This window comes from Hypanus sabinus, chromosome 8, assembly GCF_030144855.1.
Source record: "Hypanus sabinus isolate sHypSab1 chromosome 8, sHypSab1.hap1, whole genome shotgun sequence".
In the NCBI taxonomy this organism is placed as follows: domain Eukaryota; kingdom Metazoa; phylum Chordata; class Chondrichthyes; order Myliobatiformes; family Dasyatidae; genus Hypanus; species Hypanus sabinus.
The window spans coordinates 31204637-31348815 of NC_082713.1; the positions used below are offsets into that span (position 1 = coordinate 31204637).

Consider the following 144179-nt stretch of genomic DNA (forward strand, 5'->3'; position numbering starts at 1 on the left):
CTTCGAAGAAGTAGAAATGTCTAAAGGTTCTTTAGGTTTCTGGTCATTTCTGAATGCACACACATCTTTTATGAAGGTAAAGCTCTTTTCAGGGAGCAGGCATCAAGAATAAATACATTATGTCATAGGAGATTGTTTTTGAAATTATATTTTACATTGTATAGTTAGGTATTGGTCACATTGGCTATATTTAATTGTAACTATAATCTGTTTGAACTAACTTTCAATGTAGCTAACTAACCTAACGTCATTTGGCAGGAAACCCGGGCACCCAGGAAAATCCATAGTCACAGGGAGAACACCTCAAACTCTACGTGTGTCACTACATGCAGAACTGGAAAAGAAGCTCTTCCTCAGCACCTGTAAAATTATTACTTTTGTGTTGATTATTGAAGAAATTGGGACAGATATGATTGTGTAACTTTTATTCATTTTGGACTAGATTGTCCCAAGATATTCCTCTCAAAATCATTCAGAGCTTTTCAGGTTAAAGGGTTAATCAATGGAGGAGACCTTCTGGGGGCCTATTTAAAATGTATTTTCTTTCTGCTTATTTGGCTGTATTGGGGTGTCCAGGGAGGGGTAGCACCTCTGGTGAAGGAGCTTTTTGTTTCCATTCCGGAGCAGCTCACTCTCCTTTGATCCCCACCAAACACTCAGCTCCCACCTGTGGATCCAAGTAGCAGTTTGCCTGCAGCAGCACCCACAACCCGGAACTCTGCTTCGATGGGCGGGCTAAAGCAGGTGAGGGCATCCAGTGGCTTTATACTGCGGTGAGATAGGGACATGCCTGCCCTAGCATTTGAAGACAGTTTGGCAGATGAGATCGAGGTCTAATGGCGAGGAAGGCAGTACTGCATCGCCGCTTGAGAGCGAAGGACATGACAAGGCATAGAGGACACCATGGTCATCCACCACAATCAAAGAAGATGCCGGTTTGTGGTGCTTGTTTGTACCGCGGGACCTGGACTTCTGAGGTCCTGAGAGTGAAACTGACTCAGTGCAACGTCTTTTCCACTTTAAAAATTCTCCTGCAGAGGATTCCTGCCATCGCCAAACTTGATAGACAACCACCACTTTCTGCCTATCAACATCTTCTTCGCAATGCACATTTTGTTGACCAGAACTAGATGAAGTTTAAACAGACCTGAATATTAAACTTGTATATGAGGTTCACTGATTTAATCATTAGCAGGACAAATTGAGGGTCATGCTCACAGCTAGATTTGAACTGGAGAGTTACGTTTAAATTACAAGAAAATCAAGGGTATAGGGAGAGTTCCAGAAATTGATGTCGAGGCCAAGATTGTCTTATTAAAAGGCTTGAGCAGACTCAAGGGGCCAAGTCGGCCTGCTGTTGCTCATGCTTCTCATGTTACTAGCGGTTAACTTGGTCTGTCCTTAATGCTGCAGTTCAAATGTTCCCTGTGGAGTAATTGTGCAGAACTGTGCAAAAGTCCTAGGCACATATATATAGCTAGGTGTCTAAGACTTTTGCACAGTACAGTATATTGGTTTAAATAGGAAGATGGTTGGGAAACAGGAATAAAAGTAGCGTGCTTTGTATCAGCTCTAAAGTATTAAGAGCTACTTGGTCACTAGAAGGATTTAATATATCCTACTATGCAAAAGTCTTACGCACCCTAGATGTATATACAGTGCTTAAGACTTCTGCACAATATACCGGTACTTGTATCTGATGCAACAGAGGTTGATTGTGGGTTAACAAATTTAAATTTAAAATTCTGTATTAACTAACATAAGCTAATATTTAAAAATTCATAAGATGACTTAAGTAGATCACATTAAATATTAGAATAAAAAGCATATGATTCTGATTTTTAAAAAGCAAATTTAAAGGATTAGATCTGTGGAGAAGTTGGAGTCATAACATACTACTTTCAAGGAAACAAGAGTGCCATCTACTGGGCTCTACCTGCTATAGACTGACATAACTAATGAACACAAGCTTCTGATGTAAGATTCATTCAAGCACCACACCAAAGACTGGTACTGGGTATTCCTTGCTGGATTGGCTAAAGGACTCTGCTTTGAAGAATTGGATTAGTCTGTGGAGTAAAGGATTCCTCAGGAAGTAGCGTGCTTGATAAAGAGGGATTGCAAGAAAGAAAAACAAGAGGCTACAAAAACTGTATAAAAACATAGTTTGCTATCCATCAGAACGAAAGTCCCTTGAGCAGACTAACAGTTAACCTATATGCTGAGCCTGAGGGAATCCAGTAACAAGATCTGAGGTCTTGTCTAGTCCTGTGACACTGTGGCACAGTTAGATCTTAAGACCATAAGATATGGGAGCAGAATCAGGCCATTTGGCCCTTTGACTGCCCCACCATTTCATCATGGCTGATCCAGTTTTCCTCTCAGCTTCAATCTCCTGCCTCCTCCCCCACCCCATATCCCTTCTTGCGCTGGCCAATCAAGAATCTAACAACCTCTGCCTCAACAGCCGCCTGTGGCAACGAATTCCACAGATTCACCACCCTCTGGCTAAAGGGATTCCTCCTCATCTCTGCTCTAAAAGGATGCTCTTTCCTGAAGCTGTGTCCTCTGGTCTTAGACTGTCCCACCATAGGGAACATACACTTCACTCTGTTGAGACCTTTCAACATTTGGTAGGTTCAATGAATTCCAATGAATCCAGGCCTCGGGCCATCAAACACTCCTCATATGATAAGCCTTTCAATCTCAGAATCATTTTCTTGAACCTCCTTTGATCCTTCTCTAATATCAGCATACCCTTTCTTAGAAAAGGGGCTCAAAACTGCTCACGGTACCCCGTGAGGCCTCACCAGTACTTTATAAAGCCTCAACATTGCATCCTTGCTTTCATATTCTAGTCCTCTCGAAATCAATGCTAACACCACACTTGCTTCCCTCACCACTGACTCAACCTACAAATGAACCTTTATGGCACCCTACAAAAAGTCCCTCCGCACCTCAGATTTTTGAATTTTCTCTCCATTTAGAAAATAGCTGACACTTTTACCAGTGTGCAGGACCATACACTTCACGACACTGTATTCCATCTGCCATGTCTTTGCCCATTTTCCTAATCTGTCTAAAGCCTTCTGTAGCCTCTCTGCTTCCTCAACACTACCTGCCCCTCCACCTATCTTCATATTGTCTGCAAATGTGGCAGCAAGGCCATCAATTCCATCATCCCAGTCATTAACATATAATGCAAAAAGGAGCCCCAACATAAAGCTCCCTTTATTCCTATTCTGCCAATCAGCCAATGCTTTATCCATGCTAGTATCTTTCCTGTAATACAATGGGCACTTAACTTATTAAGCAGCCTCATGTGTGGCACCTTGACAAAGGCCTTGTGGAAATCAAAGTTCACAACAACATCCACTGATTCTCCTTTGCCTATCCTGCTTGCTGTTTTTCAAAGAATTCCAACAGATTTGTCAAGCAAGATTTTCCCTAAAGGAAACCATGCCTATTTTATCATGTACCTCCAAATACCCCAAAACCACATCCTTAACAGTTAGTAGATTCGCTCTCTCACAGCTCCCAGAACATTGGTTCAATCCTGATCTCTAATCCTATCTGAGAGGATTTGGCATAGTCTATCAGTAACCACGGGAGTTTCACTCAGGTCTTCTGGTTTCCTCCCTCATCCTAAAGACATGTGGTTTAGTAGGCTAATTGGACACGAATTGCCTGTTTTGTATAGAAGAATGGTAGAGTCTCCACGTGATGTGAATGTTAATATAGAGAGAAGAAAAGAAAAATGGAATTTGTATCGTATTGAGTGACATAAGTGTGTGCTTCATGGTAGGTGTGCTTTTATGTTGTATGATCATGAAACCATTTTAAAACCGTGCTGACAAATGTAGAATATTTGATATGGTGTCATACAGCACAGCAACAAACCCTTCGGTCCAAATGATCACTATTGACTGAGATGCCCGTTTATTCTTTTCCATAGATGCTGCCTGGCTTGCTGAGTTCCTCCAGCATTTTGTGTGTAATGCAAAACAAGCTTTTTACTGTAGCCTGATAAATGTGACAATAAAAAACTTATTCCAATTCCAAATACCAGTACATGTCTGTAAGGTCACCTCTCAGTTCCCCACATAACAAGGGAAAGAAAATGTCTTAGCCTGTCCAGCCTATTCCCATAACTTAATCTTTTGAGTTCCTGCAACAATCTGATAAAGCATTTCTGCACTCCAGTTTAAAAACAAATATCACATAGCAACACACAAGATACTGGAGGAACTCTGCAGGCCAGGCAGCAACTACGGAAAAGAGTAAACAATCGACATTTTAGGCCGAAATCCTTCATAAGGACTCATAATGACCAAACCTGCAAGATGAACAAACCTGATATGATTAGGAAATCTTGGTTGTGTTGTGCTGTATTAAATTTTGTAAAAATATTAGCTTGAAGTCTGAACAACTCCACATGACACATTAGCTCTTTGTGAATTTGCATCATGTAAGGTGCCTGTACAAGTTAAACAGTATGGATTTGATAAATTTTTATTAATAGTGGTTGTATTCTTGCACTATAGGTTTGTCAAATGTTTGCTAATAGCCTCTGGATTCTTTCTTGGTCTCCGGCACGAGTGGCATGAGAACAAAAGATGAAAGAATTTGTCTGTCTCTGCATGCCTGTGGATTGAACCCCTATTTATTGAGGCACCTTGCACTCAGTTCTGGGGGCTTCACCCAGACCAAGAATCACAATCAATAGGTCCTTAGGACAGACCCAAGGTGATTTCATGAGTTAGAATTTGGAGTTCCACCAACAATGGCTACAATCAAGTGACTGTTGAGAATCATGAGCCCTGAAATCTTTGTGGAAATCTTTGTAACTTTGTATCATTTTGTGTGGTTTATTTGTGCTTTCTGTTTTATAATAATAAATTAGACTTAAGTTACTTGGTTGCCACATTTCCTGGACACTCAAATTGTTTTGGTCCGTTGGTTCTGATCAACACAGACCATTACATTGGTAGGAACATAGTAATGGAGCTTCCATAATATCACTGCTCTACCAACATTTTATGTGATTCTGATTCAGATCTATTAATGTGCACTTCAAAACATATACAGAAATCCACCATTTGCATTCACAACATCACAACCTAAGAATATTCCAGTACCAACATAGCATGTCCACAATATTCAGCAGAATACCTTGGGATCTCAAAATCTATATTATAAAAAATGCAGACCTTTATATTTTGGAAACTAACCAAGTTGCTCTGCTTGGAAATCATGATTCCAAGTTTTTGCACCTTCTCAGCTTTTCACTGGAAAAATATGGAGAGAAGATTAGGACCCCCAGAACATCAGTACATTCCTGTATGCAGAACTGGTGTAGAGATACAGTCCTATGACATGGAAAAGATCCCAAGTAGCCTGTTTCTAATGTAGTGTTTTTGCTGACTTAATACAGCAAGATAGCTTTGACTTCCCCAGACAATAATGAGCCAGCACAGACTTCAGTTAAGTTCACAGGTTCAGAGCTGTCTGTTGTCAACCATGAGGACCAAGTTATCTATTCTTGATTGATGATCCACTCTATTCCATCTTCCAGGCTTCCGTGAACAAAAAGCCAAAACTGTAGATATTGTATATCTGAAATAAATCAGTGAAGGCTGAATCTTGAAGACAGGTCTCAACCAGAAACATCAGCTATTTATTCCCCTCCATAGATGCAGCCTGATGTAATGAGTTCCTCCAACATTTTGTGCATTGCTCAAGATTTTCAGCATCTGCCAAATCTCTTGTGTTTATTCTCCTCACATTCCCATGAATTCCCTTCAGATTCTACCACACAACTCAACACTTGGCAATTTACTCTGGCCAATCAACTGACCAACCTGCATGTATTTGGCGTGTGGGGGAAACTGGGGCGTCCAAGAAAGACACGTGTATTACTAGGGAAAGCACTCAAGCTTCATGTGGGCAACCTGAAGATCAGCTTGAATCCAGGTCTCTGGAGGGAACCATTCAACCAGCTGTGCCACTTTGTGCCACCCAAAGATGCTCAAAGAAACTGTGGATTACTAATAGAGCCATACCCCTAGAATGGGATGCCTTTGTAATCTGAATTGACAGATATAACAATTAGATATGGAACTTTTCCCAATCAGTTTCAATTAACTCAATGAAGAGTGCAAATTGGACTTGACTGGATGAGCATGAACTTCATCAGTATAGTATGGGGAACAATGACAAGTGTTTACAATCTGTGAACATTTGAAGAAAGGAATAGCTATTTTAATCCTTGGTTTCTCATTTCCAGTTATACTTGACAGATTTAATTAACTAAAATCTGCAATAATGGTAAATCTGTGGGACACCACAGCGACCAAGTGTAAACTCCATCTGTGTGAACACTAATAAATAGTATAACTTTCTGAATATACACTCTGTGGCCATTCTTTTAGGTACATCCTGTCCAATAATTAAGTGTTCAATGAGTGTATGTTCATTGTCTTCTGCTGCTGTATCCCATCCATTTCAAGTTACGATGTGTTGTCCACTTAGAGATCTTTTCTACACACCACTGTTCCAACATGTAGTCATTTGAGCTACCATTGGCTTCCTATCAGCTTGAACCACTCTGGCCATTTGTCTCAGACATCTCTCATTAACAAGACATTTTGCCCACAGAATTGCTGCTCACTGGATGCGTTCTTGTTTTTCAAACCATGTTCTATAAACTCGAGAGAGTGCTGTGCATGAAACTCCCAGGATATCAGCAGTTTCTGAGATACACAAACTATCCCATCTGGCACCAACTATCATTCCACGGTCAAAGTCACTTAAATCGTATTTCTTCCCTCTGCTGAAATCTGGTCTGAACAACAACTGTACCTCTTGAACTTCTGGTCTGCGTGCTTTTTATGCATTGAGTTGCTGCCACATGATTGACTGATTAGATATTTGCATTAACGAGCAAATGTACTGGTATATCTAATGAAGTGGCCACTGAGAGTACATCTGGTTGACCTAATTAATGGGTACAAAAGCCTTATTTTCTGTTTGAGTTTGTTGTAAGAAAATTTAGTCCAGGAACTATGAGTAATTCATGCATAGTTAACTAAAGACAAACAAAATACTCTCTTCTAGGCTCCTGGCACTGATATCAGTTTGATCATTTTCTTCATATAAGGAAAACCAAAACACTTTTAGAGATTCAATGTTATCCTGGTCAAACTGTGAATTATTTGATTGCTAATTTAACAAGCAATTTATTTGTGAAGTGTCCTTTGCAATTTCTAAAGCATATGGGTATCCTTAATTGTTACACTAAAATTTTCTTTAATGTAAAGTACAGTACATTAGTGATGTCTCTGCACAAAAAATGTGGACAATGCAATTTCAGTTTTGAACATATGATGGCAGTAATCTGTAGTTTCACATTAATGTAGCATTTTACAAATGGTTTCATCCGACTAAGTTTTGGTAATGACGAAGTGTTTAAAAATATCTGAATGCTGACACACAGTAGGACATAGCTATGGAAAAATTCCTTCACCAAGAATCCCGAATTGGAGTTTCAAATGAGAGTTTAAAAATCTGGAGTAAACATAGGAATTGCTGGGTCGACAATACAGAAAAACAGATGAGATGTGGATGTTTTTGTTTTGGGATGGTGTTTATCTTAGAATTAAGAAAATATTTAGAAAAACTATAAATCCCATAACAACCAGAAGGTCACAAGCTCAAATGATTTAAGATTTATTCACTATACGTCTTTGAGCTGGGCAGACCAGCTAATATCCCTTTTCAACAATCCCAAGTACTGGCTGGACTTATTTGCTATTGGATACTGATGGTCTTCGCCAAATGGAAAAAACTGTAGTGCCACAGTAGCATAGAAGTTAGCACATCGCTATTAAAACTCAGGGCATTGGAGTTCAGAGATCAGAGTTCAGTTCTGGGCTCCACTGTAAGGAGTTTTTGTGTGTCTTCTCCATGGAGTGCGTGGGATTTCCCTGGTGTTCCAGTATCCTCCCACAGTCCAAAGACCTACCAGGTAGGTTAAGTGGTCATTGCCAATTGTGCTATGATGAGGTTAGGGTTAAATTGGGGTTTATGGGAGTTGTTGGGTCAAAGGGCTGAATCTCTAAATAAAAGATGAAATAAAAAAGTGTTTCAAAGTAGAAACAGTTACCAAAGGCATGAAACTAGCCTTCAAATAGCTAATCATTTGCTCTTTCCAATCTTAGCAACTGTCTGCTTTGCTATTGGGCATTCTTCATCATATTCTTTGTTGCATAGATTGTGAGATATACTGTAGGTGCTTAAGTGGGTAAATTGTCAAGGAAGTTATTGTCTTGCCCCAGACTGCACATAATTTATAAAAATCAATTTTTTTGACATGTTGGCCAAGTACTGTATATTCCAACTTGATTGTTTTGGTTGTGTAATGAGGTTTAAATTGAATTGAACTACCCTGATGTAAACCAGGGTGGAAAGCCTGCCCAATCAATACCAGGGCTTGGGATGTCTAATGGAAGTCTGATGCAGATTTCCAGGCACCTGGTAAAGCAAGCTGGAATTTAGTGTCTCTGTGCCAACTGCAGGTCTTAATGATATGGTTAAATAACCTGGAGGGGCTGGCCCAGAAGAAAGAAAATTGCAGAATGTGGCATGTGGTTTTGTACCTGGTATATTGAAGCTGGACATAATACTTCTGATACATTCATCTAAGTATGTTTCTTTGTAGGGTCTCCTTAATGCATCACATGCTGAGTACGGGATTAGGGATCTTATGTATGTAGACAAAGGGTCTAATGAACGTGTGCTGGTCAAAGAAGCTTTCTTTTCTTGACTTAGTAATTTGGTGTTAGTTTATTTATTTAGTGATACTCTGCGGAGTAGGCCCGCCTGGCCCTTCGAGCCACGCTGCCCCAGAAACTCCCGACAACCCTGATTCATCCTAACCTAATCACGGGGCAATTACAAATGACCAATTAATCTACCTGGTACATCTTTGGTCAGTAGTGGGAATGGGAGGACCTGGAGAAACCCCATTCATTCCATGGGGAGGACGAACAGAGAGTCTTTACAGAATGGCGCCAAAACTGAACTCTGAACACTGGAATGCCCAGAGCTGTAATAGTATTATGCTAACCAGTACACTACCATGGCGCCCATGTTCTGGCTGGCATCTGGAATACGTTGCTGGCCCAAGTGCTAGTCATATGGGTTCTAGCACATGATGCCAGCATTACTAATCAGTATAGCTGAGGAGAAGGCTTTTGGCGATCTCTGACAATGTAGTCTCTGACACAAGTGACCTTACGTGGCTGCTCTTTTTCTCCTGTGCGGATGAAGGGTGTCGGCCCAAAATGTCGACTGTACTCTTTCACATAAATGCTGCCTGGCCTGCTGAGTTCCTTCAGCATTTTGTGTGTGTTGCTTGCAAGGCAGCTTTGCTGAACTGGACAACCTTAAAGCTGTACTTCAAGATGACAACAAAAGAGACTGGGATCTGGAGCAACACAGAAAACGCTGCAGGAACTCAGAGGGTCAGGCAGCATCTATGAAGCAAAATGGATAGCTGAGGTTTCAGGTCAAAAGTTTCTCCATCAGTCTGTGTATTGCTCAAACTGTCCTTCAACCTAGTTTTCTTTAGAAAGCTCCAAAGATCTACTCAGAGGGAATAAAATGTCCTGAATTTAGGCGTTGAACCTTAGCAAGCATATTCACTAGTTTATTTCTGAAAATCCCCCAGTAGGCATTCTTGAAAAGTACAGTGGCATGCAAAGGTTTGGGCACCCCTGGTCAAAATATCTGTTACTATGAATAGCTAAGCGAGTAAAAGGTGACCTGATTGACCTTTTCTCCTTGGAGTGAAGGAGGATGAGAGGTGACCTGATAGAGGTGTACAAGATGATGAGAGGCATTGATCATGTGGATAGTCAGAGGCTTTTTCCCAGGGCTGAAATGGTTGCCACAAGAGGACACAGGTTTAAGGTGCTGGGGAGTAGATACAGAGGAGATGTCAGGGGTAAGTTTTTTACTCAGAGAGTGGTGAGTGCATGGAATGGGCTGCCGGCAACGGTGGTGGAGGCAGATACGATAGGATCTTTTAAGAGACTTTTGGATAGGTACATGGAGCTTAGAAAAATAGAGGGCTATGGGTAAGCCTAGTAATTTCAAAGGTCGGGACGAGTTGGCACAACTTTGTGGGCCGAAGGGCCTGTATTTCTATGTTTCTATGATTTCCAAAAGGCATAAAGTTAAAGATGATACATTTCTTTAATATTTTAAGCAAGATTACTTATTTATTTTCATCTTTTACAGTTTCAAAATAACAAAAGAGGAAAAGGGCCCGAAGCAAAAGTTTGGGTACCCTGCATGGTCAGTACTTAGTAACACCCCCTTTGGCAAGAATCACAGCTTGTAAACACTTTCTGTAACCAGCTAAGAGTCTTTCAGTACTTGTTTGGGGAATTTTCGCCCATTCTTCCTTGCAAAAGGCTTCTAGTTCTGTGAGATTCTTGGGCCATCTTGCATGCACTGCTCTTTTGAGGTTTATCCACAAATTTTCGATGATGTTTAAGTCAGGGAACTGTGAGGGCCATGGCAAAACCTTCAGCTTGTGCCTCTTGAGGTAGTCCATTGTGGATTTTGAAGTGAGTTTAGGATTGTTATCCTGTTGTAGAAGTCATCCTCTTTTCATCGTCAGTTTTTTTACAGACGGTGTGATGTTTGCTTCTAGAATTTGCTGGTATTTAATTGAATTCATTCTTCCCTCTGCCTGTGAAATGTTCCCTGTGCCACTGGCTGAAACACAAGCCCAAAGGATGATCGATTCACCCCCATGTTTAACAGTTGGAGAGGTGTTCTTTTCATGAAGTTCTGCACCCTTTTCTCTCCAAACACACCTTTGCTCATTACGGCCAAAAAGTTCTATTTTAACTTCATCAGTCCACAGGACTTGTTTCAAAAATGCATCAGGCTTGTTTAGATGTTGCTTTGCAAACTTCTGATGCTGAATTTTGTGGTGAGGATGCAGGAAAGGTTTTCTTCTGATGACTCTTCCATGAAGGTCATATTATGCAGGTGTCACTGCACAGTAGAACAGTGCACCACCACTCCAGAATCTGCTAAATCTTCCTGAAGGTCTTTTGCAGTCAAGCAGGGGTTTTGATTTGCCTTTCTAGCAATCCTATGAGTAGTTCTCTCAGAAAGTTTTCTTGGTCTTCCAGACCTCAACTTGACCTCCACCGCTCCTGGTAATGGCCATTTCTTAATTACATTACGAACTGAGGAACCAGCTACTTGAACCCATGGCTGCTGATTGTAGGGACAAGGTTTGAGGAGTCAGGGAATTTATAAGGCTTTGAAATTTGCATCACCTGGCCTTTCCTAACAACGACTGTGAACAAGCCATAGCCCTAACAAGCTAATTAAGATCTGAGACCTTGGTAAAAGTTATCCAAAAGCTCAAATCTCTTGGGATGCCCAAACTTTTGCATGGTGCTCCTTTCCCTTTTTCCACTCTAAAATTGTACAAAACAAAAATAATACACTAATGTTGCTTAAAATATTGAAAAGAATGTTTCATCTTTAACCTTATGACTTTTGGAGATCAGTTCATCTTCTACTCACTTAACTATTCACAGTAACAGAAATTTTGACCAAGGTGCCCAAACTTTTGCACGCTGCTGTATGTTAAAAGATACTGAGGAAGCACATTCCCTTTGCACATGATTCCTCTCCACCTGTGACCGAGGTGGGATTCTGCAATTTCCTGTCCTGCAAAATGTTAGAGAGAGAACAACATTCTACGTTTGTCATACCACTGGAATATTTTTGAAGTGCAAGTGTTATTTTTGAAGTGCAGTACACTGAAAGATTCCTTAAACAGCAGTCAGATAAGGACCAGATAATCTCTGACAGTGACACCAGATGAGGAATCCAATTCCAATCCCAAAAAGGAATGAACACTATCTTAAACAGAAGAGATTCTGCAGATGATGAAAATCCAGCACAACACACACAAAATGCTGGAAGAATTCAGCAGGCCAGACAGCATCTGTGGAGAGTGATAAATAGTCTATGTTTTGGGCCAACACATTTCATCAGGACAGGAACGGAAGGGAGAAGATGCCAGAATGAGAAGGTGGAGGTGAGGTGACAAGCTGGGAGGTGATAAACGTCTGAAGAAGAAGAAATCTGATAGGAAGTAAGAGTGGACTATGGGAGAAAAGGAAGGAGGACGGGCACAGAGGGAGGTGATGGGCAGATGAGAAGAGAAGTGGATAGCCAAAAAGGGGAATGTGAAAAGAGAGAAGGGGGGAGGTGAAGAAATTACCAGAAGTTAGAGAAATTGACATCCATGCTATCAAGTTGGTAGCTGATCAGACAGAATATGAGGTGTTGCTCTTCCAACCTGGGAGTGGCCTCATCATGACAGTAGAGTAGGCCACGGACCAACATGTCAGAATAGGAATGGGAATTCAAATTGCAATGGGTGGTCACTGGGAAATTCCATGTTTTGTGGAAGTTGCAGTCCTCCAATCTACGTTTGGATCTGACTGAAGTGGAGGAGGCTGCACTGGGAGCACCAGGCACAGTAGATGATCCTGTTACACTCATAGGTGAAGTGCCGCCTCACCTGGAAGGACTATTTGGGGCCTCGAGTAATGCAGTGTAGGGGTTGGCGAAGCGCTTGTTCTGGTTGAAGGGATGTATCAGGAGGAAGTTCATTGGGATGAGAGGACAAGGGAGTCAGATAGCGACTAAATGTTGTCGACCATTTAAAACCACTTATCATGGAATTTCACTAATCACTGCTCAGTCCACTGTGCAGTCTTTGGACGACCTGTAAGTGTAAATCATTTTTAAGCAGCTGAATTACAGAACATCACCAGGAACTGAAATCTAAGAGAAATTGAAAGCAGGTATATTGTATCTGCTCTTCTTTAATGATTTTACTTCTTAAAGATCTTCTCTTCCCTATTTCTGTTACCTCCGACAAGAGGTTACTGAGTAATAAATGGTGAGAGCCTCATGTCAGAAGCTGAGTGATTATATAGCAGCAGGCTTGAGAATTACTAATGCAAGTCTATCATACATGAGCAGTAAAGGGTTGGCAGATATATATAAAAGTGATTGCAGTAAGAACCTGCTGTTATAACTGTCTTAAGACCTAGTTCAGAGTTAATTATATTCACCCTTGCTGATGGTAACAATTATGTTTCTTTTAGATTTTAGGCAGAAAATGTTATAGCAATTATGGGCTGTAAGATAACCCCTTCAGTTGAATATATGGTGAGTTATTGCTACAGATGTCAAATGAGATGAGGCAAGGCAGTGCAGGCATTTTCAGTAACTATAGCAACAGCAACAAGAAGAAAATACTCTAGGGAGCATTTAATCAATTGCCTTGATACCCTTGCATGGCTTCTTCTGGTGATGCTAATGTACTACGAAATAATACTCTTCAATTTTATTGAACAAATGATTTTGTTTTCAACATATTATTATGGGAATGGGAAAAAAGCCCTCAGAGTAACCATAAGAGTCTGTGGAGCTGAAGCAAAATAGCAGTGAGGTCATGGACCATATACAGAAGTGGAAATGCTTGCTGAGGTAAATGACGGTTGAGCTGGATACGTCCCCAGGATCCGAAAAAGGGTCCCCCTGGACCTTGTGAGAGGGTAGTTCAGAAATTGCAGGGGTCACGGCAGAGGTACTTAAAGGTCCTTAGTCACTGGTAACATGCCAAAGGACTAGAGGATGTATATAGGTTTGATTGCAACATTTAAGAGAAGTTTTGATAAATACACGAATGAGAGGGATATGGAGGCTGTGGTCCAGGTGTAGGTCAATTGGACTAGGCAGAGTTATAGTTCAGCACAGAGTAAATGGGCTGAGGGCCTGTTTCTATGCTGTAGTGCTCTATAAGTCTATGTATTTTTACTTATCATATATTAAATACATATCCACAATTACATATAGTGTCAAATGAACAGTTACAATTCATTTCAAATCTACAAAATAAATAACTGTAGGTTCAGCTGTAAGGTTTCAGTAGGGATGGCTAATATCTGATCCTTGAGAACTGTTGCATGATAAGTCATTCAACTCAAAGACCGGGATGGCTGCTTTTGGGTGTTATGCAAGGGCATCCAATGCCCTTCTGGCTGTGACCACAGAAAGGTTTTTACTTCATGGGGGAGAGAGGTGGCCAGCGGTGAACAACCACCTAGTCTGTGTTTGATTTCTCCATTGAATAAAACACTAAATTGAAAGCAGGAGTGAATTATTCCTTCACTAGGAACTGATTCTAGCTCACAGAGGCTTATTGACAACTCGTAAACCTCTTTAGATCCAAAGAATATTATGTTCTTGTCCCCTTGGTAATTGATTACTGGACTCATGTTTTCTGAAGCTCTTCCCCTCATAGCCTCGTCTTTCAAACATGCTTAACCTTCTCCTTAAGTCCATGTAGACAGTTGGATTAGACTAATTAGCTGTCATTATCTTTGTAGTTTAACAACTTGGGCAAGGTGTTAGTGTAGCAGTTAGTGTGACACTACAATGCTCAGGGTGTTCCAGAGCTTGGAGTTCAATTCCTGGATGGAGCCTGTATGTTCTCCACATGGAATGTGTTGGTTTCTCTGGGCACTTCTGTTCTCTCCCACAGTCCAAAGATGTACTGTGTAGACTAATTGGTCATTGTAAACTGTGCTGTGATTAGATTTAGGTTTATTAGATTTGTTGGGGGTTGCTGGGGCAGCACAGCTCAAAGGGCCAGAAGGGCTTAAACCATGCTGTATTACTAAATAAATAAATTTATGCCTGCTAGTATTTTTATAACTACCTATACACATGTAACTGCATTGTATGTTTCCTAGTGGTCACAGAATGTATATGCAATTGTTCAGTGTGTCTTTTGGTGGTTATGTTTTTTGTATAATACCTATCTGATTGGATAACTCTTACCTACAAATTTGATTGGAATGTTTCTTATCAATGGTATTAAAAGTGTTCCACCAATTTTGTTTCTTTTCTCCCTTCCCTTATTATGTTCGGTCTGATTCCAATTCTTTTTGTCCTATTAGTATTAATAAAACAATTGTGAAGGAACAAGTTTTATGTCTCTTTCCTAGTTTCTAAAAGAACTTTGGATCATAACATTAGAATCCAACAATTTGGCGCAGTCGGTGAGGATGGTTGTAAAGATTTCAGAACGTGGAAGAATCCAAGACAAAGTCTGAATTTTCAGGAAGGAGGAAACAAAGGAGATAAGAGCTTCCTAATTCCAAATTGTCCGAGAGAAAACCTAGTCCTGGCTTCAGCACATTATCAGATGGAAGTAGGAGTGAGGAAACTACTACGACGGTATTTTGAAAAAACAGATCTATAAGTAAAATTAAACCTTTGCAAGCAGGTAGAGCGTGAAAATACAATCCAGAGCATGCAACCCAGTGGAGCACGGGAGCAAATGATTAAATATGTGCAAGCTGATGGGATACATTATGTACAAGCCAATAGAGTGCGAAAGAAAACTTCTGTTGCAGGACGACTGAATAAAACTACGTTTGCAACCTACTAACATCTTGAGTCATAAGATGTATGAACAAATCAAATCTTATATGAGATTGAATTAAAACAATGCCCAAAATTATGAAAATGAGATGTTACCTGAATAAAGCACCTCAGTTTGCTAAATTTAATTAAAAATCCCAACTGAAATATGCTAACAATGTTAAGTTTTTTAAGCAAACATACGATAGAATGTTGAGGGAAAGGAATATGTGAGTTAAAGATAAGAAAACGTGATCAGTTTGATCGAAGGTGTGAGTGAATGGAAGAGTTAACGGGGTGTGTAAAGACGTTCACAAACATTCCAGCAATAAAGATGTTGACATTACACTTATGATTCATTATTCTCAAGGGAAACATAAATATACAATGATCATGTCCCTACATACTGTCATAAACTCGATCATTTATGTAAGTATCATCAGCATGATTTAGGGAATCATATCATATCTGACCTTATTCATGTCTTAATCTAGGATGTCTCTATGTCTGCATCTAACATTCACTAGAAAAACTACCTTTTGCTTAAGTTCAGAAGGTTCCATTCCAGTAGGGCATAGTTCTTGCAAATACTCTTTACATTGTCCTAACTGGGGTAATGAGACTGGACTTTTCATTGGCAAAATCCATCAGTAAATTATTAAATTAGTAAATTCAACAAGGCTCCTGTCGAATTATAAGGAATGGTCTAAGATAATGGAACAACATGTAATTCATGTGCAAATGGACACCAGTTGGCCCATCCTGACTGTGTTAGCATTTTGGCAGTGCACAATAGAGCCAGTCCCAGTCTTTCACCATTGGGCATCCTACTTATCTTTGTATTCTTCAAGCAAAGTAATGTAAACAATTAGAGTTAGATCAATCTTGACTTCTGCTCCATCATCTCTTGAAATGCGTAAGTGACCAAAATCCATTACAAACCCACAGGCCCTAACACTATCTTCTCTGCAACTTTTCCCTCCTGATTCATGTAATAACAACAGAGAAGATAAAGGGGAACCAGTAAATGGAGTGTATTTGGTTTTCCAGGAAGATTTGATAAGGTAATACGTGAATGGGTGTTGAATGAGAATAGAATAAGTCGGGTTGGGACATATATACAGTACTGGCATGGTCAAGAGAGGACTAATTAACAAAAAGCAGAGAATCAGGACAATGGGTCATCTCAGATGAACAATCAGTAACAAATAAGATGCCACTGGCATTAAAGCATGGGCATCAAATATTTTCAATCTTAATGAATAACTGCGTATACTGCAACTAAATTTGCTGATGATATGAAGACAGAATGGTTGACAAGTTGTGAAGAGGATACAATGAGTGTTTAAAAGTTACATACAGCATTAGTAAAATGAGTAAAATGACAGATGGATTATAATGGAGTATGATGTGGGAAAATGTGGAATTATCCTCTTTGGAAGGAAGAATAAAATAAAATATTATTTAAATAGAGTGTTAACACTATAGACCCATGAAAATAAATCAACCATGATCAAATGGCAGAGGGGAATTAGGCTTTTTAGCCTTTTGAGTTTGCTCTGCATTTGATCATGGATGATTTAACCTTCCCTCTCAACCCCATTCTCTTACTTTCTTCCCGTTGCCTTTGATTTCTTTGCTAATCAAGAACCTATCATCTTCTGCTTTAAAAATATCTAGTGACTTGGCCTCCACAGCTGCCTATGGTAATGACTTCCACAGATTTGCCACTCTAGCAAATGAATTTCCTCCCTTGTGTTGTAGTACAAAGGGATCTGGGATCCTAGTACAGGAAACACAAAAATGTTGACAGTTAGTTGAGATGGCTGATGGGATATTGACCTATGTTGCAATGAGTATAGAGAAGTTTTGAAGCAACTTTACAGAATGCTGCTGAAGCCTCATCTGGAGAACCATGAATGGTTTCAGTTTCAGTATTTAAAAATGAAATGCCTATATTGAGGCAATGCTGAGGAGGTTCACTAGGCTGATTCCTGGGAAGTAAGGATTGACATAGGAAGAACATTTGAGCACTGGGTATTAGAAAAAAAATGAAGTTTCTTTTATTTAACCATATAAATCACAGTGGAGGATTGACAAGATGGACAGTGATAATGTTTTCCCTAGCTGGAGTATCTAGAACAAGGGGCATAGTTACAGAACAGGGGACAATACATTTTATATGCAAATGAGGAAACATTTATTTTCTCAGATAGTTGTGAATCTTTGGAATTCTCGACACCACCAGATTTATCTTCCCCTCCTTTCCACATTCTGAAGGAAGTGTCCCCTCCATAGCTTCCTGGCCTGTTCTGTCATCTCCACCAACACCCATTGTCTTTCAAAGCTTTTTACACACAAATGCCCCTTAATCTCTTTCATTCAGACACCCAATTTACATATAAGGATCCACACATCCTTATTACAATTTAATGTGCAATTTTCAGTGCTTACAATATAGTCTACTCCGCATTGGCAAAACCAAACAAAAATCAGATATTCCTTTTTGCAGAGCACAACCATTCACTTTGCAAGGTGTCTCTGAGCTTTTTTGTTGCCTGTTACTTTGATTCTCTGCCCAATCCAAAGCTCAGCCATTTGTCTTTGGCTTCTTACATGATTCAAATAAGATCTAACATAAGCTTGAGAAATCTTCTGTCAAGACACATTACAGCTTTTAGGAAGCAATACTGGTTACAATTTAAAATGCTCAGCCTTTGGATGTTATATCAAAACTGATAATACTGACAAAAAATTATTTACTTTTAGCTTTTTCTTCATTTTCCTCTCTCCATAGTTGCTGTGTAACAGACTGGGTACTTCTCACTCCCTTCTGAGATTTCTAGCTGGTACAGTATTCTATATTATCCTAGAGCTCCCTGTCTTATTCACCTCTCCTAGATGAATCAGTTGTGATAGCAAGGCTTTGCAGCTCTCTCAGCTGCTACCACCATCTCAGCCTCTACCCACTCACAGATATTCCCTATGTTTCTCTTTGTCCATCCCCATTCTCTCCAATTAAAATACATTTGATTTCTAACATCTGTGGCTTCTTTAGAAAGATCATAAACCGGAAATGTTCACTCTGTTTGTCTTCCACAGATGCCGTTTAATCTAGTGGATATTTCCAAAAGGTTCCGTTTTCTTGTCGTCAATGTGCTCATCAAAACACAGAATCAAAGCTGATAATCTGCAGCTCTGATCTTATCGATCAACTTGAGTAGGTCTGACGTTGCTTAGTAAATTTATACTGCTGGACAATAAATTATGACTATTCATTTATCCATACCTTAACCTTTCATAAGATATAGGAGCAGAATTAGGCAATTTGGCCCATCGAGTCCCATGAGTCATGAGACTGATAGATAAATATTATAAAAAGGACATGTTTCAAGTAAAGATCTGAGGAGCTAATAAAATTTATTTTAAATAAAGTTTTCTGAAATTGCTGGGCATATTATTCACAGCATTTTAATCTGATATTTTTGATGATTTTCAGCTTTGGAACAATCTCTGATTTTATTGTGTCATTATTCAAAAGCATACTTCTATCCTTATATAAATCTTGATGTTATATCGATCTATTATAATTCCAAAATGTATCTAGGGAAATAAAATCAAAGGGAAGTAGCAGAGAACTCAAACCTGTTCTGCTTTTTATTTAGAGCAAGATTGATCTAGCTCTAAATGTTTACTTTACTTTATTGTCACCAAACAATTGATACTAGAGCGTACAATCATCATAGCGATATTTGATTCTGCGCTTTGTGCTCTCTGGAGTACAAATCGAAGTAAATATTTAAAAAATTTAAATTATAAATCATAATTAGAAAATAGAAAAGGGAAAGTAAGGTAGTGCAAGTCAGGTCCGGAAGAATGCAAAGATAAGTAGGATGCCCAATGGTGAAAGACTGGGATTAGCTCTGTTGTGTACTGTCAAAATGCTAACATAGTTATAATGGGCCAAATTGTGTCCAATTGTACCAAGGTCATATAGCATTATGCTGTATGATGTTCATGGGGTTTACAGAATTTTTGTAAGCCTAATATATCACACACAGATTGCACTATCTCATTACTGTGAGAGTGCAATAATATAAAAGAATCATGATTCCATCAATATTTGACAGTAATATAAAGACAAGAAAATGCACAGGTCAGTGCCTGCTATTCCATCTATTACATCTTATTAGTTGATCATTTATACTCTCTTACAAACATGGCTTTAAGAATGTAAATACAGAAGTGTAACACCCACAGTTCATTGTGGGAATGGGACCCGCTCTCGGGGTTTCACAAATGGCCGTTGTTCGGCACACCAAGGGCTCAGCCAAGAGCTTCACTCGCCTTCGGAGGACTGAGAATTTGTGGCTCTGGTGACGGGGGGGGGGGGGGGGTGGGGGGGTGGAGATCGAGGTCGATGCCTCTGCAAGAGATCAGTGTGTCGTTGGAGATGGAACATCTCTGGAGACCCAAGATCTTTGGGCACAGAGCATGGAAAAAGCGATGCAATGGAATTTCGACATCATAAACCAGCAAGTTGTTTGCTATGTCTCCCCTTTTGCTGTGAAATGGAGATGCCTCTTTCTCCCTTATTAGGGAGAGGGAGAGCCTGTGGTATGTCGAATACTGGGTGATCGAGTAGTCTTTGGGCTACTGCAAGTCTGTGTCTTTGTTGTTGCTTTGCTTACGCTTGAGTGTTCGGTGGTGCATACCAATGTTTTTTTGCCGGGGGCGGGGGATTGTCGAAGAAAAAGAATTTCAGGATGTATATTGTATACATTTCTCTGACATTAAATGTACCTTTGAAACCATACAATGCTGAATTACTCAGATGTTTCCATAGGATACTCCCCCTAAGGATGAAATGTGGGAGATAGTAAGACGCTAATGATAATGTAAGATGATTGTAAGATGCTTTGGCTCAGTCAAGCGCTCATTCCTGGCAAGTCTGGGAGTTCATTTCAGAGAAAGTCCAGTTACTAATATGTAGAACTTGCTGGTTGCTGGCAGCTGGGACACTCTGACCTAGTTGCTTTTAGATACGAAGAAAATATTGGTTGAGTAGTCAAAAAGGTACGATCACAATTTGCTTTTTTTTAAAAAAAGTTTTATAAATATTTGTACCAGATGCACATTATTTCTTTTAAAGATAAAGCATGGCTTGCTATTTTTTTCTGAATTTATACTCAGGAATATTAACCAAGTAAACTGCCTCAGGTGATTTTAAAACAATATCCAAAGTCCAATTTCATACACTCTATAATATCACATAAATGCAACATGGCCTATCTGGAATCATGTAATTTCTTGTCATATCTTTTTTAATACATCAAACTAGAAAAAACGCATTGGAGTGGATTGTTCCCACCAAGTATACTAAGGAATATATTGCAAGTAGAAAGTATGCCATCTTGGTCATGCTCTCTTCTCGCTGCCCCGTCAGGCAGGAGGTACCGAAGCCAGGAAGTCCTGCTCCTCCAGATTCAGGAACAGCTACTTTCCTACAACCATCAGGTCCTTGAACCAAAAGTCCTGATCCAGAGTTTCAACCTGAAATGTTGACCTGAAATTACTTTCCTCCTACCATTGCTGTTTAACTGTTGAGTTCCTCCAGCAGGTTGTATGTTGTTTCACATTCCAGTATCTAAAGTCTCTTGTGTTTCCAGGTTCTTGAACCGACCTGCATAATCCTAACCCTATGTCTACAGTGGAAGACTATAGACAACCCCTTGTCTTTGTGCTTTTGTTCTGTTTTTTCTTTGCACTGAGGTTTTGCTTTTGCAAGCATCTTTTCACTGTATGGTTTAATTTTATGTATAATTTATATTCTGTGCATTCTCTGTACCAGTGTGCCTGAGATGCTGCTACAGGCTAGTTTCTCATTGTAATGCACCTCACCATACATTAAAATTGAGTTAGCAAATAATTGAGCTATTAAATCTCAAGATAATACTTATGTTTGGAATGACTTTGGATGTTTACAGCGGTTAAATATTTCAAGGCTGGTATATCTTCCTCCAAGTTTGAGAAAGCAGAGGAAAAGAAATACAAATCTTCTTGAAACCTCTTTGGAAAACTGCAATGACGTCACCGGAGGAACCTCTGCCGATGACTGGTATAAGCAAAGAATGGGGATTCAGATCGGCACTGCGTGCATTGGGAGCACACAGAAACCTAGTGTTTTTGGCAGAAGAAACACATCACCTCCCAAACTACCCATCTGTCTACCTTGCCATGCAAAACGAATCCCACCTGCTAGTCTGCTAGACCCAGATCGGTCAAAGCCACATCAAAATCCGGAGAAATCCAATGGAAGCAATTCTTCCTCAATTCCAAGGAACTACCTATGAAGAAGCCTATGGGTAAGCATATCAATAGCATTCTAATTTCATTAACTTATTAGCTCAAATTTTATATATTTTATCATATATAGTTTCATTGATGAGTTTTTTATAACTTATGTGGTCTTGAAAGGATAATATTACACAAAATATTTGACTATATCTATTTAGTTATGTGTTTAAACTCCTTTTAAAAACCCAATATACTCTCAGCTCTGGTTTATAGCAATGAGGTGATCTAGTTTTGGTAATTAGTTTATTATTGTCACATGTGCAGAGCAGTAAAATGTTTTGAGTTGCTTATCATTCCATATGCGAGTACATTGAAGAGGTACAAAAGAAGAAAGAGTACACAGAATGCAGAATGTAGTGTTAGAGTTCGAGAGAAAGTGCTGTGCAGATAGACGAAGTAAGGTGCAAGGACAACGATGAGGTAGACTGAAAAATCAAGAGTTCTTTTTTATTTTACAAGAGGTCCGTTTAAGAGTCTTATAAAAGTGGGATAGAAGCTGTCCTTGTCTGGTGATCTGTGTCTCAAACTTTTGTCTTATGGAAAGGGAGAAAAGAGAGAATGAGCAGGGTAGAGGGGTGTTGTGTATGTGACCAGTTAGACAACAAAACTATAAATAAAAAACACTAGAGACTGGAGCTAAGTTAACAGGGTTCTTTTTAACTTACAGAACCCGCACTGAACACATATATACAGATCAATATGCACCTAATAGTACATGCTCAATAATGTGTTACTACGACATAAAATAGTCCCATAATATATAGTAGGCTATATGGTACACTCCTCCCCTGTTATTTTAAAAGTGTATCAACTGTTTTTTTCTCTGGGGCACTACACTAAACAAATACTGTATGTGTATCCTTAATATACAAATGCCCACCAACTGCTTAATTAGTAAGTTAATAATAAGGAATTATAACAAAGTAACATAATAATAATTATTATTACAATAATTAGAACTGAAGTCTCTGGCGGAGACTTGGCCTCTGGCCTCTGGCCTCTCCGCATATCTCTGCCCTGCAACGTTTGCTTTGGGGAATTAGTCTCCACTGGTACGTCAGGCGGGTTCTCCGCACTGATGACAGGTTTATCTGTGGGCGAGGCTGATGTGGTCACATCAGGAGTGTTTGCTTCTATGTCATGGGAGTCCAGGCAAGGTGTTGTTAAGTTTTTCACCTGAGCATTCAGGATTTGATCCACATGACGTCTCCATATGTTCTCTCCCACCTGTACTCTATACATCAGTGCCCTAATAGTGCATGCTCAATAACGTGTTACTACAACACAAAATAGTCCCATATTATACAGTAGGGTATATGATACAAGGGGGACTTTGATTATGTTGTCTGCTTTCATGGGACAGGGGGGAGCATAGACAGAGCCAGTGAACGGGCGGCTGGTTTTCATGATGGACCGGACCGTGTTCACCATAATTTGCAATTTCTTGTGGCCTTGAGAAAAAAGTTGTCAAACAGAAGATGTTATCAGCAGATCGGGCAGCATACGTGACTAAACAGATAACATTTCAGGGCAAGACCTGATAAAGGGTCTTAGCCCAAAACATTGGCTGCTTATTCCTCTCCATAGATGCTGCCTGACCTGCTGACTTCCTCCAGCATTTTGTTTGTGTTGATGAAGGGTTTCGGCCCAAAACGCCAACTGTTTACTCGTTTCCATAGATGCTGCCTGGTCTGCTGAGTTCCTCCAGCATTTTGTGTGTGTTGCTTGGATTTCCAGCATCTGCAGACTTTCTTGTCTTTTTGTTTGTATTGCTCTGGATTTCCAGCAACTGTTGAATCTCGTGTGTTTATAAACAGAGGAGTTTTATCTGTTTAACTGGGAACTTGAACTTATAGCATTTTTAATCTATATTTGTATCTACATAATTGATTTAGTTGTACTTACATCATATCATAATATTCAGGTATTTGGAAGAGTCTGGCTATTTATTAATATTATCTTGGTTTTTGGCATGAGGGAGCAAGAGAAGTTGCTAATCCTTATCTTTGGCAACTACCATCTCCAGATTGGGTGGTCTGGAAACAAGTCAAAGAGCATTAAAATGATGACTACAGGCAATAAAAAGATGGATTCAAAACAAATTAACATTTTGAGATCTGACGAAGAAACAAAAAGTGCTGAATGTACTTGACTGGTCAGGCAATGTTTGTCAGAGTGTGTTGAGTAACTCCTGTTTCATGTCTGATTTCCATATCTGAATTTATCTCCTTTTTGACAATTTGAGATCTCACAAGGTCAAATTTAGGGTGTACCAATTCATGTCTAAATGAACTCTTATACGGGGGGGGGGTGGGTTTGGCCACATACTTACACAAGACTAGAATATATTGATCATCCTTAATTGTCTTAGAGGTTATTTCTCAAACCTGGTTAATCTATGTGATAGAAATATTCTGCCGTGCTGTTTACTAAGGTGTTCCAATATTCTTGCCCAGTGACAAAAGGAATACGATGTACTTCTGAGCCAGAGTGTTACTGCTATGTTGCAATCCTGAACATGTTTGATCTTACATTCAAGAGAAAATCTGCAGATGCTGGAAATCCAAGCAACACACACAAATTGCTGATGGAACTCAACAGGCCAGGCAGCATCTATGGAAAAGAGTACAGTCGATGTTTATACAGAACAAAAGCGCTGTTGAATCCTTGATCTATTGCTGCAGGGTATCTTGCGGCATACTCTGTAGCCACAGCTCCCCTGTGATAAAGTTACTGAAGTGAACAGTGGGTAGGAATTTCTTTCTGAGATAAAATTCCTTCTATGATTTCCTATCCTTTATTGTAGCAGACTCATAGTAGCTAAGAGCGACTCAACATATAGTACTACATTAAAAGCGACACATGGTGCATCAGTGCAACATATGTACAAAGTGGGAGTTGGCTTCAGGATCAGAATTTTCAGTCTGGTTATCATCTACATATTCCATGAAATTTGTTGTTTTGTGGCTGCTGTGCAGTGCAAGACATATAAGTTCTCATAAATTACAAAAATTGAATAATAAATTGTGCAAAAGAGGAATAGTGAGGCAGTGTTAATGGATTCATGGGCTGTTCAGAAATCTGATGGCACAGGGGGAGAAGCTGTTCTTAAAACTTTGAGTGTGCATCTTCAGGATTGTGTCCCTTCTCCCTGGTGGCACATCGTATGTAGTGAGGGTCATGGCTGCCAACTTTTGAGGCTCCAGCTTTTGAAGATGTCCTTGATGATGCTTATGATGGAGGTGACAACCCTCTACACTCTCTTTTGACTGGATTGACTCTCCATACCCCCAACTCCAGAGGGTGCCATGGTAGCAAAGGGGTTAGTGTGATACTCTTACAGTTCAGGAAGTTCTGGAGATTGGAGTTCAATTCTGTAAGGACCCTATGCAATCTCCCCATGGAATGCATGGGTTTTCCCTGGGTGTTCTGGTTCTCCCCACCATCACAGTCCAAAGGCATACTGGGTAAGTTAATTGGCCATTATAAATTGTCCCATGATTAGACCATAAGATATAGGAGCAGTATTAGGACATTTGGCCCATTGACTCTGCTCCACCATTTCATCATGGCTGATCTCGTTGTCTTTTCAGCCCTAATCTGCCTTCTCCCCATATCCCTTCAAGTCCTGACCAATCAAGAATTTATCAAACTCTTTCTTGCATTCACATAAAGTCTTGGCCTCCACAGTTGCCAGTGGCAAAGAATTCCACAGATTCACCACTCTTTGGCTAAAGAAATTTTTCCTCATTTCTGTTCTAAAAAGATGCTTCTGTATTCTGAGGCTGTGTCCTCTGGTCTTAGACTCTCCCTCCATAGGAAACAACCTCTCCACATCCACCCTTTCAAGGCCTTTCCCTATTTGATAGGTTTCAATGAGGTCACCCCTTATTCTTCTGAAAATTCCACTGAATACAGGCCCAGAGCCATCCAACGCTCTACATATGACAACCCATTCAATCCTGGAATCATTTTCTAAACCCTCCTTTTAAATAGGTTCATTGGATTTCAGATTTCAGATTCAGTTTACTGAAATTTAGAAACCACAAATGCAATGCAGTTAAAAAATGTGACAACATTCCCCCAGAATGATATCACAAAAGCATATGACAAAACAGACTACACCAGAAAATCCACATAACATTTGTCAATCCCCAATCCAGAGTCCGGAGAGGCTGCTGCGTATTAATATCGCGCTACCGTTTTTGCGCGTTCCCCGGAAAGGAGCTCCAAATCCACCAGACAAACAAGACCAAAAACTAAAGCTACAAGACCTGCACAAAACTACATAGTTACAACAGCGCAAACAATAGCATAATTGATTAAAGAAAAACAGACTATGGGCACAGTAAAAATAGTCCAAGATGTTAAAGGACTTGGCAGGGTTGCTGGGGCAGCATGGCTTGAGGGGCCAGTAAGGCCTAGTCCAAGCTGTATCGTTAAATAAAATTTAAAAACTCAGTCATTGCCTACTAATTTGCATATCAGCATTTCATTCAACATTTTAAAACATGAAAATGTTTTCAATCCCAAGAGAATAATCCCAAAACATAACTTTGTATTGGTATCAAGATTGATACAGGTTATTCGATTATTGTGGTAGGATTTTTTTTCATATTTACTTCCATTTTTGTTAATAGCATTTTAATCACATCACATAAATAGTTACTGTTTCTGACAGCAGCGCCACATTTTATCATTAAGAAAACAGAATAATAATTGATTTATAAAATGTAATCTATCCATGCAGGCTTTGAGAATGATACTGGAAATTGAAGCATTAATTTATGGTATATTATTTTATTTCTCTTGATTGCTGATCCCAAAATGCTTCAACTGATCTCAATCAATTACAACCGAGAATGTTGTATTTTTACGTGTACTAAAAAAAAAGATATTTAGGTATGATATTTGAAATACACATCTTTATGAACTGAAATACAAGAACCTAAATCATATTCATCTGAAGTTAAGCATAGTGGTGCTATTACTTGCAGAAGTGTGTCACCGAAGTGCATATTCGGGTTAGGCTTTTCACTTCATACACTATTTGCTAGAATTTGACCTTAAACTCTCTCCATTCCTTTATTTCCTTCTCACGTTGTCTGTGCTGCTTATTTCCTACCTGCCTTAGCAACTGATATTCTAAGGAAATGTCACCAAACGGAACTTTAAACTCAACCTCTCCTTCCATTGAAACAGCTGAGAATTTACAGAACTTTCTTGTTTTCAATTTAATGGAACATCTGTAAAGTGCTGGATTTTTCAGCTTTGTGTTGTTACAGGTGTAGACTTGACTGTTCTATGCATCACCTTCCATTTCTCCCGGGGAGCTATCCAGTGGCCTGTTTATGTCATCCTAAATAAGAGATCCATCGAGTGCATCATTCACCCTGTAGCACTACTCTCAGAGAATGTAAAGGTTTCTAGTTCATCTTTAGATTTAAAACATTGTGCTGAACATTGCTGAAGTTTGCAAGTAGTTCTAACTGAAACTGATACGAGCCCTGGATTTTTGTGCTTGTGATTTGACAAACCTGGTTTAGGATCAGAAATATCATGTAAGAATATGTATAATTTTAGTAAATTATAAATTATTTGGGTTAATTATTTGGTATTTAATTGCCTTTGATATCAGAGATATTTAATAATTATTAACACAAGAAAACCAACCGATTCAATTCAAATATAAGATTATTAAGGGATTGGACACGCTAGAGGCAGGAAACATGTTCCCGATGTTGGGGGAGTCCGGAATCAGAGGCCACAGTTTAAGAATAAGGGGTAGGCCATTTAGGTCGGAGTTGAGGAAAAACTTTTTCACCAAGAGGTTGCAGATCTGTGGAATGCTCTGCCCAGAAGGCAGTGGAGGCCAATTCTCTGGATGCTTTCAAGAAAGAGCTAGCTAGAGCTCTAAAAGATTGCGGAGTCAAGGGATATGGGGAGAAGGCAGGAACGGTGTACTGATTGTGGATGACCAACTACGATCACAGTGAAAGGCGGTGCTGGCTCGAAGGGCTGAATGGCCTACTCCTGCACCTATTGTTTATAAATGTAAACCCAGTCATCTTGCAGTACTATAATGAACAACTAGGGCTTACTGACAAATTTGAGATCAGAATTGTACTACTGAGTTCTCACAGAATGCATTTTAAAGCATTTTTGTTTTTTCAATTACAATTCATTATAATTAATCAAAATGTTGACGTTCTTTGAGCATTCTTTTTTCTGCTTTGCCCTCACTCTGTCTGCATGGGTGCTGCCTCTACAAAAGCCATGCTGTTCACAGGAATGTGACCTGTCCTCTGCAGATTCTGCAATGTCACCGACAATTATCATCACCAAAGCCCTGACCGAGGATGCTCGAGGCACATCCCTGGCTTTGCTGAAAATTGTCAGCTATATCAGACAATTTGCAATGCACAGTTGCATTAAGCAGGTCACTGATAAATTCACTCTTTATCGCATTCCCCATCAGCAACCTGCATTTTTGCCATACCACCATTCCCTAAAGCCTGGGACCTGATTAGAAACCTGATTTTTCAGAAACCAACATTTTCATCTGGCTCTCAACACAACACTGTGGGCTTCTAATCTCAAAAACAGCTCCAGTCGTGCAATGCCATGTAGAGACAAGGTGGGGCAGTGACCTATTTAAGTCCATGCTTGCTATTCAAACAGCAGTAAAGACATCTTTTATTTTTAAACATCTGTACCTGCCTTCATAAACATAAGAGAGTTTGCAGATGCTAGAACTCCAGGACAACTTATGCACAGAATGCTGGAGGAGCTCAGCAAGCCAGAAAAGCATTTATGACGGGGAATAATTGATGATGAACATTAATTTCTCCAGCTTCTAGCAATTTCTCCCCCTTTTTTCATTCTTCATTTTGGTTACCTTCTCACCGCTTCTCTTTTCCTCACCTCCCTTAGGTTCTCATCTTCCCACCCTTTTTTCCATGGTCCTCACCGATCATATTCCTTCATCTTCAGCCTGTTCCCTCCCAGCTTCTTACTTCATTCCCTCTTCCTCACTTTCTTGTACTGGCTTCTGCCCTGTTCCCTTAGATTTTTGATGAAAGGTCCTGACTATTCATTCCCTTCATAGGTACTCCCAAACTGCTTAGTTCTTCCAGCATTTTGAGCATTTCTCAGTTACTTTTTTCAGGAAGAAATCCCAGATGCCTGCCTTTGGCTACTCTCTTTACCTACAATTGCTGCATAAACATCATCTCCCTCCCTAAAGACCGATGTATGGTACAACAAAACTTCCTTTCCAGCAAATATTCAACAGTAGATTGCTTATAAAACCTACAGCTAACATTTTTGCAGTGCTGTGAATCATTTTCTTGTGTTCCTGTTGTCAATCAGATATTACTGCAGCTCATACTGTCTGTTTATTCCCCAGCCATTCACCCACCACAGCCATAAGAAACATAACAGGTTCCAAAGGATCAAGTACAAATTTGGGGAATTTCAGGTGACATTTTCAGAAAACAAAATTCACTGTATCTTGACTTGGACGGGAGTTTTGGCGAGGAGGCTGGACAGTACAGACATATCTCTCTGAACCAGGATATTTCAGGACTGAGAATAATTTATCAAATAATTATATCAAAATATACTGAACAGAAACAACAAAAAGAATCACTCTGGATGATGTGGATGAGCGTGTTCCCACAAAATCATTTTGTTTTCCCCTACCAGAAGTTCTGAATGAACAAAGTGATCTGCAGTCTTTTGCCGCCTAAAATGGTGCTGTTCAAGTCTGGTGACCAAAATGCAAGTGGTCCAGGTATAAACTTCAGAAAACCATCTCACATGCAGAGTGGTCATTCCAGACCAAACTTGAACCACAGAAGGATTCTTGACAGCTGTGACAGGGCTTGAATGCTATCACCTCTACAAAGGAAAACCAACTTACATATGGGACAAGGTGAGATGAACTAAATCCCCGTTATTCATGTTTTGACTGACAGAACATGAGGCACATGCAAAAACTCTTACAGCTCTCAACAACCCTGCAGTTTCAATATTGAGGCCAACATAAGAGCATCCTACAGGAGGGGGAACCCATGAAAAGTATCTGGCCTAGAAAGTGTACCTATCTGAGTACTGAAGACATGGTGCTCAACTGCCTGGAGTGTTTACTGACATCCTTAATATCTCACACCGGCATCTGTGATACCCACCTGCTTCAAGCTTGCTTCAATCAAATCAGTGCTCAGGAAGAATGTGGTAACTTGCCTCAATGGTTATCATTCAGTAACACTTACATCTACTGTGATGAAGTGCTTTGAGAGGTTGGTCATGAAGCATATCAACTCTTGCCCGAGGAGTGGCTTGGATTGGCTCCAATTTGCCTACCATCAAGACAGGTTAACAGGAGATGCTATTTCATTAGCTCATCTTTCACCCTTGGAACTTCTGGATTTCCAGATTAACATCTGCCGGACGATGTTCTACGAGTCTGTGGTGGCCAGTGCTATCATGTTTGCTGCTGTGTGCTGGGGCAGCAGGCTGAGGATAGCAGACACCAACAGAATCAACAAACTCATTCGTAAGGCCAGTGATATTGTGGGGGTGGAACTGGACTGACGGTGGTGTCTGAAAAGAGGATGCTGTCCAAGTTGCATGCCATCTTGGACAATGTCTCCCATCCACTCCTTAATGTACTGGTTAGGCACAGGAATACGTTCAGCCAGAGACTCATTCCACTGAGATGCAACACTGAGAGTCATAGGAAGTCATTCCTGCCTGAGGCCATCAAACTTTACAACTCCTCCCTCAGAGTGTCAGATGCCCTGAGCCAATAGGCTGGTCCTGGACTTAATTCCACTTGTAATAATTTACTTATTATTATTTAATTATTTATGGTTTTATATTGCTATATTTCTACACTATTCTTGGTTGGTGCAACTGTAATGAAACCCAATTTCCCTCGGGATCAATAAAGTATGTCTGTCTGTCTGTCAGTGAAGATTCTCTCCTTAACTATAACTCTTCATTCAATACAATAATCACCCAAAAACTAATCAATAAGCGCATGATCTAGGCTTCATTACCTCCTTGTGCAACTGGATTCTCAATTTCCTTACTGACAGACCCCAGAATGGCAACATCTCCTTTGCAAACACCATCAACATAGCTGTACAAGACCATGTGCCTAGTCCCCTGCTCTACTCACTTTATACTAATAACTATGAGGCTAAGTACTTCAATGCTACATTCAAGTTTGCTGATTATACTACTGTTGTTGGCCAAATCAAAGAAGTGACAAATTGAAATACTGGAGTGAGATTGAAAATCTGGCTGAATGGTGCCACAATAACAATCTCTCACTCAACGTTAGCAAAATCAAGGAGTTGATTACTGGCTACCGGAGGAATAAACTTGGGGTCCATGAGTCAGTCCTCTTTAGGGGAATGGAGGCAGTATCTTTAAATTTATTTGTATTTGTTTGAGGATCTGCACATTAGAAGTCTGTGCGGGTTCAGCATGTCATCTAAATCACTCACAAACTTCTACAGATGCACAGTGGAGAGTATCCTGACTGGTTGCGTTATGTGAACAAGGTCACTGGAGAGATAATGGAGTTAGTGGATATAGAAGAGTTTTATTCAGCAAAAACAAGCAACGGGCATCATATTGAGACACTCTTTGAAGAAGAGGCCTGCCTGACCCAAGTATTATATGAAATTTTTATATGTGAAAGATCAAAGGTAATTCTACAGCTACAATGTATCTACAATGCTTACTTAGAATTACATATAGTTTTCAAACACCTCCCTCTTCGTACCCACACTCCAGACACCCAGAATGTATGTTAATTCCTACCGACTCTGGATCGCATTCCTGCACATGCAGGCTTCTGTGGTCAAGTGGAAGACCATTGTTCAGAGCTGTGTTTTAAATTCAAACTACAATCCATGCTCAGGTTTGAAGACCGGCTATGATTAAAATAATTGTTTCCTGTATACCATAACTCCAGAATATGTCCTAACATTTGCATCACAGCCCGGTATGAAAAAACCCTGCAAAAAGTAATGGATATAGACAAATCAAACACAGGAAAAGACCTCTTCACCATTGAGCACATCCATCAAGAAAGCAGTATCCATCATCAAAGACCCCCATCATCCTTGCCATGCTCTCTTCTTGCTACTGCCATCAGGAAGGAGGTACAAGAGCATTAGGTTCTATATCAACAGGTTCAGGAAGTTATTACCCTTCAACCATCAATGTGGAAAACTTCATTCACCTCAACACTGGACTTATTCCATAAACGAAGGAATTACTTTCAAGGACTCTGCAACTCATGGCCTCAATGTTTTATTACTCACTATTATTTGCTTTTTTTGTGATGTGGCCTTTCAGTGATATTATTATTCTATTATGGATTTATTGAGTATACCCCCAAGAAAATGAATGAACTTTAAGATGAAAGGTCTCAACAAATCATCAGCTGTTCATTTACCTCTATGGATGCTGCTTGACCCCTTTATTTCCGTTAGCAAATCGTTTTTTGTTGTTCCAGAATTCAGCATCTCATGCCTCCAAAAAGATGTATATTGTCATTTTAAAAACACATTGATTTTTGCTTTTATATTGCTTGACTAGTTGCCTTATGTGTGATATACAATCACCAGAAATTCAGTGAAGATATTATTCAACTCTAATAGCAGCAAGACCTTTACTACATTCTTCACAGCTACATTGTGCAAAGGCAATATTAAAGGGGTTTGATATTCAATTTATATTTGCCTTCCTTAAGGTGAAAATGAGTTGAATATTGTTTCAGCTAAATTGTTCATAGAATATACATTAGTTACAAACAAAATAATCAGTGTTCAGATTTTTCACTGTGGATTAGAATCAGAATGAGGTTTAGTAACACTGCAATGTCATGAAATTTGTTGCTTTGCAGCAGTAGTACAGTGAAATAAGTAATTAAAAACTAATTAGAATAATATATACTCTATATTATAAATATGTAGTGTAAAAAAAAGTGAGGTAGTGTGCATTGCCATTGTCTGTTCAGGGTTCATTGTCTGTTCAGAAATCTGATAGTGGAGGGGATGATGTCCCTAAAACTCTTGAGTATGTGTCTTTAGGCTCTGAAACTTCCTCTTTTATGGTAGCAATGAGACGAGGGCACACTCAAGGAGACTGAGGATCTTTAATGATGGATGCCACTTTTTGAAGATGTCCTCGATTCTGGGGAGACTAGTGCCCAAGATGGAGCTGGCTAATTTTACAACTTTATTCAGCTTTTTACAATCCTGTGCAGGGGACCCTCCATACCAGTGAGGCAGCCAGTTAGAATGCTCTCCACTGTACATCTGTAGAAAATTGTTAAGGTCTTGGTACTCCTAATTAAATATAGCTACTTTCATGACTTCTTTGTAACTGTATTAATATGCTGATTTTATTGCAAAACATTCAAAACCAAAATCATGCCACCAAAGATAATTGCCCTCAGCACTATATCCATCAGAACTTTCAAATAGCATTATACTCAGTACCCTTTTCAATGGGGAGAATGCTTGTATGGATAGCAACCAATCCTGGATCTCAGGGATTGCAATTGACTTGGGCTCTCAACTACAGCAGCCTAAGTACATTCTTCTTACATTTCTTGACCGATAGTGAGAAACATCTGGGGAAAAATGGAACGGAGATCGTCTGCGGCACAATGTTAACTGTGTCACAGCCTAGCAGGCAGGTTGCACCAGATTTTCCTGAAAGAGGACGTCTCCTATGATAGTATATCAAGTATTTAGCGACTGCAACTAGAAGACAGAAAATACTTTTAGTTCATAGATGGAATGTATCTTTGCTTCTCCTGCAGATGTAGCAAAGAATGTGGCAACAACATCATAAGACCAATTATGAAAGCTGCCTGAAGGTGATTGTTAAGTCAGGTAAAACATTCCTGAGTGCATTAGCCCATAAACAAACTTTGAAAGTTATTTTGTCTAGTAGCTTCCAAGATGTTTTGATCTTTATGTGCACCACCTCTGACTCTTCCTTTCCTGGATCACTCTGATCTTTTTCAGAGAAGAGAAACAAATTTCTATTACCAAGCTGACCGTCTCCCATAGCTACAGTTGCAAGAAAATGTCTGTGAACCTTCTGCAAATACCTGGTTTTCTGCATTAATTATTCATAAAATGTGATCTGATCTTCATCTTCGTCACAATAGACAAACACAATCTGTCCAAATTAGCAACACACAAACAATTGTACTTTTTGTGTCTCTATTGAATACATTGTTAGATCATTTACAGTCCAAGCTGGAAAAAGTATGTAAAGCCTTGTGTTTAATAACTGGTAGACCTCCTTTAACAGCAATAGCCTCCACAAGCGTTTCCTGTAGCTGCTGATCAGACATGCACAATGATGATTTTTAGAATAATGAATTTTAGACCATTTTTTCTCTAACTTCCCAGATATTGTTATCAAGACATAAATCCTAACATCACATTACTAGTTTTAGACTCTTTGCCCTATCCATAACTCCACCACCCTTTTTTGCAACTTGAAACTAAACTGATTTCCCTCCTTCCTCATTCTCACAGGTCTTTGGACTGAATGCTAATTGACAATAGACAATAGGTGCAGGAGTAGGCCATTCAGCCCTTCAAGCCAGCACCATCATTCAATGTGATCATGGCTGATCATCCACAATCAATACCCCGTTCCTGCCTTCTCCCCATATCCCTTGACTCTGCTATCTTTAAGAGCTCTAACTCTTTCTTGAAAGCATCCAGAGAATTGGCCTCCACTGCCTTCTGAGGCAGAGCATTCACAACTCTCAACTCTCCACAACTCTCTGGGTGAAAAAGTTTTTCCTCAACTCTGTTCTAAATGGCCTAGCCCTTATTTCTTAAACTGTGTGGCCTCTGGTTCTGGACTCCCCCAACATCGGGAACATGTTTCCTGCCTCTAGCTTGTCCAATCCCTTAATAATCTTATATGTTTCAATCAGATCCCCTCTCATCCTTCTAAATTCCAGTGTATACAAACCCAGTCGCTCCAATCTTTCAACATATGACAGTTCCACCATCCCGGGAATCAACCTCGTGAATTTACGCTACACTCCCTCAATAGCAAGAATGTCCTTCCTCAAATTTGGAGACCAAAACTGAACACAATACTCCAGGTGTGGTCTCACCAGGGCCCTGTACAGCTGCAGAAGGACCTCTTTACTCCTATACTCAATTCCTCTTGTTATAAAAGCCAGCATGCCATTAGCTTTCTTCACTGCCTGCTGTACCTGCATGCATTTCCTTTTTGCACAGATGGTACATGGCTTGCTTAGATCTTTTGCCTTTATTTCAGAATTCCAGCATCTGCAATTTTATTTCGATTTTTGAGTTAAAAGTGGCACCCAGCTAACTGAACTGCACATTAGTGGTAAATTTGCAAACAGCAGTAGCACAGACTTACTTAAGACCCCGTGCTAAGTACATACTACAATTTTTCTTTTGCAGTCATAAGAGGAACCATGGTTAAGCCCGTATCTGTAAGTGCTTATGGGTATACTGTAAGTCTTACAAGTGACATTGAACTCGTCTTCCGTTCTATTAACTTGTTGCCAATATCACCTATTTCATGCAACACCATGATAAAGCAATCAATCATCAGCGATAGGTGGTGCTCTTTAAGTAGCGTCAAGAAGAAAGAAAATCATACAAAGCCCCACCAGAAGGAAAGAAACATAATCCACTAATGTCCCAGCCAGACCTTTAAGTTCAATTTCAAGAATTTTTTTCCTACATTTTTATTTCGATCCTATTTGCTGTTAGGGCCTGTTTTAAGTTGTACATTAAAAGACAAAGTTAATCAACAATATTAAAAATCTAGGGAGACATTTTCAGACATCAAGTGGAAAGACAACATACTTCCATGGAACAAAACTGTACTGCTCCTTAGTGATGTCAAGGGCTTGAGAGTGTGAATACTCAAAATAGTAAACAAAAATCATAAAACTTTATTCTAAAATTTTGACTGAAAATTTCAACATTCAATATGCCATTTAAAGAATTAATTTATTCTAAATTTCTTTGTGGGCTTTGTATTATCATCTTTCATAACCTTGAACTATAAACAATGCCTGACATTTAGCCAATATCTAACTAAAAATAAAAGGCAATAGAGACTAAAGCAATTGGTGCTGGAATGTATTGTGCGAATATTCACATGCTCCTACTTTAGTACCAATTAGGAAATTGACAATAGTTTAACATCAGACTACATGAATTTGTATAGTACAGGGATTTCTAAAACTTCAGTAGTCAAGACTGAGCAATTTATTGCAGTTGCAAATGTGGGCATTTATTTATCTCATCATAATGTGATACAAACACATAGGTCAACCAGATTCAAAGAGATGTATACAAAAATGCATCTGGTTTGTGAACAACTGAAAACCAAGTCAAATGACATTTTAAAAGTGTATCAAGTAAAGAAAATAGCTACCCTGATTAACAGCTTTTCACAGTAATAAAGTATTTCAGGCACATTACTGATGTTTAGCCTTGGAAGGAGAATGATGAAAAATAGGTAAACAAAACACTCTCTTTAAGTTTTGTGTTGCCTCATAAATAAACAGGAAACCATTTAAAGAATTATAGCACTTGTATGTGGAAAAATAGACTCAGTTTATTGATATGACCTCTGAATGGAATCCAAGAATTTGGAATAGAAAGAGTTATATATACACAACATATAATGTGGGAACATTGAAGAGTAAAAAAAAACCTTCCACCGAAGACAGATGAGAGAAAACGAATCAAGTATCATGGATCAGTACTAATATTCACTTAAGCTGTCATAATATTGCAAAATGCCTAGTGTATATCCACAGAAAGTCAGATTATGTAAAAGTCTCTCTTTAGAAGTAAGTTCATGGGAAAGAATTGGAAATGCAATACTCCCTTGTGGAATTTTTAAGAGTGGCTATGACTGCTTCATTTCCCTCCAAAGTAAAAACTTAATAGCATTAAAGCTATTTTGAGAAGGATAAAGAGAAATAATTAAGGATTGTTGGTTCATTTTTGGCCTTGTGCCACTGGGAACCACTTAAAATACAGATCAATGTGTTGAAATGATAGTCCATTGTGTTTGATTTAAATAAGCAAAACCAAACTTAGATCACTGCTCAAAAACAAAGCTGCCCAGAATTAAGCATTAACTGATAGACCAACTCAAAAGAAAACACAGTGGCTGATATGAGAAATAAACAAAACTAAATTTTAAATTTTGGATTTTCCTTTACTTTCTACAAAGATTACCATGTGGATAATTTGCCAATGTTGTCACTGCTATAAAGCAAACATTGTTCAAGAGACCTGACAGTTTATTTCAACCTAAGATGTTTATTTTCCTTATAACAAATTGCTAAAAACAAGGAACATGGAGTCATGGAAATAGATTTGATGCATTTAGGTCAGGAAGCATCTGTCAACAGATGATGGTCAATTGGTGTTTCGGGTAGATATTTTAAAAATAAACTATTACACTAAGAAGCTTTTTGCTTTAACATATTCCAATTACACATGCACTTCAACCCCCCCCCCAACTTAAAATGTTTAAATAGCCCTTACCATGCTACACCCAAATTTAGTACCCTTTGATCTTTGCCCTGGCACATCTGTTTTCTCCTGACACTATCTCCACCTATCAACAATCTTCATCAACAAAATTAAATGGCGATTTGACAAATTTATTAAGAAATACAGCAGCCTTCCCAGAAACTCAATCACGAGCCAACAAAACTGACCCTAAAATTTCTCTTCACGAGGTGTCAAAAGCAGTTAAGGTAGTCATGAAGATGCAGTCATCTGAAAATGTTGTGATCTACACTGATCCCTTTGCATTGCCATGCTAATTGCAAGGTCATTGAAGATGTGTTAACTGAAAAATAAATAAAATGTCAACTCAGAAGAATGTACTCACATATTATACAAAAAGAACAACACGATAACAAAGTTTTGCACAACTGCAAATGAGGATTCTGAGTGCACCCGTTTTCTAAGCAGAACCAGGATCTGATGAGAGGATGTCACTTAAGAATATTGCTAAAATTAAAATTGTGATGACTGAAGTTATTATAGACCTTGCATAATATCCACTATCCATTGCTTGTTTATATTTGTTCATGTGAGCATAAAAATAATGTAAACTATTTTCCTCTGGAAAGATTATGGTAAATTAGGTGCTATTAAGTTACACTATTATAAAGCTATGGGACAACTTAAAATCACTTCATTTACCCCATAGCTTTTTAATATTGTGTGGATGTGGCTGTTATTTCCATGAAAACTTTTTTTCTGATTCTATTCAAACAATTCAGGAAAAATATCCCACCTCCAATGATTATCCAAAAACAATATCACCAGGTAATTGTATATGCTGAAAAATATAACAGCAAGTTCTAATAAACCTACTGTAACTAGTCCTGCAATGGTTTTTCCAAGTGCATGATGCAAGTAAGCTAAAAACAGTGTATTTTATTATAGCTGGGTACAATGAGAAGTAATATTAGCCACTGAAGAATCTATATTAATCTCTCTTTTCCTTTGTTAGGATCTTCACTGTTATCACAGAGTAAGGCATGTTAAGAGAAACAACTCTCACTGTAACTCAACATACAGTACACTTGACAGCTAATAATAATTTGAAGCAGTAGAACGTGCTGAAGCTTCACAGGTTTGCATCACATAGTGGCATGGGAAGCTCACACCCTTCCAGTATGGACTTGAGTCAGTTGTTTCTGTTAATGGGCATGGTGCAAGGCACTGAGAGACTAAAAAGGAAGGAACAGAAACAGGAAGGTACAAGAAGCAACTGCTAATTGAAGTCCATTCATTACACCAGAGCCTTAATTGGCCACTTTATAAATACTGCACAGAATCACTTTCGAATTTCTTTTGGACCATGTGTTACCTTTATTCAACACAGGCAGCGTCCTTGGAATACAAGACTGTGTCAAAACACACCTCATAAGTTATGCCTGTTTAGATATTTATAAATCTGTATCAAAAGTGCACTTTGTAACAGGTTTTCAATCTATAATACATCTTGCACAATAGTGTATCCTGCAGGTTTTCAAATCACTTATGTTTTGTTTGTAAAAATGTTGAACCCAATATACAAAATACATGTCTCTAATGACCTGAATAACTTTCCATTACAGTAGCTGACGTTCGTGTTCACAGTGTCATTATTAACACTGTACTTGGCCCACTGGTCACAAGGGAGTGTTCATTTACCAGTTTGTGGGGAAAGAGGGTAGGGAAGAGGATGGGGAGAATTTAAGCTGGTTGGAACTGAGGTGGAGTAAAATAAAAACTGATCAAGGCATTTCCATATTATTTTCAAACTTTTATAGGTATCAAATTTCATTCACTTCTCACAACTTTATATGCATAATCTTGTCTACTTTGTTGCAAGAATCAAAGACTCAGCAGCACCTGGTGTCAAATATAGCCCTCATCATCACCCTAGTTCTACTGCAAGCCAATACGCCTCAGTGCTTCATAAGCATAGAAATTCAATAGTGATAACTGAACCCCCATAATTTGGGGGTAGAAATAATAGAATGCATTCCATTTAAAAAATTAAATCTTAAAGAAAACTTTCAGAATTAGAGTTTTTAAAAATATAATCAATGTTTTGCCATTTCAGAATGTTTTCAATGCTGAAATCAATTGACTTAATACATTAGTAACTAAATAATTTACAGTAGTGTCAAATATGCTTAAAAAAGTCAAATTATATTATTGAAAACTAGTTTAAAAAAAGTTATTGAAAAAAGCAGTTGGACCAACTTGTTTTTTTTTTACACCTAAATTGTGTACAATGATTTTGGAAGATGATACATAGCAACAGGAAGAGAGTGGTAAGGAACACAAATGTCTTGTGCCATCATGCTGTCAGCATACATTCATACTCTCAGCCTGCATACCAAAATATCCTTGCTATTCATTATTCTCTTTAGCTGGTTCCAGTCCCACCACATTAGGAGAGAATCCTGTTGAGAACTAGCTTCCTTCAGGATGACGAGTAATTTGCACTTGAAATTCCTTAGTCCCTTGATTGGTAGAAAAGAATATAACCTGATTCTGAGTTTTTGGAGATGTCTGATGTTAACCCATAGAACTCTTCAATTGCTTGAGCATCTATTTTCTGCAATTTGAAAAGAACATTCAGGTTTAATGTTGAGTATTTCACTACAATGTTCTTGTTTGTTTCACTATTACTTTATTGTTTAGCCATTAAAATATTTCACGAAGAAGCAAAAAGTTAATAGAAACAAATATTATTTTTAGTACTAATAGCTTTTCCAAATGACTTGATAAAAATGATTTAAAACAGGACTTTAATAAATAAGTTTACATTTCATAATTGATATGATTTATAGTTTATGTCATTCAATGCATTCTTAAAACTAAATAACTACAATTCTGGATCTCCCACAGATTAGCTAGTTTAATGCATTAAATAAAAATTACACATTATTAATATTAGCTTAAAAATACTTCTTTTAAAAACCCACTGAAATGGGGGATTCCATACATTGAAAATCTTAAATAAAAACATTAAATACTGGAAGTGCACAGCTCCTTCATATATCCAATACTACAAGTGGAGAAAAAGAAGATGTTACATAGAGAAACTGATAATCAGCAAAATTTTCCGCCCGTCTTCAGGTTGCTGTTGTACAAATTAGATTTACTATAAAATTTGATTTAAGTGTCATTTCTTTTTCTAAATGACTATCAAAACATAATGAGTTAATAAAATATCACAGAAAATCAGTAGTAAGCCTATATATTTTCAGTTTTCTCTTGCATCACATTTTGGTTTCTGGGAATGTTAACACACAGAAGTTCAGCCTTAGAACTGGAGTGTTGAATACTCCACTGTTAAATCCCTCCCACTGCCTGTAAGGAGCTTGTACATTTTCCCCATGACCACGTGGGTTTTCTCCAGGTGCTCCGGTTTCCTCCCACAGTCCAAAGACGTACCAGTTGGTAGGTTAATTGGCCATTGCAAACTGTCCTGTGATTAGGCTGGGGTTAAATTGAGGGATTACTGGATGGCGTGGCTCGAAGGACTGGAGAGTATACTCTGCGTTGGATGTCAATAATAAATACTGATAAAGTAGAGTTGGTAAGTAGCACTGTTTTTATGAATTGAAGTGTATTAAAATTAATTTCAGTAATGACATAAAATACACACTTTTTGGTACTCTTGGCACTAGTAGTCGTGTGACTTTTATATGCCCAAAAAATTTTATTTAGTCAAAAATCAGATATGATTGATGGGGATTTTTTTATGGAATCATAAATTTACAGCTCTGTACCACTTACCAGATTATATCTGTGCTGCTTTTGAATTATATCCTTTGCATCATGCATTATAATGTTCCAGTCAATTCTCTTTTAAAATTACTTATAAGAATAAAATTTGAGTACTTTAAGTCAGAATGTATTTTTTCTATTGAAGTTTCTTATCACCTTCATAACCTCTTACCTGAAGAAAGTAATCCTAAATTTTCCAGTCTTTCTCTGTAAAGGAAATATCCTGGCGCTAATACTTAGACTGCAGGTTGAGTACCGTCATCTGAAAATCCAAAATCCAGAAACCTCCAAAATCTGAAATTTTTTGAGCGCTGACATGACGTCACAAATGGAAAATTCCACAAAGAACTGCAAAAGTTCCCAGTAATGCACCAGACAGTGGGTCTCTGTGCACCAGACAGTCTGAGAAGCGACTTCACATGTAGGTGTACGGTGACAATGAATTTACATTGAACTACTGAATTTAGTTAGGGAAATTTTGAATTTAGTTAGTGAATATTGAATTTAGTTAGACAGAAGTTAGTGAAAAATAGAAAAACACCGCATAAAGTGAAAAATGAGATTTTGATCGTGTATTGAAAGAGTGGATTCAACAGCAGAGTGAAGATACAGTGGCATGCAAAAGTATGGGCACCCCGGTCAAAATTTCTGTTATTGTGAATAGTTAAGTGAGTAGAAGATGAACTGATCTCCAAAAGTCATAAAGTTAAAGATGAAACATTCTTTTCAACATTTTAAGCAAGATGTGTATTATTTTTGTTTTGCACAATTTTAGAGTAAAAAAAAGGAAAGGAGCACCATGCAAAAGTTTGGGCACCCCAAGAGATTTGAGCTTTCAGATAACTTTTACCAAGGTCTCAGACCTTAATTAGCTTGTTAGGGCTATGGTTTGTTCATAGTCATCATTAGTAAAGGCCAGATGATGCAAATTCCAAAGCTTTATAAATACCCTGACTGCTCAGATCTTGTCCCAACAATCAGCAGCCATGGGCTCCTCTAAGCAGCTGCCTAGCACTCTGAAAATTAAAATAAATGATGCCCACAAAGCAGGAGAAGGCTATAAGAAGATAGCAAAGTGTTTTCAGGTAGCCGTTTCCTCAGTTTGTAATGTAATTAAGAAATGGCAGTTAACAGGAACAGTGCAGGTCAAGTTGAGGTCTAGAAGACAAAGAAAACTTTCCACTCGTAGGATTGCTAGAAAGACAAATCAAAAGCCCTGCTTGACTGCAAAAGATCTTCAGGAAGATTTAGCAGACTCTGGAGTGGTGATGCACTGTTCTACTGTGCAGCAACACCTGCACAAATATGACCTTCATGGAAGAGTCATCAGGAGAAAACCTTTTCTGCGTCCTCACCCCAAAATTCAGAAGTTTGCAAAGGAACATCTAAACAAGCCTGATGCATTTGGGAAACAAGTCCTGTGGACAGATGAAGTTAAAATAGAACTTTTTGGCCACAATAAGCAAAGGTATGTTTGGAGAAAAAAAAAGGTGCAGAATTTCATGAAAAGAATACCTCTCCAACTGTTAAGCACAGGGGTGGATTGATCATGCTTTGGGCTTGTGTTGCAGCCAGTGGCACGGGGAACATTTCACTGGTAGAGGGAAGAATGAATTCAATTAAATACCAGCAAATTCTGGAAGAAAACATCACACCGTCTGTAAAAAAGCTGAAGATGAAAAGATGGCTTCTACAACAGGATCATGATCCTAAACACAACTCAAAATCCACAATGGACTACCTCAAGAGGTGCAAGCTGAAGGTTTTGCCATGGCCCTCACAGTCCCCCGACCTAAACATAATCAAAAATCTGCGGCTAGACCTCAAAACAGCAGTGTATGCAAGACGGCCCAAGAATCTCACAGAACTTCCGACAGGTCAGTCCTTGGCCTCCTGTACTGTCACAATGAGGTCACACTCAAAGTTAGAAGAGCCAACTCCTTATTCTACCTGGGTAGCCTCCAACCTGATGGCATGAACATCGATTTCTTGAATATCCAGTATGCACCCCCCCCCCCCATCATTCCCTCTCTCATCTTATCTCCTTACCTGTCCATTACCTCCCTCCCTCTTTACTTTCTTCCATGGCCTTCTGTCCTCTCCTATCAGACTCCCCCTTCTCCAGCCCTGTATCTCTTTCACCAGTTGACTCCCCAGCTCTTTACTTCACCCCACCCCCTCCCAGTTTCATCCATCACTTTGTGCTTCTTCCTCCCTTCTCCCCTCCTTCTTACTCATCTCTTTTTCTCCAGTGACAAAAGGTATTGGCCCGAAAAATCAACTGTACTCTTTTCCTGGCCTGCTGAGTTCCTCTAGCATTTTGTGGGTCTTGCTTGGATTTCCAGCATCTGCAGATTTTCCTTTGTTTGAAATTTTTGAAGCAGCATATCATGTAGCAACAGAGAAATTCATTGATGAGTATTCGAATATTGTTACTGAACAACAGAACAAGTTTAGAATGCTGATTTTTTAAATATATTGCATAAAGCCTAAAAAAGAGTAGAATACAAATACAGTGTACTGTAACTTTGTAATCAAAACATGACATCATAGGTGGAGACAGGGAGCCTGCTGTTGCTTGATACATATATACTCCCGATGCTCCAGTGCTGCTTTTGTTACCCTGCACACACATTTTCACTGTATTAATGCTATGTAATAATTTTTACTGTTAAGTACATATGTGTGATAAACAAGTTAAAGACAAAGACCATTTACCAGTTGCACATAAATTCAGAGTTAGAAATTATAGTGATCCCAAGCTATCTCATTATATATTCCAAAATTCAAAAAAATCCGAAATCCACAACACTTCTAAAAAGCATTTAGTGTAATTGGTACTCGACCTGTAATTAACTTCTGAAAATATTTACCTAACTATTGCTAAGTAGGCAGCTACATGCTTTCCCTCTGTAGAGGATGATGGTAATGGCTTGTACTTATTTCCTTTCAAGTGCAATTGGGACCATTTTTAAAACCATAAAACTGGTAGCAACTATTTTACAACTGGATACCTTTTGCATCTGTGGATCATTCACCATTCCTTCACTATCTTGAGAGTTTTCCATACAATGTTCCAAGAAGAAAATAAATTACATCAGGTCTATATGATATAGAAGCAAAATTAGGCCATTTAACCCATTGACTCTGCTAACTATTGCTAAGTAGGCAGCTACATGCTTTCCCTCTGTAGAGGATGATGGTAATTGACTCTGCTTCACTATCTGTGCTGTCTTTACGACAGTTATTTAGTTTATAATATTTTCGCTTAGTAATTCATTCAATAGTATTTTCTAGTTAGAATTAGAAGTGTTTAAAGTATATTCATTGCATGTAAAATATATCGGCATGCGATGACGTCACATCCGGTTTCGCCGCGTCTTGTGGGAAAATACCGGTTTGAAATTAGCGCGAGGGTGGGGGCTTACCACGAGGCTCACCTGAGCAGAAGTTGTTTTGCAGGCATGAGAAATCACAGTGAGAGCTGGCCAAGCCAGAGTTAATAGATAATCGATATATTGAACTAAGATGTTAATGCCGATCCTGTTAGAAGTAACGACGGTAGATAATGTTTATGCTTTCGTTAGTTAAAGAGTCGCGGATAGTTTGCATGGAAGTGTATTTAAAGTAGTCAATGGAGCAGGTAAACTCTCCCTGTATACTGCACCTTAGTGTAATGTAGTTATAGTCACCTTTGCAAGTATTTACACTTGAAATGTGATATTAAGGAAGGAACAAATACTGTATCAATCTTGTATTGTTTTATCAACAGTTTTCACCATATGTTAATGTGAAGAGTGAACAGTAAATGGTTAATCTTACTGCGATCTGGTTCTTATTAACTGGTTTATCTCGACGTTAAATTCGGCGTTCGTGACACGCGAAGGAGAACGTTACACTATTCAATCATGGATGATTTTTTTTCCATTCTCATTATCCTACCTTCTCCACTTAACCGTTAACTAACTTACCAATCAAGAACCTGTCAAGCTTTGTCTTAAATATAGCCAATGACATGTCCTCCACAGTCTTCTGTGGTAACGAATTCAAAAGAATTCTGAAAAACATTCTTCATCTTAGTTTTAAAACAATGTCACTTTTTCTGAGGCTGTGTCCTCAGATCCTAGACTACTTAATTAAGCATCCTCTCTACATCCACTCTATTCAGGACATTCAGTATCTGGTAGGTTTCAATGAGATAGTTTCTTATAAATTATTAAAAAGTAATTTAACACAGAGCTAAAGTTCATAATTAGAAGAAATTACCTCCACAATATCATCATCAAAGAGCAACCAAAACCCATGGCTCTTTACAATGGTGATATAATGTCCACGATTTGGCCCGCTATGAGAAAAAGGATAAAAGTACTGTTAGCTTTTACATATTTCTACTTAAAATAAATCTGTTTTAAGTCACAAAGGATATAAATTTGTAACTTTTATGTTATCTAATGACCTTACAAGGCATACTTGTATTACAAAGTGCTACAATAATATTGGTGATAAGTCATGATTCAAGTGCAATACAAATACCTACATTCAAGGAATGAGTAAATCTGAGCCTTTGCCAGTTTCACTATGCTGATTAACTGCAATTACAACGTTTGTAGTTAAATTCTCAAAGTTAATCAGTTGCACTTTGAAGTCTACAATATTGAGAAATATATTAAGTTGTAGAAATGCACGAGGCAAGTTTCACAATCTCCCTACATTAATATGTGATGCAGCCTATAATGTGCAAATCACTAATATTAGAACGGTTATTCTACAGTTAGAGCTAAAGGTTTTAGCATAAGAATATGGAGAGGTCTGAAACAGAGGGATCAGCTAAGTGATAAAGGAATGTGATTCAACACTGTTTGGTCAACTTTTCACACTTCGGGGAAGGAGATGAACTTCCTCAGAGTTCATGTTTACATTTCAACTATCTAAAGAATGCGTGGATTCTTCTTATTTGAGCAACTGGTAAACTACCATGTTTGGGTCCATCAACATGTCTAATTTCTTTACTGCAGCATCCAGAAGGGATGACCACAATATTTAATAAGTTATTATATCTGCATTATTTTTAATTCAATCAATGATGTCAGCATTGCAAGCAAGGATGGTATTTATTGCCCTTGAACAGAATACTTAGGCAATTTCTGAAGGCAGTTTAGAAGTCAATCACTTCCAGCTTGATCTTGAAGCACATACACACAAAGACAGACACAGTGGAAAGCATTTCTTCTCAAGGCTGCTATAAACCAATTGGATCAATAAGCAACTCACTGTTCATCATATGTTTGGAATTTTGTTACAAGAATTCAATACATCAAAATTTAACTACATAAATGTATTGATTGATTAAAGTAAATCTGAATGATCAAAATTACTCCATTATATTTTTTATATTACTAGGCTAATGTATTCTACACTTAAATATGGACTACTTAATTGTATTAAATATATTTAACTTCAAAAATCATTTGCATGTATCAGTTAAGTAGCAGGAGTTATCTACGAAAATTTTGACAGCTTTCAAGTTACCTCCCACAGTGAACAACTACAGCTACAAGATCATACATTCGATCTGGATTGGTGGCATCACCCGATGTGTTGAAGAGTCTCAACTCTAGAGGAAAGACTACCCTGTAAGAGAGTTTAGTGTATCGATGTAGTTGATCCATATATTTGAAACGCTTCAAATGCAAAGCAAGTATCATTGGTAGTTTTTTCACCCTCATTCTGCAAAAGGAAGAGAGGAGAATAACATTTTATTCTAACAGTTTGCACCGATTTCAACTTGCAGCAAATATGAAATACTATTATTTTGGAAATTCACAATTTATAAAGATCATAAATCTGAAAAAATAGTAACATACATTTTAAAGTTCTCTATTACAATTCACCATTGACGAACAGTTGCAGCAGTGTGTACTACCTACAAGATGAACTGCAACAACACACCAAAGCTCCTAAGGCAGCACCTTCCAGACCCACAACCACCTCCATCTAGAAGGTTGAGAACAGCAGACACCTGGGAACACCACCACTTGGAAATCCCTCTCCAAGTCACTCACCATCCTGACTTGGAAACAAATCATTGTTCCTTCATTGTCGCTGGGTCAAAATCATGGAATTCCCTCCCTAACAGCACTGTGGGTGTACCTACACCTCAGGGACTGCAGCAGTTCAAGAAGGCAACTCATCACCACCTTCTCAAGGATAACTAGGGATGGGCAATAAATGCTGGCTTAGCTGGTAATGCCAAAATCCCATAAATTAATGTTTAAGAAAAATTACAATTAACCAAGATCACTTTCATATTATGTTGTAATTGAGTTAGGACACAGTGCAGGGAGACAGTACAAATAAAGTAAGAAACAATCCAAGGTATAAGCAATATAATGAGATTTTGCAAGCAGGCTTAAATTTGATAAATCAGACCATATATATTTTGGTTTTATAAGATTCAAGTGCTTACCTCTTCTGTGCTTCTTGTTTACTACGGCACTGCTCACAATAGTACTTATATTCACTGCACAATGTCTCGGTATTACTGAATCCTCTAAAGAACAGAAAAGATGATCAAAGATTAACAAATGAACATCAGGATTTATCAAAATATTTTGAAAATTGTATAATATGCTTTGTATATGAAAGTAGTATCACTTTGAAATCGAACCCCTAAGTATAACTGCTGCTGTAGGTGCTTCACAAGTCAGTCATAAGATTTACTAAAATTAATTTCTCAAGAATCTAATTGAAGCCCATGTACTTCAACTGCGAGAGTTGTTAGGATTATCTGAATAAGTGAGACACCACAATCCAGGATATTGTCTGATGTACAATGTACTTCCAAATAAAATGTCTTACTCTTAAAAAATGTCATCTTTTAATTGTTCCGTTCCCTGGTCTTCAAAAAAAAAACTACTTCAGATAAAGCTCTTTATATCTCACACTCCAGTTAAGAACAGATAAACTGTTGCAGTAAATAACACTGCAGTACCTGGACGATATAATACAGGCTGGAAAAACTGAGATGTTAGTTCCAGAGTTCGTAGTTCCTACAGCAGCTGAGTAGAATTGAATGCCAAGAACGTTTACTTCAGCACAAGAAAGGGACATTGAAATAGGAAGACCATATAGGAATATGTGTTTAAAGGAAAGATTAAGTTTGTTACATTAGGATTGACAAAACAGAGATGATATGCAAAACCAGAGTAAAATTCCCCATCAGACTCCAGACATTTCTTGATTGCTATGACAGGGAATGCTCAAAAAGCCTTTACACATTTAGGATCAATATTAAAGTTGTGGATGGATTTTGTCTTTTCAGAAAAGTAAGTTGTTGAAGAGAAAAGAAAGAGAATACTGATTTTCTTGTTGTAAAAATTATCAATAAGTTGTAAACCCTCATTCAGTTCCAAAGAGAAAGTGAATCAAGATAGATAACAAATGAAGGATAAGAGTTAAGGTATAATAAAACTATCTTGTGACCTCAGTTTGAACTATTTTTAGAAACTGAGACATTATAACGAGTTAGCACTCTGGGAGGTTCCGACTTAATTAATACCTATCTTCAGCCAAACTTAACTTGCAAGAGAGGTATTCAACCTAAAACATTTCTTGCCTGCTGAGTTCCTCCAGTTTTGTGTGTGTTGCTCTTCCTTTCTACAGATGCTGCTGGATCTGCCGAATGTTTCCAGCATTTTGTTTTTTACCCTCTAGATTACCGGCATCTTCCTTTTAAAATTTTTTTTGTGTATTTGGTACATGGCGAGGAAACCTCTACAATCGGGTGGAGAATGTACAAACTCTATGTGTGCATCACTAGAGAAGAGATTCCAATCCTAGTTAATGGACCTATACCACTGTGCCGTCCCTATTTTAATGGAGCAAAACCAATAATAATATTCTCCCACACTCAGCTATCCACTGATACAAATGAATGCTCACTGTGATATGATGATAGTGCTGAAATACGAAGTTTATTCCTTCAATTCCCACCCTTTACAAAAAAACCCATATGATTTTCATTTGCAAATTATTTTCAGGAGGCAAGAAGGAAAATAATAAAAATACAGAAATAACCTTGCAGACATTCTTCTTCAGAACACGACACATCCAAGACTTCTAAATTTTTCACTGTTGTATTATCTAGAGACTACTCAAGAATGGCAAACCACTGGGGAACTTCAGTTTAACTGAAACTGAATTGCCATCATCTCAGTAATAAAAAGCTTACCTGATGTTGCTATCACAGGTATGCACCCAGCAGTGGAAAAACACAGAAAATGTCCTGTTTCCTAAAGCAAAATTAAATAAAGTAGCATTTACTTTGAAAAATTAAAACTTTGGAAATATTTTTGATACAATTATGTTTCTTCAGGTTCACTTCTTATCAAGAAAGAAAGTTAATGATTATGGGTCTTATGGTAACTAGAGTCATTTTTCCACAGATGAGCACATACCAAAAATTGCTTTAGTAGGTAAGCCTCCCATGACTGTAATGGCAGTTTTTGAGTTTCAGCTGGACCTTCCCATAGGTTGAGTAAAAGTTAATTGCTGGTTGAGCTTAGCTCCATGATAAAGTCAATTGTATATTATCTGGAAAAGGCAGGATTTAATTAGCCAACAAGTACCACCCCACCCCACCCCATAACATTCATGTGATTACACTCACTTACCATAATGGAAATGGTACTTCTAAGTTTACTGAACTGATCTCAACACGCAATGCAATATTTTATAAAAATACTTCTCTTTTCCTCAAAGAGAGTTTGAAATTGATTAACTACTTCTCTCCATGTGGAAACTTGACCTCCAACAGCTTTAGAACTAACCACACATTTCCTGTCTTGAAAAACAGACACTGATCTGGGATAAAAGCTACAAAGTTTTAAAAACTTTCTAATTTATTTCAAGACCAATATATAGCCACAAAACAGAAACATAAATGCCAAGTCTTCCTTGAATTTTGTGCTAGATTTATTATTTGCTATGTAAATTGTAATTTTATTTTGTTTAGGTCCTGTCCACAGATGACAGTGTTAAAAATGTATTAAGTGCAGTTAATGATCCATTGTTGGACAGCACAACCTCAATCCAGCAGCTTTTTCTCTTTCCAAACTACGTTTAATTTTAAGTTCAAAATCCATTTATTTATTCTGGCAACAACTGCAGCAGTCAAATCAAAGCACCCCATTTATTAAATGAGGCTATTAACAAACATGACACATGTATCTACTGAGCGTGGCAAATTTTACTACATATTCAAAGGAAGTTGATAGTATTAACATTTATCCAGTATATCGGACAAACTATTATTCCTCACAAAAGATTTATCGTAAACGTTACATGAACCTAATCTCATTCTTCATACAATTTTCTTAAACAAAAGCTTGATTCATTAGACAGCAACTGATAAAGCCCAATGTTTACAAAAACTGCTTTGAGATAGAATCCAAACAATGGAATATTAAGCATAAACAAGATACTGGAAGAATTTAGCAGGTCCAGCAGCATCTGTGGAGGGAAGTGGACAGTCTAGATGAAGGGCCGCATATTGAAACGTTTTCTATCTAATTTGCCTTACTGATGTTGCCTGATCCACTGAAATCCTCCTACACCTTGTTTGTTTAGGCCAACTGTAGCACTAAAAATGACCCAACTCAAATTTAAACATTTTGGTTTGACTAGTATCTAATCAATCCTGCCTTAACACAGTAGATAGACTCTTCTAAAATAAAAAATTAAACATAAATTATCTAAAATCATTAGGAAACATAAAAATGTCAAAGTGATATAGACAAAATTCTCTGCTCCGATTTCAGAAAACAAAACTTAGAAACTTTTAGTACAAGTATTAAAGACAGAGCTTAGGATGTCAAAAAAAGGCCAAATGGAAGTTGATAGGAGGATGAGAAAAAGCAGGTTTGACACAAGAATGGCAAATCAATCTGACAATGAAACATGTGACATGAGGCTGATCAGCAACACAATCTAGGAGATAGTAGCAGAGACCATCTCTGTGGAACCAAACCGTACTGCAAGCAACAGAAAGGAAATATAAGAAGTTGCCCAAGATTGTTGATGGAATTTATAAACAGAGCTACAATTCAAAAAGACCTGGAAAGATCTGATAGAATGGAGCTTCTTAACTTCTTCCAACCACCTACTACAACTGCACGACATCAACCGATAAATATTACCTTCAACCTGAACTCCAAATTATACTCCTCCTTATGAACATAGTGATCAGGATGGGTAACAGAAAGTCTGCAAAACAGTTGTTTCTGAAAAATCTTCACAAAATATGGATATTATCCATTGTCTAAACATTACTCCCAATAGTTAATGTTTGCAGTTTAAAATAACTGAAAATGAAATTAATTAGAGAAAATGAGGATAACCTGAACAGTAACCAGAACTTTATTTTGGCTCAAGGAAGGCCATTACTTAATTGATATACATCTGATATCCATGGCATCAATTCATATTGTGGGGTGTTGTGTATTAATTAAAAAATATATCCTATGTGCACCCAATCTGCCAACCATTCTATTTAACCCATCCAGTCAACTCAAAGCAACAAACAGATATACTGTATGCCAAAATCAGGCTGCTGGTTTATGTGACAGTCACACTCTAATACTGAAGCTACAAGAGACTGCAGATGACGCAATCTAGAGCAACAATTTGCTCTTGCAACTCAGTGGGCCAAGCACTACCTTTGAGAGGTGTGGGGGTGGGGGCGGAGGATTTGTCAATGTTTTGAGTTGAAACCTTGCATCAGGTCTGCTGCAGAGATGCTGCTCGATTCATTGAGATCCTCCAGTAGATTGCTTGTTGAAATCACAATATTGTGTCTTTCAGCCAATGTCTCAGAATCCTCCACTGTCAGCTGTCGTTATGTCCCCAAGCAGGAGAAAGGCCAGCAAGCAGAAGCAATGGCCTGGACCTGAGATCTTCAACATTGATTCCTGAAACCTATAAGTCTCATGACAGCAGGTCAAACATTGGCAAATAACCATTCTGCTAATTACCAATACCATCCTTCTCCAGTTGATGAATCAAGGACAACTCTAGCTCAATTATAAATGTAAAAAAAAAGAGCAAAATAAAAGTAAGGCACCATCCTATTGAAGCTACAAAGCAGATTGACGCAAAACGGTCCAGGAAAAAAACCTATTCCATCATCTGACAAGTGATGTATCAGATTAAAGCTTTGCAATTCCACTACATCTAATCAACCATCTAGTCCACCATTTTCGGGGGAAGGATGCTCCAAAAATATCCCACCCACAATAATGATACAGAACAACAAGCAAATAGAGAAGATAAAGTTCAGCTAGAAGTGGTCTGTCCACCTCATCTCATCTCATGTTCTCATCGTTATAGTGGACAATACCAATTACTCTACAAAATCTCAAAAACTTCGTACAGTCTATAACAAAACGCTCTCTACTCGATGACATCCCAGCATGGTGCTGAAGATTGGTGCATCAGAAACAGTCACATTGCTAGCAAAGCTGTAAACTGTTGCTAATAACACTGTTTTCATTTTATTGCTAGATGCCAATGTCCACAAGAAGCAGCAGAAATACAGCCTGATTATTTACTTCCTCACTAGCTACTCTTAGTCATCAAAGTGAATGAAGATGCCATAGGAAAAGCTATCAAGCAACAGTTACTTGCCAACAATCTGAGCATGACAATTTGCATTTGTTGGAGATAACCTTATCACAATACAGTCTGAGTTTTTCAGGACAGTATTCTTGGCCTAACTCTAGCTGTTCTGTTAAGGACCCACTCTCAATCAAAATGTGTTTGCTGATGATTACAGATGATTCAACTTTATTCACAGCTCCTCAGATAATGAAGCAGACCACACTTGAATGCAGCAACATTTAGACTGTATTAGGACTTGAACTGGTAAGAAATGGCAAGAAAAAGTTTGTGAACTTTTTGCAATAACCTGGTTTTCTGCATTAATTACTCACAAAACGTGGCCTAATTTTTTTCTAAGTCACAATAATAGACAAATTTAATCTACCAAAATTAATAACACAAGCAATTGTATTTTTCATGTTATTACTGAACACATTGTTTATTCACGGTCCAGGATGAAAAAGTATATGAACTCTTGCATTTAATAACTGGTAAAATCTCCTTCAGCAACAATAACCTCCATCAAACAGGTGCTATAACTGCTGATCAGATTTGCAAAACAGTGACGAGGAATTTTAGACCATTCCTCCCTATAAAACTATTTCAGTTCATCAATATTTCTGGGATACCTTGCATGCGCAGCCCTCTTCAGGTCATGCCAAAGCATCTCAATTGGATTAAGGTGTGGACTCTGACTTGGCCAATCCAGAACACGAATTTTCTTCTTTTTAAAACTATTCTGTTGTTGATTTACTCTTGTCTTTTGTATCATGGTCTTGTTGCATCATCAACTTCTATTAAGTTTCAGTTGATGAAATTCATCCTGAAAAATGCCTTGCTACCATTTTGAATTCACTGTTCCATCAACAATTACAAGCTGTCCAGGCCCTGAAGCAGCAAAGGAACCCCAAAGTATGATGCTCCTTCCACCATGCTTTACAGTTGGGATGTAGTTTTGGTGTTGGTGTGCAATGCCCATTTTCCTCCAAACATAGCAAGAAGTGCTCTTCTGCCATACAAGTCAACTTTTGTCTCATCTGTCCACAGAATGTTGTCTCAGATATGTTGTGGAACATCCAGGTGATCTTTGGTAAACTTGAGATGATCAGTAATGTTTCTTTTGGAGAGCAGTGGTTTCCTCGTGGTGTCCTTCCACAAAAACCATACTTGCTCAGTTTTTTTCTTATAGTGGACACAAAATTTTAGCAAGTTCTAGAGATCTCTGCAGTTTTCTTGTTGTTACCCATGGGTTCTTTTCACCTCCTTCAGCATTGCATGTTGTGCTCTTGGTGTGATCTTTGCAGGACACCCACTCCTAGGGAGAGTACTGAATTTCTTCCATTTGCAGACAAATTCTCTTACTGTGGACTGATAAACACTCAGGTCTTTACAAATGCTTTTACAGCCTTTTCCAGCTTCGTGCATCTCTACAATTCTTCTTCTAAGGTCCTCTGAAAGTTGTTTTGATCAAGGCATGGTGCACATAAACAGATCTTTTTTAAGAAGAGTGGGCTCTGTCAATAACCTGACTTTGTGTGCCTATTTTATAGAGCAGGGCACCTCTACAACCCACACCTCCAATCCCATCTAATTGATTGCAATACCTAACTCCAAATAGCTTTTGTAGAAGGCATTACCCCAGAAGTTCACATACTTTTTTGAATTGTTTAAGTGATGTACTCAGTATTGATGAGAAATAATATATTTGCCTGTACGTTATCGCTTTAGGCAGATTGTGCTCGTCTATTATTGTGACTTAAATGAAGATCAGAATACATTTTATGAGTAATTAATGCAGAAAAGCACGTAATTGCAAAGGGTTCAGTATCTTTTTCTTGCAGCTGTACCTGTCAGACAACGATCATTGTCCAACCATCATTCTTTGCTAATCTGTGGCATTAACATCTAGGGTAAATAAAATTGGATAGGTTTGGCAGCAATGACGAAAAACATAAGCAAGCTTCACCTGCACTGCCCTATATTTTGAAACTATCTACATCCAACGGAAAATTTTCCATTTGCCTGGACACAGATCTCAATGAAACTCAAAGAAGAATTTGCTTGAAGCGGCTACTTGTCGGGCACACTGCCCGTCTTAAGTACTTGCTTCTTCAACAATGGCACTACCGAAGTTGCATTGTGTACCAAATGCGAAATGTAATACAGAAACTCCTACAAGGGTGCCACAGTGTAGCAGTTGCAGTTAGTGCAACAGTATTACAGTTTGTAGTGTCGGGTGTTAGGGGTTCAATTCTGATGTCATCTATAAGGACTCTGTAAGTCCTCCCCATAGAATGTGCGGAATATCACTGGATGCTCTGGTTTCCTTACATAGTTTAAAGACATACCAGTTAGTAGGTTAATTGGTCATTGCAAATTGTCCTGTCTGGCTATGGCTAAATCAGGCATTGCAGGGCAGTGTGGCTCGAAGTACTGATTCCACAATGCATCTCAATAAAAGAAACAAATCATGTACTGACTCATTAGGATCTCTTCAGTAGTGCTTGACAAATGTACAATCCCTATCACTTTAAGAGGACAAGGATGACAGGTAAATGGGAGATACACTATTCACAAGTTATCTTCCAAGTCTACTTGGATATACTGTAAATTGCAAGTTCTTCAATAGGCTGCATTATGCTAACTCATATGCTTAGGACTTAGCATACTTGGGCACCCTGTGGCAAACAAAGAAGTCCATGTTGGTCAGCATGTCTGACTTCTCGCTACTCACATTTAGGGTAAGTGCCATTACAAAGAAAGCGTGTCAACACCTCTATTTTCTTTGTAGTTTGCGAAGATACAGCACATCATCTAATATTTTGATGAACTTTTATAGGTGTGTGGTGGAGAGTAGATTAACTGGTTGCATCTCAGCCTGGTATGACCTTGTATGGAAAAGCCTACAAAAAATAGTGGGCAGGGCCCAGTCCATCATGGGTAAAGCCCTCCTCACCACTGAGCACAGCTAAACAGAACACTGTTGCAGGAAAGCAGTATCCACATCAAAGACCTCCACCATCTAGGCTATGCTCTATTCTCGCTACCCCATCAGGAAGAAGGTACAGAAGCCTCAGGAACAACACTACCAGATTCAGGAACGGTTATTACCCCTCAACCATCAGACTCTTGAACCAAAAGGAATAACTTCACTCAGCTTCAGTTTCCCCATCACTGAACTGTTTTCACAATCGAGGGACTCACCTTCAACGACTCTTCATTTCATGTTTTTGATATTTAATGCTTATTTATTTTTTATTATTACTTTTCTTGCCTTCACTTTCTTTTGTATTTGCAGAGATTGTGTTTTTTTGTACGGTGAGTGTTGTCTGTACTTTTAGATGTGGACTTTCATTGATTATATTGTGTTTCTTGCATTTGCCCACAAGAAAATGATCTCAGCATTGTACATGGTGATACATACTGTTAGATACTTTGATAATAAATTTACTTTGAACATGTTAGGCAATTTAATGACACCATATATTTGAACCATGTAGAAAAAGATACCATATGAGTTATTTTCCTTTTTTGCTTTTAATTACTTGTTTGTATTTTAAGGGGACCTGAATTAAATTAATCATACTAGTGTAATTATTTTTATTATTAAATAATTTAAATCATCTCTAAATATTGGAGCCATTTATAAACAGTCCAAAATCTTGGCAACATTGAACCACCTGGCATGAAGATGGAGGTTATTATAGGGCATCATAGTTCCTCTGGGTAGTATACTCTCAGATGTGGAGCATCAGCTCCTTTGGTCTTCCCCATCTGGAAAATGGAAGTCCGATATGCAGTGTAGCAAGTCTGAGCAACAAGTTCTATCCAGGATAGCCGATGGAGTATATCCTACCTAGCATCGTTGTGCGAGAACCTTCACAAAATTACCTGCAGCAGTTCAAGGTGGCAGCTCATCAGCACCTTCTCAGGCTTTTTGGGAAGGACAATAACCCTTTCCAGTTATCCTCACATCTCTTGAATGAATAGAACAAAAAGTGAATATAACCAAAATAAAGTTATTTTCAAGCAAGGTTATTAACAAACTGCTAGCAATAGCATTACCAAGGATTAAAAATAAATAGGTACATACACAAGTTGCTTCTTGAAAGGTCTAAAGATCATAAACTTCAAGTTGGAATTCAAGAGGATTTTTTTTCTCTTCAACAGCATACAGGATAGGTGGATTCCCAGAAAAGACAATGAAATTGGGGTCAAAGAATATTTATTTTATAAGAGGGCTGGATCAAGAATTGTTGGAAAAGGTTTGAGGAACATGGAGGCTATAATTGTATCACATTTGTTTTTTTCACAAGCAGATACATAGAAAGGCATGTTGCATTCCTCAAAGTAGGTGAACAAGTGATATAAATAACATGTCATAAGTTTAACTGGCGTAAAATTCATGAGTTGGATCTTCTGCATATACAAAAATTTTCTATGTTCCTATTATTTTTCCTATTGTTCAGATTTAGATTATCAGTGATTAAAAACCTTTATAACTTTAAGCACAAAATTTATATATCTCAAATATAAGAATATGACAACACAACAAGATTATGACAAAATTTAGCAATTTTTGGTAAGTCCTGAAAGCAATGAAATAGAAAGAACACAATCATCAAATAATATACCGATACTTCTTTATTCAACAGGGAATATAAAGTTTGCTAGAACTCGGAATGTAGTCTAAGCAGAATTGTCACTAAATTAACAAAAATTTGTTAACTTTATATGGAGTGAAAAAGCAGAAGACTACAGCAAAGGAGGGAAAAGATAAACTCAGATCATTCTTGCATAAAAATATACAATACACACACAAAACAAGCATTTGACAAAAATTGTCTGTGTTGTGTTTAAACTCTGTGCCAGACACCACCCATTCCAACTACTTCAATCCCTTTCTTTTGAAAGTATCTTAGCCATTGCTTTCAGTACTTCCTGCGATAATGAGATTGATATTTAAAATCAGTGAGTTAAGAAATTTCTCACAGAACTGGTTATATTATTTGTTTGACTCTTAGTTTATAATGTTTGCACAAGTGGAACTTGCAAATAATTTTGTAGACTGCTATTACATCTTTTCTACCTAGAAGATCCGAACTGTTCAATCATTTCTGATAGCAAACTTTCAGTTCTTTCAATCATTCTTACAAATATTATTTTCACTCCCTACAATGCATTGATATCTTTCTTAGAATATTAAGATCAGAGCTGCCACACACTTAGGACTAGCTTGAGCATAATTCGGTGAATGCCATGGTAGCATAGCAGTTAGCGTGATACTATTGCAGCTCCTGAGCTCGGAGTTCAATCCCAGCGCCGTTCTGTAATGAGTCTTTGTGGAATGCGTGGGTTTTCTCTGTGTCCTCCAGTTTTCTCCCACAGCCCAAAAATGTACCAGTTAAGTTAATTGGTCAGTGTAAATTGTCCTGGGATTAGGTTAGGGTTAAATTGGATTTGTTGGGAGTTGCTGGGGCAGCGTGGCTCAAAGGGCTGGAAGAACCAACTCCACACTGTATCGCTAAATAAATAAATAAAATCCTCCACTGATTAAACATGAAGTGAATACTTTGAACTACAGAGATATATCTTAGTACTTTATCCACATTTTATATTGCTCTTTAAATGTGTGATGTGGCTTCTAAAACTTTACTCTGTCCCTAGCTATGAGACTTTAAAATAGAGAATACATAATTATTTTTATAGCAAAATGTGTCACCTCAAATTTATCTATTATTTGTTACCAAATGCTGGTTTGCATTTTCTTTCTGTTAAGTTGTATTCTTCTCCAGTGACAAATCATATGCCATTTCCAAGTCAAAGACAGTGGTCTCTGCAAAGATGCTTGTGGAATAACTTCCCTCAGTCTGAAAAACATCCTTTGTCTTTACTTTGCACTTTATATGAGTCAATTTGTACCTACTTCATTTTTTATTTTGATCGCATGACCTCTTTGTCATGAGATTACCATAAAAGCCTTTTATAAATTTGAGCATGGGACATGATCTTGAATATTTTTCCTGTTATACCTTCAAAGAATTCTGGCTAGTTACTTAAAACAAATGGCAATATTTTGAGATTCATGCTAATTCAAGATACCTGACAATCATTTTAACGTAGATTTCAGGATCTTTCCCTTCATTGACAAAGATGATTGATACATAGTTCACAATTTTGGTCCCACCTCTTCTGATGCTTTTGTTACTGCCTACTCAGTTTCCTTGAGTATGCATTGTATGTGTGTGATTCCACAACATTCATATTTGGAGCTTTATCCTTTAAGATTGCCAGCTTGTCAAACATTATCTCCCTCTACATCCCAAATGTATCAGCAGGAGCTTTAACTTGACCTCATGGTGAAGTGTTTGTTTCTTTATCTTCTTTCATAAAAACTATAAGAATATGACAATGACAAGAATATGACAACTTTGATTGCTAGTATGACCAGAATGATCATCTTTCACTTTTTTATAGCTCTATCCCATTCCCTTTGAATTTTTTATGTTTGAATGTATTATTTCTTTTTGCATTCTATAGTAATATAATTTGAAATTGCTTTTGTTGCTGAATATTTAAACTTCTCTCTTACTTTCTTCGAATTTATTCCATCCTTTAAGATGTTTTTAATGTGAACTGTCAATGGTCTACTAATGGTCATTATTTTATCTTCCTTTGAATCAGCTGCATTGACAAACCATTCATACTCAAATTATTCAAACTGTAAACAGTTCAACTCAAATGAAATACAACTCTGAAAAATCGATGTTAAAAAATACTAATTATCACTCTAGGATTACAGAAAATAAAACAATAAATATAACTTCCATATGTCACTTTTTGATTTGTACGTAAGTCAAATTAATAATATCCTTATCAAACTTTGTCACACCAACATACCTTAAACAATGAGTTATTGATGTGTTTTGTTCTACATCAACCGAAAGGTCCAAAAAATCTTCATCTTTGCTACTAACCTGTGTAGAAAACAAACAACTTACTTAAAAGAGTATGCTAATTGTAATTCTCTCCCATAATTTATTTTCCTTAGGAGGGTGATGTAGGAATGAGAGGAATTAACAAGACAGGCATTATATACAAAGCAAACATCCCCAACCAGCTGAAAAGTTAAAAGGCAATACCTGGGAGTAGCACAGTGCCCAAGATTAGGAAGGAAAGTTTGTCACCCTAGACAGCAGTGTGCACAAAGGTTAATTGAAACTCATATTTAAAGGGGTGAGCTGCAAATGATACTGGTATTAGGACAGTTAATTATTCAAATCAGGGAAAAAACATGTAGTTTTCTCATAGGGGAGTAGAGCAGTTTATCGTGAACCTGGAGAGTTGAAAGAGAATGGGAAATAGAACTTAATGAGTTTCAGCTTGTCAGCACAAGCCAAAAGGCAGCAGAGTGGTGCAACCCAATTCTGACTTTCGGTACTGTTTGTCTGGAGATCCCCCTTTGCAACATAGATTTCCTGTAGTGTTCTGGTTTCCTCCCATTTCCTAAGGACACATGTGTTGGTAGGTAATTGGCCACTGTAAATTAGCCAGCATGTGAATCAGTGGCAGAATCCAGTTTGAAGCTCATGGGACGGTGAGGAGAATAAAATAGAATCACTCTCCTCTGGCTTTTTGCTGATTGCTCCAGATTTCAGCAACTGTAGTCTTGTGTCTCCATGGATCATGGAACCTGCACAGCCATTTTTCCAGTTTCTTTTATAACCTATTTCCCAAAAATCAAGATATTCATAACACATCATAGAAAAATATTTTAAATTATTCTATTGTCCCATGTATGTTTTACTTATCATCACAACCACCCCCCACTCTCAATTAAGCATGTAGCAAATTAATTTTTACATATGCATGGTAAATAGACTTCTTTCCCCTGGCTCTGCAGCTGTAAAACAAAAATGTTATTCACCTCTGATATCTTTTGGTTCTGATGATGGCCAATGACCTTTTTGTTCTCTTCACAGATACTCCCTGACTCCAGCATTAACTGTTAACCTTCATTCATCATTCTGATCATTTCCACAAACAAATAAAACAACTTCCACATTTCCCAAACAATGAGATCATTTATTGCCTCACATATACTGTTTTCAATCATTTCTTATTATAGCATCAAACTCATGAACTTACAGCCTCCAATGTCTGAGTGTTACCTTTTATGATCAGAATTTGACTCATTGCATTATACTCTAAATGAGAAACTGATTAGTAAGATCATGTTGTCTTTCAGTGTAGCTCTCAATTGTGAACATAGCCTCATTTAATTATATCGTGTTTTTAAAAAGAGTGTCTCTAGTGGCTGAAGTACTGCTAGAAATAACCCTCTAATGTAAATAACTGCTTTGATGGTGTTGCAGTTCCACTTTAAAATGACCTTCCAGAATGTAACGAGTGGCAACTTCCTATATGCAGCAATTGTGAGGCACTAAAATTTTGCAGACCTCCATGTCATTAATAAACTGCCAAAGATATAAATTCCCAGTGTAATTGAGACACATCTGGCACTGAGGAAAGCACATAATTGCAAAATTAAAGTCCCTCCTTCTTCAGTACAGTTAATAAATCCAGGATGCAGTAACATGCAAATTATATCACTATCACTTTAAAACTTACCGTTTCGCAGTTAAGACACCTTGTTTCATTTGTTAGTGTTCCTTGAAATATTTCATGTACCCAGGTTGGTTCCATTTTATCACTCTCCTCGCTTTCCAAGTTACCATTCTGTATCTTACCATTCTGTTTCTCCTGTTTCTTTTCCTCTTGTAATAGATCAGCGATTGTGTTTAAAAGGTAGTTCAGGAACTCATGTGCATCTTGTTGCATATAATTATCAAACAACTCTGGAAATACAAAAGAAAACTTAACATCTCTGAACAAACATGCCTCTGTAATTAAACGAAGCATTAATTTTCTTAATAGCATTCTCAGAATTTTCTTTTTAGCCTCAGGTAGGAAAAGTGAATCCAACAGCACTTTACTCATGTCCAATCAAAGTGCACTGTCGGTGCCACTATTGTGTTACTTATTCAAATGATGCACCACTTGTTAATAGAGTATACACACTCTACAGCAAAGGGAGAATTAGTTATATTTTCACAAGCAATGTAAAGCTTCTTTAAAATAACTTCTGTCCTTTATCCTACCTTCTACACCCACCTTTTTATTTACTAATCAATACTATGGCATCAATGCAAAATAAAAACAAGTTACATTGTATTTTCCAGCTGTCCCATTATTCAAAAAGACAGTAACTTTGAAGTAAAGAAACAAATTATGTCTGAGACACACAAGACACTACACTGATGTAAATACAATAGAATTCACATGAATTATTGATCATTATCCATTCCAAATTTGAAAATGTACATTGATATATTTTCACTGTACCCTCACATTCACTCCAACTTAATCTGGGTATAGTTTTAAACCAGACAATAATAATGTCAAAAGTTTAGGTGCTTTACAAACTTAAATAGTTGGAAATGTTTACATTACCATTTTCCTTTCTTAATCTTGATATGAATTTCTTTGGTGGTATTACACCAACTTTTTTTTTCTGTGTTGCTATGCTATTGAAGAGGTCAGAGAGGCAAGTAAGCAGACTTTCTTTCTTCCTGGGCTGCACCTTATAAGCCAGAACCTTTTCCCGAAATGGCCGACAGAAGTAAAGTGCTTGTAAAACAGAATTGCAATAGCAAGTATTGCCGAACTAAGACGATATATAAAAAAAAAACAAATACACAATAAGAAATGTCATATAATATCCAACTCTTTCATTGTTAATGAATTAAAGTCTCTTTCAGGCTGTATTACCTCAATTGGTTCAGATTACTGAATTCCAGAACAATAGGATATGAAGCAGATTAGCAATGCTGACTTTATACAAAAATGTATGATTTGGTATTAGTAGATATAATGAGAACATTTTTAACCACAGTTTAGTAGTAAAACAAAGTTAGGCACGTAGTACTGGATTGTCATCCTTGAAGAGCTTTAGTTTTTTTTAAATGGAAAAATTAACCGTTGAGTATCTTTGAAGTCTATTATTACTTTGACTAGTTACTGTTTCAAGTTCTCTCGTGGCCAAAATGACTATATAGTAAACCATCTTTTCCATCCAGAGCATGTGGGCCTAATTTGCCCTTCCCCAGTGATATACTTAAATTCATACTAGACAAAGGATTAATACAAGAGTAAATAATGAACTGTAGGTCAGAATTAGGATAACTTCGCTAGGGAACAGTTCCTATTTTACAGAAGATCACCTCAGGAAATTTGGCAAATCACTGTATTCTTATCAGAGGTTTCTTAGATTTCTAGAACAATCTGTGGATGACACCATTGGGGGGTTAGATTACTTTTCTCCTCTTTCTGTCTGATGCTCTTCCAAACTCTTCACTTTCAAAGACCACAGATGGAGAATTGCAATTTCAGACTACTGCTATGGAACATTTCTGTTTGCTTCCATTTCTTTTTTTGAAAGCTGCACATAATGACTCACAGACAGCTGAAAGGATAGCATTAAGGCTTCTAGGAGAATAAACAGCAACATAAACTGATTTGGCTGAACATCCCATTCTTCTGTGGTAGTTTCCACATTGGAGGCATAATTAGTTGGAAAGTTCCAGGTATCGTTGAAACTGAGTGTTTAATTTGCCATGTTTCTAATTTTATTAGCTTGTTTCTATTCCATATACATTCTATAGTCATTTCAGTTTCCATATACTTCTAATACATTCAAAGAAATCAAAACTGAAAAAATAATAATTTAATTATGTATAGAAATTAGTTTCAAGAGCCCCAGAGAAATTAGGAGCAACTCACATTGACCAAGCCAAAGTAATGTTCATTTACAGGAAACTGTTCTGGCCCAATCTCTTTTTCCAAAGCAGAGGCATTGGCGCCCTACAAGTAAAAAGACAAAGAAAAGATCATCCAATGAAATTACAAAGTATAGAACCATATTTTTGAGTATCATCCACATGATTCTTCTGAAACAAGCAGAAACAAAGTCACAAAAGAAACAGAGCTTACTGTTAAGATTATGGGATGCTAGAATCTTAATGCAAAACATAAATTTTTAGTTTTAAACAGAATGTAAGACAGGAGCAGAATTGAGACATTTGGACCATCAGGTCTACTCTGCCTTTGCTCCATAACCTTTGATGCCCTTACTAATCAAGAACCTATCAACCTCTGCTTTAAATACTATAAATATTGGTACTAAAGTGGAATATCCATTTGGGGCTTGGCAATAATTTGAAGTGCAAACAAAAGCAAATAGTTTTGGAACAAATCAAGGAAATCTGCAACTTCCATCACACTTAAGGTTTCCTTATGTCCATTGGTACTACATTTATTAGAGAAATAGATTCAAGAGCACAGAAGTCACAAAACCTTATGATTTTAATGCCTAGAAATCCACTGCCAGTTGGTCACGTTAAACTTACTATATAGCTGCTTTGTAATGTGTTACTTGGAATGAATTTCTGAGGCAGAATGCAAGGTGCTGACAGTAATAGGTGTAGCATGTTTAACATTCTTGACCATAAGGACTTGCAAGGAAAATCCTCATTTTGAATTTCAAACCTGTCAATGGTTAGGAGATCCACTTCTCAGTTTCAATACTGAATAAGAATGCAAAAATAATTTGAAAGGAAATATTCACCATATAAAAATATATACCAGATTCCATAGGAGAGTGAGTTTAGAAGAAGCAAGTGAGGACAGTAGGCACATTTCTGTACGTCACAGTGCCAAGGAAACTGAATTGTATAGAGGGAGAGACTCTAAAAGAACTGAGCGGGGCAGTCGGCACATTAGATTGCGCATAATCAGATACTTGGCAAGGACCAATAAAAAGAAATGAGGTTTAAAGTAGGATGAACTAGCAGAGGAAAGATACAACGGTAAGCTCTCTGGCACTGAATTTGGTTCTGTAGCTCAGTAGGGAAAGGGGGAGTCGAGGCAAGCTGTAGTGATAGGAGATTCGTTGGTTAGCAGAACAGAAAGGAGGTTCTGTGGATGAGAATGAGATTCTCGGGATGGTTTGTTGCCTCGTCTATACCAGGGTCAGGGATATCAGCATTCTTAAGTGGGAGGGTGAGCTGTCAGAGGTTGTGGTCCACATCAGTACCGATGACATGTGAATGACAAGTGTGAGATAGGTAACGAGGAGCTGCAAAGTGAGTTCAGGGAGCTAGGTGCTAAGTTAAAAGACCGGACCTTCAGAGTTATGATCTCAGGATCACTAGCTGTCCCATGTCCTTGTGAGGTCAGAATTAGGAAGACCATAACATGTCACTAAAGAGTTGGTACAGGAGGAAGGCTTTAAATTCTTGGATCATTGGGCTCTCTTCCAGGGAAGGTGGGACCTATACAGAAGAATGGTTTGCACCTAACTGAAGGGGGACTTATATACTAGTGGGAACGTTTGCTGGTGCTGCATGATGGTGAGGGGGTTAAATTAGAGTTGCAGGGGGATGAGAACCAGAGTGCCAGAACAGATAGTGGAGTGGTTATGGAGAAAGATGCTGCTAAGCCAACCTACAAAGTCAGGAACCAAAAGATTGAGCATGGTGGGATTAATGTTCAGAGCGGCTTATATTTCAATGTAAAGTATTGTAGGAAATGCAGATAGGGCATGGATCAGCACATGGAATTCTGACATTGTAGCCATTAATGAGACTTAGTTGCAGAATAGGCAGGACTAGCAGCTGACTGTTCTGGGATTCTGTTGTTTAGACGTGATAGAGCCAAAGGGATTAAAAGGGGAGGGTGTCATTACTAGTCAAGGAAAATGTCATGACAGTGCTCAATCAAGACAGACTGAAGGGCTTGCCTAGTGAGGATTTCTGGGTAGAACTGAGGAACACGTAAGGTTTGACCATGCTCAAGGAATTATAACATAGACAAGGAATTATAATATAGACCATCCACAGGATTTAGAGGAGCAAATTGGTAGAGAGTTCACAGACTGTTGCAAGAACCATAAGGTTGTGATCGTAGGTGATTTTCCGACATATTGACTGGGGCTCCTGTACTGTAAAAGGGTTGGATGGGAAAGAATTTGTCAAACGTGTTCAGGAAAGTTTCCTTCATCAGTGCATAGGTGTCCAACTAGGGAGAGTGTGTGACACTAGATCTCCTATTAGGGAATGAAGACGGGGCAGATGACAGACAGATGTATAGGGGAACACTTTGCATCTAATGATCATAACGACATTAGTTTCAAGGTAACTATGGAAAATGATAGTATGCTCCACTTACTGATAGTGAGATTGGAGAAAGTCCAATCTTGATGGTATCAGTAAGGATCTGGCAAGTGTGGATTGGGACTAGCTGTTTTCTGGCAAGGGTAGCTGGAAAGTGGATGGTGTTTAAAAGTGAAATTTTGAGAGTACATAATTGGTATGTTCCTGTCAGAATAAAAGGCAAAGATAACAGGTTTTGGGAACCTTGGTTTTCAAGAGATATTGAGGCCCTTGTTAAGAAAGAGGAGGTGAATAGCAAGTATAGGCAAGCAGGTCAAAGGAGGTACATAGCCTCAAGATTCGGGGGAGTAGAGTTAGGACAGAGATGAGGAGGAACATGTTTTTCCCAGAGAGTGGTGAATCTGTGTAATTCTCTGCCCAAAGAAGCAATGAAGGCTACTTCAGTAAATATATTTAAGACAAGGTTGGATAGCATTTTTGCACAGTAGGGGAATTAAGGGTTATGGGGAAAAGGCAGGTAGTTGGAGATGAGTCCATGATCTTATTGAATGGCGGAGCAGGCTCGACAGGCCAGATGGCCTACTCCTGCTCCCATTTCTTATGTAGGTACTTGAGAAACTAAGAAATGCGAGAGAACACTTAAAAAAAGAAATCAGAAGTACTAAAAGAGGATATGACGTTCCTCTGGCAGATAAGGAGAAGGAGAGTCCTAAGGCCTCTACAGATATATTAAGAGAAAAAGCATAGCAAGGGACAAAATTGATCCTCTAGAAGATCAGAGTGGTATTCTATGTGTGGAGCCACAAGATGGAAAAATCATATATGGATTTGTTTGCATCTATACTTACTTGGGAGATGGCCAGAGTATATAGATGCAAGGCACTGTAGCAACTAGTTCGTGGACCCAATTCTGATTACAGAGGAGGTAGTGTTTACTCTCTTGAGTCAAATTAGGGTGGATAAACCCCACGGCCTGACAAGGTGATCCCTCAGACCCTGTGAGAGGCTAGTGAAGAAATTACACAGGTTGAAATAAGATATTTAAAACATCTTTAGCCACGGATGAGATGCCAGAGGATTGGGGGATAGCTAATGATGTTCCTTTGATTAAGAAAGTCTCTAAGAATAAGCCAGGAAATTATGCCAGTGAGCCTGACATCAGTAGTGGGAAATTATTGGAAGTTAACCTAAGCAACTGGATATATAAATACTTGGATGAGCAGGGACTAATTATGGATTATCCATGTGGCCTTGTGCATGTTAAGTCATGTCTAACCAATCTTAATAGTTTTTCCAGGAGATCGCCAGGGAAGTTGATGAAGACAAGGCAGTGAATGTTGTCAACATGGACTTTAGCGAAGCCTTTGATAAGGTCCTGCATGGGAGGTTGATCAAGAAGGTTCAATTGCTTTGCATTGAAGATGAGGCAGTAAGTGGATTGGACATTGGTTTCGCAGAAGGCGGCAGAAAGTTGTTGTAGATAGTTGCCTGTCTGACTGGAGGCCTGTAACTACTGGTGTGCCGCAGGGATCAGTGCTGGGTCTGTTGTTATTTGTTATCTATAAAACAATCTGGATGACAATATGGTAAACTGGATTAGCAAATCTGTGTCTGACACCAAGACTGGGGATGTAGTGGACAACGAGGAAGACTATCAAAGTTGGCAGCAGGATCTGGACCAGCTGGAAAAATAGGCTGAAAAATGGCAGATGAAATTTAATGCAGAAATTTGAGAGGGGTTGCACTTTGGGAGTTGGGATGTCATGTTGAAGTTGTATAAGACATTGGAGTTAATTTGGAGTATTGTATCCAGTTTTGGTCACCTACCTACCTACAGGAAAGATACAAATAAGATAGAAAGAGTGCAGAGAAAATTTACAAAGATGTTGCCAGGACTTGACGATCTTAGTGATAGGGAAAGGTTAAACAGGTAAGCACTTTATTCCCTAGAACATAGAAAATTGAGGGGACATTTGATAGAGGTGTACAAAAAATTATAATACAAGTGCAAACAAGCTTTTTCCACTGAGGTTGGGTGGGGCTACAACTAGAGGCTATGGGTTAAGGGTGAAAGATGAAATGTTTAAAGGGAACATGAAGGGGAACTTCTTCACCTTGAGAGTGGTGAGAGTGTCAAACGAGCTGCCAGTATAAGTGGTGGATGTGGGTTCGACTTCAACATTTAAGGGAAATTTGAATGGGTACATGGATGGTTAAAGTATAGATAGATGTGGTACAAGTGTAGGCAGATTAATGATTTGGCACAGCCCAGATGGACTGAAGGGCCTGTTCCTGTGTTATAGTGGTCTATGACACTAATTATCCATAGTGACACAACACTATTAATATTCTCCCTAAAAATTATTGCAACTTTAACACAGAAATTATTGCAATGGTAACCTTTGAAAAAGCACAAGGCAAAATATTGCTCTTCATCTTTATGCAGTATAGATATTCTCAAGATCTACAAATATACATTTTTCATCTACAGAAATCCCAAAGTACTTGGTTCCAAAAGTACTCCACGAAGAGGCAAAAGTTGAGCTGAGCAGAGTGAAATCAATGTCACTAAAAAGTTATAAGGATTCTATAATGATGAAATTGGAGCCATTGAGGATGGTTGGAAGGGTTGGGAAAGGAATGTACTTTTAACAAAGACTTTAAAATATGTGTTTACATATTTATTCCTAAGAAAAGCTGACAAGAATATTTTAAAAATCAGTAAGTTCAGATAATGTATTTTCCAAAGAATGAAATAAGCAATTGGCCATCTGTCCCTGAAATCACTAATCGATCATTCGAGATCCCCTTCCTTTTTAAATAACAGAGTTAGATTTACTATTTTCCAACCTAACAGAACCTTTCTAGAACCTGGACCTTTCTAGACCTTTAGAAAACTGAAAGCGATCCAGTAATTATCTCATCAGCTGTTTCTTGTAAGACATAAAGATGTACTCTGGATAATATCAGCCCATAATTCCAAGTGATTTACTCAGTACTACTTCTGGGGTGATTGAAAAGTTGCCAAATTCCTTCTTTCTTCCCAATTCCTGAGTTAGAACTATTTACTAGTTGCTACACAAATCCTCCACAGTGAAGACAATGAAAACTACCAGTTTAGTTCAACTGCCAACATTGCTTTTTCTTTTATTCATTCACTAGACTTACTTTCTATTTGACCAACGCATTCTTCCTTTTGAACCATCTACAGAAACTCGAATTGCCCACTTCTAGATTTCTGGTTAGCTAGAAGAAAGTTTCGCAATATGTGAAATATACATACACATCTCCATTGATGTTGACCTGCAAGGTTATTCCAACTTTTTTTTTAATATGTTAAACTCTTTTCCCAGCAGAAGTATGCCTTCAATGTATATACATTTCTACATCCAATAGGACCAAAGTACAACTTGCAAAAATAGCTAGAAAAAAAAACCCATATAAGCAGAAAACCCTTAAGCATGCAAACACCTACATTTTTTTCTTTTTCTGTTCCATGGACACCCATAAGTGGGAAATGCATATAACTGACAGTATGTAATTGACAGCACATAGGTTAATGGTAAAAATGTTACTTTTTTTTAATCCTATTTTTCAACATACACATGCAGTTCATTGGGGATACCTGATTAGGAAAAACAAGCAACATGCTCAACTAAGTTTTCCACACACTAATTCATAAACACTGAAGGTACTGCAGAATCTCTCCAATGACCCCAGATGAGGAAACATAGATCAGAAATTGAGATTAAGTCATTCCTTCATCAAAACTCTGAAACATTAAATGTTTCTCTTTCCATAGATGGATCCCTGACCAGCAGAGATTTTCCAATATTTTCTGTTTGTATTACAACAGATTCTTGGCTATTCTCCCTCATCATGTTCTTGGGGTAATCAATTATCAATTTCCTGCATCCAAACTTGCAACGCAATCAACTCAACTACCATCTCTATTCTTAGCAGCCAATCTGCCTCAGACACATCTGCTGGTCCAATTCCAACAGCTTCTATATTCTGAATTTAATTACTTCAACAATGACAAATAGCAAAGAAATTCTGGAATTTCTTCCATTCGCCCCTTCTCTGTGCTCTCCTTTTCGACTGTCCAACTGACAGAGCATCTGCCCTAATATCTCATGACCTGGCTTTTTAAAAAAACTATAACATTCTGAGGGTTGTAAATGAATGTTGCTTCCCATCAGATGTAGTTTTCTCCTTTTTCTTCATCTCAATTAAGTCCATTAAGTATGCAGCTAAATTTCAAATACATTGTTAATAAACCCAAAGCTGTCTGCTATCTTCCATGTAATGAAAGGGAAAAGGAAAAAAAAACTGAAGCAAATTTAAGAAAAATGTTCTTAGAAGCCCCTCCAGTTCAGAACATCAAATAATAAGATTTTAGAGGATTTTGTGGACATTAACAATTCTCTTTCACCTTCTGTATGCAGTAACATCTTACTTTAATATCTGCTGGCGATGCTGAGGATGTTCTACGAGTCTGTGGTGGCCAGTGCTATCATGTTTGCTGTTGCATGCTGGGGCAGCAGGCTGAGGGTAGCAGACACCAACAGAATCAACAAACTCATTTGTAAGGCCAGTGATGTTGTGGGGGTGGAACTGGACTCTCTGATGGTGGTGTCTGAAAAGAGGATGCTGTCCAAGTTGCATGCCATCTTGGACAATGTCTCCCATCCACTCAATAATGTACTGGTTAGGCACAGGAGTACGTTCAGCCAGAGACTCATTCCACTGAGATGCAACACTAAGCGTCATAGGAAGTCATTCCTGCCTGTGGCCATTGAACTTTACAATTCCTCCCTCGGAGTGTCAGACGCCCTGAGCCAATAGGCTGGTCCTGGACTTATTTCCACTTGGCATAATTTACTTATTATTATTTAATTATTTGTGGTTTAATATTGCTATATTTCTACACTATTCTTGGTTGGTGCAACTGTAACGAAACCCAGTTTCCCTCCGGATCAACAAAGTATGTCTATCTGTCTGTAATATTGACCTGCTATTGGTGGCCAACGCTCTAGAAAGGATGATAGGTGACTTACTGTGATGCATGCTATTTACACAGGTCAAATTGTTACACAATGATCCAACTTCTTTGTGAATATACTTCAGTGCACAAACACAGCAGCTTGCCAAAAACATAATGGTGGTGAAAAGGCTCAAGACATCAATATTTCTCTGTATTTATATTTCTTATGGCCTTTGTTTCTTGTACCATGCAATTCAAATAGCCTACATGTCAAGATACAAACTCATTCCTTCATTCATGCAAACATATATTAGAACATAAAAAACAGCGCAGTCCTTTGGTCCAGAATGACTGTGCCAAACATGATGCCAAAATAAACTAAATCTCGTCTGTCTGTATATGATCCATACTCCTCCGTTCCCTGCATATTCGTGTGACCAAATAAAAGTGCTTTATGTGCCACTGTTGCATCTGCTTCCATCACTACCCTTGGCAACCTACACCAGGCACCCATCATGCTCTGTGTGGGAAAAAAACCCTTTTTTCATTGTACCTCAGTACAAATGACAATAATAAACCAATTAACATATTATCATCACATGAACCAACATAACTCCGCCACACAGTACCAGGCCCAGCTGCTAAAGGAGGAAGTTTGGGCAAGGGGCTAGCAACCCCATCCCTAAAGAACCAGAGCTATAAAGCTCCAAAGACCTCATCCCTGGGAAAGGAAGAATCTTCACCTAGAAGGGAAAAATGGCCTAGGACAGAGGACACTGGTGAATTGATGTTGGCTGCATATGCCCCAGTAGGGACGATGGGTAAGTAAGTACCGGCATACAGCGAGAAGTATGTCTTGTATACTGTTTATACGGCTCAAATCGTTAAACAATGCACCAATGTAGAACAAGATAAAACAATAACAATGCAGAATTCTGTGTAACAGTTACCAAGTAATATGCAGTGCATGCAGACTTGAAGGAGCAAGTTCATAGCAAGATGGTTTGTGAGGTGAAGTTCCACTTTATTGCACTAGGGAATCATTTAATAGGCTTATAACAGCAGGATAGAAGCTGTCCTTGAGGCTGGTGGTATGTGCTTTCTTCTTTTTGTATCCTCTTGTCTGATGGAAGAAAGGAGAAGAAAGAATGTCCCGGTGGGTGGGGTCATTGAATATGCTGACTGCTTTAATGAGGCATTGATCAGTATGACACCTTTGCTAAGTATAGACTTATACCTTTCAGAATTATATAAACTTCTGTCAGATCTCCCCTCAGCCTCTGACCTCTCTGAAACAACCCAAGTTTGCCTAGCTTCTCCATGTAGCTAGTAGCCTTTAAAATCAGTCAATGACCTGGCAAACCTCTTATATACCTTTTCCAAAGTCTCTGTGCCCTTACTCATTGGAGCAACCAAAACAGCATATCAATCAAAATCTCAAATTAAATACTTTAAGAAAAAAAAAATGATTGGACCATTCTGAGCCAAGAATCATTCTCATGAAGACAAAAAACTTCAAATATTGGAATCTACAGTAAAAAAACTAAATACTGAAGAAACTGTGGTCTGTCATTTTCCCTCCTCAGATACTGCCCAACCTGCTGAATTCCTACATTATTTTCATCTTTGCTTCATCATTCCAATGACACCTCCTGTATTTTTGCAGATATTCTATATTTTCACATTAGAAAATATTCTAGATATTGGTAAAACAAGATAATTTACAAGAAATTGATCTATTTCCCATTGCATCTGAAGCTGACAGTAAGCTTGCTTCTTATACAAAGTTTGCATTATGCAATAAAACTCTGATACTCTGGTGCCCATGGGATTTTGGTACTGCTAGAGTAGCATATTTTCTGAATACTGGATATTATTTCTATTAATACCCAAAACATATAATTTGACAAGTTATCCAGTTGTACAATAAAATTTCAAAAGAAACCATTAAGTTTAAAAGAATTTGGAAATGCAATTTTAGCTACACCTATACAATAATATATATCTAATCACTCAATCATATGGCAGCAACTCAACGTATAAAAGCATTGAGACATGGTCAAGAGGTTGGTGTTGAACAGCAGGATGAGGAAAAAATGTGATTTTGATTGTGGAATGGTTGTTGGTGCTTGTTGGGGTGGTTTGACTATCTCAGAAACTGCTGATCTTGTGGGATTTTCATGCACAACCGTCTCCTGAGGTTACAGAGAATGGTGCAAGAGACACAACATGCAGTGAGCAGCAGTTCTGTGGGTGGAAACGTCTTCTTAATGCAAAAGTTCAGAGGAGAATGACCAGACTAGTTCTAGATAACGGGAAGGTGGCAGTAACTTAAATAACCACACGTTACAACAGTGGTGTGCAGAAGAGCACATCTGAATACGCAACATGTTGAACCTTGAAGTGGATGAGCTACAGTAGCAGAAGATGAACATATACTCAGTGAGGTACCTTATAAAGTGGCTGGGGAGTTTATATCAGACCCTGATCCAGCTGCAACACCACCCAAACCCAGATTCAGCCACACACCTGGTTCGCAAACCGATTTTATGCATTCAAGGGTAAGTCCTCTAACACGTGCAGGTCCACCTTTTCACTTAATTGCTGGAAGCACCTAAAATCTAGATTAATACATCATTTCCACCAGGCTGTTGTTGTTTCTCACCCCAGTAATCATAAAAATACTGAAATCAAACTTAAGTATAAAGTGATCTCCCTTCTCTAGTCATACATCAGTTTCCCTAAAAATTTCGGAACAACTTGCAAATAACTGAAGTCATACAATTCTGAAAGAGGTTTCCAGAACCTAACTATGTCATTGCAATTGAAAGCATGGCTGCCAATGGTACAGCAGTTATGCTAAATGATGGAGTAATTACAGATAGCTCAAGGGTTATATGGTTGAATGAGACTACAGAGATAGGAAGCACTGGGACCAAACAGGGAAACAAGAATGAAAATCTTAAAATTTGAGCATTGCTGAAGCCTTTATACTTCTGCAAATTTAAGAGCTGATGGTCATGGGCATCAGAGCTTTGACCTTGTTCATGGAAAGCAAAACAGCAAGTTAGGTCTGGAGATAGCAATGGCATGGATGATTGTATCAGGATCAGATAAAATGAAGCAAAACTAGAACAGGACAATATTACAGAGATAAAAATGGGAGATCTTGAAGATGATGGAGATAAGAGATCGACAAACTCTGTTCAGGATTAAATATCAAAACCAAAATCGGGTTTATTATCACTGATAAATGTCATGAAATTTGTTGTTTTGCAGCAGCAGTACAGTGTGATATGTAAAAATGTAACTGTAAGGTAGAAGAAATAAATAAAAATAAATAGTGCAAAAAGAGTAAAGTAGTGAAATAGTGTTCGTGGATTGTTCGGTCCGAGGGGAAGAAGTTGTTTATAAATCATTGAGTGTGGGTCGTAAGGCTCCTGTACCTCCTCCTTGATGGAGGTAATGAGACAAGGGTGTGTCCTAGATGGTGAGGGTCTTGAGTGATGAGTATCTTCTTAAGGTAGCACCTTTTGAAGAAGTCCTCAACAGTGGGCAGGGCAGTGCTCATGATGGAGCTGGCTCAGTCTATAAGTCTTCACAGCTTTTTTCTTGATCCTGTGCATTGCAGCCTCCATACTACGCAGTGCAACCAGTGAGAATGGTCTTCACGGTACATCAGTAGAAAGTTGCTAGTCTTTGGTAGTTGCTAATCTCTTCAAACTCTTAATGAAGTATAGCTGGTGGCATGCTTTCTTCATGACTGCATCAAATATGTTGGGCCCAGAAACTTGAAGCTGCTGACCCCTTGATGAGAACTGGTGTGTATTTTCCCAATATCCCCTTCTTGAAGTCAACAATCAGCTACTTGCTCTTGCTGATGTTGAGAACAAGGTTGGTGTTGTGACACATTCAACTAGCTGATTTATCTCATCCTTGTACACCTCATCATCATTTGAGATTCTACTAACAACAGTTGTGTCATCGGTGTATTTATAGATGGTGCTTGAGCTGTGACCATCAAGGTTGTGAATAACCTGGTTTAGTTTTCTACAGTTACCAGAGTGAAGGATAGAATTGATGGCTAGGAAATAGAATAAAAAATAACATAATATAATATGATGTGAAAGACCATGATGAAAAGAAATCAATCTGAAAAGAAGCCCATTTAATTCAGCATTCCTTTTCATTTGCTTCTTTCCTCCTGAACAGTATAATTCTGAGGCACCTCACTGAGATATATTAAAACAGCCTGGGTTGCTATTGACTTATGAGGTTGGCAGGAAGATAGGCGAGGGAAAGAGGAACAGAAAGATCAAGGATTTTGGATCTTAGAGATGATCCCCTCTATCTTTTTTAACAACCATTTTCTACCAAATTACATTAATGCAATCTTGTAGACCGAAGGCAGAATTGAGTAATTTCTTTTCCCAATAGTCCTGAATACTAAACATCAAGCAGAAATCCAGAGAAATGAAAAGTTCAAATTCAACTTCAACTTCAACAAAACAATCCATTTAATAACTATGTGTGTTTAAAGCATGATCATGTTTTAAAGAAAGTGATTGACTATGAATAAACTTGGGTGATTACCATAAACTCTTTTGAAATTCAATGATTTTTTTTCATTAGGTCTACACAATTCTGAAAACTACTAAACTATCCAATACCACGTCAGCTTACCCTTTTTATTTTCTTTGGTTTACCCTTGCATCCTTTTTCTCCAGCAAAAAAAATTGCACAAGTTGCCTCAAGTATTTGACCTTTCCACCAGATTAACTTTCACAGTCTATGCAAACAACAAAGACTGAAGTTGGGTTAACTGATAACATAGAAAAAAGTAGTTTCTTCAAGAGATTAATAAAATATTAAACTAATATTAGATTGTACTACTCTGTCTTGTAAAATGTTGTGGGTGAATGCAATTTATGTATCAAAATAGTCTTCCACATTTTTAAATCCCAGGAGTAACTTGAAACAGTGTTATTCTTATACTTTTACAATTACCAGCAGCAAAAAAATGGATTTTGAAAAATTGTATGACACTTTATGGTGACAAACAAATGGTAATTAGATACTCCATGTTTTTTTAAGTGGGTCAGCTGAGAATAGGGAAGGAAAATACTTCAGCGTCAGGAATTAGCCAAGTATCCTTTTTCTGAAGGATGGCCAACACCTGAATCTTCCTTTCAAAAAATTAAGTTTCTATTTTTACCAATTAATTATTAACAAACTTTCCCAACAGCTCATTCTGCAAATCAGTTGCTGTTTCAATCACTAATTGCCAAGAAAATGGTTGTAGTGCAGGGAAAGGCACATACATATTACAGCAAGAGATTATGCATAAATTTTATAATGTTCAAATTAATTTTCTTACAGTCTATGTTACAATATGCTTTGTAACACACACATAAAGTGCTGGAGGAGTGCAGAAGGTCAGGCAGCAACTATGGAAATGAATAAAGTCAACATTTTGGGCAAAGACCCTTCTTCAGGACTTCTTTGAAATGTCTACTGTTTATTCATTTCCATAGCTGCTGTCTAACATGCAGAGTTCCTCTAGTATTTTGTGTATGTTGATCTGGATTTCCAGGATCTGCAGAATCTCTTGTGTGTATATTTTGCATACAAATTCATCAAAAATAACAACATGAAAAGCTTTTGACAATCTTTATATCCACAAAATATATGGTACAAGCCAAAATAAAGATTATAAACCAAAATAATCAAGTTACCCCCTGATCTAAAAATCAGATCATTATAATGCCCAGCAGAAATAATAACATAATGCAAATATTACAATTATGGGAAGAGTGAATGAAGAATCCCAACTTGCTTTTCAATAAAAACTCTTTGCAACATTAGCTTTGGGCTTACCGACAACTAAATTACAAAGTTAAAGGAGGGGCTGTTAAGTGTAAAATTATCAATTTCCTTATTTAACTCAATAGAAATTCTAAATGCACACTTAGATCTAAATTGTAGCTTCAAACATGATCACTGGGGAATTTTGCCCACTGCTTTGCATTTTTCCTCATTGTCAAATTAACAATTTTAACCATTCCTCCAAATTTTCCACGAATGAAATTATTTATCCAGGTTTAAAATAATGAGGAATCTCATAGGAGATGGATTAGAAATAGGAGCAGAAGTAGGGTTTAAGGTTTCTTGTTCATGCTCCAATGGTCAGCAGAATGCTGGCTGATCCATTCCTAGTCTCATCTCGAAGAGGTTTCTGAGTGAACTCTGTAAATTTTAAAGGAGTGTTGGAACAAGAATTCTGATCAATTTAAAGCAAGTGCAAATAACTGAGGCTCTGGTGAGTTGTAAGGGAATGTGGCAGGATCTTGGGCCCTGGTGAGCAAAAGGCAGTTAAGGAAATGGATCCCTGGCGAGTCAGAGGGGAGCTTGTGAACCAAAGCTCCAGTAAGTATATATTATTATGGTAGATTTCTCCTGCATCCTCCCCAAACTCTTTGTATCTTTCCTAAAGTGTGAAGCCCAGAATTGGACAATAGTCTGGTTGTGCCCAGATCAGTTGTTTATGAAGGTTTGTAAAGTTCCTTATATTCATCTATTTATAATACCCAGCATCACATCTACATTTTAAGCATTTTCTCAAGTCACTTTCTGTCACTTTCAATGAACTATGCACACATATCCACAGATTTCTCTGGTCTTGTACCCCTTTTAGAATTGTTCCTCTAGAGCAGGAGTTCCCAACCATTTTCTTTTGCCATGGACCAACAGCATTAAGCAAGGAGTCTGTGGACATCAGGCTGGGAACCCCTGCTGGAGATATAATAATAATGTGGCATTGTAAGATGCAAACTGGAGAAGGAAAATATTGCAGATGCTAGAAAACCTGAAATAAAAACAAAGAATGCAGTTATGCCTACTGGGACATACTGCACAAACTCAGAAAAAGAAACAGGTGGTGCTTCAGGGAGATCATTTTTCATCAGAGCTGGATAGTTCTTATACAAACTGATACAGTTGAAACTGTCAAGTTCAATGCCAAGGCCTGAGGGCTAAAACATGCTGTAAAAAGATGAGATGCTGTTCTTTAGCTTGGATGGAACAATGCAAGAGGCTGAGAGGTCACAGAAAGTGGTGGGAGGTATATGTCAGAAAATTAATGCGACAGGCAAACATAGGGTAACCCATGCAGACTGAAAGAAGGTGTTTGCCCAGTCTGTATCTCTTTTTTTCAATGCCAAGGAGACTGCATCATGAATATCAAATGCAGGGTGCTAGGCTGGAAATAACAATGAATTACTGCTTCATCTGGAAGGAATTTTGAGTCCCTGGATGCAGAAAGGGAATAGATGTCAGTGAACATGGCAGAGCAAAATGGAGGGCAAGAGCTTTCCAGAATGCCAAAATGGGAGAAGGGAATATGCCTCTGCTACTGACATAATTCTAAAGGTGGCAAAAATCACAGAAGATGATCTGGTGAATACAGCAGAAATGAAGGAAGATGTTCTGTTGAATTTCAATGAAAGATGAAGTCATGGAGACCTTTTCTTTGTTCGAGGTGGGAGGAGATTAAGTGACAGTGGAAGTACAAGAAATGAAGCTTTGCAAAACACTTCCTTTCATTCTGCAAGAGAGACCATAAGCTTCCAGTTGCCTGTCACTTAATTCCCATTTGACTAAGATAAGGCCTGTCTAATGAAGCAAGTTCAAGGTGCAGTATCTCATCTTCCAATCTGGCCCGTTGCAGCCCAAGGACCTTAATGTTACTTCTGACAAGTCTAGATTACCAGCCTTTCCAGTTGCATCAGAACAAGTCAGTTCTGAAAAAAATGTCCTGAACTAAAGTACATTTATTGATTATTGAAGTACTGCATCTGTATACAACCTTGAGATTTATCTCCTTATGGGCAGCCAGGAGGTTGCATATAGCATACATACTTTGTACTTTGGAATTTGAATGGTAACATTTATATCTGATTACTGACTTGTACCTCGTAGGTGGTAGAAAGCCTCTAGGGCTATCCCAGTAACACTCAGTTGCCCTTCTGCTTCCCGTAGCCACAAAAAGAGATATACAACATGGAGACAGTCTCTTCACCACACTGAATCCTCACTGACCATTAACCAACTATTTACACACATTCCAATTTCATTCTTGCCACCTTCCCCTGAAATTCCTCCCAGACTCTATCACTTATTTGAACACTGGAGGCAATTTCCAGTTGCTAATTCACCTGAAGACCAGCACATCATTGGGATGAGGCAGGAAACACACACAGTAATAGGAAGAACGTGCAAGCTCCACACAGAGAGCACACAACATCAGGGCTGAATAGGTCTCTGGCATTCTGAGGCAGCAGTTCCACTGTGCTGCCTTCTTTTATATAAGAGAAAAGAAAACTAGAACAACTATGAACAGAAATCCCATTGGTTGGGTCAAACAGTCCTGAAAGCTGAAATAAATGCCATAGAATTGCACAGAAATATATTACAAAAACAGGTCATCTGGTCCACTGAGTTCTTGCCAACCATTAAGCACCCATTTCCACTCATCCCCTTTTATTCTTCATGTACTCTCATCAATTCCCCTTGAATTCTATCACAACTCACAGTGGACAATTAACTACTAATCCTCACTTTTTAGGTTATGGGAAGAAACCAGAATACCCAAAGAAAACCCAAGGGTTCACAGGGAGAATGTGAAAACTCCATACAGGTTGTAAGTAGTTGGTGGTGAGAAGTTGGGCCGTATCAGATGAAATGCAAACAGCAGGCAGATAAAACAGAGTCAGGCAACTGAATTCTATTTTTAATATGAAAGGAGATAGTGACATAATCCCCCACTACCAGGTCAGGCATCCCTGGAAAAGAACAATCAATCGACATTTTGGGCCAAGACCTTTCTTCAGAACTGGAAAGAAAGAGGGAAGTTGTCAGAATAAAAAGGTGGGGGTGGGGGGGTAGGGGAAGGAGGATAACTGGAAGGTGATAGAAGCTAGGTCCAGCTTTGTTTTGAGGATCTATCCTCTTTCCCCTCCTACACTTTTTATTCAGGCATCTTCCCCCTTCCTTTCCAGTTCTGACAAAGGGTCTTGGCCCGAAACATCGACTGTTCATTTCCATAGATGCTGCCTGACCTGCTGAGTTCCTCCTGTATTTTGGGTGTGTTACTTTGGATTTCCAGCATCTCCAGACTTTAACATATTTATGAGTTGCTTCCCCACTACCACAAGTTTTGCAGTCAAGTATCCACATGTGGATACATCACATGGATCAGTGCACTCTAAATACAACAGCCTCATTTTCGGAGACTGGGCATAGCTATCATTGTTACTCAATGACTACGTAAGCCTTGTATTTTTGAGGCTGGTTTAGTTGAGTTTCTGGCAAAGGTGAACCCCAATATGATGGTGATGGTGAACTCAATGTTGAAAATGATGTTGATCATCAGGGATGGCTTGTTAGGCCATCTCAAAGATAGCCATTGCTTGACATTTCTAAAGTACGGATTCAACTTGCCACTTATTAGCCCATGACTCAATGTTTTCCAGTTCTTGGGGCATGCAAACAGGACCTGTTTCATTTACAAAGTTGTAAACGAAACAATACTTTTTTTTCCACTAATGACAGCACATCTCTACTTCTGACCGGAAGATGGAAGGAAGGTCATTGATAAAACAGCTGAGTGATATTCTATCCCTTTTGGTCTCTACTCTATCACAGGCATTCCTATTATTCTCCATCTCTCCTTTGCAATGAAAAAAATTACGTAATTTTAAAATTTTCTCAGTTCTGACAATAGATTTTCTGTATTGTTTACAGATTTTTGCATTTTTTTCCATTTTAATTTCACTATTGTGTCTAGAATTAAGGAAATAAATTTACTACACACCCCAAAGTACTCAAATCAAAAAGTTAAGAACTTATATTGGGTTCTTTCAGTTGAAGTGTCTAGTGACCCAATTATTACAATTTATTATATTGAATGAATTCTAATTACTTGATTGGAAAATATTTTTAAAACTTTATTTTAAAATGTAATATATTTTGGCTTTACAGTCTGAGAGTTCCCAAAGATACAAAATTACAAACAGGCATGAATATGAAATGGGTTTGTTCTCCTTTTGTTTAGAAATAAACCAGAACTAAGCTATTGCCAAAGTGATAACTGCAGCCCAAGCATTAATCCCAGGTACAAAACAAATATAGTTACAATAACAAATGTGATTCTGGAACAGGTAGGCTTCTTCTATAATGTAACTCAGAAACAGATGCTGTGGCAATAATAGACTTCTGTCCAACTAATCGTTGGACAAAAAAGAAACAGCTCACCTTCTAGTTAATACGGGAAGATGATGCATTTAGAAGTTGAAAGGTGTACATTCAAGTTGTCAAATATCTATTCTCAGAACTTGCACTCTTATCGTCTCAGCATCGTCTCAGAAATGCACACTATGTCAATTAAACAAATGAATATTCATTTTAAATCCTATATTATTGTGCTCCAATGTACCAGTGTAAATATTCCTGAATAGTCAAATAATCTGATTAACATTAACTCATTATGTCTATTTCCCCACTAGGTTAAGAATACATGTCTTTAAGCAATTAAGCAAAAAAGGGAGGAGTGACACTTTTTCTTCCATAAACAAATGCAAGATGACCTGGGAGATTCAACCCACACGTCAATATTCTCAATTCTGTACCTGATATAAAGAGCAGAAGCTATTAACCAAAAAAAAAACACAACCCATTTGAAATCGGAACAAAATACACTGAAATACACATAATACTGCTATTTTTTACAACAAGAATTACAACAACCCAGAATTGGGCGACGTTTCAAACATAGACCGGTTATTGCAGCAGGTCAGACACAGCTGCTTATCCTTATCGATTGTTTTGCTGCGGATTATTTTGTTTAAAGTTATCTGCGGGCTTGTTTCTGATCTGGGATTGAGGGGGACTGCAAGCTTCGACTGGGTGGGGAATCTCCACTATTTCTCCGAAGCTCAGTCCGTCGGCCTTGGGCCGAGATTTTGGGCGAAGGTTGCGGAGAGGGAAGGGAGGGCGGGGGAGAGAGCCACCCACACTCACCATCGTACAAATCGAGGCGATTTTTCTGACAGTCATCAGTATTTCCATCCGTCCGCCGCCATATTGCCCAAACTGTGCCCCGCAATCGAACCGGCTTCTCCGCCGCACCGCCTCCCACTGACCCACCTCCACCGCGCAAACACCACCGGCTGTACACCACGTGCCCCCCACAGCCGTTCCGCTGCAGATGCGTTCCTGTGCCTCTGTACTCAACTCCACATCATCGGAACAACTGAGGGAGGGGAGGGGACTGTGCACGCGTGCTAAAAATACATCGGCAGAAGTGCGAACGACGGATGTTTGCTGATTATTCTGGTCGGTTAAGTACACAAGCTTTCTCAACGTGAGAGAGAATGCATTTAAAACAATATATATTCCGTGTACAACTAATTGCAAACTAAAATTCCCCCATTTGAGCAAAACAGCGTTTTAATCAACACCGGTCACGTTTTAAATTAAACCCAAATATTTAGATTTGTTAGGCTGTGAATGAGCATCTCTATCGTACGCGCAGTTTTTATCTGATTATTGGAACACCAGCTATCGTGTTATTTCAATCTTTGTGACCATCTTATTTATTAGGAATTAGAAGTAAGAACTGCCCGCGGTACAATTTTTATTCAATTTCAGTGTCACGTTTTACATTTATGTGGATTTACTGCAGATTAATAGACTGTAAGAATAAGTAGTTTTGTTACAACTAGTACAAAACAAAACTGCATGAAATCATGCCCCAAGATATTTTGCTAAGAGTAATCACATTCCAATATTTTCTATTAACACAAATGCATGGTGCAAATCTTTAGATATTTTAGATTGCCTGTCAAATCGCTGATGTAATGTTTTCGTTATGGTGCTAATAAAATAAAATTTTCAACAGTGGTGGCAATACTACAGCTGCTGATGGTCTCGGCAGTTTTGAAACAAATGCTCCAATCATCTGCAAATTTTAAAAAGGTATTCCCTCAGGGAGAAGTTTAAAAATATTACGTTTGTAGTTACTTTAACTGCTTGTCACAAAGAAGATGGTTCTATTATTATTCTGGACATATTCGCACATGTACAGTTGATGTGTGTATTAAATAGGTTAGATAATTTGGGGATTAAAATAATTTATCATTTGCACTGACATCATAAGATCAAACCTTTTGCAATAAGGAATGCAGTAACTTTTGCATTCCATTTTCCAAAGGTAAACACCCGATTTTAAAAGCTTAAGAATTTGCTTGTTAAATTTATCCAGTTTGCTGTCTTTGTTGCATTCCGAATGAACGCACTGGGACGCAAGATAATATTTCATGAATAATGAACACCTGACTGATGAATGTCTTTTTGTATCGTCCCATTATCCTAAAGCTACTAATCGCAGAAACCACAATAGGGTCATCTTAAGTGTCAATGTGCAGAAATCTGGTATAATCTACACTCGCCCAATAACATTAAAGCTGACCTTAATATAGTTTCTGGGATTAGCATTACACGAATATTTCAGGCATTGTAGCGCTGCACGTCCAAAAAGTACAATTTTTGATTCCTTTGCTACCCAAACTACAGTAATGTTACAATATTCCGTTGAGCCATGCAATCAAACTGGAACATCTGGAGAAGTTCCAGTTTCATTGCATAGCTCAAGAGTCATAGAGGGAATGTGCAAACTCAATACATAATGCATCCAAGGTCAGGATGTTAGCTGGGTCACTTGAGCTGTGAGAGAATGGCACTCGCTTCTGTACCAATTGCATTCAAAGCAGTTGCTTAATTTGATACTCTTGGAAAACCCAATGGGAGTAAATAATGCCCCCAGATGTACGGATAGGAAAGGCCAAAATAGATTGCCTTGGATGTAGTCATGGGAAATAGACCGGGCATCCCACATGACACACATATTTGCACAATTTCCCTAACAAGTTAACCGCACTATGGTATCATGTATTACTTATGATGAGTAGCCTTTATGTCATTTTGAAATCTTCTTCGGAAGCTTATTAAGAATGCAAACAGTGACCAGCAGAAGGTGGTATCACCTTCTCTCATCTACCTGCCCTTTCAAGAACTTCTTGTTGCACTTTTCCAATATCTTGGATGTGGAATGGAAGCAGATTATGCTCAGGTCTGAGAAAATGTGTAAGAAGAAATGTAAAGTTCAAAGCAAAATGTGTTATCAGAGTACATACACGTCACCACATACAAACCTGAGATTCTTTTTACTGCAGGCATACTTAGCAAACCTGTAAGACAGTAACTGTAAAGATCAGGAACAGTGTGCAAATGCAGATACAAATATATAGCAGGCATGAAATAACAATATAACAGAGCCCTTAAATGAACAGATCTATCCTCTTCTCTTCAAGTTCAAATCCTTGGGCATCAACATCTTGGAGAAGCCCAGCACATTGATGCAGTCATTAGGAGGCACACAAGAGGCTTTAACTCATTATGAGTTTGAGGGGATTTAGTATGTCACTGAGGACTCCTGCAAATTTCTCTTGATGTACGGTGGAGAGAATTCTGACTCGCTGCATCATAGCCTGGTATGGAGGCTCCCATGAGGCTGCAGAGCTCTGTTTCGGGCACAACTCTTCCCAGCAACAACATCTTCAAAAGGCTGGGCTCAAGAAGGTGGCATCTCTTGCTGAGAACCCTTGCCAAACAGGACATGCTCTCTTCTTGTTGGCGCATGGCCAAGTGGTTAAGGCATTCGTCTAGTTATCTGAAGGTCGCTAGATCGAGCCTTGGCTGAGGCTTGTGTGTGTGTCCTTGAGCAAGGCACTTAACCACACATTGCTCTGTGACGACACCGGTGCCAGGCTGTATGGGTCCTAATGCCCCTCCCTTGGACAACATTGGTGGCATAGAGAGGGGAGACTTGCAGCTTGGGCAACTGCCAGTCTTTCATAAAAAAAACCTTGCCCAGGCTTGCGCCCTGGAAACTTTCCAAGGTGCAAATCCATGGTCTATCGAGACTAACGGAGGCCTACACACTATTGCGGAACCCTGAAGACCCACGTGCAGTTCTTCCCCTCCACCATCATAATTCTCAAATTCAGGAGTCAGATTACCAGAATAAGAACTGGCTGAATGATGGTCCACGAAGAACCTCTCTTTCTCACAACCGACAAAACTGAACAGGTCATGTAGACTTCAGGCAGGGGAAGGAGTGTAAGCATGCATTAGTCTTCATTAGGGTATCAATTGTGGAGAGAGTCAGAAGCTTTAAATTTCTGGGTGCTAACATATAAGATGATGTCCTGGACCTTCTACATAAGGAAAGCATGCTAACCTTTTTACATCCTTAGGAGTTTAAAGCAACAAACATGCTAACAAACATCTACAGGTGAAGAGTTGAAACTATCTTGACTGGTTGCATTGTGGTCTGCTATGCAAGTTGAATGAGCAGGAGCATAAGAAACGTAGTGGACTCTGCCCAATACATAACGGGCACATCCCTCCCCACGTTGGTAATATCTGCAGGACATCAAGAAGGCAAGATCCATCATCAAAGATCCCCACCATCTGGCCCATGCCATCTATATGCAGCTACCATAGGGAAAGAAGTACAGAAGCTCGAAGTCTCACACCAGCTGGTTGAGGATCACTACTTCCCGTCGATTCAGTGTTTGAGCCAAATGGGAAAACCCTGACCAGTCGAGTTGAGCAATGCTATGACTGCATTACTCACTGGACTTTGTTTTTGCTCAAATTGTGTTTTCTTATAAAAATTATGCATAATATGTATTTAATTTATGCTTTTCTTGTGAATGCTGCTTATTTGATGCTATATGCCTGTCTGCTGTTGGTAATTTTTTCATTGCTTCTGTGAATATCTGTACTTGCGCATGTGACAATAAACTCAACGTTGTCATTGATATTTTCATTCAATAGAAGAGAGACTTGGGTTTTTTTTTTCGCGAGATGAAAAAGCCAGCATTTAGATGACTTTTCCCAAATAGACTTGTTTCCTGATGCACTGCAATCCAGTGTTGAAGCTTCCATCATTTTGAATTTAAATGAGAAGCTTTAGGATTTTCACAGTGCTGATAAGGGAATAGTGATTAGGAGATTGGGTAAAAATTGCCAGATGGAATATAGTCTATGAAAGTATATGGTCATGCACTTTGAAAGAAGGAATAAAGGCATGCACTATTTTCTAAATGGGGAGTAATTCAGAAGTCAGAGGTGCAAAGGGACCTAGGAGTCCTTGTGTAAGAGCCACCACGAACTCAAGTGCAAGGATCACAGAGACGATGGCAATTCAGACAAAACTGAACATCTATTACTGAAATTTAGCATGTAGGAATTCTGCCCCAATTAGAAAATATAAGTGTCCAGACAAAGCAATAATCCTCAAAGCCAACAATTACAATACAAAACATTGAGAACACCACACTAACTAAATTATCCCTAATTGGATACAGGTGAAAAATACAAAGAGCTAAAAAAATTCCCACAATACGACGAGACACCTGCAACACAGTAAAAACTAGAGCTAGTCCAAAGACAAACAATTAGAAACAAAAGGTGAACAATCCAAGGACAATGCATATCCATGAGTTGACACTGAACAAATACAGACCAAATAGTCTTTGAAAGCGGCCCCTGGTTGTGACATGTTGTACAGGACTGCCGAAAGGTTAACTTGCAGATTGAGTTGGTGGTAAAGAAGGCAAATGCAATGATAGCCTTCATTCCTAGAACACAAAAGCAAGGATGTAATGCTGAGGCTTTCAAAGGCACTGGTCAGACCTGCTATATAGAACATAGAACAGTACAGTGCAGAAACAGAACCTTCCACCCGCAATGTCAAATAAAATGCCAAATTAGACTAAATCTCTTCTGCCTACAGACCATAACCTTGTTATGGTTTGGAGGCTTGCGTGCCTCAGTGACTCAGAGAACTATGTTGGCTGGAGTCAGGGCATTATGCTTTGGCTTTTGGCCGGGTCACCCATGCCGAACAGATCAAACAGTAGAGGACAAGCTAAGAGTGGTCTATTGGTCCTCCAGGTTCAGGAGTTCAGCCCTGACTGGTAAAACAAAGCTGCTATAGAAACATCTGAGGGTGATGGTATACCTTGGTCTCCACCCAGGACTTGCATGACTGACTGGTGAAAACCGAGAGGAAGCTACTTACACAAGGAAGGAAGCCCTGAGCACTGCCAGAGATGGAGGCCATTCATTGCTTCCCTAGTGTAATGGGCAGCAAAAATAAAGAAATAAAAATCCTCAGCCTATGTGTGATCCATACCCCTCCATTCACTGCATACTCATGCCTCTGTCTAAAAGCTTCTTAACTGTTACTATCATATCTGCTTCCACCACTCCCTCACAACCTTTCCCAGACACTTACCACTCTGGCTAAAAACTTACCTTACAAATCTCCCTTAACTTTTTCCCTAGTAATTGACATTTATATTCTGGGAGAAAGACTGACTGTGTACCCTATCCATGCCTCTCATAATTTTATAGACATCTATCAATATCAGGAAAACAATGGTCCTCTCAGCCTACGTCAAGGCCAATGTTTACAGCATGCACTCTCATCTGCTCTATCGTCTCAAACTAAATTGCATAGAACATTAGATATTAACCATTTAAACACAGCGGCTAATGTAGAAATCAGAAATAGGACTCAGAAAGAGATTTTGATTGAATGTGGACTTTCTGTTCAATATAAGATTTGCATATATTATAATTTTCAATTACAATTGTAGCAATTAGCACTAACGATGGAGCAAACTAAAATTCATTCATTCAGTTGAAATATTGAGAAAGAAAACTGTCTATGCCACTGAATGGGAAATCGGTGGATCGGTTAAAATGAATGAAATAATAAATCTATCAAGGGAAGTATCTGCCCTCTGGACTATAACAAGCATGGTGATAAGTGCCCTCATATTTGTCCCTTTGCACATCGTGGATTTACAGCAGATCTCGTGTACCCTTAGGGCAAGGGCTCCCAGCCTGGGTTCTACGGGCCCCTTGATCCATGGCTTGCAAAAAATGGTTGGGAAGGTTGCCTTAGTTCTTTACGAAATAGTGGTCAAATCTCCATTGCGATTGAATTGAAATCTCCTACTGGCAAGATCTCACTTGCTGAAATAAATACAAAGGACTAAAATACTTCAACGGAGTATTATTGACATTAACTCTGTTTTTCTCTCCGTGGATGCTGTCCAAACTGCTCAGGACTTCCAGATTTCTGTTTTTGCTTGAGGTTTTCAGCATCTACATTTTCATATAATGTGTTCTTAGAAAGTTACACGCTGTAATTTGGAACAAGAATATTGAGGCTATTTTGTCTTTACGAGCTCGTTGAAAGAACTTTCCGATTAGTCCCATTCCTACTGTCTTACTTGGGCAGTTTTAAAATGTTTCTTTCTCAACTCACTCTTTCAATCTGCATCCACCACTCCTTCAGGCAGCGCATTCCCGATCATAACATCTCCGTCGGAGGAGCCCGAACACTACGTGACTGGCAGATGCTGAGTTTTTAAATCTCCCATTGGCCGCTGCAGTCGGTATACGTGCGGCAATTCAGGGGAACTTTAATTCTCAACAGAAATTGGGAAAGTCTCACGTCGGACGCGGTTCCTGGCATGGGGAGGGTAACCGGCCACTGTCAGAAGGGTCAGATTCTCACCACAGGCGCTATCAGGGCAGTTCCAAAAAAGTTTCAGTTTAGTCATTTTTCTCTTTTCGCTTGCTTTAGCTGTGGGGAGTTCCACAAATGCTTCTCCCGCACACCACTATGTCAAACAATTCAAGCAACTTCCTGCTGGTTCCCATTCCGGAGGTCCCGGTGGTCGACTGTCTGCATAACAAAAATGTGAAGATTGCGGTGCTGGGAGCAAGGAGCGTTGGAAAGACCGGTGAGCAAATGAAAGGCGAGCTTTGGCTGAAAATGACAGTTCATTTCAAGTGTCTTGGAACCGTGGTCATGAGCCCAGTCCACTTTGTATTAACACCTATTCCAACTCCGTAATGCTGCTCCTTTTTTTTCTAAAACTGAGTTAATTTGCCGTTATCTTTATTCCCTAACCACACTGGTAAAATTGTCAACACCCCCAACTCCCTTACTACTTTGTGGTGAATGTTAATATATTTAAGATGTTATTTCCTTAAAAATGCAAAAAGCTGTTTTTCTGTTACCGCTATCTTCAACAGCGGAGTCCATAAATATTTTCCCCCAAAACATAGAATGATCTGAAATACATTTTAACTCGAATATTATTAAGTAAACGTCATTTGCACTGACTTTATGACAAAGCAGTGATAGCTGTTCTGGTACACTGTCCAAGAGTTGATATGTAAAATAAATATTTCTATATATTAGTTTTTCTTAGTTTTAGCACAATATATTATGGACCATCACAACAGAAGGAAAGGAAATCTACAATTAAAGAGCTTTAGTTAAAGGTGACTGGGAAAGATTTAAAAAGGGAGGTAGGAGGCAACTTCTTTGTGTATCTGGAATAAGCTGCCAAAGGAAGTAGTTGATGTATGCAAGGTGGAAATATTTAAAAGACATATGCTCAGGTATATAATTGGTAAAGATTTTGAAGGATATGGGCCAAATGTGGGCAAATTGGAATAAGTTAGATCAGCATCTTGGTCAGCATGGCTAAGTGGGGCTGCAGGACCTGTTTCTATGCTATATTAATTCACGACCATATGGTTTTACAATTCCATTAAAATTAAATCTTTTCACCAGAAAGAGTAAAACCACAACTGAATGTAGTTACCATCTAAATGCTAAGGAAAATTCTTCTTGACATGTTATATGAGTTTCAGTGAGGGTTATGAATGTTTTACTGGCAACAATCTTTTTAAGGTGTTACTGGAGCAATGCAGGCAACTAATGCTGCTTGTAAGGTTCAGAGATAAACGACAGCTCAGTAAATCAACTGTACATTGCGAGATTCAGATTCCAAAAACAGAATGAAATTCTTGACTCTTTTTTAATGCCTTGAGGTTTTTTTTGTGTGTGGCCAAGTGTAGTGCGCATAGTTTTTGTGTTGATTTACGTATTGTTCATGCAGCACCATAGTCCTGAAAAACGTTGTCTCATTTTTACTGTGTACTGTAGCAGCAGTTATGGTCGAAATGACAGTAAAAGCAACTTGAACTTGTATAGTGCAGATTATGCTGGCTGGACATTTGCAAATTTGTTTTGGTGAACACAGTGCTTTAGCTATCAAGCAGTTTGAAACATGGAGAGTACCTGTGAATTTTCTTGTTATCCCAATTTTCACGTTGATATACGTATATGTGAGGAGATGCATATCGATCTCACCTGTGATATAGTATCTTGAACTGCTCTCTCTTCACATTCTCTTTCACCTGCTTTTATACATCTTTTCTCTACTCTAATTTCTATTATATAATGGTCTCTTGTTCTTGCATGTTCAAATTATTGTCCTCATATGGGATTATCTATCTGAATGATATAGCTTTTAAGGTACTATAACTTTCCAGCACTATGTGAATTGCAGTCTTTTTTAATTTAAGAACATGTGTATTAGGCACTAACTATCAGAATCAGAATCATGTTTAATATCGCTGGCATATGTTGTGAAATATGTTGTTTTGCAGCAGTACATTGCAATACAAAATAAAGTAACTATTAATTACAATAAGAAGTACAGGGGTCTTCCCCCCCCCCACCCTTTTACAAAGGTAGAGTGTTCCTATGAAACTTTTCTTAAGCCGAAATGGCGTAAAGCGAAGAACCATTAATTTATACAGGAAAAATTTTTGTAAAAGCGAAAATCCTCTTTGTAATGCGAAAACAGGTTACTAATGTAGGTTTTTTGTAAAAGCGAAGTGGCGTAAAGCGAACATTCATAAATCGGGGGACACCTGTATATATACATAAAAATTTTAATTAAATAATTAGGGCAAAAAGAACAAAAAATATGGTGAGATAGAGAACACGGGCTCTTGTCCATTCAGAATGCATGTTTTATCAAAACAAAATATCCTTCTAGTACCCCACATAACTTTGAGTAACTGGTTTCTCTCTTGTGATGACTTATTTCCTGTGAAATTCTATACATTTTGCTCCCTGATATATCCTTGTCATCCCAGAAGTGAAGAATGTTATCGTGAATTTGTGACTGATGCTCTTCACTAACATGTTTTAGAAATGAAGTGTCAACTCCAAGTGCTCCAGAGAACTTGTTATTTTTTAGCTGGAGGATATGGCTATTTTAACATCCTGTCAGTCAGAACTCCAAGTAAGGCTGCACTGATTTGACTGCTGAGGAATCAGGTCAAGTACACCCGCGTCAGAGGGAGAAAGTTGTGGTTGAGGAGGTTTTTGAAGTGTTCCTCCCAGTGACTGTTTAACTGCCTCTCTACTACCCTTGGTTGTTTGAGCTGTGAACAGTTTCGAAGGTGCTGATGAACGCATTTGTGACATGGCTGGCTCTGAATTGTTGATCCTCCTCTGCTTCTTCCATTCACCATTTATTCTTTTGGTCATATTTTTTTCTGCTGGTTGCCTGTTTTCAGGTGTCAGTAGGGATGTTTCTTTACTCTTTTAAAATGATGGCGGTTTCAGTCCAGGTATATAGAACATAGAACATTGCTGCACAGTACAGGACCTTCAGCCCATGACCTGTGCTGACCTTTTAATTTACTCTAAGATCAATCGAACCATTCCCTCCCATATAGCCCTCCATTTTTCTATCAGCTATGTGCCTATCTAAAAGATTCTTAAATGTCCCTAAAATATCTTCATCTACCACCACAACTGATAGCAAGTTCCACACAGCTAGCACTCTGTGTAAAAATCACCCTCCCTACACTTTTTTTCCAATCACCTTATCACTTTAAAGTGATGCCCCCCCTCATATTAGCCATTTCCATCCTGGGAGCACCAGGGAGGTAATTCACATGTCCGCAGGAATTATAGGCAAATCCCTCACGGTCAGCACTGGAGACCAGGACTGAACCCAGGTATCTCACAATGAGAAACAGCAGGTCTACCTGCTGCTCCACTCTGCTGCCTAACAATGAAAATATCCTTGCAGTCCATTGCTAGGTTGATATTATCAAACAGATGTCTGTGCCTGGATTGACCCCATTGATTTGATATCTCCCAGTGATCATGACTATCATTAAAGTTGACTGTGGCAACTAGAGAGAGGTTTCCCTGATGCTTGCCGTAGGAAAAGCCATGGTCCTGCTTAAGTGGCTGAAATGATGTTTCCTGAGCACAATGTAGATTCCACCCCTCTACAGTGATTGACATTGCACATAAACTCTGGGAGAAATGCAGGGGAGCAACACAGCTCACAAAACATTGTCTTTCTCAGCCTTACCAAAGCTTTTATCACCATCAGAAAGGAGGGACTGTGGAACATGCTCCTCAAACTCAACTTCCCAAGGAATTTTTTCTTGGTTCCGTGTTTGTTTTATCATGGCATGCCATCCTTTATCTTAGCCAGTAAGTTTACTACAGAGGCAGAAGCATGCAGACTGGTGTCAACCACAGCTGTGTCACTGCCCCAATGCTCTTGATAATCTTCGTTGTGATAATTTTGTACCTCACTTCTAAAAAATTCCTGTTTTCTACTCCAGAATTAAAGTGACACAAATCTCATTAACCTGCAGCATGCAGACATAGCTTGTATATGCAGAAACCAATTCAAACTATCATTGACTAATTCACTAAAGCATATCAAAGCATTCAATATCTACAATAAAGGTTCTCTACCAAACTATCCCTGTTGTGTAACTTTGCGCTATGAATATCAGGATTCACAATGAGACTACAAACAATAAGGGTCATTTCTCATATCTCAGAGCCTCTTTCAAGTGAAAACCAATGTTGAAATTCCTCAACATAATGCCTGAAGAAGGTGGCATCCATTGTTAAAGACCCTCACTATCCAGGACTTTCCATGTTTATGTCCTACACTGCTTTGCTGATGTAAATTTCATGACATATGTCTGATAATAAACCTGGTTCTGATTCTGATTCTGAAATTCACTGTGCCCGTCAATGCATCAGCACAGATGTCAGTCGATTAATAAAAAGGCATTTGAAGATAAAGACCTCAGGCCCGGTATCAAACTCATGATCTACAGACTAGATCTCCTGTATGCTCCAGACACGTAGACTACTTAGAGTAGGCATGTCAAGGGAATGGAAAGATCTCTTCAAAAATCCTCAAACACTTCTGGACGGATAAGTGAATATTGGCTTAATCCCAGAGAACTAGAGTGAAAGCAAGTTATCCTTGACACTAGGCAGACTGCTTAAGAACAAAATAAATTATGTACATTGTTCCATTATGATCAAATTTGCAACTTCTGTGGCAGGTGATGCCCAATTCAACACACAATATAAAGTCATGTTATAATTACACAGTAAAATTAACTTTAAGTTTTGTTAGCTATTAGTTGTGTTTTTTAGCATAATGATTAAAAGGCTGAATTTTCAGATCAGAGATCTGAGAGTGAATCAAGCCATGGTTGTGTAGTGAGAGTGGCACTGTTATAGTCTGTGAAATATTGAAGTGTAGCAATACCAGGATAACAGAAAAAATAGTACACAATGCCATCCAAGCATGACATGTAAAATTGTGATAAATGAAACGTACCTTAATATTAATTTTCAAAGTTTACTTAGAGATGAGCCCTAGTTTGTATCTACAAATTGATATGAAGATATATCTGAAATATAAATGAGAATGTGGAGTAGAAAGCCTACCTTTTAGCTGAATTCTTTCTTTCAATTGTTTTCTAACTTTTTTGCAGCTTTGATTGTACGTTTTCTCACAAGACGATTCATTGGAGATTATGAACCAAACACAGGTAGGTGTAACCCCAGGTGCTGTCTAATTGGTAAGTCAAACAAACAGTAACTGCTTGTTGGCATTTACTTTGGCTTGTTTCTTTTAATTTCAGGAGCTTTATACACCAGACAAATGAACATCGATGGGGATCAAATTACACTGCAAGTTCAAGACACTCCCTTCATTACTCAGGTAGAACCCATAAATGCTTTTAACTTCTTTGTTGTGAAGTTTACTGTTGTTTCCATCTGGGCATATATCTAAACCAGGGGTTCCAGCCTTCTTAATACTATCAATCAATACCATTAAGCAAAGGGTCCAAGACTCTAGGTTGGGAACCCTCAATCAAAATCAAGTATATCAAGCATTAAGCTCCCTCTATCATGCTTCAAAATGGTGTCGGCCTCAACTTCTAAGAGGAATAACTGGAAGAAAATTTCACATTTCACCCAATATTAATGAGGATCAAAATTTCTGATTAATTATGTCAGTGTTAAGGCTCATGCCCACTGGATTGAGATCATACTGAGCATTCACAGAAAGGCCGAATAACTATCAGATCAAAAGAATCACATCGGGATAAATGGAGATCAAGGCACAAATGCCTTAGATTGATTGAAATTATCATGAAGTAAAGGATGGTGTAATATTTTTCATTTAAACTTTGGTGAGTTCCAAACATTAAGTTGAATTATTTGATTTGTAATAAATTTTATTACTGGCAGCTGGTTTAAAGGTTGTTAGTGCTTGACATTTAAAAGGTACTAGAGAAGATCAAATAATTGCAATCAATGCTTCCCCCCCCCCCACCCTTTTGAAACAGGCAGCTTTATGTTAATTTGCTGAAGTATATTATTCTTTGGGAAAGAATATTGTTCTTACTCCAGCGATCCATTATCAGTGTTGAACATTACAAAGCCTGAAATAAATACCCATTAAAATTTTGTTTAGTCTGACCTGGTATGCCTTTTGCTGAAATTACCAGTGTGCGCCTCTCATAGCAGAGTTGTTATAGAAGACCAGCTGTTTAATTCTCCTTTTCATGTGGAACAGTGCCATTTCTCTCATTAATTTTTCATGTGAGAAATTATTAAAGAAACTTATCAATCGTCATGCAATGTTCACAGTAGCTTGTGTGATACCCATTTGTGTGTATGTGTGAGGATGGGAGAGTTATAGATAATAACTCCTATGTATAACAGATTACATGGAAAGGTCCACTTGTAATGATTTGATTCACATGCACACTTTTAGCATACATCATACAAATATTCAATTGGTTTCTGTCAATAGAATATGGAGAATAAATTATGGTTTGAATCGCTTCTGTTCTTTCCTTACAACATTAACCATTCTGAGCGATCTGAAGCTCTTTCAATTATTAGTCAGTTTGTGAAGTGACGGTGACATAATGCATGTTGCCTGTGAGCAGCTCCATTTCTTTCACGTGTAATGATCAGCCAAAAGTACTGATGACTCAGAGTGATTTCACTGCAGTTTTTTTTTCAGACCGTTTTCAGACTTTAACTTCTACTAACTCGTTCAATGACTGTAAATTGGCTGTGGAAACCAGAAAAGATGATTCAAAATATGAGAGCAACATCTCACTGAATAAACATTGTGTGATAAAAATTCTTTTAACACTTCACTCACGTGGTACGGAAAGAAAATGATAAATGAAGAATAACAATGCTGAGTTTGTTTCCACAAAAATGAAAAAAAGAGATAACTCTGGAATTTTTTTCTAAGGGTTTGTCTAAATGGGGTTAGTGACCGGCTTATGCTATTTGCTCATTTTCGACATGTAGGATGATTAAACGTCTGTGCACCATCGGCATTGATACTGAAGGACGCAATAAGGAGAATTATTCCTGAACTTGCATTTAAATTGGCAGCTTTGAATATATTTCTAAATATGCCTTTACTCTATCAAAATCATTACTCTTCTTTTTTTTGGCCATGGCCTGTAAGTCTGAGATCTTCTGTGGGTTGTGTGCTGAGCCCATCGCTGTTCGCTCTGCTCAGATATGGTTGCACGGCCAAACATCCGAACAATCACATCTTCAGGTTCGGTGATGGCACGATGGCGCTCGTCACCACCAAAGTTGGGAGGAGGTAGAAGAACTTGAGGCTTGGTGCCAGGAAAATAACCTCTTCCTTAATGTTAACAAGACAAAAGAAATGGTTATCATCTTCGGGAGAACTTGCACCAGCCACACCACACCACCTCCACACCAACCCCCCCCCCCCCCCCACCCCCCGTACATTGGCAGCACAGCAGTGGAAACTGTGAACAGTTTTAAATTCCTATGAGTGCACATCAAGCTCAACACCTCATGGCCCTAAAACACATCTGAGGGGGCTGAAGCGAGCTGGACTTTACACATTCTTAAAGCTCAAAATTCAAAGTAAACTTATTATCAAAGCACATATATGTCACCATATACAACCCTGAGATTCATTTTCTTGCAGGCATACTCAATAAATCCAAAACCATAATAGAATCAATGAAAGACCACACCAAAAGGGCAGACAACCAGTATGCAATAGACAACAGACTGCGCAAAAGCAAAAAGAGAGAAAATAATAATAATTAAAAAATAAACAAACAAACAAATAAATAAATGAGTGAATGAATGAGTAAGCAATAAATAATGAGAATTTGAGATGGAGAGTCATTGGAAGTGAGTCCATAGGCTGTGGGAACTTTTCAGCAATGAGGCAAGTGGAGTGAAGTTATCCCCACTGATTCAACAGCCTGATGGTTGAGGGGTAATAATTGTGCCTGAACCTGCTGGTGGTGAGTCCTGAGGCTCCTGTACCTTCTACCTGGTGGCAGCAGCAAGAAGAATTATCACAGATCACAGATGATGGATTCTGTTTCCTTGTGACAATGCTCCATGTAGATGTGCTCAGTGGTGCTGAGGGCTTTACCTGTGATGAACTGGGTTGTATCCACTACTTATTGTAGGATTTTCCATTCAAGGGTATTGGTGTTTCCATACCAGGCAGTGATAGCCGGTCAACATACTCTCCACTACACATTTATAGAAGTTTGTCAAAGTTTTAGGTGTTGTGCTGAATCTTTGCAAACACTAAGGAAGCAGTGCTTTCTTCATAATTCCACCTACGTGCTGGGCCCAGGACAGTTCCTCTGAAATGATAACACCAAGGAATTTAAAGTCGCTGACCCTTTCCACCTCCGGTCCCCCATGGGGACTGGCTCATGGACCTCCCCCCTCAAAGCTAATAATCACCTCATTGTTCGTGTTCAAACACAAGGAAATCTGCAGATGCTGGAAATTCAAACAACACACACAAAATGCTGGTGGACCCCAGCAGACCAGGCAGCAGCTATAAGGAGAAGTGCTGTTGATGTTTCGGGCCGAGACCCTTCGTCAGGACAGATGAAGGTTCTCAGCCCGAAATGGCGACAGTGCTGCCTAGCCTGCTGTGTTCCACCAGCATTTTGTGTGCATAGTTCTTGTTGGTTGTTGTTGTAGCATCACTCAGCCACATGAAAGACTCACACCATTCGACAAATGCACAGTAGAGAACATCCTAATAAGTACGAAAATTGCACTGCAGCAGGCAGGAAGGCTCTACAACAGGTAGTCAAAACGGCCCAATGCATCCCTGGCACCAGCCTACTCACCATGAAGGTCACATATACAGAAAGTTGTCAGAAAAGGGCCAGTAGCATCATGAAGGATCCCACACATCCTGCTCATGGAGTGCTAGTCCCACTCCCATCAGAGGGAGGGGTATGTAGACAACTAGACAGGGCAGCACAATAGTGTAGTAGTTAGCACAATGCTTTACACTTCTAGTGACCCAGGTTAAATTCCTGCAGCTGCCTGTAAGGAGATTGCCCTTTCTCCCCGTGACCGTGTGGATTTTCTCCAAGTGCTATGGTTTTCTCCCACAGTCCAAAGACGTACTATTTGGTAGGTTAATTAGTCATTGTAAATTGCTCCGTGATTAGGCTATGATTAAATCGGCATGGGTGGTGTCACGCGAAGGGCTGGAAGGGTCTATTCTGTACTGTAAGTCAATAAATAAATGGAACAGTTACTTTCCTCAAGCAATAAGACAGATCAACTCCACTACTACTTTATTATTTCCCTTCAGTCATCTTATGTCCAGCCTTGTGTCACTTTATGGACATACAGTCAATCTATGTATAGAAGCTGCCTTGCTTATGTGCTTTTTAATTATTATTGTACTTTTTATTTTTTGTGGGGTTTTTTGTGCTGCATCAAATCCAGAGTAGCAATTATTTCATTCCTACACTTGTGTACAGGAAATGACATTAAACAATCTTGAATCCATGCTTATGTAGGCCCAAAGGATATGAACACCATTGCTTATGCAGAGAGCTCGTTCAATCATTCATCGCCAGATCTGGCTGAATCACATTATTAAGTCCTACTTTTCCCTGCCAAAAATGATCACGAAGAGTCATAAGAGCATAGAGTAATACCACATTGAAAGATGTTGTTGGGTCCAACATGTCCATGTTGATCATAGTACCTACCAAGCCAGTTCCATTTGTCCATATATGTCCCATATCCCTCTAACTTCCTTCTATCTATGAAGTCAATCTATCTAAGACTTTATCCAAAAGTCTTTCAAATTTTGTTATTGTACCTGCCCAATTACTTTCTCTGGTGTGAAGAAGTTAGTCCCTAGGCCCCTATGAAATCTTTCACCTCTCACCTTATAAATCCATTCCCTCGCATTTTTAGTTCCCCTTTCCTGGGAAAAAAAGGCTATGTGCTTTCATCCTGTCTATGTCCATCATGATTTTATGTACCTCTGTAAAGTCATCCCTTTGTAAAGAGTTGGTGTAGAAGGGAAGGCATAAGATTTTTGGATCACTTGGCTCTCTTTAGGGAAGAGGGGACCTGTACAGGAGGGATGTTTTGCATCTGAACTGGAGGGGGACTAATATCCTCGCAGGAATGTTTGTTAATGCTGCACAGTGGGGTTTCAACTAGAGTTTCAGGGAGATGGGAACCAGATTGCCAGAACAGTTAGTAGAGAATTTGTGGGGACAGATATTAGTAAGACCTCAGACAAAGTCTGAAATCAAAAGGTTAAGCATGATGAGACTAGTGTCCTGAGCTGTGAATATTTTAATGCAAGAAGTATCATAGGAAAGGCAGATGAGCTCAAGGCATGGATCAACACCTGGAAATATGATGTTGTAGGTATTAGTGACACTTGGTTGCATGAGTGGGATTTCATTTTTTTGGATATGACAGAGTGGAAAGGATTTAAAGAGGATGGGTGGCTCTGTCAGGACAGACTGGAAAACTAGACTAGGGAGGTGTTACGATTGGAACTGAGAAATAAGAAAAGTACGACCACATTAATGGTCTATATTACAGACCACCCAACAGTCCTAGGGATTTAGAGGAACAAATTTATAAAGAGATCGCAGACAGTTGCAAGAAATTCAAGGTTGTTGACGTAGATGATTTTAACTTTCCACAGGACTAGATGGGCTAGAGTTTGTCAAATGTATTCAAGAAAGTTTCCTTCATCAGTATGTAGAAGTCCCGATGAGAGAGTGTGTAATATTGGATCTGCTATCAGGGAATGAGACAGAGCAGGTGACAGAAGTTTGTGTAGGGGAACACTTTTCATCCACTGACCACAATGCCATTAGTTTCAAAGTAAACATGCAAGAAGTTAGGTTTGGTCTGCAGGTTGAGATCCTAAACTGGAGAAAGGCCAATTTTGATGGGATCAGAAATTATCTCGCAGGCTGTTTTCTGGCAAAGGTGTACTTGGTAGGTGGGAGGCCTTCAAAAACAAAGGCTTGAGAGTACATAGCTTATATGTGCCTGTCAGAATAAAAAGGAAAGATAATAAGTGTAGGAAACCTTGGTTTTCAAAAGATACTGAGGCTCTGGTTAAGAGAAAAAAGGTAGTGCATAGCAGGTATAGGCAAGTAGAGGAGCAAATGAAGTGCTTATGACAAACAGAAAATGCAAGAGAACACTTGAAGACAATCAGAAAGAAGGCATGAAGTTGCTCTATCAGACAAGGTGAAGAGGAATCCTAAGGGATTCTACAGATATGTTAAGAGCAAAAGGATTGCAGTGGACAAAATTGGTCCTCTGGAAGACCACAATAGTAATCCATGTGTGGAGCTAAAACAGATGGAAAAGTTCTTAAATTAATTCTTTGCATCTGTATTTACTCAGAAAGTGGATGCAGAGTCTATAGAAGTGAGGCAATGTTGCATCAACTTCATTGACACTGTACAGAAGAGAAGGAGTTTGCTACCCTGGGGCATATCAGGGTCGATAAATCCCAAGGCCTTGACAAGGTGCTCCCTCAGGAGCAAGAACAGAAATTGTCGTGGCTTTAGAAGTGATATTTAGAACATCCATAGAGACAGGAGAGATACCAGAGGATTGGAGGATAGCCAGTGTTGTTCCACATTTTTGAAAAAGGCTGTAAACAGAAACCAGAAAATTATAGGCTGGTGAGTCTGACGTCAGAAGTAGGTAAGTTATTGGAAGGAATTCTAAGGGACCCGATATATAAGTATTTGGAAAGACATGGACTGATTAAGGACAGTCAGCATGGCTTCATGCATGATATGTCATGTCTAATCAATCTTATAGAGTTTGTTTTCAAGGAAGTCACCAGGAAAATGGATGAAGGCAAGGCAGTGGATGTTGTCTACATGGACTTTAGTAAGGCATGTGACAAGCTCTCGCATGGAAGGCTGGGCAAGAAGGTTCAGTCTCTCAGCATTCAGGATGAGGTAGTAAATTGGATTGGATATTGGCTTTGTGGGAGAAGCCAGAGAGTGGTAGTAGATGGCTGCCTCTCTGACTGGTGGCCTGTGACTAGTGGTGTGCTGCAGGGATAAGTTCTTAGTCCTTTGTTGTTTGCCATCTACAGTATATCAATGATCGGGATGATAATGTGGTTATGTGATAATGTGGAAAAATGGGCTAAAAAATGGCAGATGGAATTTACTGCAGACAAATGTGAGGTTTTGCACTTTGTTAGGACCAACCGGGGCAGATCTTATGCAGTGAGCGATAGAGCACTGAGGAGTGTGTTAGAATCATGGGATCTGGGAATACAGGTCCATAATTCGTTGAAAGTGGCATCACAGGTAGATAAGGTCATAAAGAAAGCTTTTGGCAATTGGGCTTCATAAATCAATGTATTTTTGAGTACAGGAGACTGGATGTTATGTTGAAGTTGTATATGATGTTGGTGAGTATTGTGTGCAGTTTTGTCACCTACTTACCGGAAAGATGTAAACAAGGTTGAAAAAGCACAGAGAAAATTCACAAAGATGTTGCCAGGTCTGGAGAAATTGAGTTATAAGGAATGACTGAATATGTTAGGACTGTGTTCTTTAGAATGTGGAAAATTGAGAGAAGATATGATAAAGGTATACAGAATTATGAGAGGGTGTAGATATATAGATAGGGTAAATACAAGCAGGTTTTTTCCACTGAGGTTTTGTGGGAGTACAACCGGAGGCTATGGGTTAAGGATGAAAGGTGAAAAGCTTAAGGGGACATGAGGGGAAACTCAGAGGGTCATGAGAGTGTGGAATGAGCTGCCAGCACAAATGGTCCATGTGGACTTGATTGCAACATTTAAGAGAAGTTTGTATAGGGTCATGGATAGTAGGGATATGGAAAACTATGGTCCTGATGCAGACTGTTGGGAGTAGGCATTTTAAATTGTTTCCCAATGGACTAGATGGGTCGAAGGCCTTTTTATGTGCTGTACTTTTCTATGACTCTCAATATCCTGTGTTCCGAGAAATTAAGTCCATGCCTGCTCAACTTCTCACTATATTTCAGGCCCTCAACCCCTGACAGCATCCTCATAAACCTCTGCATTACTTCCAGTCTAATTATGTCTTTCCCATAACAGAATGACAAAAATTGCATACAATACTCCAACTGTGGTCTCACCAAGGTTCTGTAACACAATCTCCTTAACTCCGTTCCTCAATGCCCTGACCAATGAATGTCTGTGTGCAAGATGCCTTTCTCACCACTCTGTGTCCCTGTGAGTTGCTTTCAGTGAACGAGATAGTTGTAGTCCTAGGACCCTCTGTTGCACCACAATCCCCAGGACCTGACTATCTACCGTAGATCCCAGCCTGCTTTGACTTCCCAAAATGAAATACTTCCCATTTACCAAAACGTCAACAACACTTCTCCCTATAGATGCTGCCTGGCTTGCTGTGTTCCACCAGCATTTTGTGTGTGTTGTTGTTTGAATTTCCAGCACCTGCAGATTTCCTCGTGTTTACTTCCCACTTATCTGAATTGAAAGCCATTTGCTAATCCTTGGCACACTTAACTAACTGATCAATATACTCCTGTAATTTTTGATAATCTTCTTCACTGTTTTTGATATATCTATTTTATTATCAAATTTACCAACAATGCCTTTTGCATTCAAATACAAAATATATAAATAACAAGCAACAAAGTTCCTAGTACTAATCTCTGTGGCACACTACTAATCACAGGCTTGCTTCCAATCTGGAAAACAACCTTCAATCATACTCTCTGCTTCCTACCATCGGGTTAATTATGAATCCAATTAGCTATCCTCCCTGGATCCCATGCAATCTAAGCTTCCAAATTGGCTTGCCATGTGGGACCTTGTCAAATGCCTAGCCAAAATCCATAAGGAAAACGCTCACTCATCTTGATTACCTCTTTGAAAGACTCTTAGAGATTTGTCAGGCATGATTTCCCTTGCACAAAGACATCTTGACTATTCCTAATTAGATCCTGTCCCTCAGAATCCATTCCAGTAACCTGCCTACCACTAACGTCAACCTCACCAGCTTATAGTTCCCTGGTTTGTCTCTGTTGCCCCATTAAATAATCATATAATGTTAGCCACCATCCAGTCTTCTGGAACTTCATTTGTGGCTAAAGTTGAAGAAAATATTTCTGCAAAGGCTTCCACATTTTCTTCCCAAGCTTCTCACAAGAGGAATAATTCAGTCAGGCCCTGCTGATTTATCCACCTTTATAGCACATTGAGACCATTAATACCTTCTCCCTGTTCATTCATGAGGGCCAAGATATCATTACCTAATTTCTTCAGCATCCATTAATTTTTTCCACAGTAAAAGCTGATTAGAAATACTCACTAAACTCTCACCCCACCTCCTCGGGCTCTGCAAAAAAAAAAAAATCACCATTCTAAATTTTAAGGGGAGCAATTCTCTCCTTTTACTCTTAATTCTCTGTAGATTTTTTTGAGATGTTCCTTAACCCTGCTTGCTAGATCCGTCTCATACCTTCATTTTGCCCTTCTGATTTTCCCTTTAAATGTACTCCAATGCTTCATATAATTATTGAGGGATTTTCTTGTTCCCAATTTTTTTTTCTTGACCAGAGCCTCAATATCTCTCATCTACAAGGATTCCCTAAAACTGCCAGCCTTGTCACTTCCCCTGGTGGGAACATGCTGTCCCTGAACTCTTGACATTACCTTTTTAAAAGCCTCTCACTTGCCGGCCATCTCTTTACCAGCAAACAATCGCACTCAATGAACCTCTTCATGATCGTGCCTAATGCCTCCAAAACTGGTGCTGCCTCAGTATAGACCTGTGGACCTATCCTATCTTTCTCCAAAACAATTTCAAAAGTAATGGTATTGTCACTTGACCCAATGAGCTCATTGGTTGACACTTCAATTATTTGCATTACTTCATTCTGTAAGACGAGCTCTCGTGTTGCAGCCTCTCTAATAGAGTACTCTGTATACAGTACATTGATTGCAGAAACATTCTGGGTCAGATTTAACAAATTCCACTCTATCCAACTCCATTGTACAATGGGTGGCCCAGTCAATGCAGGTCAACATGCAGGCAAATTGATATTCTCTCTTCTCCCCTTTCCCAACGGGCAGAAGATACAGAAGCCTGAAAGTACCTACAATCAGAGAACTTCTATCTTACTGTTATCAGACCCTTGAAAGTACTTCTTGTGTGATCAGATAGACTCTTAGCCTCAAAATCTACCTCAACATGATCAAGCACTTTATCACTTATCCGAACTGCATATTTTTGGTAGCTTTATTCTGCATTGTTATTGTTTTACATTATTCTACCTCAATGCACTGTGTAATGATTTGGTCTGTATGACCAGTATGCAAAACAAGCTTTTCACTGTATCTTGGTACATGTGACAATAATAAACCAATAGTAATACCAAAAGCTGCAGGGGAATAACAGTGGGAATGAAAACTGAAACTGTAGAAGAGTCAAGAAGGGAAAAGGTAGAGCATTCATAAATTACATTGGCAGATCCAGTGGGTGATAGGGTAGTACTGGAGGCACTGGGTGGTAAGGCTGTTAGTAGCAACAATTAGAATTCAGCTAGATTTAGCATAATTAATGAAAATAATAAAGATTATATTGGGAAAAAAATCTTACCAGAATTTTGATGTGATTTGGCATAAGAAGATTTGAAATGGCAGCAAAGACAAATCAGGATTTGAGCTGTGTAGTACATCCAAGGAAGAAATAGAAAGGATTCTGACTCAAGATGAATTTTCAATGAGAGGGGAACTCAAAATGCAGAATCCCATAAATAGGCTACAAAGGGAAATTTGTGACTAATGGTGAGAGACTTCTGGTCAAGATGGTGCCTGCAAGCAACACTTCCATGGTCAACATCTTCTGGTTAGACCATAAAACCATATATTTTACTTCTTTTATGTCTTTTCCATTTGTTTCTCATCTTGAATTCAATTCTGAAACTGCTGGAGTCTGTGATTTGCAGTTCGGAGATTGTTTGGCAGTTTCAACACTCTGTAGTCTCCGAGAGGATTCCGGGAGACTGAAGCAGCATGTGCAAGCCCCGTGGCAATATGGCTACAAGATCAGGTGCGAGCCGATGTTCGACTCCATTTCACCGATTAAAGCTATCATTGGTCGCTGATTAAAGTGACAAGGGGGATTGAAATGTCAAGGTGAATGTGGAAGGTAAGCACTGCCTGCCTGCCTTTTGATCGCTGGTGGGATCGCTCTGCTGCTGGGGAGAGGAAACTGCCTTTTGATTGCTGAGGGGATTGCTCTGCTGCCAAAAGGATGAGGGGTTGTCACTGTGTCCAGAGAATGTTACCCAGATTTTCTGCATTTTGGATGTGGTTTTGGGCTATGGACCTCTTTCAGACGTATAGTTTTTTAATATTCTGTGTTTTTCACTGACCTTTCTCGTTCTTTTTGTGTGTGGAGGCCGGGGATATGGGGGCCAATGTACCTGTACCATTTTGGTTTGTTTTTTTGTCTGGGGAGGAGGGATTTGGGGATTGATGATCGTGCTGCCTTTCTTTCCTGTGGTTTTGTGGCTATCTGGAGAAGAGTTGTATACTTTGACAATAAATGAACCTTTGAACCTCTGAGTCCCTCAATCTCCAGCCTATTTGTGACAAATTGTGAGAATCCTAGCTGAAAATAGTGGGTATTTTTTAATAAATAGCTTAACAGTGAGGTGGTCTTATTGAAGTTAAAACAGTAACCTACAGTAAGCATGTAAGTGGAGGATGTGTATGTTATTCTAAATGAATACTTTGTGTCTATCTTTATGGAAGATCGTAATTATTTGTTAGGACAGAGGAATGTGAAATAGTGAAAATGATAGAGAGAGAGAGAAAGAGAAGATAGAGACAGACCAATAAAGAGATCGAGGGCATATCAGGAAGTCTACTATCTTGAAATGTGGATTAGTTGACAGATGCAATTAAATTGCATCACATGTTCTTAAAAGAAACATAAGATATGGTACAGAAGCTAACTATTGTTTCCAACCCTGTCTGGTAATAGTTATGGGCAGGAGAACTGGAATGCATCGAATGTGGTATGGTTATTCAAAATAGAAGAAGGGCTAGATTTTTCACTACATGCCGATCAAACTAATCTCAGTGGTAGGCAGAATATGGGAAATAACCTCCAGGGCACTTTTACTCAGCACCTTGAGAAAGAGAAATTGAATTTGTCTGGATAGATGATAGAAAAAGAAGGCATGTGGAATTTAATCCAGTATATTGTGAGACAATAATTTTGAAAGGGCGAACACAGCATGGGAATACATAATAAGTGGAAAGAAACTGAAGTGAGGAAAGGAACAGAGGGAAATTGAGGTGTATTTTCACAAATCTACAAAGGCAACAGGACTGAGCGATAAGGTGGCATACTTGTCTTTGTTGGCTGGAGCATGAAATGAAAAAGTAGTACAAAATCTGTTAGGGCGCAGCTGTTGTTGTCCTGGTTATCTCGCTACAGAGAGGATTATCTCCAGCATTGAAAATTTCAGTCCTTTCCTGGCTAAACTCTCATCTGCCATTCTCCATAAACCCGAACTGATTTAAAATTCTGTTGCGCCATCTTAACTTATACCTGGTAAGTCTGCAAACCTACATTTCTTATTGGTCAGCAGTGTATTAATTTTAAAATTCCCTTTTTGCTCTTAAATCTGTAAGTAAGGTAAACCCTCCATTTCTCTGCAATCTCATCCTGCCCTCAATTTTAATGAAATTCATGCTCTTTGCCAATTCTGGCTTTTATGCATCTAACCATTGGTATCTATGTTTTCAGTTGTGTTTCAGAAGCATTTGTTGTGGAATAATTGGACTTTTGTAAGGTGCCATACCTGATTACTGAATAAAATTAGTGTTCATAATGTTCATGGAGACCAGATAATAAATAGAAGCAGCGCATAAAATATTTTCAGTTCAACAGCTTATGATCACTGGCTTCTACAAGGAACAGTACTGTGGCTCCAACTATTCACAAGTTAGATCAATGAGGGGATGATGAAATCATGTGTAAGATGTCCAAGATTGTAGAGAGATACAATCAAGAGAGGGTTGTGATCTCAGGATTGCTACCCATGCCATGTGCTATTGAGGCCAGAAATAGGAAGTGTGCCCTCTGTCGGTCGTGGTTGACCATGGATACTGCGCCTCTGGTAGTCACCGGGAGTGGCCTCTCCAGTGCACAAGCCAGAGCAGAGTTGATATGGAGATCCGTCTGTTGCCCATGCAGTGAGACCCCCTCTCCATGCTGATGACAGATCCAAAGGAACGACGGGAGTCGGTACAGTTTGGTGCCAGCAGCATCGCAGGAGTTGCCGAGCCGGTGCCGGGTACAGCAGCCAGCCTCCTTCGGGACTCCGACTCCAGATTTTTCCTCAGGGTTTACTCCCAAATCCTTTCCCGTGAGCGGGTATAGCCGCAAGGTAGCAGAGGTTTGAAATCGGAGTTTTCCCTCTCCTAGATGAGCTACCATCCGTTGTTAATGAGTCCCATCTGCCCGGAGCAATTGGTTTTAAGGCACCAGTGGCCCACCTTTGCCCCTTCTCCTGTCAGTGAGAACAGCTCCGCTGGGCATAAGAACTATGCCACACGTGAAGCCCGGGAGTTGGACTTGGTTGTCAGAGGCTGTTTGAGACACACGCCATAAAGAGCATTTGTTTAGCAGTGGGAGCTCGTCCCCACCACCACCCTTCGGCTTTCACTACCCTTGGAGCCAGAAGTAGGAAAATCATGCAGTTTAACACGTGGCTAAGTAGTTGGTATAGGAGGAAGGACTTCATATTTTTGGATCATTGGGATCTCTTCCAGGGAGGATGGGACCTGTACAGAAGAGATGGCTTACAACTAAACTGGTGGGAAACTAATATCCTTGCGGAAAGGTTTGCTATTACTGTCCCAGCTGGGGAGGGGGGGGTGTTGGTTAAACCAGAGTTGCAGGAGATGGGAACCAGAACCAGAGTAGCAGAACAGTTAGTGGAGTGGTTGAGGACACAGATGTTGTTAAGACCTCAAAGTCAGGAATCAAAAGGTTGAGCATGGTGGGACTAATGTTCTGAATTGCATATATTTCAATGAAAGAAATATCGTTTGAAAGGCAGATGAGCTCAGGACATGGATAAACACATGAAATTATGAAATTGTAGCCATTAATGAGATTTGGTTGTAGGAAGGGGGAAGATTGGCAACTCAGTATTCTACTTATCTAAGTATTGCTACTTAGTACTTATCACAGTGCACACAGTACTTGGTCTGTGATTGGGTCCCTGTTTCAGCGTCCTGACGGAATCCCACGCTGTAAAAGGACTTGATGGGATAGAGTTGGTTAAACGTGTTCAGGAAAGTTTTCTTGATCAGTATGTACAAGTCCCAATGAGAGTGTGTGTAATACTTGAGTTCCTATCATAGAATGAGACAGGGTAGGTGACAAAAGTTTGTGTAGGGGAACACTTTGCATCTAGTGATAACAATGCCATTAGTTTCAAGGTAATTATGGAAAAGGAAAGGCCTCACCCTCAGGCTGAGATTCTAAATTGGAGGCAGATGTATTTTGATGGTATCGCAAAGGATCTGGCAAGTGTGGATTGGGATAGGCTGTTTTCTGGCAAAAGTGTACTTGGTATGTGGGAGACCTTCAAAGGTGAAATTTTGAGAGTACAAAGGAGAAACTGAGCAGACAATTCTGCCATCTTCCGTTTAGAAGCATAAAAGGTAAAACTCTTATGCAGCTTGATGAAAGGAGTAGATGTTACCCCTGGTTATCTTGTTTATCTTGATCAGGTTTCCCATCTGAAGTGAAGGACTAATCCATTCAGGATGGACATGAGAAGGTACACCTTTACTCAGAGCACAGTGAATCTTTGGAATTCTCCACACAAGATGTATAACCACTGACTATATTCATGAAAAAGACTTCTTGTACTTAATAAAGTAGCTACTGTGTGTATGTTTATGGTCTTCTGCTGCTGTAGCCCATCCACTTCAAGGTTTGGCATGTTGTGTGTCCAGAGATGCTCTTCTGCACACCACTGTTGTCATGTATGTTTATCTGAGTTACTGTCACTTTGCCGTTAGCTGAAACCAGTCTGACCATTCTTGCCTGACCTCTCCCATTAGCAGGTCGTTTATGCCCACAGAACTGCACTCACTGGTTGTTTCTTTTATTTTCGTATTTCGCACCATTCTCTGTAAACGCTGGAGACTTTGCATGTGAAAATCCCAAATCAGTGGTTTCTGAGCAAACCACACCGCTGGCCCCAGCAATTATTCCCTGGTCAAAGTCACTTAGTTCACATTTCTTCCCCATTCTGATATTTGATCTGAACTACAACTGAATCTCTAGACCATGTCTGCATGCTTTTATGCATTGAGTTGCTGCCACATGATTGGCTGATTTTGATATTTGCATTAAGTAGCAAGCATACCTAATAAAGCAGCCAATGAGTGTATTTTCAGGTAATAAGCGAGATATAAGGGGTAAGTACAGAAAAATATTGCTGAGGTAGTTATTGAACAGTGGATTTGATAAAAGGGACGAATGACTTACCCTTATTTCTGTTTCTTATGTAAATCCTGTCTCTTAGAGGGGCTGCTTTGTGCTTATTATACCATACAATGTATAAATGACAAGTTAGACGTAAAATTGTGAGTTCATGCTATGCTTAATTATAGTGGAAAAGCTCAGACAATGCTTCGGCGGTGATTTTTGTAATTGCCTGTCAAAGCCCAAGCATGAAGAATGGCCCCAAATGCCAGAAGACACAACATTTCCATACAGGGATAAAACTGGTTAAAGTGATTGGCATTTTCTTGCACTTTGTTATAGCAGTTTTTTCTTTAATTTTGAGTGCACATTCCATCTGCAGTTTTACTTTCAATCAATTGTTACTAAATATAGTTTCTTGTTAGCAGGAGGGAGAAACACAAAATTGGACTCTAGCAATTATTTAGTCATTCTTCTATATGACAGAGATGAAAGCCATTTGATTCATTGAGTCTATCTTAGCACTCCTATTTATCTTATTCCCATACATTTTGTATAAGCTCTGTCAGGTGCCCATTAACTCCGGTCTGAATCTCCTGCCATCCAGCTATACCAGAGGTAATTTACAGTAACAGTTCACCAAAGAACAGTGGTTGCCTTATTGAGAATGTTGAGGTGGAGTATAGAGAGGAAGTGGAGCGGCTGGTGGATTGGTGTGAGAAGAACAACCTAAGCCTGAACATGGAGAAGACAAAGGAAATCATTGTGGACTTCAGGAAGGTGCAGGTGGACCATCACCCTCTGCGAATGCACGGCTCCTTCATAGAGAGCGTTAAGTGCACCAAGTTCCTGGGAGTTCTCATCACGGATGGCTTCACCTGGCCCCTTAATATCACTCCCCCTCCCCCAAGCCAAAAGGCACAGGAGCTCTTCCATTTCCTAAGAAGATTGAGGCAAGCAAGGCTCCCACCACTACGGTTTACAGGACTACCACTGACAGCGTACTGACAAGTTGCATTTCCATCTGGTCTGGAAGCAGTCGAACTAGATATTCCTACAAGGAACTGTGAGAATAGCTGAGAGGATCATCAGGGCCTCCCTGCCATCCATTAGGGACATTTATCAGGAGGGCTGCGTATGCAGGGCCCTTAGCATCATTAAAGATCCCACCCATCCATCCAGCCTCTTCGACTTTTTAACCATCTGGCAGGAGACTATGATGTATAAAACAAGAACGGTCAGGATGAGAAATGATTTCTTCCCCAGGACATTGGGCTTCTGAATTTCATCCTGCATCATGTTCTAAGTGTCACTGGTTAATCTGTTTTAGTACAATATTTAATATGAATGCACTTTAGTTTGTTATTTATGTGTGATTCATCTGCAGATTTTATCCTTTCCTTCATAAATTATTGTGTGTTCTGTGCATTACTGTGCTTTAGACCCTGGTACATAACCATATATAACATATAGTTATGTACATGTGCACACGAAGGGTGATTGATAAGTTCGTGGCCTAAGGTCGGAGTCAATTTTAGAAAACCTAGCACGTTTATTTTTCAACGTAGTCCCCTCCTATATTTACACACTTAGTCCAGCGGTCATGGAGCATACAGATCTTGGACCTCCTGAAAGTGTCCACAGCATAGGTGATTGATAAGTTCAACTCTTTGAGTGATTATGCAGGTCAACTCTTTGAGTGATTATGCAGAAAGTTCAAAGTTAATAACTCTACCTTAGGCCACAAAGTTATCAATCACCCCTCGTAGTTAAATGATGATAAACTTGATTTGACTTCAGCCAGTTCACAAAACTACTTATTCTTTCAAAGATTATTCTGCTACTAAGCTGCATGCCATTGGAACCTGTGATCTACATTTTGATGGTGTGTTTTTGGGCTGATTGAGTGATCTGGTGCTTTACGGTCTCCAAGGTGTTTGGTGAGGATTCCAGTAGAGTGTGTGGCCTGGAGGCAGGGAGTGAGCCCATAACTGTCACCATTTCTCACTGATCTCGCTGATTAAAGCATCAAGCAAAATTGAAATCAATGAACATGAGAGTAGTAGGCGAGCAGGTGTTCAGCGCTGTCTGCCTGCGTTTAACAGGTCTGTTTCTGCCACTTGCTCACTCCTGCCAGGGGAAGGCGCCTGCGTTTTACCAATATCTCGCTTGTTGCTCTTGGAGGAAGGTGCCTGTGTTTGAGCAGTCTGTCTCCCTCTCACTCAATGCTGCTGGAGTCTCGGATTTTGGGTAACATTTAATCTACTCGGTTAGTGGATTGGACTCTAAGGTTGAAGTTATGTGTTCCTGGTGTCTAGTTACAATTTTTTATTGCCATTCTGTGTGATTTTGACCAGGGCTGTCTGGCTCTGTGGCCTGCAGTCAACGAATGACACAGCACTAAATTGAACTTAACTGAACATTCCTAGACTGGCTCAATGACCCTGTGGTTTGATGTTTTATATTCTGTGTTTTTCACTCGTTTTTTGCCGTTTATGCAATTAGTTCTTTTTCTTTGTATGTTGGGTGTTTGATGTTTTTCTTTGAACCGGTTCCATGGCGTTTCTCTGTTTCCTGGCTGTCGGTGGGAAGATGAATCTCAGGGTTGTATACTGTATACATACTTTGATCATAAATCTACTCTCAATCTTTGAAATCAGAATACCTGAAAGAAATGTGCCCAGTCTTCACTGACTCCACAAGATTAGGACTAAACCCAGATGATGGAGTGTGATGCAGCAGCATAAATTGGGGTGGCACTGCACCACAGCACAATGCAGTTGGAGCTACAGTGTAGTCCAAGTACACTGCGTTATGTAAAATACATACACTACACTATATATTTGATGCTTATCCAGAATTACTAGCTAATAGTTTTCGTGCACATCTGATAGTGATACAATCAACTTTCTCACTGATTAAAGTTCAATTGCTTTCCTTATCACAATCACTTGAAAATTTATGAATTTTGGCATTGGAAATGTTACAAAATGGAATACACAGAACATGTCATTACAATAAGTCATAAGAACAGCCGTCAGAGAGATGAATGGAGAAGACCGAGAGCATGTTTGATGGAGGTAATTCAAAATTGAGGAGTATAGATAGGGTAAATGCAAGCAGGCTTTTTCTACTGAGGTTGGGTGGGTCTTCTATCAGAGGTCATGGGTTAAGGGTGAAAGGTGAGTAGTTTAAGGGGAATATGAGGGGAAACTTCTTCACTCAGAGGGTTGTGAAAGTGTGGAGGGAGCTGCCAGCACAAGTGGTACATGTGAACTCAATTTCAATGTTTAAGAGAAATGGGGACAGGTATATGGATAGTAGGGGTATGAAGGGTTATGGTTCTGGTGTAGGTCGATGGGAATTAACAGTCCTGGACTAGATGGGCTGTGCTGTACTTCTCCAATTGTTGAAATGCCAATCCAGGCTAATACTCTTGTAGATTAGAGATTTGGAGTTTGACAGCTTGTCAATTTGGGAGCTTGGATTGCAAAACATTTTCCACCATTGTGTACACTTACATGGAGTGCTGCCACAAGAAAGAAGTATTTGTCATCAAAGACCCCCACCATCCAGGCTTGCCCTCGTCTCGCGATTACTATTGGGCAGGAAGCACAGAAGCCTTAAGCGCCACACCACGAGGTTCAGGAAAAGTTATTAACCCACAACAGTCGGCTTCCTGAAATGAGGTGGGAACTTCAGTCACTACTACTCAGAACTGATTCTATGACCTGCCTGCACACACACTTTCAGGGACATTTACAACTCACATTCTCAGTATTAATTTTATTTCCCGTTTGTCTTTTTCACATCAGCTGTTTGTCAGTCTTTGTTTATGTACAGTTTTAGAGAAAATTCTATTGTATTTCTTTATTGCAAATTCTATCGTATTTCTGTATTTTCCTGTACATGTCTGGGAAAAAATTAATCTCATGGTAGCAGATGGTAACTATAGTAATGTACAAAAATTTTAGGCACATAAATATAGGCAAGCTGCCTAAAACATTTGCATTGTAGTACCTTCATATATTGCGCACTACTGCTGCCACAAAAGTAAAAAATTTCATGACATATGTGAGTGATGATAAACCTGATTCTGATATGGTCTCTATTGTGGACTCAGAGTTGAAAGGGAGAGGGTGATCATGGTTGGGGGAAAGGAGAGGGGAGGGAGCTGGAAGCACCAGAGAGACATTCTGTAATGAAAAATAAGCCAGCTGTTTGGAATCAAATGACCTTTTCTGGTGTTTCAGAGCTGGGTGTGTCTACAACCCCCCCCCCACCCGTCCCCCACTCCCCTGGCACTCCTCCTCTGCCACCTGTCCCACAGCCTCCCAAAGCATTCAGTTCACATCATTCCTAATATCCTTTGCTCCTGCCAGATTTACAAACTCACTTCCTGCTCCACGTTAACAAATGTGATAATAATTTTACATTGAACTTCATAGAACAATGCAAGCTATATTCTGATAATTTATTATAATGTTCAAACTTTGAACACTGTAATAACTCAGAGTTAGAATACATTTTGATGGGTTCTAATGTGATGTATTGTTACTGTTGGTCAGTTACCAAGAAATAAATTTCTACAAAAGGCACCAAGGCCACCGGTAAAGTATTAAGCAAGAAGTGCATCATACCACTGACCAAGATCAGGTAAACCCTGAGACTGACATCAAATGAATGGACAAGCAGTATATTCAGTTACAAGTTATGGTAGTGCAGTTTGAACATTCAACCTAAGATGAATAGGTATAAATTTTACACCAATATTTCAGATCTATAAGACGGAAAAGTTCTGCTCAGCTGATCAGCAAGTATTAATGTTTCAAGTTTGCTTTCCTCCTCCTGTAATGATGGAACTTTGAACTCTGGCTGGCCAAATTGTTCCTTGTGTAGCATCTCCTGATGCTAAAAAATTCTGGGTTTAGAAATTTCTCCTTGATTCCATGCTGGATTTTTTTAATGAAATTTTATAATTATTTCTCCTATTTTGGGACTCCCACAAAACCTCTCTAATGAATTCCAGTAAAGTCTTTTAATAATCTTGAAGACCACTAATTGAGTCAAGCAGTCATAGTAAAGTACAACATAGAAACAGGCCATTTGGCCCATCCAGTCCATGCTAAACTATTTAAAATGCACCAGGACTGTAGCCCTCCATACCCCTAACATCTACCTATCTATGCAAACTTCTCTCAAAAGTTGAAATTGAGCTCATGTGCACCACTTGCACTGGCAGCTTGTTCCATACTCTCTCAACCCTCCGAGGGAAGAAGTTTCCCCACATATTTCCCTTAAACTTTTTACCTTTTGCCTTTTACCCATGACCTCTCATTCTTGTCCACCCACCCTCATTGACAAATGCCTGCTTGCACTTAACCTATCTATTACTCTCATAATTTTATATAGCTCTATCAAATCTCCTCTCAGTCTTCTATGTTCCAGTGAATATTGTCCCAACCTAGTCAATCTTTCCCTAGGTCCTCAGGTCCTCCCGTCCGGGCAACATCCTTGTAAATTTTCTCTGCAATCTTTCAACTTCATCCACCTTCTTAAATTTCTTAACTTGTCCAACTTTTCATTTCCCATATCGATTTAGTCAATATTCTTACAAAATCTCCAGTGTCTCTATACATAATGTGAAAATCGGAACAGTTCACATAACTTTGTTGAAGTGTAATAAAGATTTTACCACATTTAATTTAAATTCCTTATACTTCCAACCTATCACTCTGTAAATGAAATTATAAGCTGTGCTGGCTGTTTTAATTCCATTATCAACTACTTTACCTGGTATCTCCTGGGCACCTGGGCAATGATGTCTTCTGGGACAACATATGAAAATTGGATCAGAAGTACCACTATGCTAGAAAGCACAAAATCAAATTTTCATGTTAATGTAAAACCACCCAGTAATGGTCATGTTTCACTCTGGAACAAAAATTACTTTCAATAGCATGTCGAGGAATAAACAGCATTACATGATAACATTTCAAATGAGATTATCTTAAAATGTTGTAAACTACATAGATTAAAATGACTGTTTAATTTTTGAAAATGGAATCCATTAATAGTAACTGCTGGAGCTGAAGTACAATTAGGATTTAGGATATAAATGTAACTCTTGCTTTGGCTAGTGGCTTAATAAAGGGGATGATAGCCCCTGGCCTGGCCAAACTTAAGAAATCTCATTTGGGTGGATGCTGTGTGATGTGTCCCCTGTTACAAATCAGTGCCCCGAAATAAACAGTACACAATATGCAATTAAACAATTGAGCTTTATAATTCTTAATTTGACGATGCGGTTAGTAGAGAAAACAAAAAAAAGGAGAAGGGCCCATTCTCATGAAACAGTCTATTGTGCAATGTTGGAGCTCACTGGTCATCCACCATCAACCTCCTCTGATCGTTGTTGACCTTCGAACCCTTGCTCCAAGTCCATTCCGTCCCGTGGTCTATCAACTCTCTGCATTCACGTCTTCTCTCCTCATAACTCCCTGGCAAAAGACCCTGAATTCTCAGCTCCCAGACACACAAGGAAGAACAACATCCTGCTCATTGGCTAACATGCTCCGTTATCTTATCTCTAGTTATAACCCAAACATTGCTGCTACAGAGAAACCAGCAGTGGAATATTACAGAGAGGCCATTACATTAGCAGTGAAACCTTACAGTATGTTACACAAGTATACATAGAAAGATAAAAAATCTACAGCACATTAGAGGCCCTTTGCCCCACAAAGTTGTGCCGACCATGTAACCTACTCTAGAAACTGCCTAGAATTTCCCTAGCGCATAGCCCTCTATTTTTCTGAGCTCCATGTACCTATCTAAGAATCTCTTAAAAGACCTTATTGTATCTCTTTCTACCAACTTCGCTGGCAGTGCATTCCACACAACCACCACTCTGTGTGTGAACAACTTGCACCTGACATCCCCTCTGTACCTACTTCCAAGAACCTTAAAACTATGCCCTATCATATTAGCCATTTCATCCCTGGGGAAAAAGGCTCTGGCTATCCACATGATAGATGCCTTTCATCATCTTATACACCTCTCATCCTCTGTCACTCCAGGGTGAAAAGGCTGAATTCACTCAACTTATTCTCATAAGGCATGCTCTCCAATCTAGGCAACATCCTTGTAAATCTTCTCTGTACTCTCTCTATAGTATCCACATCCTTCCTGTAGTGAGGTGACCAAAAATGGAACACAGTACTCCAAGTGGGGTCTACCTAAGCTCTTATAAAGCTGTAACATTGCCCCACCACTCTTGAACTGAATCCCATGGTTGATGAAGGCCTTCACACCATACACCGCCTTAACCACATAGTCAACCTGTGCAGCACTTTTGAGTGTCCTATGGACACAGACCCCAAGTTTTCACTGATCCTCCACACTGCCAAGAGTCTTACCATTAATATTATATCCTATCTTCAAATTTGATCTGCTGAAATAAACCACTTCACATTTATCTGGGTTGAACTCTATCTGCCACTTCTCAGTCCAGTTCTGCATCCTATCGATGTCACGCTGTAACCTCTGACAGCCCTCCAGACTATCCACAACACCCCCAACTTCTGTATCATCAGCAAAAACTTAATAACCCTCCCTCTACTTCCTCACCCAGCTCATTTATAAAAATCGCAAAGAGGCGGGGTCCCAGAACAGATCCCTGGTATATAATACTGGAAGTACTCAGCGAGTCCAGAAGCATCTATGGAGAGAGAAACAGAGCTAATCTATTTCTTTCGGCGCAGATGCTAGCTGACCACATTTCTAGTATTTTCCAATTTTATTTCAGATAACCAACTTCTGAAGTTCCCCCTGACCATTCAACATGGAATACAAAATCTGCTTATAGGAGACAATCAAAAATCCAGCATCCACGGCTTACCTTTGGAGAAAAAAGTAATTTTGAAATTTCATTTTAAAGCAGAATTGAGCTCTGCAGATATGATTTGATATCAAAATAGCAGCATTATTTAATTAACAAGGAGCTATAGGATTAAATTGACATTAAATTATTTCTTTGTTTTCCTACGGCAGGGAGATGGAGATGATCCTCGGAGTCAAGAAGTCATAACTCGATCCCTCCACTGGGCAGATGGTTTTGTTTTGGTCTTTTCGCTTACAGACACAGACAGCTGGAAAACTCTCCGCCCACTCCATCAGCAAATCAGGAAAATCTATCCCAACATCCGACTTCCATTTGTGTTGATAGGAAACAAAGCTGATTTACCTCACGCACGGCAAGTTGAAACAACTGAAGGGATTCAGTTGGCAAATGAGATGGGAGGAGCTTACTATGAAGTTTCTGCCAGAGAAAATTGTAATGAGGTCTATGATGCTTTCCATCAAGTCTGCCAAGAAGTTAGTAAAATAATGGGAAGCAGCAATGGAGAGAAGAGAAGAGGTCTGCTTTTAGCTAGGCCCAAATCACCAAACATGCAAGATTTTGGAAGGCGCTTGAAACAAGCTCTATCATCTAAAGTAAAATCTACTAGTGCTAATTAACAGCACTTTTTTGCACAGGTTGCAAGGTTCATATCCATTGTATTTCCAGTTTACATGAGGGATGAACGGAAAGTATCTTCTGAGGACATCAATCAAGTGAATACTTGAAGATATTTTAAAGATTAGCATATGCAAATTGTAACTTACTTGTAATTTTCAGTTTCCTTCTCCATGTATGCCATGTGACAAAATTTTAACTGCTGAATGTTTGTTATTATGTGTATACATAATGAAGAACTTCAGTTCCCAGTGTGCAATGCGGGCGGTTCACCCGGAACTGTAAGTGATATTGGTCAGCTGGTTATGCGCGCTCAGTGTGAAGCTAGAAGCCACATACTGCTTTATGGAATCTTGGTGTTGCTGCTTCATCTGGTTAAATTCTCCCTTTCGTGCCTTTGAGTTTACCAATACCCTTCTCAAACACTTTCTTATTAGCATTAAGCAGCTGTGACAATCTTTGGGCTGGGCTGCAGTTGCCTGTTGATGACACATTGAGAGCCTTAATTGTGTGCCAATCTAGTTGGAGTTTTCTCAACCATTCAAGCCTTCCTCTTTTCAACATATAAATCCCTAACTGCTGTGTTTTGCCTCTGTATGTCACATTCACTTTCAGTTTGCCTTTGGGAGACACTTTCTCACCTGATAGGTCATTAGCATCACCAAGCTTAGAAAACATTCTGTTGTAGTCAAAGGTGACCCTGTATCCAGCTTCATTTTATGATTTTGCAAACTGCTTCAGTATCGCCATATAGTTCTAGGCATGACAGTTCCCCTATGTCAGACTCTGTGTTGTGTGCTTCAGTTTCACATGCAGTCACTTTCTGCATTTGTTTAGTTTTGTGTTTGAAACTTTTCACTCTGTGTGATTTTTCTCTTTGGTTGTGCATTTTGTCTGACTTATACACTCTCTCTATGTGGCCTTGCCTGTGACACTTTCTGCAAACCTTTCCTTTGAACCAACAGTCATTTGCATCATGGATGGATTTGCCACATTGGTAACAATTTTGGCTTTTTGCACCATTCAGGGACATTTTGTGAATTTCACATTCTAAACCTCTTTTTCTGTAATTCTGACTTGTCCTTTGCTGCTGTCTCTAATGATATGACAATGGTCAATGTCCATTCTAAGGTTAAGTCACTTTCTGACAGTAGATTCTTCTGAGTGCTTTGATTATGCATGCCACATACAAGCCTGTCCCTTAATGCATCAGAAAGTGAATCTCCAAACTCACAGTATTGGGAAAATTTGTACAGTTCTGCAATGTATTCAGAAATGTTTTCATCCTTTGGTTCCTTTTGTGAAATCTAAATCTCTCCGCAATTGGTAGTGGTTTTGAACTCAAGTGGTTATGCAAAATGGCAACAATTTCATCGAACGTCTTGCTTGCTGGCTTTTCAAGAGTTACTAAGTTGCGTAAGAAATTGTATGTTCTAGCACCCATTAAACTATGAATTGTGGAGAGTTTCTTTACCTCAACCACATCATTAGCATTACAATACAGTTCAACCCTCTCGATATACTATTCCCAGTCCTTATTAGCACTATCAAGTTCATCAATTTTCCCAACTAACTTTGCTTTGCTTGTTGTGCATCTCTCACTGTGTACTGTGCACCATTATTTTTGTGCCCTTTTCTAGCATTCGTGACCACCTTCTCCCTCGCCGTACTGGTTCAGTTCACTCTTTCCTCTCGCTACCTTTCTCCCTTCCTCCGAGTTCTGTCGTCGCATAACTGACAGTGTAGTTGGTGATGTCCGTTGACATTCAGGTTTGTACTCATCGACAATTTGTTGTGTCTGTACAATTTCATATTAAATAAGTAAAGGCACGCACTCAGAGACCAAGTTGATGTGTATATTCACTTAGCAGAGAGAGCACCAGATCAATGTGGATGTGTAAGTTATCAGTCAATAATTAGTGCTGAGAAGAGTCATTGCATTAAAAGAAATAGATCCATACAGCGGTGATGGGCAAATTACAGTGGGTCCAGGATCTTACTGAAATAGGAGATGATTCTAGCCATGACCAAACGCTCAAAGCATTCATCGCCATAGACCTGAGTGCTGCTAGACGATAGTCACTGAGTGAGTGGCTCAAAGATGTGAAAATTTGTTTTGGTGGATCAGCCAGTTTAAAAGATCCATCAAATTCATTTAAATTGAACAGCTCTCAAGTCATGTAATGACGATTCTGACACTGATTGCTGGCAAACTTGTAGCAATCTCCATAACCCAGCTTATTCTTCCTGCATGTGCACTGCTTGTTGGCACACCAAACTCTGCAGGAAGACCCTGAATGTGCTTTTCTTTTCTGAGATGTCCTCCTTTTTTTGGCTTATCAGCAGAGTTGACTCTGAAGTAGAATCAGGTTGACTATAACCAACATATGTTATGATACTTCACTTTGCAGCTGCAGTACAATACATGATAAATATAGAAAAATAACTGAATTACAGTAAGTATACATATATATTCTTACTGTATAAATTACAGTAGTGCAAAAACAGAAATAAATAAAAAAAAAGAGGTTCTGTTCATGGGTTCAACGTCCATTTCGAAATCAGATGGCAATGGGGAAGAAGCTGTTCTTGAATAGCAGTGTGTGTGCCTTCAGGCTTCTATACCTCCCTGATGGTAGCAATGAGAAGAGGGCATGTCCTTGTTGGTGGAATCCTTAATGATGGACACTGCCTTCCTGAAGCACTGCTCCTTGAAGATTGTGGAAAAGAAAGTGCAACCAACATTAGGTCTGACTGCATGTGAAAGGCTCAACCTGGTGGGAAGAGTTTTCATAGTAGCTTCACAGACCAAAGGTGACCAGGCGTCACTCATGGAAGAGTACGTCTTTGAGGGGCTCAGGTGCTTTCCTGATGTAACTCGAGAAGCTCATAACATCCATGAAAACTCCAGGGAGGTTAAACAAGAGAGCATGAGAGTCCCAGAGTGGCTATGCAAGAGAAGCATAAGAAATCCACCTTCCATAGACATCTGTATCATCTACACCAGTGATTGTCAGCACGCCCAGTGCTGAACAGAGTGATCAGGATAAAGACGTTGCCAGTCTTGCTTCCACATTATGCAACCTTGGTTCAAAATCTGTCTGTCATCCACTTCCAGTTAAGGACTGGAAATCAAAATTATCTCCACAATCCTCAGCTCCGTTATGAGGCATGTGGAGCAAATTATGTCCATGTAGCAAGAACAAATACAGAGATGAACAGATAGGATCTTGGAAGCAGGTGTGAAAAGTAAACTTGTTGACCAGACTTTTCAGAAAGACTCTAATATTAACACAGCAAAGGAAAGCAATACATCTGTGGAGACAAAAAGATCATCGAAACACCTCATAGACCAGGCATGGGCAAACTACGGCCCGGGTGCCACATGCGGCCCGTTAAGCTTTTTAATCCGGCCCGCAGAACTTGATGAAATTATATTAATAAACCTTGTTAACGTTTTTTCACCGCAATTCTGGCGTTTTCCCAATAGATGATGCACTCTATATACATTTGTGGCGACCCATTTCCTGGCACATCCGAACCGGCTCACATTTAGCCAGCGTTCCAGCTAAGGGAGATAGCCTGTGGGGATTTGCGAGCACAGAGCTTTGGAGCCTCTGCGCCACGGGGGGCAGGTTGAGGGAGGCTTAAAAGTGAGGCTGGGGATTTCGAATAAAGTTTTTTTCTTTGACTGCAGTTACCGACTCCGTGTTGTAATTTTAGCGCTGCATGTAGCACACCGCTACACATTGATCTTTGTTGAGGTGCAGCGTATTACTCCACATTTGCGCTTTACTCTTTGTTCGGCTCGACCTATTTGTGTGAACAGGTGTTCAGCGTCATGAACATCAACAAAGCCAGCCACAGATCCAAGTTAACTGACCAACACCTCAGATCCATCCTGAGAATCGCCACAACAAAACTAAATCCAGACTTTGATGCGCTGGCTAAAAAGGGAGACCAACAACACTGTTCCCACTGAAATTAAAAATAAGTTTCTTCGTTGTGTTATGTAAAAAATGCATTTGAAAATATTTTTTTCAATAAGCCTTACATGTTACATGTCATTTCTGTTAAGTGATGGACATGAGTAGTGCGCAGGTGCACGTACGTTCTCAAAATAAAAAATGCGCTCCAGATCAAATAACGCGCTCCGCATACTGGCGCGCTGTCACTGTTCTGTCCTTGTGCTGGTCATTGTTGAGTTTGGGCACAGGGGACAATTGAATAAGAAGGAACAGGACAAGTAGACCTGCATCTCCTACCGTTTTTGAAATAAAGACAGGCAGGAGGAGAGTGATGATGATAATATCTTGAAGGATAACAGAATTTTCAGTGCTTTAAAATAATAACTGTTACTATTAAAAAAGCTGTATTTTATTCATTTAATTTTCAGTGTTTTAAAAGTCATTTCAATAAATAGCTAAATACCATGGGACTTCAAAGACAGATATTTTGTTGTAATGCATTTGTTCATTTTCAATTGAAATTAAAGCACATGTTTTCTACATATCCCATGATATTTTATTTTCTCTTATGAGGTGTATTACCAAAACACTCCATCCATCTGCTCCTGGTCTGGCCCCCCTGTCAAATTTTAGAACCCTTTGTGGCCCACAAGTCAAAAAGTTTGCCCACCCGTCATAGACTGATAGAGAGTTTATGAGTTTAATGGGACTGTATTTGCTCATTTCAATTGAAGTCAATGTAAATATCCTTGCAGGTTTATGAGGGTGGAGAATTGTGTATGTTTTCTCTAAAGGGGGAAGATTTGTGTATTATGTGTGTGCATAATAGAGAAAGTCACTTCCCAATATGCAATGCGGGTAATCCGCCCAGAACTGAAAGTGACATTGCTGGGCTGGTTGCTTGTACTCACTGTGAAACTAGAAGCTGTGTACTGTAAATAAATATGTGTTCATTTTTCCCATGCAGAGTTTGTCTGTTAAAGAACTAATTTAACTCAGTGCAAAAGGTGCTCAGTGTTATGTGTAGGCATGTTTACTGTGATGTTATGTTAGCAGTTTGTTTTGTGCCACTAATCTGCTGAATTGAGTTAAAATTATTCTCAGACTGAAGCAATTTTAAATTTGAGGACATGTGGAACTCATGTTTTCTTAAATTATAAATGCATTGAGGTTAAATCCCACAGATGCTGCAGGTTGAATGACTTTCTATGAAGTTCCATTATTCATTGAAATTCTGGTTTCAGATGTTTCTATATTAAGAAGGCTTGGCCATTAATCAGTGACTCCTGTTAAAAATGATGCTTTTCTGTTCATGGCAGAGTTACGTTGGACAATAATGTTCTGGTGAGAGGATAGCTGGCTGCCACCTATTGCCCAAATTCATTTATTTCTAAAATAGCCCAGCAGGAAGTATTTATTCATATTTTATTGTAAATAACTGATGATTATGATGCTGTTTAGGTAAGAATGCACAAGGGAAAAGAGATCAAAAATTGGATTGTCGCTCTTTCAGCATTGTTCATTCAATTGTGATAGATTAGTTACATGCCTATGTTTGGCTCCATTTCACTGATTGAAGCTTCCATTGTGTGCTGATTAATGTGACGAGGGAGACTGAACCATTGAGGCCAGCTGCCTGTCTTTTGATCATTCTGTTCCAGAGAGGGGACAGCCTGCCACTGGGCCTGGAGAATATTGCCCAGGTTTTCTGCATTTTGAATGTGGACTTGGACTATAAACTTTCTTTCAGTCTTACTACTTTTTATATTCTGTTTTTCGCCCGATCTTTCTTATTTTCTTGTGCAGGGCGGGGAATTTGGTGTGGGGTGGGGGGTCAATGTGCCTGTTTGTTTTGTTCAGTTTTTGTGCTGGAGGAGGGATTTGGAGGTTGACGTGCTGATTCTGATTTTGCTTGTTTTTTATGCCGGGAGGAGGGATTTGGGGGTTGACGATTGTGCTGCCTTTCCTTTCTTTCTTGGCTTCATCCGGAGAAGAAGAAATTCAGAGTTGTATACTTTGAAAATAAATGAACCTTTGAAACCTTTGAATAATTTCCTTGATATGATTGGTTATTTCCAGACATGGTCCCATTAGCATACCTGATCTTTCCTGGTGCCAGGCACAGAACTCAAGAAACCAGGATCAAGGATCATCTTTACTCTCCTATATGGATTTACAAGTATTAGGATTTATATGGATTTACCCTGCGTCGTTTAGGGTGTGGACTAAAGACGACATTCAACAATTATGAAGTATAAAGGATTATATAACCAATGAAGTTAGAGGTTAAAGTATAAATATGGAATAAACTGTGCATAAGTACTTAAATACCAGCATGTATTTACAATGTAACAGTGTTCTAAAAGTGGTTTATAGTGTTTACAGTGGAGGAGCTAACGAGAATGGTTGCTCAGATTAACTGTCTGGGGGAGAAGAAACTTTTAAAAAGGTTGCATTTTAAGTATTATTTTAATAGCCCTACAACACTTTGCAGAAGAGAGTCTTTGGAAAATGCAGTTTTTCCGGGTGGGTCATGTCCATAATGACTTTTCAAGGCCTGCTTCTTTATCCTTGATATACCAACATCCTGCTTTGATGGTAGACTTCAGCCAATGACTTTTTCAGCTGACCTAACAGTTTGCTGTCATATTTGTACATTGTGACAGGATGCATGTATGCATATCTTGTTGTAAATAACTGATGATTAAAATGCTGTCCGGGTAAGATTTCATGGGAAAGATTTCATGAGAAAAAAAGTCAAAACTTGGATTGTCCCCTTTTTAGGTGCTATTCATTCAAATTGTGGCAGATTGTTCTGGGAATGTTTCCTGCCTTGTTCATTTGATTGGACTGGACATTTCCAGACATGGTACCTCATAACAGGCCTGATTTTTCCTGATGTCCGGCACAGGTCCCATGATGTCAGTTGCTGTGCTATGTAACTTCTACTGGCACCAACATAAGTTAATTCACAAACCTCCACATTTTAACCATCAATAGAACTAGATGCTCCTATTCCTACCCCATAAAGGGATGTTCTGCTGACAAATGGAAATCTAGAATTTACTGGAGGCTGTTCAAATTAATTGCATAATCCATGGAATGTGCCAAAACTAACAGAGGGAGTTTGCTTTCCCAGGAAAGAGCTATCTTACATTTTCATTTCATGGGTGTCTCAGTGTGTGATACTGTTGGCAGCACTCTAACATTGGTACAAAATTAAAATGATACAACTCTCTTGTGATCCACAGAACTGCCTTCCTAGTTAGGTCTGCGGAATCGCTTCATCTCCAATACCCAGAGGGAGTTTTGTCAGTAAGAGCTGTATAGATGGCTGAACAAATTCTAAGGGATGAGATTACTCAGAAATCAATTAAAGAGGCACTTTAACAACTTTAAGTACCAAAGAAAACATTTGTCATTGAGTGTTTCTTTTGTACCTTCCAAAAGTATCTTGCTAATGCAAACCTAAAATCATTGTACAGTGAAATTCTCATAATCCTGCACCCTTAGGACTTGGTATTGCTGAACTAACAGATTTTCTGGACTATTGGGTGCTAATGCTATTAATATCCAACAGACTTTTTTATTTCCCCCTTTTTTAATATGCTACAGTAATTTTATCTAGTGATCAGTAAGTTCAAAGCAAACAGGAAATAGACAAGCACTCTGGACTTCAGAATCGGAATCAGATTAGATATCACTGGCATATGATGTGAAACTTTTTAACTTAGCAGTAGCAGTACAATGCAATACATGATAATATAGAAAATAAATAAGTAAATCAATTACAGTAAGTATATATGTGTATGTTAAATAGTTACATTAAAAATAGTGCAAAACAGAAATAATAAAAAAAAAGCTGCAAATGCTGATCTACACATGTTTCTGAATCCTGATGTTATGGCCCTCAACCACAGCTTCAGCTGGACCCTACCTCTGATTGCAGGTTTTGCTTGCAGTCTGGAACCCAGCTTACAATCTGGATCAATGAGTATATCAGATGATGCTCCATCAGGGTTTCCAAAGCATCAGACGCCACATTAGATTTATAAGAGTTATGCAGTATGAAACCAGCTGATCAGTCCACCCCCATGTTGATGTCAACTATTGTTCTATCTACTCTAATCCCATTTCTAGCACTTGGTGCATAGTTGACTAGTCTTTGTGATTCAAGTGCTTGTCTAGTAGCTTACTAAACTTTGTGAGGGCTCCTATCTTCTCAGGCAGTGCATTCCAGCTTACAACCACCCTTTGGGTGAAAGTTTTCTTCCTCAGATCTCCTCTGAATCCTTTCTTTCTGTTCTTAAACATACAATATATGCCCTCTGGTCTTAGACACCTCTAAATAGGGAAAAGTTTCTTACTATCTGTACCTCACCTATGCATCACTTCATTCTTCTTAACCAAGTTTTACTTTTTTCAGAAAGATACATTTTAATTTCTGGAAATACTACAGACATTTTCACCCAATTTAGCTCATGAATTCTGGACAAAATATCAGTGAACCTATTTATCAAAAGAAATTGAGTTAAAATGTCCATCAATTTCATTGCTACTCTTACTCTCTGTGCTGCTGAACCTGCTTAAGAAAATATAATAACAGCAATAAATGTAATACTCTCATTTCCTGGTGATCAGATACTTCATGCTTTTCTTTTCCTACAATGTAGAAAGTGATATCCACCACAATCAAATCTTACTTTTCTGCACATAAATAGACATGTCATTTATGCATGTGTGTGTCGTTATGAAAGGCCTTTGAGAAGGAAACTCCAGTAGCAGAGATTTCATTAATCAATGGGCAAAGACATTAGATATGCAGAAGGATTAGAAGGGAGAAGAGGATCTGTTTTTCTCATTCAATGCACTAGGGTTCTGGGAACACTTTGGTCTGTGTTCTCATATATGACGGAGACAGAAACTATCTTCAACTTTAAAAACCATGCAAGATTCTGGTTTCATTAGCTGGGGCATAGAATATAAGAACAAAGATGTTTTGGTTCAGCGACATGAAGCATTTATTAGGCTACAGTGCCCTGTGTGCCGTTATGCTTGTCACCCAAAATCCTGTCCCCTTATCATAGGAGACTTTCACCAGAAGGCATAAGTTTAAGACCTTTGGTGAAGAAATTTTACACTTAAAAAATAATTGAAACCAGGAGCACATGACCTGTTTGGGTGATGGTGACACAACATATGTACATGAAGTATTTTGGTAAGCAGCTGAGACATAATGGCATAGAAGGGTCTGTTGCCATACAAGATAACTCTGACTTTATGTAAGTTTGGAGAATTACTGCCCTTGTAGGTCCAGATTTCAAACAATGTCTTCACACAGACATGGGAATTAATGGCAAAGTATTAACAGTGAAATGCTACCTAATGTTTCACCTTCAAAATTGAGAAAGATGAACTTTGGTGCTGAAATGTTATCTTGGCTGCAGTCACGTTATAACCAGAGATTCTTTACCAATCAATACATCCCAAAGCAATCAATTTAACTATTGCATAATCTGAAACTAAACAAAATCAAGTATTGGAAAGAATTGAAAAGGGAATTTGACCCTAATCTGAAACATCTTAAAAATATTCACTGCTTATGAGTAACTTTGATCAATTGTAAATTTTGGCCAAAGTATATCCAGGAATCTACAGTGAGCTACGTTCTTAAATTCTTCTCCACTCTGGAAATTATTTGCTCTCTGTTTTAAAAGGTCATACAGTAGTTATAAGTTTGAAGCCTGCTTTGTTCATATTTTCTGACAGATGAGGAATGCTCAGCAGAACTGTATAATATGGAAAGGTCCAGAGTGAAATGAAACCATTAGCTAGATTCTGGAGCCGCTCCTATGTTGAAAAATGATGCTTTGAAGCACAGGAAAGGATGAATACCACTTGATGATAGGAATAAATGACGTGACATTTACAGAATTGATAACCAGTTTTGTGGTCCAATGCCCACGTTCTGGAGGACAGTAGACCTACTTTGTTTCCAGGCCTGAAGTTCAAACATTGTGTCTACTCTCTCTATTGCTGTCCTTAAGGGCATTCTCAAAATTTGGAGTACCACAACACAAACAAAATTATGGGGGGTGGGGTGGCGCAATAAGTTGGATGACAGAATTGGCAAAAAAATCGGCCAAAGAGACATTTAGGAAGTGTACTTGAGACTACAGAAGAAAGCTTCAAAGCTTTAATGCTCCGTTGTTTTCCTGAGATTCAAAAGTTTGAGGCATTTCCATTTGTGGAAACAAGCAATCCACTTTACTCTTTTAAACTTTGGAATTTTTTAAATATTATCTGTGATAAAGTGACTTCAGGCCCAATAAATCTAACTGATTAAAAGAAAGTTACTGTTTGTGGCAGTTAATAAATATCTACTTTAGCATGATAGCTCATAGTTCTCTTGTACAGATATGAACTACTGAGAAATCTCCATAGAATCTATTGACAATGTCCCTTTGGTCTTCTTGGCATCATTCCCAGTTTCCATGCAGGAAGTATTCTCACATGTTTGAATTCCCTCTCGCATCTGGGAAAGATCCAATGCAGATTTTTAAAATCTCCAGTGTAAAGTCTGCCAAAAAAAAAAAATCAGAGTTTAATGTGGTTTTTAAACAATTTTGTAAAGATGCAGATCTAAACCCATTCCACTGCAAGACCACGATGTCTGCCAGTGGAAATGAATATGAAATAAAACATACAAATAAAAGAAAATAGAAACAAATGTATATTCACAGGATTTGCAAATAAGCAGGTTGAAGTTAATTGTAGTTGTGTATTTTCAGTTTAATGACATACCTCTATTTTGATATGAAATAGGTTTTTAAAAAAAAACAGCAATGCATTAAAATATAATTTGAACACTGTGGCTTGATCTGACATGTGCAAACTTAATCTTGGAAGTGGCATCATGTCCACTCTACTTCTCAAACATAGGGCAATGTCACGGAAGCACAAAATGGCATGTTAGAAGTTACTAGCAAGTTGGGTAGCAGGTGTATTCTTGTATTGGAAATAAATGTAAAACATGCTGTTTGTCACAGGACTCAGTATAACATTCAGTGGGGCATCTAAGATTGGAATAAATGAGAAGTTCCTTTACTGAAGGGAACACTAATCCGATAAATATTTTTGAAGAGATTATTTTAAAAAACTATGAAAGCAAGGCAGCATATATGGTTTATATGAAAAGGCTCTACATAATGGACTAGACCAGAATGAGCTAGGACTTTTCTCTTTGAAGCAAAGGGGGATAAGAAGTGACCTGATGAAGGCACATAAGCTGACAAGAGGCATTGAAAGAGTTGACAGCCAGCAACTTTTTTTTCTAATGGCTAATACAAGGGGGCATATTTTTAAGGTGATTGGAAGAAAATATAGGGAGATGTCAGAGTAACACATACAAAATGCTGGAGGAACTCAGCAGGCCAGGTGGCATAATGGAAAAGAGTGCAGTCAACTTTTCAGGCTGAGACCTGATCCTGCCAAAGGGTCTCAGGCTGAAACATCGGCTGCATTCTTTTCCATAGATGCTACCTGGCCTGCTGAGTTCCTCCAGCATCCTGTGTGTGTTGCTTGGATTTCCAGCATCTGCAGATTTTCTCTTGTCTCTGTGAATGTCAGAGGCAGCTTTTTTTACACAGAGCATGATGGGTGTATGTAACACACTGCCTGGGGCACTGGTAGAGGCAGATACATTACGGGCATTTAAGAGTCTCTTAGATAGGCCCATGCATGAAAGAAAAATGGAGGGTAATGTGAGAATAAAGGGTTAGACTGGTCTTGGAAAGGTTAAAAGGTCGGCCAAAGGGCCTGTACTGTGCTGTATTTTCCTATGCCCTATGTTCTGGAAAGTTAGGGTTCATGGGATCCATGGCATTTTAGCAAATTGGATCTTAATTAGCGGTGAATACAGGCAGAGGATAGTGACAGAGGATTATGTTTCTGACTGGATTTCTGACCAGTGGTGTACTGCAGAGACTGTGAAGTGAACTGTGTTTTATGTCTTATAACTTAGATGAGAATGTCTGTGGTCCAGTCCCAAACTATTTTTTGTATATTTCCTTAGCATCACTTTCATTGAGAATGTGGATTCAATATCCACCCCAGGACCTCAGTGTAAACGTTAAATTTGCATCCAGCGAGACACTGAGGTAAGTGGTGGACTATTAAAAGTGTCCTTTTGATAAAGTAGAAAATTATGTCCAACCTGACATTGCTATAAGAATCAAATGACTCTATTTAATGAAGATCATAGATGTATTCCAAGTAGCACCAACTTCAGTTGATGGCATAAAATAGCAAATATAACACATCGACTCATTAATCTCTCTCTGGGAACAAATGTTTGGAGAGTTTCAAACCAGTGGGTGGCCCAATAGTTCTCATTTTATGCTGTTGGTGTACATTGCCCCACATTGCTGACATGCCATTCATTCAACTGTTGATTGTCAGATTTAACCGAATGATTTTTAGATATTAACATCCACCACATTAAAAAAACATAACTGCTACCATTGTGGGTAAAGTATTTTAAGGTTGTGTCTGAGAGACAAAATAGTTTCTCCCAGAAGGAAAAGTATCACTTAAAATTATTTCCTTTAGTCTCTCCTCCCAGCCAAATACAATAAAAGAATTCCACCTTCTTTTAGTACAGACTTCCAAATATTTATTTCAACAGCAAAATTCCAGCTAAGGATCTCTTACATTAAAGATATTTTACAACTGTTAAACATCAAAGACTTTTTGAAGTAAAACATATTCTGCAAAATTATTTAACTGTTGACTTCCTTTGGTGTTTAAAAGCAACAATTTACAAGAATCCTCTTATGCTCAAGCAGTGGAATTACCAGATCCACTTCTATTTAAGAAAATATAGAAATTGTCTGTGTGCTGAATGATACATAATGCATAAAAATACCTTCTTCACCAAATTCTGTCCTTTGTTATAACTACCTGCAGAGCAGACTTGTGGACCAAATGGCCGAATTCTACTCCTATGTCTTCTGGTCTTGAGATCTTATCAAGTAACTTGATTTTTGTGACGGAGTTAATCAATTTTGTCTTGACATCCTGATGTGTTCTGCCCACTGCAGAAAACCATCAGTTCTGATGCTTCTTAATTCTTAATTGCCAAGGTTTGTTTAACAGTAGTTCTTAAACCTGCAGCCTTTACTAAGAAGATGATCAAAAGCACCAGATGCATGGGAGCATCACTTCCTGCAAGTTATCCTCCAAGAATTGTGCCATCCCAGCCTGGATATATATCTTTCTTCTATCATTATCACTGGGTTGAAATAAATTACAGTGCAAAGTTCAAAGGCAATTTATTATCAAAGTACGTATATGTCATCATAAACGACCCTGAGATTCGTTTTCTTTCAGACATTTATAGCAAAATAGGATTTATGAAAATCCATGAATAGCAAAGACTGACAAACAACCAATGTGCAAAAGGAGACAACTCATACAAATAATGAAACAAGTAAATAAATAATACTGAGTTGTAGATTCCTTGAAAGTGAGTCTATAGATTATGGAGAGAGTTGAGCATTGAGGTGACTAAAGTTATCCAGGCTGGTTCAGGAGCCTGATGTTTGAAGGGTAATATCTGTTCCTGAACCTAGTGGTATGGGGCCTAAGCTTCCTGTACCTCTGTCCAACGATACAAGGGGTGATTGATAAGTTTGTGGCCTAAGGTAGAAGGATTCAATTTTAGAAAGCCTAGCACATTTATTTTTCAACATAGTCCCCTCCTATACTTACACACTTAGTCCAGCAGTCGTGGAGCATATGGATCTTGGACATCCAGAAAGTGTCCACAGCAGGGGTGATGCTAAGTTTGTGTTCTACGGTAGAAGGAGATGAGTTATACAGCTCTCGTTGCATGCACCTGCAGGTCAACTCTTTGAGTGAATATGCAGAAAGTTTGAAGTGAATAACTCATCTCCTTCTACCTTAGGCCATGATCTTATCAATCACCCATGATGAGTTATTGACTTCAAACTTTCTGCATAATCACTCAAAGAGTTGAACTGCATGTGCGTGTAACGAGAGCTGTATAACTCATCTCCTACCGTAGAACACAAACTTAGCAATCACCCCTACTGTGGAGACTTTCTGGATGTCCAAGATCCGTATGCTCCACGACTGCTGGACTAAGTTTGTGCATGTAGGAGGGGACTATATTGAAAAATAAAATGTGCTAAGTTTTCTAAAATTGACTACTTCTACCTTAGGCCATGAACTTATCAATCATCCCTTGTAAGAAGAGAGCATGGCCTGGATGATGGGGACCCTTGATAATGAATGCTGATGTTTTGTGACAGTGCTCCTTGTAATTATGCTCAAGGATGGGGAATTGCTTTGCCTGTGACAGACTGGGGTGGATCCACCTGGTTTTGAAGACTTTTCCATTCCAGGCCATGGTGCAACCAGTCAGGATACTCTCCACTGTTTATCTATTGGAGTTGATCAAAATTTTAGATGGCATGTTAAACCTAAACTTCTATGAAAGCAATATGACCATTAGAACAGTGGAAGTTCAAGAAAAGTACTTTCCACCAACTTCTCAAAGGTAGTTAGGGGTGTTCATTTATTTTAAAATAATAGTGGCTGTCAAATTTTAGGATATGCTTTGTGAAAATATGAGTTAACTACTGTCTCCCATCCTGTGAAGTCCTGACCCAGAAATATGGGCATGAAATAATTCACTAGTGCATCATAATATGTCTAGTTATATAAATTCTTCAGCATAAAAACTCAGGAAGATTTTCAATTAGGTTTCTTTATCAAACTGGATCTGAAGAGACTTGAATAAATATCAAGAATGCAGAATATAATATATACATATATAGAGCACTCTTGTTTACTTTATCCTTAATTGAGGCCTGGAAAAATATTTTGTTTCCTGTAGAATTGCAACATTGTTAATAATAATTGCAGATAATGTGGAAAATATGAGAATGACAATTAAATGCCATATATTCTTTCAAGTTATCTTGGGAATTCCAGCTATCTTTCTTCCCCTCCACCCACCTTTTTCTCCTGGCATCTCCCCCCTTCCTTTCCTGTCCTGAAGAAGGCTCCTGGCCCGAAACATCAAATGATTGTTCAATGCTGCCATCGATACTGCCTGACCTGCTGAGTTCCTCCAGCGTTTTGTGTGTACTAATTTGGGAATTTTTAAGGTTAGGGTCAAGCAATTGATTGACATGAGAAAATATACAGAGGGTTTAGTCTATCAAAATAAACTAATGAGAAATACACATAATTTTAGTGCCTGTTATGGGTGTGTATATTGTACTCGCCAATTTAATTTTAGAGAAGGTGGGTCTAACTTGACCAGGGAGAGATTTATGGATCACAAGTGTTGTGTCTGTACAACTACATACCAATTAAATAAAAGCATGCAGCAGAGGTGAGGTTAACTGGTATATTCACTTTGCAGAGGGACGGACAACAGAACCATGCGCATGGGTAAGTTATCAGTCAATAGGTAGTGCTAGGAGAGTCGTTGCGTTAAAAGAAATTGAGCCATACACTACACATCCACCCTCTTTCAATTAATGTAACATAAACTCTATAAGTAACAAAACATTCAATTTCCCTTTGTTACACCTGTGCCCCCCTCCTTTTTGAGAATCGCAAGATCGCTATTAAGTCAGGGCAGGAGACGTTTGGAATGTCCTCGCCTTCAGCGATACAAAGCCATGGAAAAGGTCATTGTCTCTTGGAGATGGAATTGTGTATTGAGTACTATGCTTCGTGGAAGCCCTCAGGCAACGTGGGCTGGTTGGGGGATGGCATCATTCCACCCTGAGTGACATCTGAGACCCCGTGAATGGGGATAAAAGAGGGTCTGGGGAACAGCCCCTTCAGACGCACCAGAAGAAACGCTAGAACTCCTGCAACAGCGTATTAGCGAAAGCCGGTGGAAAGCCCACGTGCGTCCTGTTCCATTTGCCTCGGAATTGGTGGTTCTTACCACGGAAGTACGGCTTTAGCTAACACAAAGGAGAAATCAGCCCCAACATCAGACATCAGAAAAGGAATGGGCAAGTTTTAAAACTCTTTCTCTTAACTCCAACCAAAGGCTGCAGCCTGCAGCTTGAAAGCTTGAAAGCTCTAAAGTGACTTTTATATTTCCATCGGACAATACATTATCCCCTAGACAATGATAGAGCTATTTCTTAATGATTATTATTATACCCACGCTTTTAGATTTAGTATTGACGACGTATATTATCTGTATGTTTGCATTGATATTATTTTTGTGTATTTTTATCAATAAATACTGTTAAAAATAGTACCATCAGACTTCAACGGACCTCTCTATCTTTGCTGGTAAGTGACCCAGTTACGGGGTACGTAACACCTTTAACATACCATGTTCAAATAAACATACTTTCATAACAGTGTTTGCTTGATTGATTTTTTTTAAGTAACAGTCCATAACGAACTTCACTATACTAAGGGTTCAGTCTTTTGGGTGGCGCTCTGTTTCTTTCAGGATAGCGCCTCTGGACCTCCGGAGTAACATCAGGTTTGGTAGGTGTCTTGTCAAAGACAACTTGCTCTGTTGCAGGTGTCACATTGCTGTTGGTGACATGATCATCACTGAGAGGTAAGTCCAGTGGATGCAATGTTTTCATCTTGTTGGATGCAGTCGACTCAGGTGTGTTCTTTGGTGAGCTTCCAGTATCTGGTCCACATGACATCTCCACATATGATCACCAACATCGCCTGTGTACCTCAGTTGTCCGGTTTTTGTAGCTATCCTACTGTATGTCCACTTGTCTTCTCTGTAATCACGTGCTAGGACTCCCTGTCCAACCTCAAAGCTCCTTGCTGCTTCACTTGGCAATTGGTTGAACTGCTTATTCTCAACTTTCCTCTGTAGATCTGGTTTCAGGAGATCTCAGATTCCTGTTCATGAACAGCATTGCAGGTGCTTGCTTTGTTGTCGAATGAACAGAGTTCCGATACACAAAAAGGAAATTGTCCACCTTGTGCTGTAGAGAAATGTTCTCCTTGTCCATTGCTTTAATGGACTTCTTGAAAGTTTGGACAAACCTTTCAGCTAACCCATTTGTTGCTGGTTGTGAGGAACTGATTTGAAATGGCTGATGCCATTTTTGTTCATGAATACTCTGAGCTCTTCTGAAGTGTAGTGTGTTCTGTTGTCACTCACTATTTGTTCTGGTAAGCCATTTCCAGAGAAGATAGTCCTCAGAGTGCAAACAGTCTTTCCTGCAGTGGTTGACTTCACTGGAATGACATCTGGCCACTTTGAATGAGCAACCACAGCAATCAGAAACATGGAGTCCATGAATGGCCCAGCAAAGTCAATTGCACTCTTTGTCATGGTGAAGATGGCCTCTCCCATGTGTGTAACAGTCCATGTGAGGGTGCATTTTGAACGTAGTGGCATTTCAAACAGCTTTTGGTCAAGTCTTCAATCTGTCTATCTATTCCCACCCACCACACATAGCTTCATGTAAGACTCTTCATCTTGGTATCCAGATGTCCTTCATACAGATTCTTCAACATTCTGGTACACAGTTTAGAGGGAACCACAACATGAGATCCACACATCAACATCCTGTCACCTATCAACAGTTGGCCTCGCTTCATTGAGAACCCTAGAACATAAGGTAACCATGAGCAGGTCATCCTTGCATGGTGTTGTCATAAACCTTTGACAATGTTGGGATATTCCTTATTTCTCTTTGTATTTCAGAATTTCTTACTGGCAACTGAGCCACCGATGCTGTGTGGAGCACCACTGCTGGGTCAGAATGAAGACTTTTCTTCTTCAGTTACCAGTAGTGGAGCATGTAACAGGCTATCAGCATTGCTGTGTTATTTAGTACCTTGAACTCTATGTCATAAGAGTGGGTTCCTAGGAAAAATACCCAACATTGCAACTGGGTAGGAGACATCACTGAGATTATCTTCCTGGAATTGAAAATAGACACAAGGGGCTGTTGGACTGTCACTAGAGTAAACTTTTGTCCATATAGTTAGTGGTGGAACTCCCCATGCTAGACTAAGAGCTTCTTGGTTGATCTGTGTGTAGTTGTATTCTACACTCATCAGTGATCTTGAAGCAAATGCAATCAGATCTTCAGATCCATGTTTCATAGTGGGTCATAAGGGTGAGCAGTTCATCTGATGTTATTTGTCTCTTTGTTTCCTTGAATGTTCTTTCACATCTTTCTGATCATTCCCACTTTGCTCCTGTCTTTAACAGTGCATTCAATGGATGCAGCACTGTCACAGTGTTTGAAAGAAACCAGTAATAGCAGTTTACAAGGCACGAGTATGACACATTTTCCAGTTTGGTTGTCTGTGGCACTGCTTAAATCTTCTCTAGGGATTTATGTAAGCTATGCTTGACAATGACATGTCCACAATATGAGATTTCATTCTAGAAAAGCTCCTATTTGTCTCATTCAGCTTGGTTAGCACATTACCAAGGTTCTGCTAAAACCTTGATAAAGATTCGTCATTCTTGTCAGTCACAATGATATCATCAAGGTAACATTGTGTTCCTGGGTTATCTTGGAGTACTTGGTCCATTGCTCTTTGCCAAATTGCTGGAGCTGATGTGATGCCAAAGATGAGATGATTATACTCTAACTGTCCCTTGAGATTGTTGATTGTGAAGAACTTTCTGCTTGACTCTTTGATATCTATTTGCTGATAGGCTTGTGATAAGTCAATCTTTGAAAACCTCTCTCTGCCTACCAATGATGCAAAAATATTTTCTATTCATGGCAGGGGATACTGCACAGTATACAGCAAAGTGTTGATGCTCACTTAAAAGTCCCCACATATGTGAACAGTTCCGGCCTTCCCTTTCATGATCACTGGGACAACCGGCGTGGCCAAATTGCTCCACTCAACCTTAGAGAGAGTGCCGGAAGCCACCAAGCTCTGAAGTTCAGCATCCGATTAGGATGTAGTGCGTAAGGCACTGGACACACTTTATGGAATCTTGGTGTTGCTGTTTCATCCAGTTCAGTTCTGGCTTTCATGCCAATGAGTTTACCCTTCTCAAGCATCTTTTCATTAGCATTAAGCAGCTGTGACAGTTTTTTGGTTAGAGCTATTGTTTGAGCTGCAGTTGCCTGTTGATGACACATTGAGAGCTTTAATTGTGTGCCAATCTAGTTGGATTTTTCTCAACTATTCACATCTGGAAAGTGCTGGCTTTACACTTCTCAACACATAATGCTCCAACTGCTTTGTTTCGCCTCCATATATCACATTTATTTTCAGTTTGCCTTTGGGAGACTCTTTTTCACCTGTGTCAGTCTTCAGCATCACTGAGATCTTTTCTAATGGTAGCTTAGAAGACACTCTGTTGTAGTCAGCCTCGGAAATTACAAACAAAGCTAATCCATTTTCAGTTTTTCACCGGACACTTCTGTTGTGATCCATATGATTCTGCGATCTCCATCAGCAATGCTATGCAGTTCTGGTCATGTCAGCTCACCTTTGTTAGACTCTGTGTTGTCTGGTTCAGTTTCACATTCAGTCACCTTTTGCATTTGTTTAGTTTTGTGTTTAAAACTTTTTGCTCTGTGTGATTTTTCTCTTTGGTTGTGCTTTTTGTCTACTTGCACACTCTTTGTATGTGACCTTGTCTGTGACACTTTCTGCAAATGTTTTGTTTGAACCAGTAGTCATTTGCATCATGGGAGGATTTGCCATATCAATAACATTTTTGGCTTTTTGCACCATTCAGGGACATTTTGTGTGTTTCACATTCTAAACACTTTTTCTGAAGTTATGACACATTCTTTTCTGCTGTCTCCAATACTAGTGCAATGGTCAATGGCCATTCTAAGATTAGGTCTGTTTCTTACAGTAGCCTCTTATGCATGTCATATACAAGCCTGTCCCTTAAAGCATCTGAAAGTCCTTTTCCAAAGTTTCTGTACTGAGAAAGTATGTGCAGTTCTGCAATGGATTCAGAAATGCTTTCATCCTTTCACTGGTTCCTTCAGTGAAATCTAAATCTTTCAGCTATCACTAGGCATTTAGGGCTCAAGTGATTTTGTAAATTGCAACAATTCCATCGAACAACTTGCTTGCTGGCTTTTCAGGAGTTTCTAAGTTGCATAAGAGACTGTACCTTTTAGCACCCATTAAGCTAAGGGTGGAGATTTTCTTTTCCACATCATGTTGTTCGCAGTACAATACAGTTCAACCCTCTCAAATACTACTCCCAGTCCTCATTAGTACTATCATATTCGTCAACTTTCCTGACTAAGGCCATTGTTGTATTATTTTTACTTGACTTTGCTAGTTGCGTGTCTCTCACCATGCACTATAGTACCATGCACTATTACACATTCCTTTGTTAGCCTTCTCCGTACTGATTCACTCTTTCCTCTCACTGTCTCTCTCCCTTCTTCTAAATTCTGTCATCTCATAAATGTTGGTGTAGTTGGTGATTCCTGCTGACATTAAGGTTTGTAGTCGTTGCCAATTTGTTGTGCTTGTATGACTACATATCAATTTTATCATATCAAGGTGGAGGTGAGGTTAACCAGTATATTCACTTTGCAGAGAAATAGACAACAGATCAAGGTGCATGGGTGTTTAGGCAGTTTAGAGGAGTCATTGCATTAAAAGAAATAGATCTGTACACTACAACAAGTCTGCAATGGATTACTGCCGAAGTGTCTAAAATTTCACACTCAGTCAGAAAGATGGAAAGCAACCTAAAGTACATCTGCCTTTTCTTGCATGATTCCCCTTCCACAACCCCATATCTCTTCCAACAATCAACTTCCCAGCTCTTATCCTCACCACCTCCCGCTCTCCTGGTTTCACCTATCGCTTGCTGCCTTGTGCTTCTTCCTCCCCTCTGCCCACCTTCGTATTCTGACTTAATCCCCCTTTCTGTCCAGACCTGAAGAAGGGTCTCAGGCTGAAGCGTCGACTGTTTATTCCCATCCATAGATGCTGCCTGAGTTGCTGAGCTCCTCCAGCACATGGTGTGCATTGCTAACATACATCTAGCTCGATTTATTCACTAGATTTTTGATGGTTACCTGGACCTGAGTAGTGAGGATACCAAGAGACAAAAGATTTCTTCCAGAAAGGATCAGCAAGACTGGCAGCTATTTCAATCAGTTGCACCTGTTATAATTGCATAATTATAGATTCCGCTTCGCTGTTAATTTTAGGAAGTTGGATGATTCAGAATTTGCTTAAACTATTGTTATTTTTTTTCAATCTGTCCTTGAATTCAAGTCCCAGCTGATCCCTTCTCTTTTCTCAGCATTACCATCCTGCCTATTCCTTACCAATGTTTTTCTCTGCTAGGCACTGCATTGTGGAAAATAAACATTGTTACCGTTGTTTCAGCTGTGCGTGCACAGACAATGGAATCTGAATAAGGAACTTCCTGTAATGGGTAGAAAACTTCAGACGAAAATTCAATAGTTTCAACCCTTCAAAAATATGACAAATTGGTAATTATAAGTGAACTGTCTGATGATTAAAGTTAAATAATTAGAACCAGTTCTTATTGAGTACACTGGTCTAATATATTTAAAAATTAATGAATCTGCCAATTCCAATAGGTATGCACTGAAGGAATCTAGTAACCTGCTGGTTCTGGGCCATGAAAGAACTCAGTGTTCAAATAGTTTTGCAGGTATTTTTTTAACTTCCAAAACTATTTGCTTCATTATTGGAAATATCAGAGACCTTCAGCAAATTAGAATGGTGGAACTTGGTAAACTATTGGAGGCTCTGTTGAAAGAATATTTTAGAAGTCTGTACTGGAACTAAGTGGGATTTTTACTGTTGTACTTGGCTAGGAAGAGAGACTGAAGGAATCAGTTTTATGGGTAGCTTTCTTCTTTTGGGAGAAACAATCTAGATGCTTTTTAGCTGCAATATCATTATATTTGTGTTTATGTAGACAAAGCTAAGACTGAATTTGCGTGCAGCAAAATCCAACAAAGTGCAGTTGATGGAATGAACACAGTGCACGGTTTGCTTTATTGGGCAATTCTGTCTGAAATGATGTTGCAAACATACAGTGATAGGCAAATGGGTGCTCTGAGATGAGTGTTCAGCAGCAGAGTTTGGATGATATCATTTTATGGAAGATAGACATGGTAGGCCAAGTGAGAATGCCAGGAGCTGAATAGTCAGGGGAATCATAGCCAAAGCATGGATTAATGGGCAGAGTAGGGGTTAGAACGTGAAGCACACAATATGTCCTTGATGGTGCAAAAAGGCAAAAATATTATCAATGTGGCAAATCCTCTCCACGGTATATCTGTAGAAATTTGCTAGTCTTGAGTGACATGGCAAATCTCCTCAAACTCCTAACAAAATATAGCCACTGTCAAAAGTTTTTTTCAGCTATGTAAAGAGTAAAAGGGAGGTGAGAGTTGATATTGGACCACTGGAAAATGATACTGGTGATACAGTAATGGGGGCAAAGAATTGGCAGATGAACTTAATGGGTACATTGCATCAGTCTTCTCCTATGAAAGGCACTAGCAGTGTACCAGAGGTCCATGAGTGTCAGGGAGCAGGAGTGAGCGCCATTGCTATTACAAAGAAAAAAATGCTAGGCAAACTGAAAGGTCTTAAGGTGGATAAGTCACCTGGACCAGATGGACTACAGCCCAGAGTTCTGAAAGAGGTTGCTGAAGAGATGATGGATGCATTGGTCATGATCTATCAAGAATCACTTGATTCTGGTATGGTCCCAGAGCACAGGAATATTGCAAATGTCATTCCACTCTTTAAGAAGGGAGGAAGGCAAAATAAATGAAATTATAGGCCAGTTAGCCTAACCTCAGTGGTTGGGAAAGTGTTAGAATGTATTATTAAGGATGAGGTTTCAAGGTACTTGGAGACTAATGATAAAATAAGTCAAAGTCAGCATGGTTTCTGTAAAAGGAAATCTTGCCAGACAAATCTGTTAGAGTTCTTCGAGGAAGTAACAAGCAGGTGGACAAAGGAGAGGCAGTGAATGTCAGTTACTTGGATTTTCAGAAGGGATTTGATAAGGTGCCACACATGGGGCTGTTTAAAAAGGTTAAATCATATGGCATTACAGGAAAGATAGCGGCAGAGGTAAAGGAATGGCTGATAGGCAGAAAGCAGTGAGTGGGTATAAAAGGGGCCAGTGGTGTTCCTCATGGATTAGTATTGGGATTGCTACTTTTCACATTGTTTGTCAATGACTTAGGTAAGGGAATTGATGACTTTGTGGCAAAGTTTGTGGATGATACAAAGATAGGTGGAGGGGCAGGTAGTGCTCAGGAAGCAATGTGATTGCAGCAGGATTTGGACAAATTAGAAGAATGTGCAAAAAAGTGGCAGATGGAATACAGAGTTGGGAAATGTATGATAATGCATTTTGGTAAAAGGAACAATAGTTGCAGACTATTATCTAAATAGGGAGAAGCTTCAAACATCAGAAGTGAGAGAGATTTAGGTTGAGTCTGTGGAAAAGAAGACAAATTCAACATTGGCATTTATTTCAAGGGGAACATAATATAAAAACAAGGAGGTAATACTGAGCCTTTATAAGACATTAGTCAGGCCACACTTAGAGTCTTGTCAACTGTTTTTGTCCTCATATCTCAGCACTGAAGGCCAAAGAGCAAGCAACCCAATTTCCCTCGGGATCAATAAAGTATGTCTGTCTGTCTGTCTGTCTGTCTGTCTGTCTGTCATTATTCTCAGCACCAACAACAGCACTGAGATACAAGATGTTTCCTAGATTTAAAAAAAAACGTGCTGTTTGAGTTCATTAATATGACAGGATGTGGATTTCAGCGAGATTTTACTCTATCTGCTTTGTCATACTATTCCAAGAAGAGTCCAGTGCTTTTTTTATATCTGTGACTGTGTGTAATGCCAGAGGGTAGTCATCAGCAAATTGTAGGACACCAGAAACTGGTGTTGAAAAGAACTATTAAAGACCAAGAAGAAATGAAGGAAGTACTTCTCATTGTGTATTACTGTTATAATTGAACTGGAGATAAAGCAGCTGATGGATGAGTGAGATGGAGAATGTTTGAGTGGATGAGAAGAACCTACAGAACAAGTTGATTAATAATAAGTCAAATATATGAGGCACATTACAAAACAAAAGAATTGCAACACTTTGCAGTAAATTTATCAGTGTCTTCCAATGTTTCAAGCTATCTACACTGAGGAGTAATATTGAGTTGCATTTGTTCAAGGTACGGGTGCCAAGTCAGGAGTATTTTTATAGTTAGGCCTCGTTTTAGTTTGATCAGTAAGCTTTTGGCATTAGCAGGTGGAGGCAGCTCACCCACCAGGGAGACAGGAAGCCTTGTGATTCTTCCATAGAAGCAAGCCACATTCAAAGTTTCTGGGAGTAGGGTGGAATAGATCTCAATTCCTGGTAAGTACTAGGCTTTGTACTGAGCAGCTTGCTATTGGACTAACTGGAAGGTTCCTGCTGATTTTGATGCACAAACCTCAGAACTGTTCCCTTTATAAGGAATTGTTTGGAATAACTCTTCATCCTCCACTGATTCATTTACAGAATACTTAGTTCTATTGCTAAACATATTTTGATGGGAAATTTCAAATTGTTTGGGGAACCCACATTAAATTAAATATATTAATGAGGCGCTGCATCTGTCAGCTTTGGAATCCTGTTTGAAAACTGAGTCAGGTTGGGCCCCAGGAAATGAGTAGGCAGTAGATTCTTGTAAAATTGACATGTAGTGCCATATTTTTAAGAATGAAGAAGCACCAAGCACATAAACTATGATCTTATCTCGTTCTGTAGTTTAAAGATTGAGTATGATTCTTTTCCAGCGAACGACCAAGTGTCAGTTTTCAAAGAAATCATGTGACGGTGGCAGGTTTTAATGTACTTCAATGACTGTGAAATACTGATTATGCGTTAAGCACCATATAAAGTCATCTTCTTTCTTTTATTATCTCTTTTTTTTAAATCCTAAGTCCCGGGTGGATTTCTGAGTCATACTGCTGAACAAGATTTCCTGAGGGAGATCTTGAGCATGTAGAAATTTGACATAAAGAACCTGCCCATGAGGCGTTCACTGCTGGAGAATGCAAGCAAAAGCAAAAGCATATGAGTGGTAGTCCTTGCACTCATATTAAGGACTACCACTTGTATGAGCTGTGATATATTCCTTCTTATTGTGTGGCTCCTTGATGTTCCAGGGTATAAGAGTATAGACAAAAGTCAAAGCATTAAAGTGTGTACTGCGTTCCAAGTCTGTACATCACCATACACAAAAAGGAGGCAAAAGTAAAATTGCTTCATAGCGTGAGCAGTAGGTTCCCAATTTTTATTCATAATTGTTTGTTAAAGAAATTACATTGTTTGATGCAAATAACTGTGCAAATCTCAATGGACTTTTAGATCATTATTTCAATAACAGGCACCTCTTTACTACTGGTAACAGAACAGGGCTGGTAATATTTTCTTTAAAATAGAGCCCCCATGGGCCCTATTTACCAACAGTAATCCTACAGGAACGGTAAGATCTCAGAATTATATGTTCCTTATCAGTGAGTCACCAGGTCTTCACATTAGCTTTCCTGTCTCTCAAAATAAAGTTACTTTGCTATAATTTATTAACTGAATAAGCTGTCAAATGTGGGAGTTATTCCCATGCTTCCTAAAATAATTTATATTCTGGAAATTCTTATATTGAGATGCCATTCTTTGGGAGTTAATAGCTTTGCCTTGAATAAATCAGACTTTTACCAGGTGTTTACTTTCTGACCAAGTGAAGGTTGATCATTTTAAAAACAAAAGCCGAGAGATGATTGAACCCACAAAAACACAGGCAAAAGTGGCTCTGTGGTCATGACCCCCACTGTCTTTAGTATAGCTACTTACTTTAAGACCCCAGTTGTGATGCTCCCCTATGCTAATGACTAACCAGAAGGGTCTGACAGTCAGTCTGAAATTTTCAAAGGAGGGGTAGCAATGAATAAAATACTGCTGGATGACAGGTGGCAGCTGAGCAACACTTGCAACAATAATGGCAACACGGGCGCAGGAGTGGGCACTGCAATGTGCAGGCCAACAAAAGGAGCCGTGAAATCTTTTTGAAGGATGACACAGTGAAGTACTCTCAGCTCAGGGAGCCGCAGTGAGAGGAAGTGTCCAGGAAAAGCAATGTCTACAATAATCCTCCTGTGGATAAGGACAGTCAGCAATTTGGTTTTCCACTTTAATTGACATCAACCATGGATGCTGTGTATTCTCTATGCGCAGGTGATCATGCAAATGGAAGTCACCAGTCAAAGACAAGACCATTTCCGCAGATGCTGAAAATC

At 39.0% G+C, this 144179-nt stretch overlaps 2 protein-coding genes across 5 annotated transcripts; one reads left to right on the forward strand and one right to left on the reverse strand.

The window, feature by feature from the left end:
* Positions 1–36131: 36131 nt before the first annotated feature.
* LOC132398021 (ubiquitin carboxyl-terminal hydrolase 12) lies at positions 36132–82516 on the reverse strand. Of its 3 annotated transcripts, XM_059976924.1 has the most exons (10): positions 82221–82357; positions 81456–81575; positions 63768–63848; positions 62439–62615; positions 61557–61783; positions 59826–59902; positions 47737–47820; positions 46800–46997; positions 45537–45615; positions 36133–40092 (listed from the first exon to the last, which is right to left on the reverse strand). In XM_059976924.1, exons 5-10 carry the CDS (start codon positions 61764–61766, stop codon positions 39991–39993), a joined length of 750 nt encoding a protein of 249 aa, XP_059832907.1. In that variant the 5' UTR covers positions 61767–61783; positions 62439–62615; positions 63768–63848; positions 81456–81575; positions 82221–82357; the 3' UTR covers positions 36133–39990. The 3 variants fall into 3 exon arrangements, with proteins under 3 accessions (XP_059832906.1, XP_059832907.1, XP_059832908.1); XM_059976923.1 differs by lacking the exon at positions 81456–81575 and having other exon boundaries at positions 36132–40092; positions 62439–62652; positions 82221–82516; XM_059976925.1 differs by lacking the exon at positions 81456–81575 and having other exon boundaries at positions 82221–82266.
* Positions 82465–121557, forward strand: LOC132398023 (ras-like protein family member 11A-like). 2 transcript variants are annotated; one of them, XM_059976926.1, is made up of 5 exons: positions 82465–82535; positions 88930–89089; positions 93987–94043; positions 94137–94216; positions 117396–121557. In XM_059976926.1, exons 2-5 carry the CDS (start codon positions 88948–88950, stop codon positions 117861–117863), a joined length of 747 nt encoding a protein of 248 aa, XP_059832909.1. In that variant the 5' UTR covers positions 82465–82535; positions 88930–88947; the 3' UTR covers positions 117864–121557. The 2 variants fall into 2 exon arrangements, with proteins under 2 accessions (XP_059832909.1, XP_059832910.1); XM_059976927.1 differs by lacking the exons at positions 82465–82535; positions 93987–94043 and having other exon boundaries at positions 88446–89089.
* Positions 121558–144179: the final 22622 nt, after the last annotated feature.

What these genes read in the sequence shown, in the direction of transcription:
- LOC132398021 (XM_059976923.1), bottom strand. Translation starts at nt 82,268, where the DNA reads ATGGAAATACTGATGACTGTCAGAAAAATCGCCTCGATTTGTACGATG. An exon ending in ATTACTTTGGCTTGGTCAAT is followed by an intron (nt 62,653 to 63,767) that starts GTGAGTTGCTCC and finishes ATATCGTCTTAG; the next exon opens with TTCGGCAATACTTGCTATTG. An exon ending in TCAATAACTCATTGTTTAAG is followed by an intron (nt 47,821 to 59,825) that starts GTATGTTGGTGT and finishes TCTGTTCTTTAG; the next exon opens with AGGATTCAGTAATACCGAGA.
- LOC132398023 (XM_059976926.1), top strand. Translation starts at nt 88,948, where the DNA reads ATGCTTCTCCCGCACACCACTATGTCAAACAATTCAAGCAACTTCCTG. An exon ending in AAGGAGCGTTGGAAAGACCG is followed by an intron (nt 89,090 to 93,986) that starts GTGAGCAAATGA and finishes ACTTTTTTGCAG; the next exon opens with CTTTGATTGTACGTTTTCTC. An exon ending in AGATTATGAACCAAACACAG is followed by an intron (nt 94,044 to 94,136) that starts GTAGGTGTAACC and finishes TTTTAATTTCAG; the next exon opens with GAGCTTTATACACCAGACAA.